The sequence below is a fragment of the Oryctolagus cuniculus genome, chromosome 18 (assembly GCF_051225735.1).
Source record: "Oryctolagus cuniculus isolate XC-2025 breed Fujian yellow rabbit chromosome 18, ASM5122573v1, whole genome shotgun sequence".
NCBI lineage: Eukaryota > Metazoa > Chordata > Mammalia > Lagomorpha > Leporidae > Oryctolagus > Oryctolagus cuniculus.
Window position 1 is genome coordinate 65,896,079 of NC_142884.1, and position 141,691 is coordinate 66,037,769.

Here is a 141,691-nt window from a genome sequence, read left to right on the forward strand (position 1 = left end):
ACATGGCACAGGGCTTCACAGCACAAAGCAATCCAGGATGAGTTTTTGCCTCGAGTCATCCAGTGGCCCCAGGGTATAAGAGTCAGTGGAGGGTTGAGCTCTTGGGAGTGTGCACCGTGGTGAGCATGGCCACTTGAGCCCTGACTGTGGTCCGTGGACCTGGGCCGTCATTTGCTCATGCCGTGGTTATGCATCTGTGACATGGGCTGGGCTGTGCAGAGTGGAGCAAGGCCTGGGCACTGCAGAAATGTAGCTGGCTGCTTTCTCTGCAGAGTGTGTGTGGCCATCATCATGGCGCTCTCAAACAGCAACATAGGGATGCTGGGCGCTGCATGCCGCAGACTGCGTTGATATTACAGGTGGTCACTGACACACAGGTACCTGAGATGCTGGGTTTTCTTGTGAGATTGAAGGCCACGGGTCTGGAGTTTGTGGCAAACGTCACCTCCCAGGATGTGTCTCTCAAAGCCAGGCATGCTGCACATGATTTGCTTGGTGCGCATCATCCTCGCAGTATGGGGTCCTCTCATTTGCTGGGAGGGCAGTGTCACCTGAGGGTGTCCTGGTCCCACGAGCTCCTAGTTCTCAGAAGAGCCCAGGAGAGGAGCTGAGGCCCGAGGAGGCTGCTGATTGGGCTGGCCCTGGGCTGGCTGGCTTTTCGAGAACTGAGTTGGTTCCTCTTTGACCCTTTGGCACAGTGGCTGATCTGCACTGACCTTCAGAATGAAGGCTTTTGGCCTGCCTGGCGAGCTCTCACAAGAGTCTGGGGACAGTGGATGGGTGTGCTCCCCCCCCCCGCCCCGGGAGGGGCAAGGAGGACGTTGAAGTTTGGCTCTTTGTTGGTATGGCGGGACTCAGTGTGGGGTGCGGCCTTCAGAGTGGCCCAGAGTTTTTTCCTTGTAATCCCAGACCTCAGATTGTTGTCTGCATACACCCTCTTGGGGAAGCAGAAGTTCTCCTTTAGGGGAAACACCAATTTTGCTTGCTCAGGAAAGCCCAAGGGCAACCCTAGGTGGAAGGCCGGGGAGGCCCAGGAAGGCCCCCAGGTGAGGTGTGGGCTCCCAGTGGGGTGGGCGTCTTTGTCTTGCTGTGATCATGGGACTCGTGGAGACGCGGGGTGGCCCGTGACGCCCAGCTCCTTAGAAGAGAAGGGTTTCTCGAGTCTATTGGTGGGGCCTCAGCTGGCCCAGAGAGAGGATGGTACTGCAGGGGGTCCTCAGGTGGCCCTGGGGACAGGCGGTGGAGTTTCCTGTATAGATGAGGCTTCTTCAGCAGGAAGGGGAAGTGTCCCCGCAGGTGGCTGTCGGTGGTGGGAGGAGATTGTGCCTGTTTGGGGAAAACCCCTGTGGCGGTCGGGGCCATCTTCCAGGAGGCCCCTGGTGTCCGTGGCTTCTCGGAGCAGTCTGAAGGACACGGAGAGCTGATGGATCTTCGGTTTCCAGTTACGTCCGCCCTGAAACATGCCTGAGGTCGGCAGTTCGCACCTGCTCTGTGCAAGGGCTCCTTCCAGTCCGGTGCCACGCAGCCGCCGTGCTCCGGACGCCTCTGTGAACTTGGCAGGAGCTGTCTTGTGGGGCTGATTCTTCACCCAGCGCTTGGCTTTTGTTTGCTCACTTGCATTTCCTCAAGCAGCTTCTGCTCTTTCTCCTGCCTGATTGGTTATCCGTCCCCAGGACTGGGGGGCCAGAGGTGGGCGCGCTCGGCTCGCGGAGGGCGGGAAGGCTGCGTCTTTTCCAAACCACTCTCTTTCTTCCTGACTTTCTTTGTGTTGCAGAGCTATGATTGGCTGCTGATGGCCTCTGAAGGCTTTGTGAGGGTTTGTTCCTGGCTGGCCCCTTGATAAGGGGGCTCGCCTCCCCCCTCCCCTCTCCCCTGCCCCGGGGAAGCCTGGCAGGCAGCTTCGGCAGGCATTCTGTCCTGGAATCATTGTGAGCCCACGCGCCTGGTCGCCCTGGGCTCCAGCTGCTTTCTGACTTGTGGCGCACTGGATGCCAGGGGCCGAGCCGGGAAGCGGTGTGGGCTCCAGTTCCCCAGGCCGGGAGTGGGCCGGGGGCTACCTCTTCAGAACTCCCCGCCTCGCCCCGCCACCTCTCCCCTCTTTTTGCTTTTGCTTTGTGCCTCTGTAGCTCCTTCGGAAAGAAACCCGCTCCGCCTCTGGGGAAGCCGCCTGTTCTCTGAGGAGAGTCTCCTGGCTTCTGTGAGCGCCTGCTTCTCCTTTCTGTGTGCTGACAGGAAGTCCGGGTGGGCCAGCCTGGTTCCGGGCTTGAAGGACTCCCGACGACTTCACTGTGCTCTCTCAAATTCCTGTGCACGCGCTTTGTGTTTATGATGAAGGTCTTTCACACGGGTCCGCTTTGCACTTCCTGCTCTGGCGGGTCTCAGCGCTTCCTTTTAGGGGTACCGGGGCGCTGAGCGTCTGGGCCTGGCTCACCAGGAGCTGACGGGCCACAGGCCCCGGGCTCCGATTCTGCGTTTCCGGCAAGATGTTGATGGGCTCATTTCTCTCCCCACGTTCGAGAGGGGCCTGTGACTTCTGTGGCCCTGAGTGGCCACATGCTCTCGATGCATTTCTGAACAGGGAGGCTCCGCATCCTCTGTGAGCGCCCGGCCCTGCAGATCGCGTCCCCAGGGTGCTGAGGGCCGTGGGGGCGAGGCGGGGAGCCGCCCTGAAGAACCATGACTGGAAGAGGCTGGGGTGCAAGGGGCCGGCTCAGGATCGGGATTCTGAGCAGGACGAGGGGTCGGGCGTCTGGGATGCCCGGCGGCAGGGACGATGGCTGAGGAGCAGCCGCTCACTGTCTGGAGCCCCGCGGGGCTCGGCGTGCGCAGGGCCGGCCTGCTTTTGCTCCCTGCGCCCCTCGGGGTGCGTGTGGCACGGAACGTGGCTCACGGAACGCCCCAACACCGGCCCCCGGCCCCACAGCTGGCCGGCCATGGGCGGAGAGTTTGGGGTTGGCAGCGCCGGCAGAGCAGAGGCCGGCGGGTCGCGTGGTGCTGCTCGCTTGTCCCACTGCCGCCGGGGACCCGCGCCCTTGAGTGCAAGTCAGTGGGCTGTGAGCCCCGCGGCTGGCACCCCCGAGTCACTCCCTGCCTTTGAAGAACGTTTCCTCTCTTGGCTCTGGCCCTGCATTCTGGATTCTCTCTAAAGTGCCCTCGTCCTCCAGCCCCCTGACGCGGGCCCCATGCCTCTCCAGCTCCCAGGTCTTAAAAAAGCCCACTTTGTAGCAGACGGCGGCATTGTCCCAGCAGCCTCCGGACACTTTCTCTGCAGTTCCCGCGCAGCTGTCTCGCCGGGCCCTGGGCTGCGGAGGCGGACTCTCTGGAGCTCCCCAGCTTGTGTGCATGGGATGGAGGAAACCCCGGGGGATGAGGCCCCCTCAGGAGGGCCAGGACGCTGGAGGCTCAGGGGAGGCGCTCTGGCATGGGGTCCGCTGCAGCTGGGCTTGGGGTTGGGGGGAGGGAAGCACCTGGGGCGCAGGGTGGTGGCAGCCTCGGGCACTGAGGCAGATCACTTTTAACGGGCTGGGCAAGGTCTCTGTCTTGTTGTCTTATCAGCTTCGTATCAGACTTCTCCCCAGATTTCCGTTCTGGCACAACAGCACATGCCTTGTTCGTTTTGTTGTATGAAATGCCCTAACCAGAGCACTGTGGCTGTTTTCCGTGTAGGTGCGTCGGTCTACCATTTCTTCTTCTCTTTCCTTCCTCATTCAACACCCCGTTTTAAGATCAGACCTTCCCCTCTGCAGTCTTAGAATGGATTGAGATTACCCCCAAGGGCTTTTGTTTATGTGGGTTAAAACTATTGATATTCCTGCCTTAGAAATGGAAATGGAGACACTTAAAAAAAAGCAAACGTCTCCATTTGTTTAGAAACAAATGCATGCCAATGTAAATCAGTTTTAGCATTTTTATGAAAATAGTTTTGACCTTGAAGACTGCCAGTCCCAGGATGTGAGTGGGCCCTGACCAGACACCCGTGTGGTTTGCACTGCTTTGTAACACGGATGTCGGAAGGCAGTTTGTCTTAGGGAAGTGTGCTTGGAGCGATGGACTAGCCTCCGCGGTGACTGACGGATGCCACTGTCCCTGTGTGAAAGGTCATTCTGGCAAGCAGACATTCTGGGTCTGACCCGAACACTTTTTGGTGTTTTATGTTGAGTTTTTAAGTCCCAGAGTAGATAACTTTGAAACACAAAGAACAAAAATTCTTCGCTTACGAGCAAGCTATTTTTCTTTTGCAAGCTATTTCTTTTACTTTTTAAATTTGAAATCGATGGCAGCGTAGGCTTTTTTCTTAAGTTTGAAATACTTTTTGCCTTTTTGGTGGTTTTGGGTGTCTAATCCTGTCTCATTCCAAAAGGGAACTCCATCCTCGTGCGCTGGGCCTCTCCCCCGTCCTCACCCACAGGCAGTCTCTGACCCCTGAGTGTAGCAACGGGAGTCACACAGTGTGTGGCTTTTTGTATCTGACTTCTTGTGCTTAGCCAAATGTTTGAGGTGGATGGGTCAACACTTTACCCCACTCAGAGATGACCCTCCCTGGCACAGACATACCACTGCAAGGTGTCCAGCGCATAACACATCTTCCCAGGCAGACGCATCAATTAATTCACAAGCTTTTATTGGGATCCCGCTCCCGGGCGAGGTTCCCGGTCCCAACAGAGCAGGGCCAGGCCGGGAAAGCTGCACGTCAGAGGTTGGGAGGGCTCCTTTTATAGATTCAGGGTGTGGGGGTTAAAGGTTGAGGCAGGTCTGATCCTCATTGGTTGACCTTTAGGCACCCGCAGGGACCTTGACAAGGACTTTTCTTCCCCGGAAGTACAGGTAGGGACTCTCCATTCCCGGAAGTATAGGCCTTCCCTCCTTGCCGATCCCAAAGCTACCAACCACTCCGCATTTGGTTTTCCTGTGGGCTGTTGCCGCTGGGGGGCGTTTTTGAACAGTGCCGGGAGCCTTTGTGTGCCGGTTTTTATGCGGGCACCGTCTACTCTATGCCTTAGTTAGAGCTTGCATGGGTCCCCAGGCCCACGCTGACCGTGTGTTCATCATACGTCCAGACCCCCTGCCCTCCCAAATCAGAGAGAAAGGAGAGAGGGAACCTGCCAGCTATCTTGGAAAATCACAAAGATTTGTCTTTATTTTTTGTGTTTTTTTTTTTTTTTTTCCACCTGTTAGAAAGATGTCGTAAGTCATTGCGGGCCATTTGCTATGTTCCTGCTGTGGTTTGCATGGGAGGAGGTGCCGGATCAGCAAGGGGCTCACTCAGCTTTCCCCAGGTAAACGTGCAGATGAAAGGCGGCGAGTTGTGACATGTTTCAGAAATCGTTTGTTTGATGGGAAGTCCTGGCGATTTGTCACCGCCCCCGCTGCCCACTGTATTTTGACTCTCAGGGGAAGCGATTGTCCCAAAGTATGAGATGATTGTTCTCTGCCCTGATGGGGGCGTCGCTCTCCCCCGAGAGTGGACCGCTGCTAGTGGGCCTCTGTCATCCGCGGATGGCCCTGGGGTCACACTGGGCTCGCCCGAAAGGCTGTGTGCTCCAGGCCACAGGACCACGCTTGTTTCTTCACCGGAAAAGGATACGGCATTTGACTGCTGACGGCCGTCCCAGGTGCTGCCATGTGTTGCCGCTCTGGGAACAGACTCGTTGGCCCCCCTTTGGCAACTCCCGGGGGGCTCCCCGAGGACGGTCAGGGTCCCAGGGCTCTCTTGAATCCAGGATTTAGTTCCATGGGACGCAAGCATTTCGCTGTGGCGATTTAAGCTGCTGTTAACCTTGTTCGATTGTTCTATTTTTTAGGCTATATGTGAAGGTCTTAAGATTCCCATAATGCACCATTTAGCCGACTGTGCTTTTGTAAACGGAAATAAAAATTTTAAGAATGACACTTGATTTTCACGGCTGTGCCGGGGCATCTCGTTCTGGTTTGAGTTTCCATTTCCTTCTTAGCAAATGCCGTCGCATCTTTTCCATGTCTACCATCCATATGTGGCCTTCAGTAGCGTGGCAGGGGGTGAGGTGCTGAGGGAGACGTGCGTGTCACTCATCCCACGATCCCCATTCTACAGACGAAGAACCCATGACCCCAGAAGGAACGTGTGTCCAGGTCTCCCCGGCACGCTGTGAGCGCTGAAGGGGACAGAGGGCTGGCCGCTCGGGGGCCTGAGCACGCTGTACCAGGCCTCAGGGTGGTTTCGGGTGCCTCGGCTCCGGAGTGGGACGGGTCATCGCAGGTCAGCGCCCCGGCCACGGCAGACACAACCATCCCCCTGCAGAAGCTGCCAGGTTCCGAGGCCCCCACCCCGTACGCAGGAGGCAGTGCCCAGAGGCACCTTGTCTGTGGGCAGCAGGGATGAGCAGGACTTCTGAGCCTGGAGCCGCTTCATCCCTGTGAGTGCTGGAGCAGTCAGAGAGCTCGCCCCGGAGAGACAGGAAGCGGCTTCCACCTCAGGCTCACCGGGCTGACATGGAGGTCTTGACAGGGCTCTGCTCCTTCTGAAAGCTCCAGAGTTGTTTCCCTGCCTTTACCAGACTCTGCCTGCTGCCCCTTCCACGTTCAGAGCCACAGAGGCCGGAGGAGGCGGCCTGGCATTGCACCACCCTGGTCCTGACCGCACGTGCAGGGACCTTATGATTGCACTGGGCCCACCTGGAGAATCCGCCTGTTTCTAAGATCATTGGAGAGCGACCTAATTCTTTCTTTTTAAAAAAGATTTATTTATTTACTTGAGAGGCAGAGTTAAAGACAGGGAGGGAGAGACAGAGGGGTCTTCCGTCCACTAGTTCACCCCCTAAATGGCCACACTGGAGCCAGAATCTCCTTCCCAGTCTCCCACGTGAGTGCCGGAGCCCAAGCACTTGGGCCATATTCCACTGCTTTCCCAGGCCATTAGCAGAGAGCCGTAGCCATGACTCAGACGGGGGCCCATATGGGATGCCAATGCCACAGGTGGAGGCTTAACCTAATTCTTTTTTTTTGAAGTCATATTTATTGGAAAAGCAGGCAACACATAAAGAAGTACAGAAAGAGAGAGGTCGATCTTCCATTCACTGGTTCACTCCCCAAATGCCTGGCTGAAAACAGAAGCCTGAAAACAGAAGCCAGGAACTCCATGTAGGTCTCCCACGTGGGTGGCAGGGACCCAAGCCCTTGAGCCACCGCCTGCTGCCTCCCAGGTGTGCATCAACAGGAAGTTGGATCAGAAGCACAGCTGGGACTTGAACTCAGGCACTCTAATCTATGGACGTCCCAAGTGATGTCTTAACCTCTGAGCCAAATGGCCACTCCAACTGTGATTCCTTCTGCAAGTTCAAGTCCCCTTGCCATGTGAGATCACAGGTTCATTCTGCTTGGGGATTAGGGCACAGACATCTCTGGGAATCACTGCTCTGTCCTCCACAGCCTGCCTGATTGTTCAGGGGACAGGACGTGGATAACAGTGAGGGCCCCAGGAGGAACAGGTGCCCTGCTGGAGCCATCGTAAAGCCACGTGGTCAAAGTGCCATGGAGAAAGATATTGCCGGGGAGGGGACTAGGGGAGTGCAGTGTAACCAGGGTGGGCTGCACTGAGACCGCGCCATTTAAGCCAAGACAAGCCAAGACCGGAAGGAGACAAGGAGCCCCTGGCAGGCCTGTGGGGCTCTGCACGAGCTGCTCTCATCCGGTCTTGATTGCTTACTTTTCCCTCTGAGCTCCCTCTCTGTCTAGCAACTCGTGCCCTCCCCCCCCCCCACCCCCAGAAGAACGAGCCAGGCTACCCTGCCCTTGGTGCTGGGTTTAGGGGATACTTTATTTTTTGCCTGTGGATGCCTCTGCTGTCCACGGCATGAGGTCAGCCTGCCCCTAGCTGAATTCTGACTCCACCGCTGGCTGGCGGCTTTCCTTGGGGGAAGTGACCTCAGAGTTTTGTGCCACAGGCTCTAGAGAGAAGAGACAATGATGCTAAGTTCCCCATGGCTAGTGTGAGGCCCACGCTAGGCGACCCCATACCTGTGTTTAGGGGAGAAGCCTAAAACCCGCTGATGTGTTATCACCTTATGTTAGTCTTCCATGTTGCATTGCACACAATTTTACCTGCTTCCCAGGTGCTTCTAACTTTGAATTGTTTGGGAACAAAACTGGGCATGAAACTAACGTTCAAACACCTTGGCCACCAGATGAACCCCCTTGAGTGATTCCACAGGGCCCTCCGGGAAGCCATCCTGTTTCCTGACTGGCTACTTAGAGACCACTTCAGCCCACTCTTCAAGGACCTGAGTATAGTCAATGGCCCTTCAAAATGACAAAAGCCGCTGCCTATATGAGGGTACTTCAGAAAGTCCGTGGGGATGGTTGTATGACCTAGCGCTTAAGACACTGGATAAAAGGCTGGTGTCAGCATGCCATATGGGTGCCCATTCGAGTCTTGGCTGCTCCACTTCCAATCCAGCTCCCTGCTCATGCGCCTGGTAAGGCAGTGGAGAATGGGCCAAGTCCTTGGGCCCCTGCAGCCATGTAGGAGACCCGGAGGAGGCTCCTGCCTCCTAGCTTTGGATTGGCCCAGCTCCAGCCATTGCGGCCATTTGGAGAATGAACCAGTAGATGGAAGACCTCTCTCTTGGTCTGTGCCTCTCTCTCTTTTTGTAACTCTGCCTTCCACATAAATAAATATTTAAAAATGGTTCTGGTTAAGATGCCTGCATCCTGCATCAGGATACCTGGGTTCCAGCCTCGATCTGCTCCAGATTCCAGCTTCTGTGAATGCACACCCTGGGAGGCAGCAGGTGAGGGCTCAATGGTTGGGTCCCCACTACCCATGTGGGAGACCTGGCCCGAGCTTTGGAGGCACTTGGGGAGTGAACCAGTAGTTGGGAGTTGGTTCGCTCTCTCAATCTATTTGAATTCCATCCTCCATGAATTGTTTGAAGTGCTCTTGCAGGCGTGGCTCGTGCAGGCGCGGTGGGGGCCAGTGCCTCCCAGGGCTGTCTTCTCCGGTAGGCCCAGTGCAGGGTCTAGGGCTGGGCTGCTGGGGAGACTTGCGAAAATGTTCTGCTTTTTAAAATCCAAAGGCCAAAATGGCCTTTTGGGTTAAAGAAATTGTCTTAATATATGATACTAATATATTCACCTGTATGCCAATGCACTGATAAAAATAGATTTTACAATACTTTATGGAGGTAGCTGTCCACGTGTGCCCAGGGCCCACGTGCCTGGTCCCCTCTGTCAGTCCCAGTGTGCCTGGCCAGACGTGCTGCTGCTCCACGTGCGGACGCGTGCATGCGTTGACATGTTCAGCGCATCCCCCACAGGCCCCTCGACTGCCCTTATGCCAAGATTCTGAGTTCCACCATGTTTACTCCCGCTTGTCTCCCCCTCCTCCTGGAACGGAGAGTCCAGGAGACCTGGGCACTCAGTCTCGTGAGCTGAGGAAGCTCTGCGGACTTTGCAACCCTCGGCTTTTCCCTTTGTAAAACGGGACGTGCGGGGTGACTGTTGTCAGTGCACTTCCCTTCTCTGGGCGCCAAGTCTTCCTCTGTTCCTTTGGAACCTCCAGCCCCTCATCCCAGGAAGACTCCCCCCCCCCCCCCCGACCTGCTGGCCGTGGCTGATTGGTCAGGGGTAAACATGGGGCCTAAGGTGGGCCAGCCAGGGCTCCTGGAACATGGGATAGAGAAGCAGTCTGTCTGCCAGTGAGGCACTCGGATGTGTCATGCTGAGCCAGTTTCTTTAACACAGGCTTATGAGCATCTGCTGTGTGCTTGACATAGCTCCCGACGCTGCAGATACAGCACGCGTGACTTACTTATTTATAAACATGGATAGATGCGTTTCCTGTCCCAGGGAGGACATCCATCTGAGAGAACAAAGCCATTGGATAGGGCACAGGAGAGACAGGAGATGGAAGAGCCGTGGCAGTTTGTCACTCCCAGCTCAGCTTGTGCCGTGTGACCTGTTGGTGGCCCAGCTTCTAGCCACGATTTCTCCTTTTTGCCTGAGCTAGCCAGGATGGCATTTGATTAAAGCAAAGAGCAGACGTGGTTATTTTTTTTAAATTGTTATGGAAAAATGAATGAAAAGATAATGCATATGTTCCATGAAGTTTTTGAACATTCCTTGGGCATTTCTTTTGATGAGTTACTTACACATTTGAAAGGCAGAGAGAGAGAGAGAGAGAGAGAGAGAGAAGTTTCATCTGCTGGTTCACTCCCCAAGTGCCTGCAACAGCCTGGGCTTGGCCAGGCCAAATCAGGAGCCAGAAACTCCAGCTGGGTCCCCCCAGATGCGTGACAGAGAGCCAAGTGCCATCTGCTGCTGGCTCCAGGGTGCAGTAGCTAGAAGATGGATCAGAAGCGTCGGTGGGGCTCGACCCCAGGCGCTCCGACAGGGGACACAGGCATCCCCGGCAGCAGCCTAACCTGATGCCCCTCACTGCCCACCCCCCTTGCATATTCTTGAGTGACTGATTTCCAGACTCTATCACTCCCTGAAGTATTTCCCAATGTAAACTCAGGTGTACACCCACACGCGTGCCCGGAGGGTGAAATCATGATTCTCTCTGTCTGAATGTGTGTTTCTCTGCCTCTGTAAAAAAAAAAAAAAAAAGTCGTGGAAAAATGGAAAGAAAAGATAAGTGCATTTTGGTGCAACAAAGTTTGGAATCCATGGATATTTTCACACTACACATTTCCACGAATGTTTCTGAAGACCCCTAATTGGAAAGTGTTGTTCTCTGTTGGAACCTGGGCTGAATTTGTAATTGCTACTGAAGATGGCCCCGGGAAACAGAGCCTGGATATTCTGAGATTGGGTTGATGAATTATTCAAGAAGGGCAGAGAAGCCCTCCTTGCCAGGGGGAAGTGGGACACGGGTTCTCCGTAGCGGGTGGTGGCATCACAAACCCTCAAATTATCACCGGTAGTGACAGAGATGATAGGCAGGCAGCAGAAAAGCCTTGAGATTTCCAGGGGTTCTGACACCCAGTTTCTATGGCAACAAGAGGGAATTTGAGCATCTTGGAGTAGCCTGGATTCTTGTGGCTGTAGAGAGTGCGCACAGGGAAGAGGAGGATTTAGAAACTGCAACACCATCTGATCGAGTGCACGCTCGGAGAACAGGCAGGCCTTGGGATGGCCTTGGAGGGTCTCTCAGCTGCTCTGGTGGCTGAGGACCAGGGTCAGGTGAGATGATGGACAGGCTATGTGTCTGCAGCAGCAGGGCTGCTACACCAAGCACAGATGGGGTAGGAACAGCTGAGTGGACAAGGGTAAGGAAATGGGTGCCCAGTGTCCCCTGAATTCCACCCCATTAACCTCTAGAAGCAGCCCCTTCTACATCCCCTTCCCCTGCCCCCACCCCAAGTGTGGGAACCAGCCCTCTTCTAGAGATGGCCTTGAACTGGCTGTACCCGAGTGTCAGCTCAGGCTGATGCCACCTTCTGGCTGCCCTTCCTCCTTCCCCGGCACAAAGCTCCCCTGCAAATAAGCCCTTCTGAAACTATCCTGAAGTGAAGGTGCCACCTGGAAGTGCGTCTGAAATCCTCTTACCCGTCCCTTCCCCAAATCTGCTCCTCGCCTAGGCTTCCCGTCTCTGTGAATGGCACCCACTATGCACCCAGCTGCTCAAGCCAACAGCCTTGCAAGCCGTTACCCCTTTCTTGCTTGTCCTGAATCTAATTCCTAGCAAGGCCTTTGATTGCATCTTTGACATAGATAGTTGATGTCAGGCTATCAAATAGAATCTGATATTTGATATCACCACTGCTTGTACTTTTTTTTTGATGCAAGACATCAGCCTTTCTCAACTGCACCAGTGTTCAGGAGCCTCCTAGCTGGTCTCTCTGCTCACTCACTCGCTCTCGCCTCCTGTGGTTTAATGTCCGCACATTTGCCAGAAATTGTCCTACCCTGCTGATGTCACCCTCGGAAGCTTGCGTTGACCGTGAGCTTCCAAGCCCTTTGCGTCATGGTCCCTGCTGTGGTTCAGCTGTGGGTTGAGTGGGCTGCCCAAGGTGTTAGGTGTTGGAAGCTTGGTCCTCAGTGTGCTGATGCTGAGAGGTGATGTGGAACCTCAGAGTCGGGCTGCATTACGGCACAGGGGGTTAAAATGCTGCCTGCCATGCGGGCATCCCAGATGGGCACTGGTCTGCGTCCCGGGTACCTCATGTGTGATCTCACTCCCTGCTAATGTACCTGGGAAGGCAGCGGAAGATGGCCTAGGTATTTGGGTCCCTGCTACCTACTGGATGGAGTTCCAGGCTCCTGGCTTTCGCCTGGCCTAGTCTTGCCATTGCAGCCATTTGGGGAGTGAACCAAGTCTTTCTCTGTCTCTCTGAAACTCTGCTTTTCAAATAAATAAACCTTTTTTTTTTTTTAAAGTCATTGAAAAGAAATTTAAGAGGAAGGTGAAGCCTGGTAGAAGGAGTTTGGGTCACTGGGTGCTGCCCACAGAAGGGCTTAACCAGTCTCCAGGAGCAGTCGGCTCTCTAAGTTGTCATCAAAGACAAGACCTGCCCCTCCCCCACCTGGCTTCCAGTTTCTCCAGGTGACCTCCCCTCTACCTCCGGCTCCTGCTCTTGATTCCCTTAGGCCCTCACCAGAGAGCCTGAACTGCACAGCTGCCCCATTTTGGGACTTCCAGGGTCCAAGACCACGGGCTCAACACCTCCTTTCCTTGTACACGTCCAGGCCCCAGGTATTTTGTTATAGAGAAGTGGACTAACACAGCCTCCGAGGCACCACGGGGCCTGGGCTGGCCTCACCTGTTTCCCCAACCTCCCCTACAGTCACCCGCTTCCCCCATTCGCCTCCAGCCCCAGGGGCCTCTTTCCTGGCTGTTTCTTCTCCCAGGTGGCAGCAGGTGCACTCCGTCACTTCACGCAGGCCTCTGCTGGAACGCTGTCTTCGCCGAGAAGCTGCAGTGAAACCTCTGTCTTTTCTGTCGCTTTCCTTTGTCTACTTTCTTTCAGCACGCTCGTCACTACTCGGCATCATGTGTGTTCTTACCTGCATGTCTTCTACCTTATTATTATTATTATTATTTTTAGAAAATTTTATATCTGAAAGGCAGAATTTCAGGGGATGGTGGTGGGGGAGAGGGAGACAGACAGAGACAGTGAGAGAGAGAGACAGAGTGAGAGCGATCTTGTATCTGCTGGCTCACTCCCCAAATGGCTGCAGTGGCCAGGGCTGGGCCAGGTCAAAGCTGCTGGCCTGGAATTTCATCAGGTCTCCCACATGGGACCCAGGCCCTTGGGCCATCTTCCGTTGCTTTCCCAGGTGCATCAGAATGGAGCCGGGTGGAACTCGGGCAGCTGGAACTTGAAGCAGTGCCCTGAAATGGGAATGATGGAGCCCAGGCAGCGACTTAACCCCTGTGTTTCACTTGAGAGTGTAAGCTCCATGAAACTTCTCAACAAAGGAGCAAATGCACCCAACAGGGCGGAGTTCCCAGAGGAAGTGACAGTTCCTTTTTATCATTGCCAAGGAGGTTTGTGAGCTGCACGCAGAGGGGCCCTGAGGCACAGCCGGGGGTCCTCGCCCTGTGTTCCCAGAGTGGGTGGGGCCATAGCTTCTCAATGCCTCTAGCCCTGCTCCCCAGGTTCCACACCGTAGAAAGCACTTGTCGGGAGCATATATTATTAGCGCTTCTCTTGGAAAAGAACCGGATGCTGGGGGGGTAACCTGCACTTTGCAGAGAAGTTAACTTCATGGTGGTGTACACCTCCTGGCTGGGGCCCTGCCATTGCCACACCCAGGGCAGTGGTTTAGACCATGGATCCAAGTTGCTGGCTTCATACCCCTACTGGCCATGGGATGTGGGGCTCATTACCCAACCTCTTAGAATCTTCAGCGAGAGACAACCACAGGGTCTCCCTGGGAGGGGGAGAGCGGCCCCAGGCCGGCTGTCCAGTGCAGTACCTAGCACTTGGCAGTACCTAGCACTTGGCAGTACCTAGCGCTTGGTACGCTCTCGATGAATCGGCAGCTCCTGCTGTGTTCTTGGTTATAGAAGCAAACATGGAACAGACAGGGCTCAGGCTGGTGACGGGACAGGCAAGCAATGCTGAGTGAAAGCCAGAGGGTCACAGGGTCCTACAGTGCCCCGAGGTGCTCCTGGCACCCTCAGCCACGGAGAACAGGTCCTGCCTTGTGGACAGGAGTTGCCAAGGGCAGCGGGAAGGTGGCCACTTGGCAGGAAGTCCAGGGACCACAGCTGAACGTTTCCACTTTATTGTCTGTAAACTCTTCTTTGGTAAACAAGACAAGGGACCCAAAGAGCAAAGGAGCACACCAAGGGAAGACACCAAGGCAGGGGCAGTGCCCCCACAGATGGGCACTCCGGGGAGACGGCTATACCGTTAGCACGGTGGCGGATGGAACCCGGGAGTCTGGGGTGGCTGGTGGCCTGGGGGGAGGCAGAGGGGAGCGAGAGGGAGAAGTCCACTCTGTTGGACATAGAAGCCTAAATCTGACAGTGAAGGAGCCCATGCATCACAGCGGAGAGAATTAGGGGAACTCCACCCACGCCCCCGCCTTCCTCCCACGCAGCCGGTGATGCACTTGGGGCAGAGAAGTCGGCTCAGCGAGAGCTGGGCTGGGCGGGGACCTGCAAGAGGCCACCCGCAGCCCATGCCCCATCCGTCTCTCCTCTCCTGCAGGCTGCAGGGGCAGGTGGAGGGGTGCTCGGGATCTCTGGGTCTGGGTAGAAGTGTCAGAGCAGCAGGGGAGGGGCGGGGGAGGTGCAGCCGCAGCCCCTGTCGCCCCTTTACACGGGTGGCTCGCTGCAGAGCACAATCTCCAGGTCCTTCCGGTACAGCTTTCCGGCCTCGGCCAAGGACATGACGCTCTTCCGGTAGTTGGTGAGCTGCTGGATGCTCATCTCCTAGGAGACACAGCCAGAGGGTGAGCGCGGGCTCAGGGGACGACCCCGACCAAACGATGCCCCCGTACATGCCAGTACACCTGTGCGAAGCTCTCTGTCACCTGATTGATGCCAGCGCACCTGGCGTGGCGGGGGCTATGGAGTCGGACCGACCCGGGTTAAGCCCTCTCGCTTACTTGGCTGCATTGCTTTGGGGAAAGGAATCACCCTTTCTGAGACTTGGCTGCCTCATCTGTAAAATGGGTACGCTAGTAGAACTTGCCTCACCCAGCTGTTAGGATTAGCTGAAGGCACAGCACCTGAGGCATGGCAAGCCCTGCGCACCATGGTAGCCGTGGTGATGACATCATTATCTGTGCACGGTCTGGCTGTACTTTTCCATCTCACCGGGCTTCCACGCACTCAGAGCCGACCTGGGTCCCTGCAGGTGATGGCAAGAAGGCCAGGCAGAGTCCCCTGCTCCTGCCTTCAGACCTCCTGACCACACTCCCCAAGCTTCCCCACTGAAACCAGGAACTCTAAATCCTGCCTCCTCCAGCAACGACACTCGCCAGCCTACTTCTTGTTCACTGGTTTCTTTCTTTCTTTTTTTTATTTATTTGACAGGCAGAGTTAGACAGTGAGAGAGAGACAGAAAGGTCTTCCCTCCACTGGTTCACTCCCCAAATGGCCGCTACGGCTGGTGCTGCACCGATCCAAAGCCAGGAGCCAGGTGCTTCTTCCTGGTCTCCCACGCGGGTGCAGGGCCCAAGCACTTGGGCCATCCTCCATTGCTCTCCCAGGCCACAGCAGAGAGCTGGACTGGAAGAGGAGTAGCTGGGACTAGAACCCAGCACCCATATGGGATGCCGGCGCCGCAAGATTAACCAAGTGAGCCATGATGCCAGCCCCCGTCTTGTTCACTGATTTCATGCAATCTTCAGGGGCCCCTAAGGCAGGGCACCCATGAACTTGTGCCCACAGTCTCAGGGAGAGGGAGGCCAGTGTTACAGAGGATGCCGCCTCCCGCTGCGCCTTGGCGTGGATGCACGCCGGGCGGTTCCTGTGTGGATACAAACAGCCTGTGGGGCTGAGACGCAGCGGGGCCAGCACAGGCGTGAAGATCTGAGCGTCTGTCTTTTCCTTCTCTTCCCTGCCCCCTCTGCCTCTGCTGCCTTCCTCCTCCTCCTCCTCTTCCTCCTCCATTCTACTACTATTTATTTTCTTGCAGAGAAAATGCTGGACCGGTACTTTTTTAAAAAACACTTCCCCTCCCAGGCTTATGGGTCATTATTCCATGACACAAATGAGAAAACTGAAGCTTAAAAACTAAGAAATTCAAGGGTTGGCCCAACTCAGTGGCATAACTCTGCTCAGTCTCCCGTGGCCTGGAGTCCATCTGATCGCCTACCTGGTCACCTGTCCCCAGGCCCCTCTTGCTCAGTGATGGTCAGTCTTGATTTAGGACATCCGCTCTGGTGAGCAATGCCTGATTTTGTGCCACTACCTGGCCCAAGGATGCTTCGCAGCCACAGCGAGCTTTGGGGGACATCTTCCCCGATGGTGGGAAGTCCCCTAGAAGCATCAGCTAATTCTCAACATGGGGGTGCGCCCGAGCCATCTGCTACCCAATTAGAATTCAAGGAAGGGACCCCAGAGCTCATCTTGGAGCTTAACACGCCCACTGTGAAATGTGGCTGCAGGAGAGTGAACAGTGCGGAAAGAGGGGCTGCTTCCTCTCTCTGTCTAGAAGGTTCACTTGAACCCGGGGAGGGCTTTGGTGAGCGGCCATGGCCTCAGGCGCGCTGAGAAATGTGGAAGCTCAGTCCCGTCGGCCTGTCTCTGCAGGAGCCTCGAACTTCACCGCAGTCCATGGAAGCATCAAAAAGGAACAGGTCTCTGCTCGAGGGTTCCCAGCTCAGGCACTGCTGTGTCGTCAAGCCTCTCTCTCCCCCTTCTCTCAGAACCCAGGTACCCAGTCCGGAGCTTGGCACAGGTGGAAGGCTCACAGGTGAACAGCTTTATTTATTTCTTAAAGATCTATTCATTTATCCGAAAGTCAGAGCCACAGAGAGGCAGAGGCAGGCAGAGACAGGTCTTCCATCTGCTGGTTCACTCTCCAAATGGCCACAATGGCCAGAGCTGAGCTGATCCAAAGCCAAGAGCCAGGAGCTTCTTCCAGGACCCCCATGAGCATGCAGGGGCCCAGGAACCTGGGGCACCCTCCACTGCTTTCCCAGGCCATAGCAGAGAGCTGGATTGGCAGTGGAACAGCTGGGTCTCGAACCAGCGCCCATATGGGATGCCAGCATGGCAGGTGGTGGCTTTACCTGCTTCGCCACAGCGCCGGCCCCAAACAGCTTTATTGATATCCTCGTTCTGGAACCCTCAGAATTGCTTCTGAACCCCAACTCCTGCATCTTTAACGTTTTCACATCTGGAGCCTGCCTGTGCAGCCACATGCCGATGTCCTTTGTGTTAATCAAGAAAGGGATTAACAAGTTCATGAGCAGGAACTCCAGGTCCCTCTGAGATTTAAGCCAGGCCTTCAGGGTTTGTCAACCTCAGGGGCAAGCCAGGGCCTTGTGAAGACTAATTACGCTTCATCAATCCAATTGCAGTTAAGGATATTTTTCATGATGGTGGCCGACATTCCTGGGACACATAGAGGGTGCATAAGTAGTTTTCTTCTAGAATTTGGCGCCAGGAAAAACATTTGCTGCATTCAAACACCTGGGAGCACTTCCTTCTTCCTGCAAAGTGTTTGCTTCTTTACGGCTTATTTTCTGCCTCTTTCAGAAGAGCAATTGCAGGTAACATTAAAAAATAAATGTGGGCTGAAGTGCATGAGGGATGATATGCAGGACAGAGATAAAGAGGTCAGGAGACACTTGGAAAGGGAGACAGATAGACTTAGAGGCCGCAGTGAATTTTCTCCTGGAATTGAGCATTAAATTTAGCTCTTGCTTGGCAGCCAAGGCAGGCAGACAACTCAAGGAATTATAGAGCTTTCATCCTCTAATTAAAGAAAGCAGCAAAGCCATTTGCTCGGTGAAAGACAAGTTCCAGAGGCGCAGACAGACAGCTGCAAACTTGGTCTCCTGCTTGCTGTCCCAGCCGACCCCTCCCAGCCAGCGCACCTGGCTGAGCCCAATGGAGGGTCCCTGGGGTGTTCCCCAGAGCCAAGCCCCTGGCAAAACAATGGCATTCACTCCCTGCAAGCCAGCAGGGGCTCCTCTTAGCCCCTTCCCCAACTTCCGCAGATTCCGCACGGATGGATTCTGAGCAGAATCCCTGTCCCCTCGCTCCTAACTCGGTCCCCGTGTAGACGATCTTTGTGATGTCGGCGGCCACGTGGCTGACACTTCCATGAGTCAGGCTGGGTCAAAACCCGCCTTTGCCCCACTGCTGCCCAGCAGATGGACGCGATGCATGTGTCCACAGGTGAGGGCTGGGTAAAGGAAGCATGGTCGATGGGCACAAGGCAGAGTGAGCCAGCTCCAAAGGGAAGGGCACCTTCAGGACAGGGTGCCAAGTGACGCCAGCCAGTCGCCAAAGGATCACGGGATTTCCCCACCCATGAGACGCCCAGAGCAGTCCCAGTTAGAGGCAGAAAGTGGAGCAGTTGCCAGGAGGGCGGTAGGGGCGAGAGGGGAGTTGGTGTCTCGTGGGGTTTTGCAACATGAAGACGTCTGGGGGTACAGGGCGTGATGCTTACACGGCACTCGGAGCGTACGTAATGCCACTGAGTTGTGCAGTTAAAAATGAGTAAGAAGCTACAGTTTGTGTGAAATATATTTCAACAAAATTCAACACAAAAAGAATACTCACTCAATGGACCCGAGCCAGGAAGCAAAACCGAATGCCAAACCAAAGCGAATCACCCCACCACGGCCTTGTTACGGTGGCTCAGAGGGAGCAACATGCAGCGAGGCCCTGCCCTCCGCCGCCCTGGAGGAGCCCTCCCATCCCCCAGACATGGCCCCCGCCCTCACCTTCTTGTTTTTCTCGTACAGATCCTTCAGGAGGGCGTCCAGCTCGTTCTCATCAATGTAGCCACTGCCGTCCTGGCGAGGGGCGGAGAGTCTGCTCAGAGCCCCGCGACAGGCCGGGCCACCCAGACCTGGCCTCGCGCTTCCCTCCACCCTCTCAGGGACGCAGGGACTCGCCTTCCTGCCGCTCTCAGAAGGTGTCTGGACCCTATAAGGACACAGCAACTCCGCGCTTCTCTCTCTACCTGGTAGGCAGTGCACGCCATGCACAGCCTTTCCCTGAGGTATTTAAATTTGCACTGAAGATGCAAACGGGGTTCCAGAAGCAGCTGGTTAGCTCCCTGAGTGTGTGTGTGTGTGTGTGTGTATGTGTGTGTGTGGGGGGGCTAACGTTCACTTCAACCCTTAGCGGAGCATTAGAGTCGCGAGGGTGGGGGAAGGCTCGGGTGAGCAAGGAGTCCTATCTCATGTCACCATCAGTGTCCCAGGCCAAAGCTGGCTCTAGTGTAGAATTATGATCTGACACCGGAACAGCACCCAGTGTCACCTGTCTTTGGGTCCCGATGATGTAATCACACCTTAGCTGAGAGCACAGCTCTCTTCCACTATTCTCTGCTGCACTTATGTTTTTTTCTTTTGGATTTTATTTAATTGAGAGGCAGAGAGAGAGAAACTTCAATCTGCTGGTTCACTCCCCAAATGCTCGCAACTGTTAGGGCTGGGCCACAGCCAAAGCTGGGAGCTGGAAACTCAATGCAGGTCTGTCCCGTGGGTAGCAGGAACCCAGTCACTTGAGCCCAAATCGCTGCCTCCCAGGGTCTACCTCAGCAGGAAGCTAGAATCAAGAGCCGGAGGCCAGTATCAACCCCAAGGACTGCGGGTGTGGGACGTGAGCATCTTAACTGGTGTCTCAATGACGGAGCCAAACAGCCGCCCCTCTGGCCTCGCTTTTGAGAAGCTGGGACCCTGGGCTGCACAGGCACAGACTGAGAACGATGTCTGTCTTCTCAGGCAGCCGAGGGTGCTGCAGAAGCACTCGGGCCACGCAGCCCCTCGGCAAAGCCCACTTCCCACTGTGGGTGCAGCCGAGCCATTCTGCCCGGGCTCCCCGGGGCGGGGACGGGGTCTCGGTCTTCTCCATCCCACACTGTGCTCCCTCTCACCTTGTCATAAAAGGTGAAGATCGCGTTGAACTCCTCCGAGGTCAGCTTCATGCCCTGTACCGGAGGAAGCCAAGGTTCCGAGTGTGGGAGTGGGTGCGTGCCGGGGGGGAGGGGGCACGGGGAAGAAGGGAGGAGGGTGGCAGCTGAGGCTCACAGAGGCGAGGGAAGGGAGGGGTGGAGAGAGCCAGGCGGCTCTTACCTGGAACTTAAGCAGGAAGTTTTCCTGTACAGGCAAGAGTCTGGGAAGAGAACGTTAGAGCAGGGGTCAGGAGCAGAGCACGGGCAAGGAGCCCTGCGGACCGCGGTGTCCGCGCCTGGCCTGGGGAAGTGACCTCTGGAGTGACCGGACAGTGCAGGGCAGAGGGGGATGGACCAAGTGGTGTTGGCGTCCCCAGTTCTATGTGGCTTTGTTGCGAGCATCCCGACACCGGGACCTGTCCCGTTCCCCGCCGACTGCTCTCAGTGCAGCGTGGGGGGGGTCTCGTCAGGAGTGGCGCTGGGCGCGAGGGCGGGCGCTTACCGGGACATCTCCGACAGGCCCAGTTTGCCATCTCCGTTCAAGTCAAACATCCGGAGCTGCAGGGAGAGGGAGCGGGGCTGGGGTTTCTTTGACCTTCCTCGTAGGGAAACATTGCCTGCCATCTTCCTTCCCCTGGCAGCCAGGGGCTCCTGTCAGCACCCCCCCGGGGGGGGTGCAGCAGAGGGTCCCCTTTGCGGGGACTGTGGTGGCTACTACGCCGCAGGCCAGCACCCAGGGCTACCTTTCTCCGGGTCTTTTTTTTTTTTTTTTTTTTCCTTTCTTGGAGCTGCAGAGGTGCAGAGGTTGCCATGGAAACAGACGCTCCCCAGTCTCCTAAGGGCTCAGGAGTCAGGTCAGTGGGAGCCTCAGAGAGCAGGTGTATGGCGGGGGGGGGGGGGGCCTGCCATTGTGTCCCTTTCTGCTGACTGCCACCACCCGGGCCTGGAGAGTCTGCCCAAGGAGCCCCGCCCAACTGGGTCCCGGCAGCACGGGGCCCACGGCCTGTACCCGCGGGGCCGAGGCGCACTCCCGCCCACTCACTATGGTGTGGGTGTATTCCTGGAGCTTGGCTTCATCATACGGCCGGTTGGCCTTCTTCAGCAGGTCAGACAGGAATCCCTAGAAGACAAAAGGCCACTCCAGGACAGGCTCGTTCGTTCAGCCCCGCAGTCACTCACTCTCCTGGTCATTCAGTCCCTGTGGTTCTGAGCTCTGCCAACGACAGGGCTCCTGTCCATCATAGCTCCCTGGCCCTGTGACCCTCATGAGTGACCGTGAAGGCCTCAGGTCACCTTTTGGTGCTATCTTCTCCCCCTCCCCGAAAACAGGTAGCAGAGCCTGGGCTGCCTTCTCAGAGTCCAGGATACGGGGCTCAGAAGTGCCTGGGGTCACTGGTTGGCCAGAGGAGTCTGGGGGTGAATGGCCCAGCCAGGAGGCCCACCTTTGGGAGCCACCTCGCAGGTGCCTGTCTTGGGCCCTGAGGTGCCAAGGGCTGTGGTTTGGGTGAGCTCTGTGGCCTTGCGATGCCACATGGCTGATTTCACACAAATCCAACAATTCAGAGCCGGCTTGAGCATTCCTAAGCAGAGCGCAAACTCACACCCCTCGTCCCAACTCTCCTTCCTCCCCAAGTTCCTACACCCACTGCCAGCTCTGGCCTCGGGCTCCTTCTCAGCGCCCGCCATACCCTTCCCAAGGCCCATCCTACCTTGAGCTCGTTGGCTTCGATGTAGCCGCTTCTGTCCGTGTCGTATTTCCGCCAAGCCTGCAATGGGAAATGTCACATCAACACCTACACAGCTCCCCGCCCTGCCTGTGGATTGACACCCCGGATCTTGGTATTTAGAATGCTATAGTGGGTGGGGTCACAGAGGTGGGGTAGCCCAGTCCCTTCAAAGTCCCAGAGGAGGAAATTAGGGCCAATGTCTTGGTCAAGGTCGTACAGAGAAGGAGAAAAACTGCTTGGACAGGAGTCCCTACCCTAACTTGGTACAGGCCTAGGTCTTTCTTCGGATAATCTTTAACCAGGGTTGATGCTTCTTCCTATGGCGTTAGCCAGGCAGCTTCCACCAGGGCTAGCACGAGGGGCTGATGGATTTGACTTTTGCTACTGCTCTGGAATCTTCTCAGACTCTCGCTGGGGGCAGGGAAGAGCCCTCTGGAAGGGGCAGGAAGAGGCTGTGGGAATGCTTCAGCATGCTGCCCACTCCAGGAGGTATATGGCGCCACGTCGAATGACGAAGCAGAACTGGAAGTGTACGCGGCTCTTTGTAGACGACCCCAAAGCCACTCCCCTACTTTCCCGATTTTAAAAGCACCGCCATCTTGTTTTTTTGGAAATCACCCATCTCCCACTCTCAGACCACGTGGTTCCAGGGCGACTGGCCCCATCTCGAGAAGTAGACTTACGACCCAAGCCTGGGAGACACAGGAACACGCCTCCCTGGGTCCCACCTACAGTGGTTCTGGGCTCTGATCTGAGTCCCGGTTGTTTGGTGCTTGTGTTGGATTCCTGGGAGGAGCCGGGGCACAGCCTGCTGACCACAGCACCTGGGGTCTGTATCTCTTTGATGGAGAGAGAGAGTTTAAGCAGGGACGTGGGTCTGACCACCACCTTCCCCTCTGTTCTGGCCATCTGGGCAGGGGCAGGCACTGCTACATATGCCAAGGAAGGAAAAATAGTAGCCGTGGGTTTAAGATGTCCATAAATCCTCCACCTCCTTTCCCCTTGCTGGAACACAGGCTGAACTTAGTAACTCTCTTCTCCCGCGCGCAGTGTGGCAGATAGGCCGCTGGGTGGCTTCTGACACTAGGCCATAAAAGGTTCTGAGACTTCCTTCTCGTTTTGTCTTGGATCACTCGCTCCGCAGGAAGCTGGCTGCCACGGTGCAGGGATACTGAAGCAGCCCCGTGGGAAGGCCCACGTAGTAACCGACCGCACCTTCCTGCCGACAAGTGCGCCATCTTGGAAACATGTCCTCTATCCCCATTGGGACCTTCAAATGACAGTAGCCAAGCTGGCATCTTGACCATGACCTCACGAGAGGCCCTGAGCCGGAACCACCCACCTAAGCTATTTTCAGATTCCCGAGCACAGCCAGTGTGAGATAATAAATGTCTACTGCTTTGGGCTGCTCAATTTTGGGGGTAATTTCTTATACTGCCAGACCTACAGTAACCAATGGAAGGATGCTTCAGATAATTCATGGGAAACAGAATTAAAAGATACGTTTGGTGCAAACGGTTTTTTTTTTTTTAAATCGTGCATAGTTTTTTCTTTAATATCCATTTTCATGAATTTTTGGAATAGCCCTCATATGCACGGATTTCAGAATGTTTTGCATGCAATGATAAGCTCATTTTTACTCCCATTTTTCATGAGTATTTTGGAATCCTTTGGTGCCCCAAACCAGCAGTGCATGGCTTTTCCGACCTCTACACCGCATCTCCACCCCATGCGCCCTTTCTTGCCAGGACGGCTGGAGTTCACGGGTATTTCAGGGTCTTCGCAGCAGCACATGAGGCTGTGGAACTGCCATGCCTCATCAGCGCCAGGGCTCAGGATTTCCTGTGTCCAGATTTTTTTTGTTTTCCCCTAAGTTCTGAGCAAATCCCTGTAAGGGAGTAGACTTACACCACAATTTGGGTAGACGGTATTTGATTACAAGCATGCTTTTCTCTGAAGAGAAAATGCCTTGGGATCCATCAAAATCTTCCTTCCAGGGACAGGCGCTTGGTGCAGAGGTTAGGGTACCACTCGGGGTGCACGCACCTCATGTCGGGCTGCCTGGGTTCGAGTCCTGGCTCTGCTCCCAATTCCAGGTTCCTGCTGACGCACACCCCGGGAGACAGCAGGTGATGGCTCAAGTAGTTGAAGCCCCCCTCGGGTCACACAGGAGACCCAGACTGGCTTCCTGGCTCCTGGTGTCAGCCTGGCCCAGTTGGTGCTGTTGTGGGCATTTGGAGAGTGAACTTGCAGATGGGAGAGCTCTCTCTCCCTGTCTGCCTGTTTCTCTGTCTCTCTGCCTTTCAAGTGAATGAATGAATGAATGAATGAAATAGTCCTTCCTGTGCCCAGAAAGCTTCCCTTGAACAGGCTTCCAAACATGACCGCACCAGCCACCTGCGCGTACTTAGCGCATTGAGCTCTTCTAGGTTGAGCCTGGGCTGAGAAAAGATACAGAAGAACCCCAGGAGCGTGAAAGGGGGACAGGGGGACCCCAGTCCTCACACAGCACAGCAGCCAGAGGCTGCTTCCCCAGCGACCAGGCCGGCGGCTCTGAGTCCCCCCTGCCTAGGCCCGCCCCATGCGGATGCTGGCTCCGGGGCGCCCCTCCAGCCCACCCTCCCGTGTGTCCCTTATTCTCCTCCCATTCAAGGAAAAAGTTCAAGAGACCCGGGCTTTATGAAATCTCGCAAAGAAATCCTGAGGCGTCCCTAAAATTAGACGTTGTGCTGAGCTGTGGGCAGGGAGCCCGTGGGAGGTTTCCTGTCTCCCGTGGCGATAACAAGGCGCGAAGGGGCGGCCCCAGCAGGGACGGCCTGTCTGCGAGGGGCCCCGGGGTGCTGGCTTTGCTGTGGAGCTGAGGCTTGGAGGGATGAAGGTGAACTAGAAGCCGGCACCGCGTCAACCACACACACACAGAGAAACCGGCAGTGGTCGTGAGAGAGAGGGACCGCGCAGGGGAGAGGAACCTGGCGCTTTGTACTCCTCCTGAAGCATTTCCATGCCCTGCGAAAGACCCTCATCCCTGCGGGACAGAGGCCGGTTTGTGGTGCTTCCTCACCAGGAAGGGAGGGGGCTGGGACCCCTGTTCTGTAGGCGCGACGCTCGCACCAGCAGTACCCGACTGCTCACCTGACCCCAGCAAGCAAGAGGCCAAGAATGGAAGCCAGAATGCCAATCGCTGGCCCGTGGAATCCTGCCCTTTCGGAAAAAAGTGGAGCAAGTCCTTTAAAGCGCCACACACTTACATCCATTTCCGCTGCTGGGGCTGTGGGGACGACTCTTCCACCCTGGGAGCTGGTTCTTTCCCACCGACCGCCTGCCCACGAGGGAACTCACGGCCAGGTGGGGTTCTGGACTCACTCTTCGGTGGCTTTGCGCAGCGGAGTGTGAGAGGAGTGTGCACGGTCGGAAACGGATCTCACCTGATGACCGGCAACCGAGCCACGTGGAAGGCCGGCCATGATTTATGAGAGCAGCAGTTGTGCGGTGGGGACCGGCTAAGGGCCGTGTGCACGGAGTGGCTCAGGTGCACAGTCCCAGAAACATGGCACGACATAGCTGGGAGCTTGGTGGACGGCAGGATTAGTAATACATTGGGTCAAACCATATGGAGTTTCCAGGTTTCTGAGTGACCTCAAAGAGTTCAATCTATTGGCTGAATATTATTCAGAAGACAGTGCGTTTAAATGTTCTATTTCACATGCGATCTCAAAGAATTTCTACTGCAAAGAAGGCAAGACCCATTTTAACGTGGGGCTACGGAGCCCAGACCACGAAGCTCAGACCTGCAAGACGCTGGAGACTGGACTCCTCACGGGCTTTCCTGGCTTGACTGATGTATTCGAAAGGCAGAGAGAGACAGACAGACGGCCAGGCAGAGACCTTCCATCCCCAAATGCACACACACACTGGTGGGGGCTGAAGCGAGGCACTCAATCCGGGTCTCTCACGTGAGTGGGGGGACTAAGGGCCTGAGCCATCACCTGCTGCCTCCCGGTGCACATTACTAATACAGGAAGCTGCACTTTGAAGCCAACTGGAACTCGAACCAGGCACTCCAGTATGGGATGTGAGCGTCCCACACAGCGACCTGATCCCTGTGCCTGCCCCTTTCTTGACTTTAGAATGGTACCCATGCCTTTTTTCCCAAGCCTGCTCCTCAGAACTCTGACTGCAGGGGACATAAGCGTCCCTGGGTGCTGGGACACCCCAGGGCCACGGTGCGTGAAGCAGGTGTCTCTGCTGCAGCATTTCTCAGAGTGTGCATCAGCGGAAACCCGCAGCAAATCCTCCAGTGGGAGATGCGTTTCCCAAATGTCCTTGACCCAAGCTTACTTGTCAGCCTCTTCCCCACACTTTAAACGTGCACCCACGTCACCCAGGGAGCTTGTTAGGATGTGCACTCTGATCTTGTGGGTCTGGGAACCCGACTCTATGGCAAGCACCCGCGGGTACTGATGCTGCCAGTCCACCCCAGAGCTCTCAGGGGCTTAGCATTTCCCGGGACCACGCCCAGACATCTGCGTGAGCCTGGCTCTGAACCCAGGAGGAGGGCGGGTCCCAGCGTGCAGCGTGCAGGCAGCCCCTGGCCTCACCTCCATAAACTCGGCGCTGGAGCCCACGTGCTGTCTGAAGCACAGCAGGAAGTTCTCTTCAGTCGGGAGGATCTGCGCCAGCTGGGGAGATAGGGAGAGCGACACCCGCGTTGCAGAGCGGACCCGCAGAGGGAAGACGCGTGCTCTGAGAAGCGCCAGTGGTCCTTACAGTAGCCAGGGACAGGGGCACCGGGCTCAACGCAGTGCTTAAGAGATGGTTCCGGTCATCTGAAATCCTACAGAATGTGAAGGGAGCTAAGGAGAGCGAGGGCCACCAGGGCTGAGGTGGCGGAGTGTGGCAGCAGGAACCTCTGGAGGGCGACAGAAAAGCTGCGTCTTGATGTGGTGGTGCCTGCGTGGTCTAAAATCCACACTCAGGGAACTCTACATGAACGCTGCTTATTGCACGTAGACTAATACCTCGGTGACCCCATTTTCAGAGATGCAAGTACGCTTGTCCAGCAGGCATTGCAGGCTGCTCAGCCCAGCTGGCCTCCCCTCCCACCTTCTCATGCTCCCGGAATCTTTGGGTCACAGGCGAATCCCGAGTAAGGCAGCTCCGTGAGCTCATCCCATTCCCCTGGCCGGTGACGGGGAGGCATGGGACCCAGTCTCGCCAATGCAACAGGAGGGAGGGACTGCTAAGGGCGCTCCTGGGAAAGAAACCTTTCGGCCACAGGACATTTGCATGTGACACCTGGGACTGCTGTGGCCACCTTGCTACCAGGCTTAGAGGGAAGGTGTTCGGGGGGCAGAGGACAGAACCAAGAGGTCTATAGAGAAATGAAGCTGGAGCCCTGGCCTCTTTGACCTGGAGCCAACCCTACTCATGGCCTTTCTCGCTAGGAGCCTCTCCTGGCTGAAGACTGGAGTCGCTGAACCACAACCCATGGGCCAATGAAGTTTTACTACAACATGCCCATGTCTGGTCATTAACTTACTGCCTCTGCCGGCTTTTCTGCTACAAGAGCGGAGCTGAATCTTTATACAAAATCTCTGATCTTTATATAATCTAATCTCTGTTGCACTGAGTTGGAGTTTTCTGAGATTTGCAGCCTGAGCATCGTAAGGTCTCCTCTTGCTGCGTCTCCCAGGCGCTCATGAGCTAGGCAGCTGTGCCACCCCTCCGAGGCTGTGAAGGTTGACTGCTCACGGCTGCCCCCTGCAGGACAACAGCAGAGCTCTCCCACTGGAATCTGGGTCAGGTTTTATGGGGATGTCTGAGCTAAGGCGGCATCCCTAGCGGTACACTTCCTGGGGGAGCTGTGGCCCAATTTATGAGCCTCCATCATCTTTCTTGACCTGATCCTGTCTCCCTTCCCACCTTCTCATGCTCCCAGAATCTTTGGGGTCACAGGCGAATCCTGAGTAAGGATTTCCTTGATCCTGGAATGCAAACTGCCCATGAGAGTGTTTGATATGATTATGTCTTCACTATCTTATGTAAGGGAGGGAGAGTGTATGCGTGTGTATGCATGTATGAATGATGTGTACTAAGGATGTATACATTGTATGTGGTACGTCTGAATGTGTAAATCACCTATGTAATCCGTGTGGTTCTATACACACACAGGCTGGGTTCATCACGCCTTTGCAGCACCCCAAGGGCACTTCAGGCTTCTGCCCCTGTCTTAGGCCACTGTCGCTTCATTTTCCTTTGGGGGACACACAGGGAAAGCGCCACCTGTCCTCGGTGGTCAGCGCAAGTGCTGGGGGCAGGGGCGTCAAGGTCCCGGGGCGGGCGACGGCACGCACGCGCCCGGGAGAAGCGCGGGGCGTGGGCCCAGCCAGCCGCACAGCGCTCACCTCTGCCATCTCGATCTTGCCGTCCGCGTTCTTGTCGTACTTGTGCATGAACTCCTTCATCTTCTCCCCGAAGCTGTCGCTCTTGGACATCTGTGGGAAGGCGGAGGGGGCACGGCTTGCTGCTGCCTGGCACGCGGAGCACGGAGCTCCTCCCACCTCCAGGCCATGGCCCGTCCATCCGGGCCAGCTCTGCCTCTGCTTCACCGTCCGGTTGCCTTCTGGGTGGCTGGGTGCCTCCCAGGACTGGGCCAAGGAAAATTCTAGCAACGCTGAGAATCTTTTCTTAGTCTCTTTTATTACTTTGTACCTTCGCGACTGGTTTCAATTTGCCAGCACTTACCTGCTGATCGGTACATATCTATGTATGGGCAGTATACGTCCAGGGGTTTTTCACATACGTGGTCTGAAACTACGAGGCTAGTGGCCTCTCAGTTTTACATGAAGCCAGGGTGAAGTGACTTCTCTCCAGGTCACCCAGGTAGCGTGGCCCGATGGGAAACCCTGGCTCCTGCTTCCAAGGCCCCGTCCTTCCTGTCTGGGGACCTGGCCTGCACAGCTGGTGAGATCGTCATCACCAGACTTGAAAACCACCCGGTGCCGTCTGAAGGCAGCCACGACTAAGGGAGGGGTTGTAGGTTTGCCGCGCTCTGTCAGTTCATTGCACTCCACCTGGCCCGCGAGCCCAGACCCAGTTTGGGAGTCTGGGCTTTCCGTGCTTCGGGCTTTGTCGTTCTAGTAACGGGGGCTGGAGAGGGAACAGCTGCTGCGCGAACCCATGAACCCCACCCGCCTCTCCTGGGAGCTTGCACTTTCACCTCCTTCGTTTTGGGGAGCCCCTGACCCAGGAGCTCTCCAGTGCGTCTGTGACTCCTCTCCCACCGGCTCCCTAAGGAGTTGCTAATAAGCAGTAGATTGGCCGACAGACATGTGGCTGGGGAGGGTGGAGAGCTGGGCAGAGGACCTGAGGCAGCTGGAGGAAGCCAGTGGGCCTGCCCAGGGCTCCCAGAGCTGCACACAGGGACCACACAGACTCAGGTTTAGCAAATGCAGCAGTGTCAGGTTGGCCCCGGGGTGGGGGGGTGGGGGAGGCAGCATTCTGATCACAAAGTGCCTGGGGCACGCTCTGGAGTCTCCTGGAGCAGTCGCGATGGCTGTGACACCCCCATGAATGAGCCGGTCAGGACCACTGGCTCCGAGCAATCCTGTTTTCCTCTGGGTCCGTGCTGAGGATCCCAGCCTTTGTTGCTTCTCCTCTGAGAACGACTCTGCTGTCCCCCAGCCAGGCGACACTTGACAATGTCTGGAGACGCTCAAAGGAGGGTGCCAGTGGCATCCCAGGGAGAGATCTGGGGACGCTGCTGAACATCCGACAGGGCACAGGACAGCCCCCACCCTTCCCGACACTGAACTGTTTGGTCCAAGAATTGACAGATGCCCACGGAATCTGCAGGATGGTTGAGAAACTCTGGTCTGGAACAAAGGCATGCGAGACTGCCCGGCCATCCAATCTCGAGTCGTGATCCCTCGCAGCCTCCAGGGAGGCTGTGGACGTCACCAGTGGGGGGAAGATAACATTTATACCGTATATACTGTATATGCCAACACAGTCATGAAATTTTGCAGTTTGGGGGAGTTCATAACTCCTTGTACCCTTTCACGAACGCCCCTCAATCCCCGACACCCAAAGATATTGAGGCAGTGTTCTCTTAAGTGGATAGTACAATTTTTTTTGATCCATACAAATAAAATTCTAAGTGTCAAGACCAGAGATCTCAGCCCTGCAGGTGGGATGCCTTAACTTAGGACAGGCAGCGTCCATCAGGACCCCGGGGATCCCCAACAATGCAAGGGGGCGGGGCTTACCATGCCAGAGCCTTTTCTTGCCTTCTCCAGCTCTTGGAAAAAGTTCTCTAGCTCTTTACCTTCAATATAGCCGTTTCCTACAAAGGCAAACAAACAGATCAACCTTGGAGCTTGTAGTAAGACCAACAGGAGTGGGCCAGAACTTCTCCCCACTGGTCTGCAGGCAGGCTGCTGGGCCAGCCTTGTTGGAGGGCCAGGGTTTGTCCTCAGGGCATCTGCGCCATAGACACCCCAGGGGCTCATGGGAGTGTGTGCTTGGGAAATGCATTAGGCAGCTGCGGTATCCTGGGCCGGGCCAGCAGGGGTGAGAGGAAGCTGGGGGCGGGGCTCCCTGTCAGGCCGATCCAGGCAAGCACTTTATGCAGAGGTCTGATGGGAGACAAGTCATCAGTGACAAGGCTTTTCAGCAGGTCAGAGGCAGAAGTTGGGTCCCTGAGGTTCAGAAGGTGGACTGAGCTGAAGGGTCCTCCGGAACCCATGTCCACCTGGAACCTTGCAATGTGACCTGGTTTGGACATAAGGTCTTTGCAGATGATGGGTTAGGGCGGCTCCTGACTCCCGTGACTGGTGCTGTCACAAGGAGGCCCTGTGAAGACACACAGACACGGGCAGCAGGCCCCGTGATGATGGAGACAGAGACCGCAATGACACGTCCCCAAGCAAGGGATGTCCCGAGTTGCCAGCCAGCATCAGGAGCTGGGCGAGAGACACGGGCCAGATTCTCCCCCAGGGCCCCAGCAGGAACCCAGCCAGCTGACTCCTGCACTTCCCACTGCCAGCCTCCAGAGCTGGGAGAGAATAAATTTCCATCCTGTTAGGTTACCTGGTTTGTGCACTTTGTCGTGGAAGTCTTAGGAAATGAACGCAGAGGGCACAGTGATAAAAGAACGGCCGGGCGTCTGTCCTGTGGCATGGGGACACCTGAGACTTGGTTCCAGGAACTAAGGGGAGGGGGAGGCAGCCCACTGCACAGCAAGGAAGGGTGAGAGCTTTGAGGTCTGTGCTAAAACACCTCGTTCTGCTCTACTTACCCAACCGTGCGACTGTGATTTTACCCATGCATCTGCCAAATGGGTTATTATGATTAAATGGGGTTTTACACGTAAAGCCCATCACACTCCATTACGTGTGCACCACAAATGCTGATATCGCTTGGGTCCAGTGCCCAGAACCCGTGCACACGATGGGAATGAGCTTGAGGAAAAAGTGCAGCGCTCAGGACCAGATGCCAGGGTCAAAGCCTGACCCCAAGGCAGATCACACGGGGGGGTGGAGGTCTTTTCGGTTCTTACAAGGGCAGAGCTGAGTCCACGGCCAAGGTCACCGGTCTGCCCTGGACGGGGAGGTGGAAGTCACACGGGGCCACCGCGGTGCTTCCCACACTGTGCTGCACATTGGCATCCCCTGGGCGTCTCCACAGACTGTGGCTGCCCGACTCCCACCTCCAGACGTTCTGATGTGATGGGTCTGGGGTATGAACCAAGCATCACATAGAGATTTTAAAGCTCTCCAGGCGATGTCCGTGCCCCACAAACTTTGGAAACCCTAGCGTAAAGGCACGTTTCAAAACCGGTCTAAAGCGGCTGAGCAAGGTCCCCCAGATGGTCAACTTGAGCAGGAAAGGGGGATGGAGTTTTCTTCAAGGGCAAACGGAATTACAAACTTGACCAAAAAAACAAAACAAACCCACCAGAAGGGAGCATTTATCCTGGTCTCTGGGGAGTGTGGGATGCGAGGAAGGAGGGCATGGAAGATCTCCCCTCCCTCTCTCCCAGCGCCCCTGAGAAGTTACATTTCTGAAATAACCTCAGAGGAACCCTCCAGTGGAGAGGAGGCCGCCATAAATATTGAATGGAGAGAATCACATGAGATAAATTATGGATTTCCGTCTGCACAGAAAGGATGTGACTGCCACGCCGAGGGGGCGGGGCTTGAGCTCCCTTTATTCCTGGGATGGGGGGGGGGGTCATCCTTCTTCTAGGGTGTTCTGCAAAGTGGAATTTTACAGGCCACTGGGGTAGGGATGAGGGAGTGTTGGGAAGAGGGCGTCATAGTCCAGGAGGCAGCGGTCTTGCTGGGTGCTGGGGCTGGGGCAGCTTTCGCTCCCTGGCCACTCCTGCAGTGATCCGGGCATTCTCCCCGTGCTTGGGTGCCATTTCCTCTTGCCTGGGAAGGCAGTCACTCCCTTGTCCCGGAGCCTTTGTGGAGTCAGGCGGGGCATGGGAAGCGCAGATCTGCGGAGCTCTGGGTCTGTCTGCGGCTTGCAGTAGCCTGAGGCTGGGCGGGAGGTGGGGCTCAGAGCAGGCACCCCGACTCAACGAAGCAGAGGCCACCGGGCTGGGCCCTGAGCCAGCCCTGGGCAGACACCCGGGTGAGTGTGTCTGTTTCAGGAGCGGCTGAGAGGAACTCGGGGTGAGGGAGGCAGTCTTGATATGGACAGGCAAGGAGCTGGGAGACGAAGAAGCCAGAAAGATTGCCAGCAGCCTCCAAGTTCCAGCCCCGCACTGCTACTTCCGTGCCCTCCCAACATGGCAGCAGGCTGGGCACCACCACCCGCATCCTGCGCCTGCGCCTGCGCCTGCGCCTGGCTTCCCATCATGCACAGCTCCCCGTGAGGGCCACGTGTGTGCAGCAGCGCCACATGGGGGCGCCAGGACCGCCCCGGAACCCGGAAGCGGGCGGCACTTAAGCCCCGCCCAAACCCACGCCTGCACGCACGTCTGACGGCAAATCCTGTTTTCCTGATGTCTCCTCGAATTCTTTGATGCATAGAGATGAGCCTGGAATAAGCCCCGCCAGGCACCCTGCTGCCCACCACAGTATGATGTTCCTCTTATTTAGAAAAAACTTATTTATTTTACTTGCGAGGCAGAGAGAGAGAGAGAGTGCGAGCGAGCGAGCGAGCTGTCCCTCCATCACTGGTTCAACCCGCCAATGCCCCAGACCGGAGCTGGAAAAGGCGGGAACCAGGAACCCCATCCAGGTCTCCCACGTGGGTGGCAGGGACGCAGTTTCTTGAGTCGTCATGGCCACCTCTCAGGGTGCAGGAACTGGGGGCGAGCCAGGACTTGAACCCAGACACTGCTGCGGGGGCACGCGTGGCAAGCAGAGCCTTAGCCAGCACCAATTGCCTGCCTCGTGACGTGTGTCGAAGAGCAGCCTCCACTGAGCTCCGAGCGGCGCACCCCCCAGCCCCGCGGCTGTGCGGGGTCGGTTTCTTGCCCAGGCCCCAGAAGGCTCCCCAGCCCCTTCAGTTGCTGTTTCGGGAGTGGCAGAGCGACAGGCCCCTCTGGCTGGGGCACCAACACCTGCTTGTTGTTTCTTCCCCTATCAAATGGGGATTTGCGCCAGCTGCCGGGAAGGCTACAAGGGAGAAGAGTCCATGGACAGTGCTGGCCCACAGCGAGGCTCAAAGCCCACCTAGGTCTAGGCGGGTGTCTCTGCCGCTGTCCCTGCTGGGAAGGCTTTGGCCTTGGGCTGCCTGCTTCAGCTTGGGCAGGTGGTGGTGGTGGGGGGGGGGGTGCGGGCAGAGGGAGGCCACAGCAGGGCCAGCACTGAGCTATGCTCTTGAAACTACAGGAAGCAGAAAAGCCCAGAGCGGTAAAATCACCTTTTGCTTTTTTTTTTTTTTTTTTTCCTGGGACTTGGCAAGCGAAGGTATTTATTTTTGCACTGTCTTGTTCTAGAAAGGCTTGAAGATGGTTCAGCAGCTTCCTGAACCTCAGATGATCCGCCGGCGCCCAGTCGTGTCAGGTGTCTCTGCACCCCAGCGACTCCCTGACAGGCACAGCACGCTTGCCCTCGTTCCCGGCCCCAGGAAGGATCTGGGGCCTCTCTGGGTGCTGTGAGGAAGACGAGGATGACCAAGACACAGCCCTGCCTCCCAAGGGGTCACAGGCTCTCAGTCCCGCGGGCCCCAGCCCGGCAGGGAGCAGCGCCTTCCTGGTGCCAGAACAGAAGGTGAGCGACCTGCTCAGGGTCCCCCGGTGAGGCAGGCCGGAGCCGGGGCGTCCTGGCCCCAATCCAGGTCCGCTCATTCCTCCCCTCGTCCACTCAGCAATTACTGCGCACCTCTCCTGTGCAACCTAGACGGGACGGTCAGGGCAGGCCTTCCTGGGAGGCCCCAGGCACTGGGCAGACGGGAGGGGGCAGGAGCCATGCTGGCATGGAGAGGGGCCAGGGGCTGGGGCCGTGACCCGGAGAAAGGAGCCCCCAACCCACCCCCAAACCTGGCTTGAGCAGCCTGGGCAGCAGGAGGCACCCCGGCTGGCCATGTCCCCTGCACTGCTAGGAATCCCCCCCTGCTCTCTGTGCACCCCAGTAACGGGAAGAGATGTGGCTCGATGCAACAGGTCTCAACCGGAGGCAGCCGGCGTGCAGCTGAAGGCAGACGGGGAGGGGCGGGGGGGAAATGAGCACACAGGAGGGCGTTCCCACTGTGTGTGAGTGTACATGAGCGTGTGAATGTGTGTGTGAGCGTGTGAGTGTATGAGTGAATGTGTGACCGTGTGTGTGTGTGAGGTGTAAGTGTGTGTGAGTAGGGGTGTGTGTGTGAGAGAGGGGTGTGTGTGAGCATGTGTTTGTGAGAGGTGTGTATGTGAGCCTGTGAATGTGTGTGTGAGTGTATGAGTGAATGTGTGACCGTGTGTGTGTATGAGAGGTGTGTGAGCGTGTGTGTGTGAGAGGTGTGTGTATGTGTGAATGTGTGTGTGAGAGGGGTGTGTGTGAGCATGTGTTTGTGAGAGGTGCATGTGTGAGCCTGTGAATGTGTGTGTGAGCGTGTGAGTGAATGTGTGTGTGAGCATGTGAGTGAATGTGTGACCATGTGTGTGTGTGAGAGGTGTGTGTGTGTGAGCCTGTGAATGTGTGTGTGAGCGTGTGTGTGAGAGGTATTGTGTGAGCCTGTGAATGTGTGTGTGTGAGCATGTGAGTGTATGAGTGAATGTGTGACCGTGTGTGTGTGTGTGAGAGGTGTGTGTGTGAGCCTGTGAATGTGTGTGTGAGCATGTGTGTGTGAGAGGTGTATGTGTGTGTGTGTGTGAGAGGTGTGTGTGTCTTGTTGCTTTGGTTTCCCATCCGTCGCCAGGAGGCCCATGGTTGGAGGCTGGGGCAGAGGACAGGTTGGCCAGCCTCCTAGGAAGGACCTGAGCACTGGCCGGGGGACTGGGAACTGCTCTTCCTGTGACCCCCTTACAGGGGGCGGGGTGACTGGCCACCAAGCACATCCCATGCAGACAAGCATGGATAGGGATGCGGTTACCATAGTAACGTCACTCCTAACCTTATCAAACCACATCCTGTGCGTATTAGGGAGAGGGGCTGGCTGGGAGCCAGGGACCGGCATCCTTTCTTGGTCCACAGTTCCTCCCCACCACCATGCCTCCGTTTCCCCGAATTTAAAGTGAGACAACACTTCTTTCCCATGATCTGTCCCCTTGACTCAAGGATGCTCTGCCCCACGGAGGGAGGCCTGCTGCTCTCTGCTTGCCTCTCCCCAGGGTTTGCATTTGCAGCTTCTCTACGAGCTGAACAGTGAGAGGTACCTGAGCAACAGGCGCAAGGCTGCCCCCAGCTCTGTGACTGCCTGTGTGACGCCGAGCGGGCTCAACCTCCCGTGCCTCTGCTTCCGTGGCTGTGAAACGGGCAAAACTACAGATGCCCGGAACCCTCTCGGCCTCTCTTTATAGTCACAGCACCCGCAGGAAATGCTGGGAACGCACTCTGGAAGCGCACAAGCTCACGTCAGTGGGGGCGTCGTCTTTATCCTCCCGTCTCTTGAGGTCCTCTGATCCACCCCTGGGTCCAAACCTCTCCACCCAGAGTGTCCAGCACTACCGATTTTTTTGAGCATGGGTTTTAGCCCAGGTTGCGCAGTAGGATCACCCAGGGAGCCTTTGCCGGGGCCCCACGCCCGGAGCTTTGGATTTAACAGGCAGCTCGGGATGTCTTCCCAGCCCTTGGGGTGAAGCTTGCTAGCCGCCTGCCAGCAGCACACCACCAACCTCACAGTGCGTAAAAACTACCGGGATCTTAACCAAGATGAGGACTCTGAGTTGGTAGGTCTGGGGCACGGCGTGAGGGCTCGCTGTCCCAGTGTGGTCTGCGGCCAGTGGCTCCGGAATTCCCTGGGAGCTTCTTAGCAATGCAGAGTGCCAGGCCCCGCCCCCTGGGGTGGGACCCAGCACCCTGCTTTATCACACAGCCTGGTCTTCGCCACGCTGAGATCTGAGACCTGCACAGCAGCAGCACCACGTGCAAGCTCGTTGGAAATGCAGATTCTCAGGTCCTGCCCAGGACCCTGCTGAACCCCCATCCCTGGGGCCAGGGCCCCAAGCCCCGTGTTTTAGCAGCAAGTCTGAGAGCCCCTGGCCTGCCTGGGCATCCTGTCCCTTTAGTTCACCCCTCTGGGGTCACCTATGGGAGAAGCTGCGGTGTTGCCTGCTTCCTGGTTAGGCCCCACCAGGAAGCGTCCACAGGCCAGGCCACCCGGCTGTCTGGAGTTCAAGTCTATCAGGCCTCATGCTCGAGCATCCTCTAGGAGGGTCAAATTCCACCTTTGGGGCAGGAACTTGGCTTTGGCAAACTTTGCCCAATGCCAGTCCTGCCTTGCAGGGAACACACTCTTTGGGGAGAGCTGCCCATTTCCCAATTCCTCTGCCCCACCCCCACCCCCAGCTCTGCCAGGCAAACGCATGCCAGTTTCCTATGCAGCTTAGAGGGAGGTTAAAGGGGCAGGCGATGTGGCCAGGCAGCCAAAGAGGCCTGGGCTGGCACCTGCCAGGAGCACTCCTCTGTATGTCTTAGTGTTGATCTCTTTCTCTCTCTCTCTCTCTCTCTCTCTCTCTCTCTCTCTCTCTCTCTCTTTCTGTCTTTCTCTCTCTCTCTCTCTCTCTCTCTCTCTCTCTCTCTCTCTCTCACATACACACACACTCACACACACACACTCCCTCCCAGCAGCTCCTAGGAAAAAGGAATTCAGCCCACAGTGAACAGCTGCTGGATGGCGGTTTGGACACTGGGGTTTCCATCTGTGCCTCTGGGCTGCACTGCCTCTGGAGGTGGCTGGGGAGCTAGGCTGCTGCCCCTGAACCTGCGGACATCTGGCAGCCTAGTGCTGGGCTGAGACCCGGGCGTGGGGGAGGCCAGAAGGCCTGGGCAGATTGGGCGAGAGCGGGGACAGCAAAGAGCCAGCGAGGAGGGGAGAGGGCCCCCAGCGAGGCCTCTGGCGGGACTGGGTGGGGGCGGGAGGAGGGCGCATGATGCAATCGCCAGGAGGACGCCAGTCGGCGGGGCCAGCGCAGCAGAGGCCCTGTTCTTGGAGAGCCTCGTGCCCGCTCTATTAATTCTGGCTCCCTGGGTATTGTATAGATTTCCCGAGGGGTCTCCCAAGCCCTGGGAACCTCCCCAAGACTCAGCTTGCAAAAGCACTGAGGCCTGCTGTGTGTGTGTGTGTGTGTGTGTGTGTGTGTTGGGGATAAACAAGATGAGCTAGGCGGGGAAGTCGGAGCAGCTGGGCTGGTGGCTCCCTGGGCAAAGTGGGGTGCAGGGTTCATCTTGTGTGTGTGTGTCCCAGCCCTAGCTCCGGTCACAGACCCAGCCATTGCCCTTGGCTGGCACAGCTTAAGGGCCAGGGCAGGGCACTCCATACCAAAGGGCAAACCCTGGCAGCTGGGGGTGGGGGGGGGACTTAGTCCCAGGGCCACCTGAGGTGCGGCAGGGGGCTGCTCCCAGGGAGCCTGTAATGCGACATCACGCCCCGGGAGACTCCCAGTGTGCAGACCCCCAGGGAGTCACTAGCAGGGGAAGAGAGCCCTCCTCCAGCAGCTGTAATCTCGGTTCTCCGCACCAGGCCCTGCCGATGCCAACGGGCCCGGAACCAGGCATTCTTATAAACCCGGCTCACCGTATAAGCAGCCCAGCGACCCTGCATGGTAACTGTGGCAGCACGTAGGTCAACACTGAATGTAGCCCGGCCTGTCTTCCAAGGGCCCCACCGAGCGTTCCTGTGCCAGGGGCCCAGGTATCTACCAGCCTCTGGGAGGCGCTCTCGCTCCAGCTCTGCTCCCCTTCCTCCCCACCAGGCACACAACTTCAGCAGCCAGTGCTCTGGGACAGCCTGTTTGGTCCTCTCTCCCCCCACCCCCGATCTGGCCAGCGGCCCTCAGTGGAACATGGGTTTGGAGGCCACTTCCGTTAGGACCACTGGGGTCAGGAGGACAGGGAGGGGCAGACTGAGCGGAGCTCGTGGTGGTCGTTCCTGTCGCTCCTTTTCTAGAGGCTCACACAGACAAAGGGCAAGGCGTGGCCCCGTGGAAGGGCAAGGCGTGGCCCCGTGGAAGGCCTGCTGACCCCCTGACTTCCTGGGCCAGGTGCAGGTGGACAGGCCCTGGCAGAGTCGGGCGCGCTCCTGCACCAGGAGATCCACAGGGTTTTCTGGGAGCTCACAGAATGTGCACTATAACGAAGCAGCGCCTGCCTGTCCATCTTTTGTGCCCAAATCAGCGTATCTTGTAATTCGATTTTCCCAAGAACTTTCTGAAGGCCCTCCCGCATGTACTTCCACTGGGGGAGGGAGGCACCTATAAAGTTATGTTTCACATCTTGTGTTGCTGACTGCACAGGGAATACAAGCTCCCGGGAGCTTTCGCCAGTATAGGAATTAACCCAGAAAGTGCAAGAAAATCCCCCTTAGTGCTAACGCTCCGCCTCTCTCTTCCTGGCTGCGTAATATTCCATCAAAGAGAAGCCCATCTTTTGCCTGGCAAAGCACATTTCCCTGCAGATTTTCAGTATCCCAAAAGAATCCTGCGATGGACTTCTTGTTCATGTAACTTTTTAATGTCACGACTGCATGGGTGTTTCTGGGTAGGAGGAAGTCTCGGGAGCTGTGGGATCCCTACTGCTTCCTGGGAATGTCTGCTTGCCTCGCGTCCTGCACTGAGTTCCTTCCAAGGGGATAGCAAAGGCCAGGGCGGCTGCGTCCTGAGCCGCAGCATGGCCCCCCAGCAAGACAGGAAGCTGGGCAGAACCACACCGAGAGGGCGGTGTGCGCTCGGAGTGGGGCGTCCCCTCTGCTGCCTGGGTCTGGCAGAGCAAGTACCCAACATGGAAGTGGCCGGGAAGCAATGCAAGGACAGCCTCGGACATGTGAAATCATGTAGGGCCCACTCAGAGCACGGAGGTGACGGGGGAAGGAGCCCCAGGCCGCACTGTGGTCACAGGGTGGGCCCGCCTCGCCTCTTCCAGTGACAGACGGCCTGGGAACCTGTCCCAAGGCAGGCAGACTCCGTGGGGTGTGCAGGGCATTAGGAGGCCGCCTCCTGCCTCCTCCGGCTTTGCTGTGTGATCTTGCAAAAGACGTTTGCTTCTCTGAGCCCCAGGGCCCTCTCTCCAAACACCTGCTCCTGCCTTTCTCTACCACAAGGCTAATTTTGAAAATATCCTACCTCTTTGGGGAAAAGCCACAAGGACAATGGCTCTTCCTCCCGTTTCAGGGAGGGTTAGAGCCCTTCCCTCCCACCCCCTCCTGGGCTCCAGCTTTCTCCTAAGGTCCCCTTGGCTTTGTTTATTCTGAGGGTCTGAAAAGGGCAGGGAGGCGGCTCTTGCTCCCTAGTGCCTGCGACTAATTGGGTTCGGGCGCGCTCTCTCCAGGGACCTGGCAGGCCGCACAGGAGAGCTCTCCTGGGGTCCTGGCGGGGGGTGGGGGGGTAAGAGAGAGGCCCAGACAGGGCCAGGAGTGTCTCAGGTGGTGAGGTGTGGGCCACACCTGGCGCCTTTGGGGGTTCAGGAGGAGAGGGTGGGGCAAGGAGGAAGGACCGGCATGGAGGCACGAAGCCCAGCTGGGGACCCTGCAGTGGGATCCCAGGCACCTCCCTTCTGGCCCTGCCTGGTCTTTTGCCCTCCTTGCCTGCCTTCTGCTAGGTCCCGGGTCCTGCCTGGCGCTGGTGACTCACAGGGGGCAGTGAGAAGCCTCATGGACAGGGACCAAGAAACCAGCATTGATCTGCACCCTTCTTACAGGTGCGGGGTGGGGGTGGCAGGCAGGGGTGCTGCAGCTGCAGGGGTGCTGTGGGGGGGTAGCCGTGCCCCAGCCAAGCCAAGGACCCTCTTCTGCAGTTGAGAAAGACCCATCCGTCACCTCTGCGGCTGGACTGGGGGCGAGTGGGGATTTACACCTGTCGCCATGAAAGACCCCTCTTCCTGCCCACACAGGTGTCCAGAAACCCGAGTGGAGAAGTAAACACTACAGGGAGCCAGCCCCCATGAACTTGCTACATGACCTCAGGTGCGTCACTCTGTGTCTGTGCCCTCACCTGCATGGGGGGGCGGTGCTCAGGGTCTCCCAGCAGCCTCACGGCCAGGGATGAAGAAGGCGTGACTGTTCTGAGCAGTACCACGCCTGGGATAAACGTAAGGACGTGCTCGCTTGTGGAGGGCGCTATTGGTTGTCCCCAGAGCAGCGCAAAGTGGAGATGTGGAGTCCTGTGTTTAGAGCTGACTCATCTGCAAGCAGGCCCGTGGTGTAACCTTGGCCACTTGGTAACTTTCCTTGAATCGGCAAGTCTCTGGTGCGGATAAACTGGCAGGAGCATCCTCAGGGGATGTGCGTGTATCTGGAATTCTAAGAGGCTGCATTCCTTTCATAGCCCTTCCACCACAGGGGTGTCAGGGCACGGGCCAGGGACCGGAAGTACCCCCTCCCCAGCCCCATTTGGCGGATTTAACCACCCACCCCCTCCTTTGTGGGCTGGTCAGGATCCTAAACCAGGTGTCCAGATAGCTAACTCTCAACTTCAGCCACAGACATTAACCCCTGCCTGCCCACGGCACTGTGGGCACAGGGTGTCAACCTCCCAGCCAGGCCTCCCACCCAGGTGAGGGAGGGGGAGGGGGAGGAATGGAGCGCACCCTTGCTTCCCACCTCCACCCGACATCCCTGCCGCCACCCCAGGAGAAACACCTGGAGCCACCACCCTGCCCATGCATCTGAGATGCCAGAAAAAAATCAGATTTTTTTTTTTGAACGATGGAGACAATGTCTCTAGCTACGACTGAAGCTTCTAACGGGGCTGAGGGTGGGCTCCCGCTATGCCTGAGTCAGACCCCCACAGACGCCTGGATCCCAACCCTGGGAGCTGCCGCCGAAGCTCACGGGGTCTGGCCCTGGCCTTCTGGTTGACTCCATGTCAAGCCTACACACAGAGCATGGGGCCGGTCCCGGGGGGGGGGGGCACGGACGCACCTAGGATCATCACCCCCAGGGAATCCTGCCCCGCCACAGGCGCTGCCGCTGCCACTGGGGAGCCCACATGCCCATGGGGATGGGAAACGGACCCAGGAAACCCAGGAGTGCTCAAGCCCCCAGATGCCAGTCTGCGCTCCTGCCCCCAGCCTCCCGGCTTGGAGAGGCCAAGGGTCTCTCCCCTGCAGGATGCCACTAATCGGGCATTCAGCAAAAAGGGGAGGCGAGGAAAGAAACCAGTGGGCTTGCTGAGACCTGTGGCTGCAGCAGGCGAAGGCAGGAAGTTACCTTGGAGGGAAATGTGGGCAAGGCGGCCAGGGGAGGGCGCGAGGGGTGGCGGCGCTTTTCGACCCTGACCTCCTCTCCGGGAACGTTCGGACTTGCAGAGAACCAGGCTGCAAAAGCAGGTGGGTTCTGCGTCGTCGTTCGGGTCAGGGAACAAAAGTTCCTGACAGTTGAGACCAAAGCAGCCGGACACCGCCCGAACGCAAGACGCCCAGCCGCGCAGGCTCCGCGCCCAGGTAGCCCCGCGGGCCCCACACGCGTGCACCTGGCCGCCTGCAGCCAGGCCCCCGCCCCTCCGCCGCCGGTCCCCTCCCCGCGCGCCAGTGGGCGCAGAAGTTGGGCGCTCCACTGACCGTCTGCGTCAAAGTGCTTCCAGATTTCCAGGAACTGGGACGCCGTCAGCTCGGCCAGGTGCAGGTAAGGGGGCTGCTGCTGCGGGCCAGCCATGGCGAGCTGCTCGGAGACCTGGACAGAACCTCGCTCCGCTCGCGTCGGCTCGGCGCTGGCACTCGCACCGCGCTGCGCGCCACGCGGCCCTTATATACGGTCCCGCCGCTGCGCGCGCTGCCGGCCGCCGGCAGGGGGCGTGCGGACCCCGGGGATCGCATCGCGCTGGGGCGCGGCGCGGCGCGGCGGGGGCGTCCGGCCAGCGACCCCCGAAGGCTTGTCTTGTCGGTGAGGACGGAGGGAGGTTGCCCTCGCATGACAGATAACGCAGCACGGGACGCGCTCTTGGGCCCACTCACCCGACCGACCCTTTCCACAGCAGAAGGAAGGGGGCCGCTTTTCCGATGAGGGATTTGAGACTCACACTTGACCCAACAAACAAGGGACAGAGCCAGGATTCGAACCCAGGGCTCTGTCCACGCTTAAAGGGGCCAAGGCTGGATCAACAGAGGACGCAGAAGGGAGGGGAGTGTGTGTGGGGGGAGGACGCAGAAGGAAGGGGAGTGGGGGGGCGGGTCCACTGTCTGGGTCTTGGTTACCCCTCCCCAGGTGACCTCCCTTCACCCTTTTGCACCTGCCTCACCCTGGACCTGCTCTGGGAGCTTTGTGACATTGGTGCAGGGGGTGGCAGAATCGGTCTTCACACCCACCTGGGGACATCTTGGGACTTTGCCTGTCATGGCCTCTGGTCCAGGGATCCTCCCTGCTGGTCTGAGAGCACCTCCTGAGGGCAGCAGACAGCTGTCCCTGGTGGTCTGCACCTGGGGTGGGTCTGTGCCAGGTGGTGGACACCTTCCCTCACTGGGACAGCGACATCTCTGCTTCCCCTCCCCTGCAGGGTTGGACGGTGGCTCATTAACATGTGCTAATGAGTGTTAGCGAAGTGCCTTCCAGGAGGAGAGTGAGGGGAAGGAGGTAGGTGAGGCTGGAAAGGAGGTCGCCAGGGGAGAGGGGGACCCAGGAGGAGGCAGAGGGTTGGGGGAGGGCTAGGCTGAGCCATGCAGGGATGCTACGGAGAGCAGGCTCCGAAGCGGCTTGCTCTCTGCCCAGGGCCAGTGCGGCTGGAGCCACTTGGGGAAGTCTAAGAGCTGGCTGTGGAGGTCTCTTGCTGCCAGCGCAGAGTCCTGGGCTGAGAAGTCACCACAGCCGCTGAGTCTCTTGCCCTGTGGCTCCAGGGAGGCAGGATGGCTCAGTGGTTAGGAGCAGGCACTCTGGAACCAGGCTGCTGGATCTGAATCTCGGAATAACCTGGGTGATGTTGGCCAAACTGCATAAGCTCCCTGTGCCTCCCCGTCTCTCTCCTGTGGGGTGGGAAGGCGAGGGTGTGCCTCTCAGAGCTGTCCCAGGGGTTAAATGGGCCCACGCTGCTGCTGCCCTTCACACTGTGTAGCCTGGCGGGAAATTCCTTGGTGAGCATCCTTCTCCTGGGGTGGTGAATGGCTTCTGGGGAGGCTAACCCCAAAGGGAGGCCAAGGCAAAGAGCTGAGACAGATGTGGCCCCCAGAGCACACTTCCGCACAGCCCCGCAGCTCTGAGACTGTGGTGCAGCTCCTCCCACTCACTGCCTGCTGGGCCTGCGGGGTGTGCCGGCTCAGCCCCCCATGCTCCGAACACCAGTGCCGGTGGCGTGCTGCTTCCTCCCGTCCAGAGCAGCTGAGATCAGGGCCAGACGGTCCTGGGTGTGATCGCGGGGTGGCCACAGTGGCCTGCATACTCTGCCCTTGCTTTCAGAGGCGTCGTTGGGGTCCCACTGCCAGGAGCCCATCCCTGCCTGTCTGAGCCACATAGCCGTGGAGCCCGAGCAGATCCTTCTGTCCTCCGCCCCCAAGCCGAGCCCTGCAGAAACAGGTTCCAAAGCCCTGCCCTGGAGCCCACTGAACTGGTTGGGAGTCTTTGGGGCAAATAGAGATCGTGGTAACATTAGTCCCACAAAGTCAGCATACGGACCAGAAACGGCGTGGTGGAGGCGGTAGCCAGCAAGACTCCAGCAGCTGCAAACGTTTAATTAAAAGGCAGGTGTTATGGTCATTGACTCGGGTGGCTGAGAGCAATTTTTCTTGTTCTGAAATAGTGGCACTTAGGTCCCACCTGGAAGCCCCGGAGCCAGACCCCTTATGTCTTCTTGGCTGGCTCCTGGACTGCCATGGAGAAGCCTGGCTGAGAGAGACAGGGGGGAGGCTTAGTCTGTAGGGAGGGCAGCACTTTGGGCTCCACAGAGGCTAAGCGTTTGGGGGACCTCCAGAAAATCTCCCCAGGCTGGGTACAGGCAAGCACACCTGGGTAGGCTAGTCCCTAGTAGGCGGGGTGGGGCGAGCAGAACTCTGGAGTTTGGGCCATGTGCAAGGACCGACTGGTGCTTGCTTCCGACTTATAGACGAAGCAGCCCAGACTGTCCTGTGCCGCATGCAGAAGGAAGATGGGGGACCAGGGTCCTCTGCACCCTGGGGGGTGGCTGTGGCTCCTGGGTGTGTGCAAAGGAGGGACCTGCCAGCGTATAAGGTATCCCTGTTGTCTGAGGAGGGTGGGGCCAGGGGGAGGGGCAAAATCTGCTCCAGGCAGACCCGACTCCCTTATGCAGGGATCACAGACCCCGTGTCTCCATCTTCATTCATTTTCTGTTGCTAGGACAAAAAGCCTGCAGCAGGTGATTTCTAAGGAGTAGAGGTTTTATGTAGCTCGGGGCTCTGGAGGCTGAGAAGTTCAAGGGCCCGGCGCTGGCGTCCAGGGAGGGCCTCTTGCTGCATCATAACACGGGGCAGGGCATCACAGGGCAGACAGAGCTGGCTGCTGGCGCAGGTCTTCTTACGCAGACTCTAATACCATTGTGGGAGCCTCGCTCTCCTGACCTCATCCAATCCTAAGCACCTCCAAAGAGTCCACCGGTGAATTCCCCACCCTCTTAATACTGTCGCAGTGGCAACGCAAAGTCAGCACGTGACCTGGGCAGTGCACTGTCAAACCACAGCGAGAGCAGCAGCAGCCAGAACCCCGGATGCCGCCACAACCCGCAGGTGACCAGCTGCCTGAGCAAACCTCCTCTTCCCCGTCTCCCTTGCAGCCAGCCCTCCCGACCTGGGAAGAGATATGTCAGAGCCAGGCCTCCCCCCCTGCCCAGGCTCAACCTTCAGCCAAGGCCCTCATCCAGCATGCAGTGGGGTCGCAGGGGACCTTTGTGCTGGAGAAGAGACTGGGGTTTTGAGCCGGGCCAGATCAAGTTTAAAGAACTGATTGTGAGCAGAACACCATGGATTCAGACAATCATCGAGAGACAGGAAGGGCGATTCCACGAGTATATTTTTGACGCAGTGGTGATAAAACACGACTCTTTGATGTTTGCATCTCAGTGAATTGGGACTCTTGCCAACCTTGTCACACAGCTGAGCTCTCGCTCCCCTCTCCAGGACCTCCCCTCCGGTTTCATAACCAGGACAATGACAGTGGTGGTGGAGCTACGGTGGGGACCACGGGAACACCTCGGGAGCTTAAATGCAGCCTTCAAGGTGTGGTGTTTCCTGTGGTCCTCACAGCTGGCCCATCAGGGCTGTAGTGCAAGAGCTGGGCCCATTTTAAAGATGAGGAAACTGAGGCTCAGAGAGGTTAACACCCAACCAAGCCCTAGCAGGGGCAGGATATTGAGAACATTCTGGTCCTCTCTCCACCCCCTACCCCCAGTTTCTAAGGTTTATGGAGTCCTTGTGGACCAGGCACCCAGCTCCCAGGCAGGATGTATCCAGTTCTTTCTAGAGAGTGGTCTTCCGTGCCCCAGGGCCCTTCCCAGGGGCAAGGAGTGGCGCTGTGTGCGCTGTTGGCCCTTCTTCTCCAGAAGGGGCAGAGAGGGCACATCCTGATGGCGGTCTCCCAGGGAAGGTGGGCGAGGAGGCCCTCTGCCCCAGGCTGGGAGGAAGGCCTGGTGACTGTGTGGTGGCGAGAGGCCGAGAACTGATGACAAACAACTTTCTAGCCAGTAGGATCCGCTGGGCCGCAGTAATTGGCAGCGCTCCTTGGAGCACCTGGCGTTATTTTGGAGAACATCAAAGAAAAAAAAAAAAACAACCAGAATCCTGACCTGGTTCCTCGCCCTTCCTGGAAGTATCTCTTTCAGATATTGCTTCTTTGGTCTTTATAATGGCCAGGCCTGGCTACCGGGGTGCCCGAGAGCCGGCCTTGCTTCCCAGAAAGGAGGATGAAAGGGATGCAGGAGCCCAGCAGTTGCCATGGAAACAGATGGAGATGGCGGGGAGAAGAGGGAGTCCAGAGGAAGCCAGAGGTGGAAGCGGGACGTTTGAGCAACTTGGTCTGCAGCTTGGGAGCTGTGGAAAGGCCCTTTGCCTGGGGGACTGGGATCGCCAGGACAGCAGCAGGAGGCGAACAGCAGTAGCTGGGGACTAAGTGACGCCCCCTCCCCCACAACAGGCAGGGACGCAGGGGCTGAGAGCTCAGGACCCCTTTTAGCTCCCGAATGTGCTGCTCACTGGGAGTTCCACCACCCACTGGCTGTGTGACCCTGGGCAAGGTGCTCCCCCTCTCTGAGCTTTGAGCTCCTCAGCAGTAGAATGGAGATGGTGCTTGCAACAACCTGAGAAGCTTCTGTGAGTGTGAAGAGGGGCATTGGGCGTGACGGGTGATGCAGAGCCCGGGACACAGCGGATACCCAGAGGACAAGTGAGGAAACCAAGGGCACACGCTGGGGCGTCTGGGCCAGTCTGTGCTGCCCAGCCCACCCTGGTCACAGCCATCAGTTCAGGGAGAGGCAGTGAGCCTAGAATGTTCTAGAAGGAGCAGCTGGGATTCCCTGTTTGCTGAGTCTGGTGGGAAGCAGTGGGGCCCGGAACAGCTACAGCCACCTTGGCCTCTTGAGTGAAGACTCTGGAATGGCCAAAGGTCGGAGACGGTGCAAATGGGAGGCTGAGGAGGAAGTGTGCACTGCAGAACATGGGGCGGAGACGGCGAGAAGTCAGGTCACAGGCGGGCCTGGAGAACTCCGGGCGTCTCAGCCACGTGAGCCCATCAGGCCTCGTCACTGTCCACGTGCATATTTTAGGCTTCCTCTCCTAGGCACTCCAATGGGTCTACCTGATAGTCCACGAAGAGGGGAGCGGTTCTTGTGGGCGCTGGAGCGGGGCAACCTTTAGGAACCGAGACTTCTTCCTCTCTCTTCCTCTTTGCTAAAACACTTTGTTAGTTCTTGTCTGAGACACGGAGCTATCCAAAGAGGTTGGCAGACTGCCTTTGTAAAGGGCCAGAGAGTAAACAGGTATGGCTTTGCGGGCCGTGGGGTCTCCGACTCCACTCTGCTATGGCAGTGCAAAAGCAGCCACGGACGATACGGAAACCTAGGAATGTGGCTGATTCAATAGGGAAACCTAGGAACGTGGCTGATTCGAGAACGCTTCTTTCCAGCAAGCACGCAGTAGGCCAGACTTGGGTTGCAGGGCATCGCTTCCTTCCCCCTCATCTAGCGAATGAATCCTAGGTGCTTGCTCGCCCGTCTAAGACTTCGGTGCTTCTGTGCCGTGGAAACACTCACGGCACCTAGGCAGCAGGATGGGCACAGGGACCCGAGGCACAGGGACAGGTGTGTGGCAGAGACACTGCTGCTGTGCTCTCTTTCCTTCGAGGTGGCCTCTCCAGATGCCCGGATTCCAGACCTACCACCTGGCCTTGTCCATCCGGGGAAGAGTCCTCTAATCTAATCTTCTCCGAGCTGAGCCAGAAGCTAAGTAAGCTCTCCCCATACCTTGAAATGGGACCACTCACGAAAGGGGGTGGAGGTAGGGAAGGACATGCCTGGGATGAGGAAGATGAAACCCAAAGCTGCAGGACCCCAGTGTGAGGCTGGCTGGGTTCTGCTCGGGGCCTGGCAGGGAGCCTTGCGCTTGATTTGCAAACAAATTTGCTGCATTTCCTGCCAGAACAGGGCTTCCTGCTAGCCAGGAATTTGGATCCTTTTATCCAGGAAGAGAAAAATGTCCTTGGAGATGCCAGTGTCCCTCTTCCAGGGTCCCCCAGGCGTGTTGCAAGGAGACACGAAAAGTAGCCGCTGCGTCTCATTCGCTCACGAACTTGTTTTCGGTTTTATTCACTCATGTTGTTGAAAGGCATCTGTTAACCTTGGCCTTGTGCCTGGCTCTGCACTGGGCCCCCAGGGGTTCCATGGTTGGCAAAACGGAAATGGCCCCTGACCTCCAGAGTGTGAGGTCCCGTGAGGGACAGGCACGGATCAGAGCGCCTGACTGAGTATCACAGTGAAGGGCTTGTGTGGCAGGGGCCCGACTCACCCAGCATTTTCAGGAAGCCTGTCGGAAGCCACCGGACCAGCAAAAGGGAGGCAGTGAGCTGTCTGGGGGTTCAGCCTCAAGCTCAGAGGCGCCGTGGTGGAGGAGCTGTGAGAGAGCAGAGGGACTGGGGTGGCGCCGGACACTGCAGCTTTGAGGGCTGTCAAAGTGTTTCCAGTTTGGAACCAGCAGCCTTTTCAAGGCTTCCCTCCTGCTCCTGGGGTCCTGGGGTGGACGGGAGCCCTCAGGGGACCCTGTAAGCCACATCAGGCGGCTCCTGCAGCTGTCCCCGAGAGCCCGGCGCCCCCTGGGTTAGGGGAGGGGGCAGGGTCTGGCTGTGAATTGGATGTGGAAGGAGAAGCATGGGCGACAGGGAGAAGATGGACACTTGCCAGGCGGGGCGATGCTGGCAGGGGACTGCACTGGGGAGGGAGCCTCTAGCTTTGGTGGATGTGTCGAGTCCGCGTTATCTTTGAGTCAATCTGCTGCGGGCTGAGTGCTTGTGTCTGGAGTTCTAGGAGGGGCCTTGGGAGGTCGTGAGGGAGGAGCCCCCGTGGATGGGGTTGGGGTGGGGTCCCTGCAAAGAGGGGAGGAGACACGGCCCCCCTCTCAGCATGAGGGTACAGGGCGGCGGCCACCTGCGAGCCAGGATGGAGTCCTCGCCTGCCACCGCTGGCGCCTCCATCACGGACTCGCCTGCCTCCGGGACTGAAGAATCACATTTCTGCTGTCGTACTCATCCTGTCTGCAGGATGCTTGCTGTGCAAGTCCAAGCTCAGCCACAATCCAAGGCAAAGAGTGGGCCAGGCAGGTGGATTTACAGGCCCAGAAGCCGGAAGAGAGGTCTGGGTGGGAAAGAGATGTTCTGGGGGTCCTTGGGCACTGAAAATTGAAGCCTTGGTCCTGTATAGCTGCACTGGTCCTGGCACCTGGAGGTCCCCTTAACCGTGGTGCACCTTCCCCTGCTGCATGAGGGTTGCATGGCAGGGCTCACACCTGCACCGTTCTCTGGAGAATTGTCGCCTTGCCCAGGGATGCTCATGGGCCCCCTCACCGTGGGACAGCCCACAGCCAGTGACTGACAGACACAGCAGGAAAGGCCTGGTACACTGTCCATGGGATGGCCCACAGCCAGTGACTGACAGACACGGGTAAGGCCTGGTGCTGTCCGTGCTGTGGAGCTGCCTGTACGGCCAGGTGGAGGCCAGGCTCCAGCTGCCCCATGCCTTCGCTTGTCTTCTTGCTTCTTCCCTTCCTGGCTCTCAAAAATTGACTGCATAAGAATCCCTGTCTCAGGTGCTTTTATTTTTTAAAAGTTACTAATTTGAGAGGTATACAGAGCTCCCATCCGTTGGTTCACCTATCCCCTGAATGCTGACTACAGCTTGAGGAGCTGAAGCTGGGAGCCAGGAACTTAATCCCGGCCTCCCCTGTGGGTGGCAGGAACCCACATGCTCTAGCCACCACCTGCTGCCTGCCAGAGGTGCACATTAATAGGACACGGACAGGAATGGAGTGAGGACTCGAACCCAGGTGCTCCAGTATGGGGTGTGGTCATCTTAACACTCCTGTCACCTGCTGGGCCAAGTGCCTGCTGCAGGAGCTGCTTTTAGGTTAAACCCCTGATATGCTCCCAGACTAACATTCCCCAGTCAGCACCCGCTGAGCCCCAACCGCTCAATCTAGGACCCAGTTTCTGGAGTTGGAAATGTGCATTTCACACGTGGGCGGAGTGGCCCCAGCATCTCTGCGATGCCGGTGGCGTGCTAGCAGAGCCTTCTAGCACCTCCATTTCTCAGCTGTGTGAACTTGAACCAAGACTTGAACTCCCTGGAGTGTTTCTCTTTCCCCATCTGAAGGACTGGGCTCCTAACCCAATCTTGCAGGAGGACTGTGAGACAAGGAGGGGGAGGAGAGCCCAGTGACCGAGAACCTGGCTCTGGAGTCAGACAGACCAGCCCGGGTCTGCGTTGTTAACTTCCAGAGCTCCTTTTTCCACCACAAGATGACGACACTGACGGCAGTGAAGCCGGGCATTCTGGGTTGTGCTAAATGTGTGTGAGGCTGTTGACACAGAGCGAGGCTCACTTGGTGGGTACCGGCCTGAGAAAGTGTTTACAGCATGTGGCATGGGCTAAATACTCAGTAAGAAGCAATTCTTGTTTTAATTAGTGAGAATGGCACGTCTAAGTCCAGTAGTAACACGACTAATAATAAACACCGTTGGCTGTTCAGAGGGGTGTCCAAAGACTGTCCCTAGCATGTGGGAGACGGACCCCATGGGCCCGATGCCTGGGATGTGGCCCCAGGGGAGAGTAGACAAATTAAGTCCCCCGGGCTTGCCGCTCCGTCCACTGACTCGTGCTCCAGGGCCACCGTTCCTCGGCAACCCGTGGCTGGCAGCTGCCTGCACCCAGGCCCATTTGTCACTCTGTCACTGCCACCGCACTTGAAAGCAGATCCCCAGGGGTCGTGGACAAAGCACACTGAACAAAGAGTCACCTTTTTCTCTCCACCTGGAGAAGGAGAGGCAAGGATGGCTTACAGCGAGGACCAAGGACCTGTCCTTGGTGGAGACGGCATTTTGACAAGGTAGGAAGGGGGCAGGCAGGGTCCACAACTCTGGCTCATGGGCAGATCTGGTGCCTCCTGTGTGTGTGTGGCCCGCAAGCTCAGAATGGTTTTGTATATTTGTAGGTGGCTGGAAAAACTGAGAGAGAGGTGATATTTTGTGAAAAGTACATGAAGTTCAGGTTCCAATGTCCATTATATAAAGTCTGGTTGGAACACGGTTGCGCACACTACTTACCATCTGTGGCTGCTTTTGTGCTACGAAGGCAGGTCAAGTGGCTGCAGCAGAGACTCGCCAGGTGGAAACACTCCCTCTCTGGCCCATTTCAGGTGGATCCTGGCTGAGGGCATCAGGCTGGCCAGGACTGGCTGGAATGGAGACTTGCGTCCCTCTCGCTTGTGTTGTCCCTGTCACCGCATCTCTGCCTGTGAATGCCCAGTGCTTTCTTAACACCTGGTTCATGTAGAGGAAGATCTGATTAATGAATTCACACCAAGGTGTCGGTGACTTCATGTATTGTAGCCTGCTTCCCCCAAGAGGTCGGACTGAAGGAATGAATATTTGAGTGGGATGAGAGAGAGAGAGAAAGACAGAGGGATTTGTGATCACAAGCTTGGAAGCTTAGGTAGAAGGAGACCAAGGAGAAGTAAGTAAATAGATTTGGGGGTGGGGGATGAACCACGTGGGAATCAGTGGTTGGAGCTTCACCCTAGTGGCTCCCAGAACCTCTGAGGATGGATTGCAAAAGGTGCCACCTCTCCTGATGTGAATTCTTTTTTTTTTTAAAAAAAGATTTATTTATTTATTTGAAAGTCAGAGTTACATAGAGAAGGAGAGGCAGAGAGAGAGAGAGAGAGGGAGAGAGAGGTCTTTCATCTGCTGGTTCACTCCCCAATTGGTCTCAATGGCCAGAGCGCCAATCCGAAGCCAGGAGCTTCTTCCAGGTCTCCCATGCGGGTACAGGGGTCCAAGCACTTGGACCATCTTCTGCTTTCCCAGGCCGTAGCAGAGAGCTGGATTGGAAGTGGAGCGGCCGGGACTTGAATGGCACCTATATGGGATGCCGCTACTGCAGATGGCAGCCTCACCCACTACGCCAAAGAGCAGGCCCCCAACCGACGCTGGGCTGAGCACTCCGCCTGCATGATCTCTTTTAATTCTCAGCTGCAAAGTGGGCATCACATACTTCCCACCTCTAGGACTGTGGCAGGAGTACATATTGCAATGCATGCAAAGTGCTTAGCACAGTGACTTGTGCCAGTGAAAGCTTGATAAGTAATTGAAACAATTACGAGCAGCCAAGGCAGCCCTGGTCAGCGCTCCACCGGTTGCAGGTTCTGGGCATCTCCCTGCAGCTTCTGCGGGCTTTGCTGCTACCGACTCACACCTGCCACCTTCTTCAGGGCCCACGTGGACCGCTTCATGGGCAAGGCATCCGGAAGTGCACCCAGGGGGCGGGACTTCCTTCGCCTGACGATGCGCCTCGCTGGGCCTCCTGTTCCCTCCCTGGCTTCCCCTGGCGCTTTTTCCTCGGTGAGTCGCTTGCACGCAGGTCCTTGTCTCAAGTTCTGTCCCTGCCAGAGGCGGGCCTAAGGCGGGGTTGGCCACCTTCCTGTGGAAGGCCAGATAATGAATATCCTGGGCTTTGCAGGCCGTGCGGTCTTTGAACGACTGGACTCTGCCGTCGGAGCACGAGGGCAGCTATAGGCAGTACGCGAGCGAATGTGTGTGGCTGTGTTCCAGTGAAACTTTGTTTACGGGAAGGGGGGAGGGCCGCGATCCACAGCAGGCTGCGAGCTGGGTTCTCTGTTACAAATCCTCCTTTTGAAATGAGGAAAGGGAGGTACAGACAGCTGACGTCAAGTGCCGCAGATCACACGCTGGGAGTGCCAGGGCCTTCTTGCTGAGGTCCACTCGCCCGGAAGCAGGGACTTAGTGAGGGGCCAGGTGTCTCCCGGGGTGGAGGAGAGGCGTGCAGGCGCGAACGATCCGGGTGGCCTCCCTGCCCCACCTCCAGGAGGAAGGTAGCAGGTGTATGCCAGCTCTTCCTAGCGTTCTGGGCGATGCGCCCTCATTGGTTCATCCGCCTGCCTTCCACACTGGGAGGACTGAGTTGTCCTGGAATCCTTTATGAGCCCAATGTGTCAGAAGGATTTTAAAAATAGCACCGGGCCCTTTGACAAGTCGAGTGCTAATTACCCGGATGCTCCAGCAATCTGGCTGATGTGTCGCCCCGTGGCTGCAAGTCCCCTGGTACCCAGCTTTGTACCATCGAGTCTGTGTTGAGAAGGGTGGGGGGACTTGTGCTGCCAGGACGCCTGGAGTTCTGCAGCTCAGGCCTGAGAGCCACCTCGTTCCAGGGCTCCACCCTCGATGTGACTAACGGGGGTGTGCAGAACCTTACCTTCTGCACATGTTAGGGTGTGGGTTGGGAGCAAGAGGAGCCCAGACACCCCATGCCCATTGCCTTGTCAACCCAGGAAGCTTTCTGACCAGCTCTGTGTGTGTGTGTATGAGCACACACATGCAAACTTTCTCTTTGCAAAAATCATCAGTATTCATTGTTGCAAATGCTACTCAACAAAAAGAAGAAAAGCCATCCAGAAGTCCACCCCTTGAGTTATTGCCATTTTCACTTATTTCCAGTCTTTTCCCTCTGCATATATTTGCATATTAGTTTATTATGCAAATAGAGTACTACTGGGCATGTTGCTCAGTTTAAGTGATGTGTTTTGCCCATCTTTCCATGTCATCGTACCCTACAGCGTCTGTCTTCAAAGGCCAAGCAAGATACATTCTTTGTGTTCATGTTATGATTTCTTTATTTGTGAATCCCCTATTATGAATGTACTATTTCTGGCCATTTTGATGTGGTGAACGAAGCAGCTAAATATTTGCTCAAGTCTTTATTGATCCTGTTAAATTTTTTTTGTTGTTGTGGAATCACTGGAGCTTGGAGTAAACTTTGGGAAGGTTGGAATTTTATTGATCTGTTCTAAGTTATGTACTTCTTGGCAGGAGACACAATAAGGGGCAAGTGAGGACACATGGCTGGATTTGAATCTCAGCCTGATCTGGAAAATGTTTGGAACCCTGAGCATATTACCTCGCACTGGTTTCTCCATCTGCAGTGTGGGAACAATTGTACCTCACTTTGTTGTGTCGCTGTGGTAATAATCTGACTCCAACTCGGTCTCCTGCTCTTGTCCTTGCTCCTGTTCCCCCAGTCTTGCTGATGGGACCCACCCCTTGGCTGTCTACCACAGGGCCTTTGTACCTGCTGTTTCTTCGGTATGATAATCCTTCCTGTAGATGTCCACACGGCTCATCTCCTTCCGTCAGATCTTGGGTCAGATGCGCTCCTGTCTGACCCTCCCCTCTCTGTCATTCTCTTTCTATGGAGTTTTTATTGTTCTTAGATCAGTGATGACTCCCTAATGTATTACATACCCATTTGCTTTCACCTATCTTCCCCACCCCCACAGAATATAAATTCCTCGAGAGCAAGGAGTTTGTTTCGCTCACGGCCGTGACCCCAGTGTCTGAATCACATCGTCGACTGCACAGGAAGTGCTGCTGAGGCACTGAGTGCACTGCCGAGCCAGGCCAGTGTGCAGTTAGCAGCTTTTCACCTCCCAGAGGGCTGGATGAATGACCGGGAAGCTGAAATAGACGTCCGGGTGGGCCTAAGTAGCAGGGACCCGCTGAGGAGGGGGAGTGGGAGGGGGGGATGTCCAGTTTGGTGGCGTCTCCAGCCTGAGTTGAACAAGCCCTGGGGAGCTGTGGCCACAGCTCCTCCTCCTTCACCCCATTCTCCCTGGGGCACTGCCCATCCTGCTCCAACACAGGGCCTCCTCTCAACCCATTCTCAGCTCGTCTCTTCCTGGGCTGTCTGATGCTGGCAGCCAGGCAGCAGAGGCCCTTGTGGGACTAGAGAGTGCTCCTCCTTCTCCCCACGATCCCTGGATTCTTCCTGTGCTGCCCATCTCTCCTCCTTCCACCCTCACTCTCTAGCATCCGTCCCCGAGCTCCTGGTGCCCAAATGCTCTCCCCTCTTCTGGGTGCTCACATGTGCTCCTCCCCAGCAGCCAGCACCTTTCCTCCTTCCTCTCCCCTCCCTGTCCTTGCCATGGCCACCTCCTCCTCTTTGAGACTCAGCTTAGGTCTCACCTGGAAAACAGCCACGGTGGCCCTGGCCTGGCAGGAGTTCTTCAGCTCTCATCCTTTTCATCACATGGGATGGTCATTCTCTGTTCTCTTGTCAGATTCCCCCACTGCCCGGATGAGCACAGGGACTCAACCTCGCTCATTTATCCACGATGCTCTTCAATGTCTAGTGAATGAATCATTGATGACGAAGTGGGACTCTTACGTGGCAGCAGAGGGATGCCTATTCACCATTGCATGGTGAACTGGTGCCAAGGATTGGGGACCTACAGTAGGCGCTGTCCAAGGTTCCAAGGTTTCTGGATAAAGCATCGCTTGCCTGGGGCAGCGCTATCCTTGCTCGGTGGCCAGGCCCTGTCAGATTCAAATGCTTCCTCTAAACGAGAACATTTTAATCGGGCCGTAGCTGCCATGGTAACTGCCTGAATTTTGGAGCTTGGAGACTTGTGACAGTCCAGAGACCAGGCAACTCTTCAGAGGTTCTTTTAGATCAGGAATCTCACCGGGAAGCACTGACTTGGTTTAAATGCCCCGTGATACTAATATTCACTGCTCCCCTCTCTCAGGGAGGGGCTCAATAGGACTTTGGTCCTGTTTATAGTGTTCCGAGCCTTCCCCCGGGGCCTCAGGTGGTTTGGACTTCAGGCGAGGCAGGCTGAGGTTTTCTCTGGTATACCAAGCTGATAGTACTGGAGAAGAGGTATGGTAAAGCAGGAAGAGGAAGGCCACTCTGATTTTTTTAAAAGGATTTATTTATTTATTTGAAAGAGTTACACAGAGAGAAGGGAAGGAGAGAAGGAGAGAAGGAGAGAGAGAGAGAGAGAGAGAGAGAGAGAGAGAGATCTTCCATCCGCTGGTTCACTCAATTGGCCACAACAGCTGGAGCTGTGCCCATCCAAAGCCAGGAGCCAGAGGCTTCTTCTGGGTCTCCCATGTGGGTGCAGGGGCCCAAGGACTTGGGCCATCTTCTACTGCTTTCCCAGACCATAGCAGAGAGCTGGATCAGAAGTGGAGCTGCTGGGTCTAGAACCGGCGCTTCAGGCCAGGGCCTTAACCCGCTGCACCACAACACCAGCCCCAAGGTCACTCTGATTTTTAATATTCTGTTCCAGTCGCTCTTCCAAGTAACCAACCAGGCTTACCCTCAGGAGCTTCACTGAGTGCTAGCACAGTTTTTGAAGCACTCGTGCCATTTCCCCTGTGGCATTTTTTTCCTTCCTGTTCAGACTGTCCGGCAGTGGACATCATGTCCTACTGTAGATGTGCACATGCATACACGTGGGCTCATCCTGTGAGGCCCACACTGTTGGGATGGTGGGGTGACAGTGTTCTTCAACAAGAAGTATTGGAGACAGTTTCAGACAATCAGACACAAGCTCTTAAAGGGCAGGCAAAGCAGCATAGCTAGGTCAGGGCAGCAACACTGATTCTGTAGGATAAAGCAATACTGGTGCCTCTATGCTTCTCCAAACAGCTTGGAGGTCAGGTAGCCTTCCAGATGGTCTTAGGGGTCTGGGCCACACCCGGGAGGTGTTTACCTAGTTGACAATTACAAGGCCCCTCAACAGGAAGTGGGGATGGGGGAAATGTGTCTGGGGCCCCTGCTGCTTGCCAGCAGTCAGGTTGTATGTGTGTGTGTAGGGGGCGTGTCTCAGTGTGCTGAGCCCTCAACCAGGGTTTTTCCCCAGGGGCATGGTGTGCCATGCTCTCTTGACCTGCATATGCTAGACAGGCGGTCTTCCAGCCAGGCATAGGATCACCTACACATAAAGCTCTTCCTGGTTGTGTACCCTAAAAGAAGACCACGTCTGGGTTAGGGCAGGAGGATGTGGTGAAAATCCTCAGGTCAGTTTGCAGCATCTCAGAGTCACAGGAACTCCTGTCCTGTTTCCTGGGTAGAACTCCAGAGCATGAAAGGGCGGCTTGGTAAATTCAGCCTGGGCAGAAGGTGTGGGGCAGTGGAACACTGGCAGTGCTCTGCATGGGACATCACAGCAAGCCAGGAAGTTGATGGAAGTGGGCAGTTCTGCAGCCAGGATGAGCCAGGACTTGGCAGCCTCTGCAAAACCGACAGTGGTGTGTGGGGTGGAGGGGTGGGAAGAGAGAATGAATCCACAGAGGCTTGAGAAGATGGAACAGCAAGAATCCCTTCCCTCCGTCTCCACACTGCTGGATGCTCCCGGGACTTAGACACAAGTATGTGGGAAAACGGGGTTGAGCGTTTTCATTTTGGCCACAATTTGGCTTCTGTCATCTGGTGTCATGAGAGACCAGAATAGAGATTAAGGAGCATTAAGGAAAAATAAAGTCATATTTCTTTCAGCCATGATTCTTGGGTGCAGGGTTTGTTCCCACAACAATAAACTGCTTTGGGGTTCTCAGAAAGAAGCCTGTTTGGGTGTCTCTGGCTGATACCAGTGGTTTGTCCGCCAGGTTGCTGCTCAGTCCTCTGGAGGAGCTTTCAAAAGCGCATGTGCTTGGGCCCCGCTTGGCACTTGGAGAATCTGGGCAGAGCTGGTCTGTGCTTTCCATCAGAAAGACCAGTGTAACCCTGTACATCTAACAAATTCCAGTGAGGAAACTCAGATCTCCGTGATGTTTACTGAACAAAAGAATTTATTTCCCGTACATTTCTGGTGCATTCTGTAAGTTTATGTCAATTGATTTTCCTCTGGCTATAAAGAGGACGTCATGAAGTTATGGGTGAGGGCGGCAGGTGGCTGGTGTGGTGGTGAGGACGCCCACAGCCTGTGTCAGAGCCCTTGGTTTCCATTCCCAGCTCACACCTACCCCCACCCTGCAGGCTCTGGGCAGGGGTGAATCAGTGGATGCAAGCACTCTCTCTCTCTCCTCCTCTCTCTCTCTCTGCCTCTCAAAACAGAAAGAGAAAAGACCTGGTCAGTGGGAATCTTAGCTGAATTTACTGTGTGCTCCTGAGAGGATTTCTTCTTTTTTCCCAGTTTCTTTTCATCAGTGACACGAGTACTCAGGACTCCTCGGAGATCTCAGAAGAGACACACAGCAATGCTGCTCAGGTGAAGTGTCCGGGTTATCGCTTTTTAAATTTAATTTAATGCAGTTTTTTTTAAAAAAGATTTATTTGAAAGAGTTACAGAGAGAGGTAGAGACAGAGACAGAGACAGAGACAGAGAGGTCTTCCATCCAATCGTTCACTCCCCAGATGGCCGCAACGGCCGGAGCTGAGCCGATCTGAAGCCAGGAGCCAGGTGCTTCTTCTGGGTCTCCCACACAGGTGCAGGACCCAAGGACTTCATCTTCTACTGCTATCCCAGGCCATAGCAGAGAGCTGGCTTGGAAGTGCAGCAGGTGGGACTAGAACTAGCGCCCATATGGAATGCTGGCGCTTCAGGCCAGGGCTTTAACCCGCTGCGCCACAGCGCCAGCCCCTGTGGTTATTGTTTAACAGAGAGCGTGTTCGTTGCCATTTAGAAATGCATCCTTTAAGTTTGTGCTATATTTTATATGTGAATCCGTTAAAAATCAATGATAATAATCCTATTTTTTAAAAAGTTTTCTATAGGAGAAGGGAAAGGATGGGTGGAGGAGACGGAAATTGGACTTTATAGAGGGCACATTTCTGTGCTTTTTCAGAACACTGCCGGTGTTGTCCCTGATCACCAAGCAGTTCACTCAAAAATGAAAATAACCATTGCTGAACTCTGAAAGAAGCATGAAACAGTGACCCTAATTGTGTTCCGTTTAGCTGGAGGGACTTTTAAAGCACAGTTTAATTGTAGTGGGTGGGGCAGTGCTGTGGCGGAGCAGGTAAAGCTGCTGCCTGCAGTGCGGACATCCCATGTGGTCGCCATGAGTCCTGGCTGCTCCATTTCTGATCCAACTCTCTGCTATGGCCTGGGAAAGCGGTAGAGGATGACCTAAGTCCTTGGGCCCCTGCACCCATGTTTGAGACCCAGAGGAGGCTCCTGGCTCCTGGCTCTAGTTTGGCCCAGCTCCAGCTGTTGTGGCCATCTAGGGGGTGAACCAGCAGATGGAAGACCTCTCTCTCTGCCTCTGCTTTTCTTTTTTTAAAAAGATTCATTTATTTATTTGAAAGTCAGAGTTACGCAGAGAGAGGAGAGGCAGAGAGAGAGAGAGAGAGAGAGAGAGAGATCTTCGATCCGATGGTTCACTCCCCAGTTGGCTACAACGGCCGGAGCTGGGCCAGTCTGAAGCCAGGAGCCAGAAGCTTCTTCCAGGTCTCCCACGTGGGTGCAGGGGCCCAAGGACTTAGGCCATCCTCTACTGCTTTCTCAGGCCACAGCAGAGAGCTGGATTGGAAGTGGAACTGCTGGGTCTCGAACTGGTGTCCATATGGGATGCTGGCAGTTTAGGCTAGGGCGTTAACCCGCTGCACCACAGTGCCAGCCCCAATAAATAAATCTTAAAAGATTAATTGTAGTGGGACAGATTCCTTTGGGGAGGGTGAATTTTTAAAAAAAAATTAAAAAATCTTATTTTAATTATTGGGAGTGGGAGGCAGTGAGTGGGAGAGTGTAAAAAAATTGAGAATATGTCTTTAGTCTCCAAATGCCCCAACAGCTGGGGCTGTGCCAGACTGAAGCCAGCAGTCTGGAGCCCTATCTGGGTCTCTCACGTGGGTGTCAGGGACCCAGTAGCTGCTGCTTCCCAAGATGTGCATTAACAGGAACCTGGAATTAGAAGCGGAGCCAGGACTTGATCCCAAGCTCTCTGATTTGGGATGGAGGCATCCCAAGTTGTGTCTTTAGTTGTGTCTTTTTTTTTTTTTAAAGATTTGTTTATTTATTTGAAAGGCAGAGTTACAGAGAGAGGTAGAGACAGAGAGGGATCTTCCATCTACTGGGTCACTCCCCAAGTGGCGTCAAGGCCAGAGCTAGGCTGGGCTGAAGCTAGGAGCCAGGAGCTTCTTCCAGGTCTCCCACATGGGTGGCAGGGGTTCAAGCACTTGGGCCGTCTTCTGCTGCTTTTCCCAGGCCATTATCAAGGAGCTGGATCAGAAGTGGAGCAGCCGGGACACAAACCAGCACCCTTATGAGATGCTGGTGTTGCAGGCAGTGGCTTTACTTACTGTACCAAAACACTGCCACCCCAAAAATTGTGTCTTAGCTACTGTGCCACATAGCTGCCCATATAGTAGGATATGTTCTGTGGACAAAAACTAAAAAAAATTTTCCAGGAAAAAAATCATTTAAAATAATAATAATATTATTTCATGCATACACACAAACACATTAAAATTAGGCAATAAATAATGTTAGTAGACACCAGGATTTTCAGTATAAGAGAGAGAGATGTAAAAATAAAAGGGCTAAAGAAAACATTTTGTACTTTAAATTTTAATTGGAAATATCTACTTGAACTTGTGATCTGTCTTCTTTTAACTTTCACACCTTCCCCCGACCCTCGACATGATTTGGTATTTCCTATATCTCTATACCTCAGAGGGCTTGAAAACAATGACTAGGTATGACCATCCATAGCAATAAGACTACTATTCAGTTTGTAGTCTGCAAATACCATTTCCCACAAAAGAAGTACATGCCAGCATAATTCATTGTGTGGACCTTGTTTTGATTCTTATTTTGGACTTCACAACTATCAAGAAACATTTATGAAATGATGGGGTAATTTGAAGCCTAATGAAATGAAGGAGTTAGGATAATTGCATTTTGGCTACATTTTTAAAAAGATACCTTAGATTTTTTAAGGTATTGGAAGTATTCACGGATTACAAATCTTGAATGTACTTCAAAATAATCCAGTAGGAGTTGAGAAGCACTGGGCAAGGGCACAGAAGAAAAAAGATGGGGGTGTGTGTTGTTGGTTGTTAAATTGGATAATTGTGACGTGGAGGTTCTCTGTACTTTAGTGTATGGTTTTTTTTTTTTTTTAGATTATTTATTTATTTATTTATTTGAAAGAGAGGTAGAGACAGAGAGGGATGTCTTCCATCCACTGGTTTATTCCCTAAATGGCCACAACAGCCAGAGCCAGGAGCTTCTTCTGGATCTCCCACATATGTACAGGGGCCCAGTATTTGGGCCATCTTTTGTTGCTTTCCCAGGTGGATTAGCAGGGAGCTGGATCAGAAGTGGAGCAGCCAGGACTGGAACTGGCGCTGATACGGGAGCCGGTGCTGCAGGCCTGGGCTTTAACCTGCTGCACCACAGCAACACCCCCCTTTAGTTTATGTTTGGAAATTTCCATCAAAAATCTCTTTAGTAGGAAGAAGAAAAAGAAGAGGACAAGAAACAGAAGGTGGGGGTGGGGAGTAGTGTTCCATAAATTTCCCAGGTTGAAAGAATTTCAAGTTGTACACAGAGAAAGGAGCCCAGGCAAGTCCAAGGGGCACAGGCACTTCCCTCTGCCCCAGAGGTCGCCGTGCCCAGTGGGCAAGGAAACAATGACTGGTGACCTGGGCAGTGATTTGGAAAACTTGGCAGTGAATTGAATAATCTGTCAGAGGCATCTGGCCGTGCTGGTGTAGCAGAACGGCAGCTGTGAGCCTGGCGCAAGGGAACAAGGCCGGGGAACCAGCCATAGGCTCTGACCCTCTTCTGTACAGCCATGGCTTTTAAAGGGAGTACAGCCCAGGTTTCATGGTCGGTCGGTCCTGCTCAGAAGGCTCAGCTGGTAGCAGCTGAGTCAGGCTCTGGAGGCCCTTGTGTCATGTTCAGTTTGAAATATTTTATAACACTAAAAATTCAAAATTAACATTGAAAATCGGAGCAGAGTTAAACTTTGCTGTTTAGAGATGCATGATGAGGTGGTGATTTTAAAGAAAGTCAAGGTCATGACACCTTGACAGTGAGGAGAGTGGTCATCTTTAGGTGGGAGGTGATGGCTGGCATCAGACTGGGCTTCTGAGTGCTAACACGAGTGGTGGATCTGTCACTTAAGGTTCCCACCTGCTGTCACTTAAGAAGTCTGCTTTGAAGAGGAGTGTGGGATTTATTCTAAAGTTCACTAAGCTGCAAATTTAAGTTCCATTGCACATCTTTATAAATGTGCTGCATTTCACAATATACATGTAAATACAATATGCTTTACTTGTGGAAAATTAGGAAACTAGAAACAAGTACAAAATAGTACAAAGTGCAGAATAGAAAACAGTCCCCCGTGATTGTCCCACCTGAAAGCAACCACTGTTGAGTTTAGGAAGGAGTTGAACTTGATGGTTAGGAAGATAGACTCTGGAGTTCAACAGACCCAGTCAAGATTCAGATCCTGGCATCATGGAAAAGTGGGTAAGTTGTTACAGCCTGCATCTCCAAGGTAGGCATATAGTAACAGTACTTGTATTAAAGGGTTGTCATAGGGATAAGACAAACACCCAGACTGTAATAAATTTTTAATCAGCATTGCCATTTTTAGCTCATTCCAATCTTTTAAAAACCACATATGTATAAATATATGTTCTATCTAATTATGTATTGTATATGTATATATAATCTATTTTTATGAAATCTTGACTATGGTTGTTACCACTTATGACTTAAAACCAATTATCCCTTATTGAACTTCTCTGGCACAGTTCTGTACAACGAAGCCTGAATAACCTGGGACAACATCCAAGACTGTCTGTACCCTACATGACTCTCGTTCTCCACAGATTTGTTATCTGCTTGTGGCTTTGCATTGTTTGATGTCCTTTCCCCTTCCTGCTGAGTGAAAATATTTTTAAAACCTCTTTATTCAGTTATGATTGACATACAACAGCTGCACATATTGGGTGTATGCAGCTTGATGAGTTTGGAGAGAAGTATGTTTCAGTGAAACCATCACCACAATCCATGCCAAAAAACCTAACCATCACCTCCCAAAGTTCCTCCAGCACTATTTTATTATTATTATTATTAAAGATATTTTTTATTTATTTGAAAGGCAGAGTTACAGAGAGGCAGAGGCAGAGGCAGAGGCAGAGGCAGAGAGAGAGAGAGAGAGAGAGAGAGAGAGAGAGAGATATTCCAGCCACTGGTTCACTCCCCGAAAGTCTGCAACAGCCAGAGCTGAGGCGATCTGAAGCCAGGAGTCAGGAGCTTCTTCCTGGTTGCCCACAAGCGTGCAGGGGCCCAAAGACTTGGACTGTCTTCTACTGCTTTCCCAGGTCATAGCAGAGAGCTGGATTGGAAGTGGAGTGGCCAGGACTAAAACTGGTACCCATATGGGATGCCGGCACTGCAGGTGGCGGCTTTACCCGCTATGCCACAGTGTTGGCCCCTCTGCTTCAGCTTCTAACCTTGCAGTGGGAATAGGCAGCATTTGTCTTCCTGCACTGGACTTACTGCCCTTAGCATAAGGTCCTTTAGTCTCATCCATATGGTTGCAAGTGACAGAAGTCCATTATTTTAAATGGCTGAATGATATTCTATCATGTATATAAGCCACAGTTTCTTTATCTATTCATCCATCCATTACCTAGGTTGATTCCACATCTTGGCTGTTGAGATTAGCACTGCCACAAACATGTGACTGCAAATGTCTCTTTGACATATTGATTTCATTTCCATAGGAAATAAACCCAGTAGTGTGATTGCTGATCACATGGTGGTTCTGTTTCTAGTTTTTTTTTTTTTTTTCCAGGAACTGCCATACTGTTTTCCATGATAGCTGTATCAGTTTACATTCCCACCAAGAGTATGAGAGGTTACCTGTCTGTGCATCTTCCCCCGTATTCTGTATTCGTTACTTTTTAATCCTTTTTATAACAGCTGTTTTGACTGGGGTATGATGATACCCCCTTGTGGTTTGTATTTGCATTTCTCTGATGATGAGTCATGTTGAACATTTAAAAAGCAGGGTCTGGCGCCATGGTTCACTTGGTTAATCCTCTGCCTGCTGCGCCAGCATCCCATATGGGCACTGGGTTCTAGTCCTGGTTGCTCCTCTTCCAGTCCAGCTCTCTGCTGTGGCCCGGGAGGGCAGTGGAGGATGGCCCAAGTGCTTGGGCACCTGCACCCACATGGGAGACCAGGAGGAAGCACCTGGCTCCTGGCTTCAGATCGACGCAGCACTGGCCATGGTGGCTATTTGGGGGGTGAACCAACGAAGACCTGTCTCTCTCTCTCTCTCTCTCACTTTCTATAACTCTACCTGTCAAATAATTTAAAAAAAACATATTTATTGGCCACTTGTGTATCCTATTCTGAAAAATATCTATTCAGGCCACTAATCCATTTTGAAATTGGACTGGCTTTCTGCTATTGGGTTGTTTGAATACCTTATATAACCATATTCTGGAAATTCCTCCCTTGTCAGATGAATGGTTTGTAACTATTTTCTCCCATTCTGTAGGTTGTCTCTTCACTCTGTTGATTGTTTGCTGTGTAGAGCTTTTTTTTTTTTTTTTTTTGGTTTGATGTAATTCGATTTGCCAATTTTTGCTTTTGTTGCCTGTGCTTTTGAGAGATTATATAAAAAAAAAAAATCTTTGCCTAGATCCGTGGCTTAATGTGTTTATCTCTGTGTGTGGGGGGGGGGTTTAGTGGGTTCATAATTTCAGGTCGTATGTGTAAGTCTTAGATCCATCTTGAATTGTTTCTTTTTATATGGTTAGAGACAGAGGTCAGTTTCTTTCTTCATAATATAGAAAGACAGTTTTCCTAGCACCATTTATTGAAAAGACTTGGCTTTTTCTGGTACATGTTCTTACTGCCATTGTTGAAAATTCATTGATGATGTGTACACAGATTTGTTTCTGGATTTTCTATTCTGTTTCATTGGTCTGTGTGTCTGTTGTTATGCCACTACCATGCTGTTTTGGTTATTGTAGCCTTGTAATATCTTTTCAAACCAGGAAGTGTGATACCTCCATTCCCCCCACCCCAAATTTCTGTGGCTGTTTAGTATCTTTTGTGGTTTTATATGAAGTTTAGGATTTTTTTTTATATTTCTGTAAACACTGTGACTGGGATTTTGATAGTAATTGCTTGAGTCTGTGTGTTGCTTTGGGTATTCTGGACATTTTAACAATATTAATTCTTATAATCCATGAATATTGGATCTGTTTCCATTTATTTTTGTGTGCTTTAATTTATTTCAGCAGTATTTTATAGTTTTCTGTGTACAAACCTCTTACCTCCTTAGTTAAGCTTATTTGCAAGTATTTTATACTTTCTGAAGCTATTGTAAATTGAATTCTTTTCTTTTTAAAAAAGATTTATTTATTTGAAAGGCAAAGTAACAGGGAGTGGGAAACACACACACACACACACACACACACAGGGAAATACATTCCATCTGCTTGTTCACTCCCCAAATTACTGCAACAGCTGGGTCTGGGCTAGTTTAAATCGAGGAGCCAAGGACTCCATCCATGTCACCCAAGTGAATGGTGGGAACCCAGGTATTTAGGTCAATCGCTGCTTCCTTGCCAGGTACATTAGCAGGAGGCTGGATCAGTAGTGGAGGAGCCAGGACTCCAGCTGGCACTCTCACATGGAGCGTGGGCATCCCAGGCAGTGGCTCAGTCCCCTGTGCCACAACGCTTACTCCTGGATTTGTTTTCTTAATTTCTTTTTTTGGAGAATCCATTGTTAGTACCTAAAAACATAACTGATTTTTGTATATTGATTTTTTTCTTTTTTTCTTTTTTTTGACAGGCAGAGTGGACAGTGAGAGAGAGAGAGACAGAGAGAAAGGTCTTCCTTTTGCCGTTGGTTCACCCTCCAATGGCCGCCGCGGCTGGCACACCGCGCTGATCCGAAGCCAGGAGCCAGGTGCTTCTTCTGGTCTCCCATGGGGTGCAGGGCCCAAGCACCTGGGCCATCCTCCACTGCACTCCCTGGCCACAGCAGAGAGCTGGCCTGGAAGAGGGGCAACTGGGACAGAATCCGGCGCCCTGACTGGGACTAGAACCCGGTGTGCCGGCGCCGCAGGTGGAGGATCAGCCTAGTGAGCCATGGCACCGGCCTATATTGATTTTGTCTTCTGCAACTTTACTGTTTATTTTTCTAACAATGTTTTTGTGGAATATTTAGGATTTCATACTTGTCAAATCACATAATCTGAAAACAGAGATAAGTTTACTTCTTACTTCTGACTTTGGTATCTTATTTCTTTTTGATGCCTAAGTTGTTCTGTATGAGTTGTTCAGTACCATGTTGAACCTAACTGGAAAGGTGGGCATCCTTGCTCTGTTCCAGACTTTAGAGGCAAAGCTTCCAGTCTTTTACTATTGAGTAGGATTTTCATAGATGGACTTCATTGTGTCATGATAATTCCATTCTATATCTAATTTGTTGAGTATTTTTCTTTATCATGAAAAGGAATTGATGGTATTCATAAACTTTTCCCATATCTGTTGCGATGGCCACATGGTTCGGTTTGGATGTTAGTTTGCATGTTCCCCAAAGGCCCATGTGTTAGAGGCTTGGCCCTTAAAGTCTTAATGGTTAATGGATTAAAGTTATTAGTTGATGGATTAAGTAGAGGCTTGATACAATTACAGTGTCATGGAGATAGGCTTACTTGGGGATCAGTAGGTCATTGGGTGCCTATCCTAGGCGGGAAGTTCTTGCAAGAACATTGGTTATTAAAGCTGCCCAGGCTCTCTCTCTCTGATTTATGGCTAATTTTGTGATCCTTGTTTCACATGCATTCTGTCATTTACTGCCCTAATCAGATACCAGACCAATGGGACCATGTGCTGTCGGACTATGAACCTCCAAAACTGTGAGCTGAAATAAACCTTCTTGTCTTCATAAGTAGCCTGTACCAGGAATTTAGTTGTAGTGATGGAAACCTAATACACCAGGTAGTTTTCATCCTTCATTGTGTTAATGTGTTACATCACATTGATTGGTTTATATGTGTTGAATTGTCCTTGTGTCCCAGGGTTAAATCATACTTATTCATAGTATATGATTCCTTTAATGTACTGTTGAATTTGGCTTGTTGCTATTATATTAAAAACTTTTTTCATCTAAGTTCATGAGAGATATTGGCCTATAGTTTTCTTCTCTTGCAACATTTTCATCTATCTTGTGTATCAAGGTGATGCTGGCCTCATAAAAATGGTTTGGAAGTGTTCCCTTGGTGATTGAAATTCTACTCACTGTTTGTGAGCTATCCTAAAAATTAAAATCCTCCCTGAAATCATCCTTGGTTCTTCCATTTGGGGGCAGGAATAGTAATCCTCTACCTGGGGATTTCTGTGTTATAGAAGCCTTTGGTGGAGAAACCAATACTACCTCCTGCCACCAAGGCACAGGTGGGATCTTAGTCAATGTTTACCAATAAGGATGATGAATGAGTCCAAGACTTACTTCCTGCTGATTTGAAAGCCACTGGTAATGAGTTTCAGGTCAGGGCTCAGGCTGGAAATAACTTACTTAGATGCTAGGATCAGTACAGAATTTTAAGCAGTTCGAGCTAGTAGGAATTCTTAGCATCATCTAAAAACTAAAAACAAAAATCTCTGCAGATTAAACATGCAAGGGTTTATTTTCTGATGTAGTGCAAGTCCAGAGGTGCTTGGTCTCTTAACTTTCTGCTTTGCTCTCTCCAGTGCACAACCACCCTCTAGTCACCTCATGGCCCAAAATGACTGCAGGTGCACCATTAGATACACAGGTCATAAAGGGAGAAAAAAGGAGGGACATGTCTTCCTGTTCAAAGAATCATTCCAAATGACACTTCTGGTTATGAATTGCTGGCCACCACATAGAAACCTGCCCATGCCTGTATTTAGGGAGATCTGGGAAATATTGCCACCCAAATTCAGTTGGCTTTCTGTTATAAAGGGAAAAAGTAGGAATGATTAGCCTAAGAAGCAGCAGCTTGGAACTGGCATTGTGGTATAGTCCATTAAGCCATCGCTTTTGTTATCAGCACCCTTAAGTCCTAGCTACTCTGCTTCTAATCCAGCTCCCTACTAATGTATCTGAGAAGGCAACAGATAACGGTATAAGTGCTGAGGACCCTGCCACACCTGTGGGAGACCTGGATGGAGCTCCTGGCTCCTGGATTCAGCTGGCCCAGCCTTGACTGTGTGGCCAGTTGGGAAGTGAACCAGCAGATGGAAGATCTCGTTCTCTCCCCCCCTTCCTTCCTTCCTTCCTTCCTTCCTTCTTTCCTTCCCTCCCTCCCTCCCTCCCTCCCTCCCTCCCTCCCTCCCTCCCTCCCTCCCTCTCTTTGTGTCACTTTACCTTTCAGATAGATAGGTGGATAGATAGATAAATAGTTAAATAAATTTGAAAAAAGAACAAGCAGCTCCTTCCATAGCTGGAGCCTTCCGCCAACAAGCAGTGCTGTCCGTGTGGCTCTCACTTATAAGGAGAGGTGGCACAGAACAGACATTTCCAGGGGTGAGATGGGGAGCATCAGCATCACAGCTGCATAGAACACACGGTGGCGCCCTGGAAGGTCGCTGGTGCTGCGCCGCATTGGTTCCTGTGGTTCCTGACATCTGGCTCTGGGAGGCCCTTCTTTGCACCCACCCTTGAAGAAGGCCTTCCCAATCCCCACCTCCGCAGTGGGGCAGACCTGATGTTCAGAAACCCTTAGGACTTTTTCAGCCCCTTGTTCTTTGACTTTCCCCACATGGTCCTGTTTTATTCTCACCAAAGCACCATTTAGCAGCAATAGGTGGTGCTTAATGATCTCACTGTGAGCCGTGCAAGTGCTGAGCACTCTTATGTGCATCCGCTTAGTTTATTTTCATGATACCCTGAGAGGGTAGAACTGCTGGGAGCCCACTTTCCAGATGAAGAGACGGAGGCTTAGAGAGGCTCTGGGTCACACAGGATGTAGCTGGGATTTGAACCCAGTTCTATTTGATTCTAAGTCCCTGACTCCTGAACCAGACCGCCAGAATGGTTCCTGTTGCCAGTATCAGTGCCAATACCAGTTGCCCCTCAGAGGGTGTAAGTGACTTGTGGGAGGTGGTAAGCCAAGTGGGTAGCTTCGCGGACATCAGAGCCCAGGATCCCGGTCTTCTCCATACTGAGCTGTCTGACTCTGTTGCCCAGGACTTCTGAACACAGTTGCCACGGCAACTGCACAGCCCGTGTTACCCTTAGAGCCCTGCCCCTCCACTCTGCCCAGAGGCATCCAGGCTCATGAAGACCAAAGCAGGATGTGCACGGTGTCTGGAGGGTGCAGACCTGGTGGGAAGGAGTGAAGAGCATCTTTTGATTTGTGAGCTGAACCGCTTTGATCTGAACATCAGTAGGTGTAAATTAGTTAGACCCAGGGATGTCTTTCGCTGCCATGCCCTGCTGCAGTACCTCTCGAACTTGTCATTGTCTCCCACACTGTGACTCCCCCAAGATGGCCCCTGTAGGTAGTGCCTGAGCAGGAGCAGCCCTCAGATGGAGCTATCATTCTGCCACCACCAAACCAACAGTTTTTTTTCCCTTTTTGTTACTGGTTCCAGCGCATGGTGTGATTTCAGTATCTCTTCCTTACAGCTCAGCAGGGGCATCTGTCCAAGAGTCTTAGCTGCAGGAGAAAGGCCTGAATTTAATAGATCTTTACAGCAAATACCAACTGTACCCTATCAAAGCTTCCCGGATACCCTACAGGGAGCACCATGGGGTTCTTTCAAGACTCCTCAGCCCTGTTCAAGGACTGAGCACTGACTGCAGCCAGCCATGCCTTTGGGCTGCATGAACTGCTGGGATGGATGCAGTTCTGGGACTTGTGATCTCTCGTCCCAGTCACTCTGAGCGTAAGTAAGAAGGTGTGCAGTACGGGAGGCATTCAGCGGCCACCTGACCAGTGTTGGGAGCATCAGGGATCACCAGACCCAAAGCTGGCAGGGAATCTTGTGCTCATCCTGTCCACTTTTAGATCTCCAGGCTGAACCAAAGCAAAGCCAGACCCACTGGGAGTATCTTCCAGCTGTAAACAGTTCAGTAGAGGGTCTTGTGTCCTGCCTGGGACATCCTAGGTACTCAGCGACTGAATCTTGGCAGTTTTGGGGAATGCTTTATAGATTATTGTCTTATAGCATTTTATAGATTATTCATCAATTAGAATTTGTATGATGTTTTTCTCATGACGATGCTTAGCCTGTGGGTTTTGGAGAGGAGGACCTCAGAGGTGCGTGCTCTTCTTAAAACCTATGGGTTGGCCGGCGCCGCGGCTCACTAGGCTAATCCTCCACCTTGCGGCGCTGGCACACCGGGTTCTAGTCCCAGTCGGGGCGCTGGATTCTGTCCTGGTTGCCCCTCTTCCAGGCCAGCTCTCTGCTGTGGCCAGGGAGTGCAGTGGAGGATGGCCCAAGTGCTTGGGCCCTGCGCCCCATGGGAGACCAGGATAAGTACCTGGCTCCTGCCATCGGATCAGCGCGGTGCGCCGGTCGTAGCGTGCCGACCGCGGTGGCCATTGGAGGGTGAACCAACGGCAAAGGAAGACCTTTCTGTCTCTCTCTCTCACTGTCCACTCTGCCTGTCAAAAAAAAAAAAAAAAAACCCTATGGGTACAGACTATGCACGTGACTTACCATGCTGGTGTTGACACTGAGCATCTGGCTAAGGCCGTGTGCTTTGGGTTTCTACTGTAAACTGACTCTCTTGCCCCTTTTTATTTTGTACTCTTTGGAAGGAAGTCATTATGTACAGCGTGTCCTTAATGAATGGGATGCTTTGCTTCCTTGAAGGTGGAGTATCCACGTAAAGTATTTGAAATTCTGCATTTAGCTGGGATTCTCCATGTATGCATTCAATCACTTACATCAGTATGGACTCACAGAATTTTGTTTTATAGGCTGGGTTCAAATCCAAGACTTTATTTGCCTTGTTGCTCAAAGTGTTCCATCTTTGCCCAGCGAGAGCGCCTTCATTTGACTCCTGTGTCCTTTTGATTCACCCCGATCACTCTGCATGTGGCTCTGTATTCAGCACTGCCTTCCATTCCGACGGTACAATGTGCATCAGGCTGGTTCTGCGAATGTTCTGCCCTACGCCTAGAATCAGCTGTTTCTCCAATGAACACTGGTTCCTTTTATTGGAAAATGGCATTAGGAACTAAGGAATGGGAACCAGGTGTGCTGGTTGGTACTGGGCTGTTGTTGATTCTAGTCTAGGGGTCCATTTTGGTCATATTAAGTTCAGGCCTCTAAGTGGCATGCAGGTAGATACATAGACACAAATGCAAATTTTATGTGCAGGGCTGGAGCTCAGGAAGGGGCCTGGCTGGGCTGGAGACACTTTTGGAGGTTCATCCTAGTGGAAATGGTGTAAGTTCTAGGCCTGAAAGATACTTCCTAGTAGCTGGATAACAATTAGCAATTGAGAGATGAAGAATGAGTTGGTGAGATAGGCAGAATGGATCCCAAAGGAATGGGAGGATGTGTTTTCAAGGAGAGTGACCAGCTGGTTAAAGTGAAGTGGGCACTGAGAATTGAGCAGTGGGTTCACTCTCCTGGGGGGGGGGGGGTCATCACAGTCCTAACCAGGGATGTGTTAGAGACTCGTGGTGGAGACAAAAACCTGATGGCTTCAAACAAGAGTGAGAAGAGGATCTGGAGATGTTAAGTTGGTGTGTGTGTGTGTGTGTGTGTATATATATATATATTTGAGAAATTTTGTTCAAAAAGGGAGCAAGAAAATGAAGTAGGATCCGAAAAGGGGAATGTGCCAGGAGAGAGATTTTTAATATATCCCCCTTTTATTTGAAAAAAAAAAAGAGGGGAGGGAAGAGGGAAGATATTACAGTATGCTTTATACTTATGAGAACAGTCCAGTGGTGGAAAAAAGTGGACAATTCTGTTAGAGATGTCTTTTTAAAAAGATGTGTTTGATTTGGGAGGTAGAATTACAGACAGAGAGAACGGTCCCCACAGTTACTGTCTCCTCTTCTATTTGCCCTTACTCTGCTTTATGCACATCATCCCATCAGGTAGCCCCAGAAGCTCTACACAGTGAGCATCATCCCTGCTTTAAGTACTGGGAAGCTGGAACCCCGAGAGGTAAAGCAGCTTAGCCAAGGCCAAACAAGTAGTGAGTGGCAGAGCCAAGATTCCAACCTCGATCCTTCTGACATCCGAGTCTGTGGGCTCAGTGTGCTCTTTTAAAACAGTCTTTGGTGAACTCTCCCTCTCTTCTTGGCTGCATGTATCCTTATCTCTTCAGCACAAAGAGTCTTGGGAGCCAGGAGTGTTGTGTGGGATGAAAATTGTTTCTGTGGTTGGGCTTTAGGGCCCTCATTCTTCTCCAGAGGCACACTAAGAAAGCTGTAGTTTCTGGCCCCTGTGTGGTGCTCCCCATGTTCCCCGTCTCCAGTGAGGGACCCGTGATCTTTGCTTCCATCGGCTCCTCCCTCTGTGTCTGTTAATCCATCCCAGAAATATGTGGGGATACAGTAGAAATAGCACTTAATACGTGCTAGATGCTGGGGATACAGTAGAAGATAAAAGAGGTACACTACGTGTCTGCCTTTATGAAATTCCCAGTCTCTGCTTTGAGTACCTGTGGACAGAGGTGGCCAGTTCCATGGGGGGGAGCCAGGTGGCCTTTTACTGACCTCTGTTCCCAGGCAGTTGATATAAGGAAGGCAAAAGGGTTGAGTGTAACACAATAAGGTTAAGTGGAGACTGGTTAACTGTACAATGCATGGCCCACTAAAAGGGACAATCGCTTCTCAGATTGAGCTGAATGTGGGCCTGAACCCCAGTACTGTCAGATATTTGTATTCTCTCAAAAGAAGGTGGAAATGAACACTTTGATAGGGAAGATCCCAGTTGAAGATTTGGGCAATTCATTCTAATAAATCTTCTCCCACCCACCTCTCTAAAATCCTCCCTCATCTAAGAACCTCATTTACTTTATGGGCTGTTTGTTTGCAACATTTGCTTTATAGCAATCCATTGGATGAGTTAAGCATGGAAATCCCCACTTAGTGTATTATTTCATCCTTTATTCTTTTAAAAAAACTTAAGATTGGAACCTGAGTCCTACACATATCACCCCTTAAAAACGATTGCTCTGGAGTATGCCTTCTGGCTAGTAAGATTACTCACATGTAGCTAGAGAATGCTTGCATAAATGCACATTTTGTTGTGTGGAGGCTACTTCAGTTTCTGAAGCCACCTTGTTTCAGGAAAAAGGGTGACAGAATTTGTGTTATAGGAGAAGAGTCCACTTGGACATGAACAGTCAGAGTAGAGGGGAAGGACACATAACTCGGAAACTTAGAATTGGGACACAGGCAGTCTTTCATGTCTAGGTCACTGAGTTCTCTCCAGCCCAAGGCTAAACTGTCTAAAATGTGTAGGCATCAACAGCTGCCCGGTGGACCGTGTGCAGGGGGCTCCGGATCTCAGTTTGCTATTGCAGTCGAGTTTTCCACACGACTTTGTGGCTATGCTTAGGTTGCAGGCTTCATAACAGCTCTGTGGATACTTTTGGCATTTTCCCTTTTTAAGTGGGTGTAGAAACAGAGGCAGAGGGAGGAAGGGGATGCTATGTTTATTTTTTATGGTGAAAAAACATATATTTAGAATTAGCCAGCTGGGCTCAGTGTAGATGATCCCAATTTTGTTGGTGACATCCAAAGCATCACAATCAGGAGCCGGTCGAGCATATGCCCACTTCTGTCCGACAGGCCTGCCCCGGATGTTGACTTTGGCCACATCAGCATCATCACAGCCCGCTTGACATGCTGGTTGCCCTCTGTATCCTCAGTGTGTGGTGTTGTCCTCTGTTTTTCAAAGCAGACTCAGTGGTCAGGGGAACTTGGTGGTCATAGTGGTCAAGCTTGTTTCTCCTGGAGGTGCTCTTCCCAGAATATCTGGGCTGCCACTGGAGGTGGAGTGTCTAGAGCCACAGAACGTGAGTGATGTATAGATCTTCGTTTAGCAGCGTGGATGCTTTTCTGCACTGTTTTCTTGGTCTTCAAGGCCTTTGCTTTGGCATCAACTTTGAAAAGCACAGGAGCTTCTTCCTTTGCCTTCAGTGCCACCTTGGTGAAAACAGATGCTCTGTTTAGAGTGTCCAACAAGAGGCCAAGATTCCAATCTTCATCCTAAGTTGAAGTTCTTTGTCTACAGTGTGTAATATGATGGTTATATCAAGTGTTCCTGTGTTGCCATATGATTCTGACCATATCTTTGTGTCACCTGCACCCCTATTAATATAATTTTAAAAGTTGACCTACCTTTTTACTTAATTAGTTTATAAGGAAGATTTATCTCATTTCCACTACTCAAAAACCAATGTTACTTGCCATAAATAGAATGTAATATGATAAGGTGTAATATTAAGTTACAAAATTATCATAGTCTTTTCAATGTTTACCCATGTATGAGTTACATTTATCTTGCTGATGTTAGTGGAATATATTAGGCCTAAATACTTTTTTTTAAAAGATTTCTTTTATTTATTTGAATGAGTTACACACAGAGAGAGAGCCAGAGACAGAGAGAGGTCTTCCGTCTGCTGGTTAGCTCCCCAAATGGCCATACAATGCAATGGCCACAGCTGAGCTGATCCAAAGCCAGGAGCCAGGAGCTTTTTTAGGTCTCTCATGTGGGTGCAGGGGCCCAAGCACTTGGTCCTTCTTCGACTGCTTTCCCAGGCCATAACAGAGAGCTGGACTGGAAGTGGAGCATTCAGGATTCGAACTGGTGCCCGTATGGGATGCTGGTGCTGCAGGCTGGGGCTTTAACCTGCTGCGCCACAGTGCCAGCCCCCTAGGCCTAAATACTTCTGTGAGGAAAGAAGAGTGTGTGTTGCTTGAGATTATGCATAGGCAATCTGTTGGGTTCACCATTCTCCTATATTTTTCCTGGAAATCTATTAGCTCAGTCATCCATTCCTTGATTCTACATTGATTGAATCCCTCTTCTGAGATGGTTGGAGGTCTCCCTTTGTGTGATTCCTTGTGAAACAGATTATTTCTATGAGTCTTAAATGCTTGGGTGGTAGAGAGGGGTTTCTTTCTTTCTTTATTTCTTTTTTTTTTTTTCTGAAACCAGGGCTGATCTTTAGCCAGGAAACACCAGGACAGACCCAGTTCTATGATGGACACTTGTTCTAACGGCTCAGGGCATCTTGTCCAGATGGGTTGATTGTTAAATATTTTGAATATCACCCTTGGTGAAATTGAAATAGAAACAGATTCACATTAATTCAGTGGAAGGAACTGTGAGCTCACAGATTTGGAGTGATGATGGGGATAAGTTGAAGAACCAAGCTGAGGACAGAGCAGAACCAAGGCCAGTATGGAGTGCAAATAAGGGGTCATCATCATGACTGGGACCTAGACGTTGGTCAGGAATGGATCTCACCAGGGTCAGTTGTTTTGTCCCTGTGCTCATGAATAAAATTCTAGGCAAGGAGTTAGTGACTAAGACAGACTTTGGTCACGTGGCTGCACCTTGAGTGGCCAAGGTCGAGATCCAGATTTTTTTTTTTGACAGGCAGAGTGGACAGTGAGAGAGAGAGAGACAGAAAGGTCTTCCTTTACCATTGGTTCACCCTCCAATGGCCACTATGGCCAGCGCCATGCCATGCTGATCTGAAGCCAGGAGCCAGGTACTTATCCTGGTCTCCCATGCGGGTGCAGGGCCCAAGGACTTGGGCCATCCTCCACTGCACTCCCTGGCCACGCAGAGAGCTGGACTGGAAGTGGGGCAACTGGGACAGAGTCCAGTGCCCCAGCCAGGACTAGAACCCAGTGTGCCAGTGCCACAGGTGGAGGATTAGCCTATTGAGCCACGGTGTCGGCCCCAGATTGTTATATCCAAGAGAGACGTGAGCTATCACAAGGAAGTAGGGGTTATTTTAGAAGAGAGAAGTGGATGCTGGTGGTCAAAAGGCAGCTATGTTTGAACGTACTGTCTTTTCAAAAGTTAGGGAGAAACATGTAGATCCCTTGCAGATTAATGGAATAATTTTGAGATGGAAAGATACGTTTTTGTGAAAGTCATCAACTTGGAGGTACTTACTGTCTAACCCATTGTGAGAAAGAAGTGCTTTGCTCTCTTAGGATTGTCTGTCTCCACATTGCATGGCTGTATTAATGAAACTTCTGTGTTTAATGAGAAGAATCACTGGACCTGGAATAAAATGTTCTCGTTATGCACCTTTATTCAACTCTGAAATCATGTAAAGACACACACACACACACACACGTATTTGATGAACAGGGTATTTGTCTCAGTCCCAGATTTTTCACTGGGTAACTTGTGATAAGATCTTTGGGCATATGCTTTCTAGGTACCTTTTCTTTGATCTGAGACCAAGACAAGCCTCCCACTATCTCCCCTGAGCTGGTGGTTTGCCCATATTGTTAGGCAGAAAGTAATTCTGGAGAGGCATCTGCAATTTGTAAGGAGTTCTACTGATGCCTACAAGTGAGCCAGTTTTAGCTATAACTACCCAATATGTCAATTTTGTGGAGGAAAATATTGCAGTTGAGTATTTAGTATTAAGTAGATAAAATCTCAGATGTCTGGCTGAGTTTTAAACTCAGTATTTTTGTTATTTGGCTCTTGGCTTAAGCTTCTCCAGAGGTGTCCCTTACTGGGCCATTGGAGCTGCTTGAATCATTGTGGCTAGACCAGGAGAAATGACAGATACAACTGTGATCAGAGGAGGTTGCAACAGCCAGTGAAACCACAAGTAGTTTGGAAATGAATTTTTCTAGCAAAAAGTGATAAAATGGGTCAGTGGTTTTTCAACTTTTTGCCATAATCATGCAAGGGTGTTTCAAATGTTCATAGGAAGTGGAATTAAAAGATAAGATTATTTTGGTGCAAAATTATCTTGAAATTCTTACATAGTTTTTCCTTAGTACACATGTCCATGACCTTGTTGAAGACCATATATAGAGAGAGATCTTTGCTGTACACACAGATACAACAAACATTAGATTCATGCAATAATACTTACCTTGACTATGTGCAAATACATTCTGTATTTTTATTTAAATGCTTTTTCTTTTACTTTTTTACAATACTGGCGGCAATTCTCCAGTATTGATTTTGCATAAACCTACGGTTTCAAAGCATGGATATACATAGTCCAAGTACAAAACCAGTACCTTTAGCCCAGTAGTTGCTTCATGGAGCTGTCCATGGTGCTGATTTCTGATCCTGCGTTTCACTCCTATAACAAAGAACGTCCTAAGGTCTATTGAGTTAGACACCAGAAGGTGTACTTTTCTCCTCAGTTTTACCTCTTTCCTGCCCTGAAAGATATTCTCTGGCTATAGTGCTGGATATGTCAATGCAGAAATCTATGCAACTAGAGCAGTCCTTGCTAGCTTTGGCTGCTGTCCTGAGCATTGCGCACGTGTGAGTGTCATCTCTTTGAATTCTTATAAAAGCCCTATTCATAAGAAGTAGACACCATTACTATCTTCATTTTCCAGATAAATAATTTGATGTTCGGGGAGATTGTCTAATTTGCTCAAGGTCATACAGTTACACAGGTGGAGGTGAGATTTTAAATTCAGACCTCTTCTGATCTCAAATATGCTTAAGAATGTTTTTTCCTTCAAATGTGTGGATATTGGGGCTAAATAATTTAGATGATTTCCAAAGTGCAGTATTTACTTTTTCACAGGATGTCTTAGTTTTGTATCCAAATACCAGTACTTCCCCTGGGGCCCAGAGCTGCTGGCAGTTAATACAGTGCACAACTGCACGTGATGCTTGGTGCGGGTGACCAGCCAACACTGATGACTAAGCCCTGCTGATGGCCAAAAACACACATTTTTCCTGAACCCCAAGAACCTCACCATCTGGAGAAATGCTTCTCTTGTGTTTCAGGGGTTTGCTAAACATAGCAGATCCCCCATTTGCACTTTGCACATGGCTGTATGTTGGAATAAACAAATCCAGCCAGAGAGCACACAGTCAATACAAGAGAAAAGGCAGGGGCACTCATGTTCAAAGAGTACCTATGTTTGAAATCCACATAATACACTTCCCAGGTAAACCAGAGATTTTATTGTATCTATATAAGTGGCTGATATACCAAGGCAAACTTTCCCAAGGTCACCTAGGCATTGCAATATTTTACAATCCAGACAACTGACATGAACCAAATGTCCCTATTCTTCTTTGATAATAACATGTTTTCTTCTTCTCATCCTCCATCTGACATTTATAGAGTACCTGGTCAGATGAGCAAAGAAAAATAAGACAAGGCTCATCTGCTGTTGAAGCTGACGCAGTCACCTTCCTTCCAGAACTGCCTATTACAGGGCTTTGTGTATTGCCTGAGGCTTCACCTTTCTTTTTTTGTTATTCTCTTTCTGCAAGCTCCTCCTTGTTCTCCCCAGGGATAAACACAAATTAATGTGTGTATTGGAGACCAGCACATGGTGACATCACAATTTTAAGGAAGTCACTATTCTCTGTGTAGAAATGGTAGGCTCAGCTCTCCATGGTTCCTTGACTTCTAAACAAACATGCTAATTAGAACCCCATGAACAATCTAAGACTCAGAAGAGGATGGTTTCAAAGAGGGTAAATGTGAAAAGCTATTCTGAATTCTACTTACATTGTTAGTTAATATTTTCCACTCTCTGTTACTCATCAGTGTTATTCTACTCTCACAAGCTGCATTGTCTTACTTACTATGCAGGATAATAATTTGTACTTTTTTCTGAGACTATTTTGCCATCACCTTTATCATAGTTGACAAGCAACATTTACATAATATTGGTGTTTGATCCTCTGTAACAATTAGCATTAATATCTGTACCTCCTTTGATCATCTTTTGATTGCCATGGCAGGTGTTTGTTGAACTTAAAAATGATATGGTCAGTTACTCAAGAGATTGTCTTAGTGCCAAGATGTTGAATAAAATGCAAGTTCATCTAGATGCTTTTAATTGTTCCTGAGTGGTGTAAAATGGAACATTATCAAGAGAAAACATTTGTGACAAATCTGAGAGTCAACAAGCATCTCAAATCCAAGCACTGTGATATGGGATATGGGTATCCCAGGTAGGATCTTAACTGCTGAGCCAAATGCCTTCCCCTACCACCTTTTTTGATGTGTCATTCTCTTGTCATAGGATACAATCATAGAGATATAGAGGAGGTAAGAAACTTGAGAGAGAGAGGGAGAGGGAGAGGGAGGGAGGGAGGGAGAGAGGGAGGGAGGTGAAATATTACAGTGAGAGACATTTTGGGGACACTTGAACAAAGTGTTTTTTTTTTTTAAAGATTCATTTATTTATTTGAAAGGCAGAGTTACAGAAAGGCAGAAAGAGAGACGTCTTCATCCACTGGTTCACTCCCCAGGTGGCTGCAACAGCTGGAGCTGCGCCTATTCGAAGCCAGGACCAGGAGTTTCTTTTGGGTCTCCCACATGGATGCATGGGCCCAAGGACTTGGGCCATCTTCTACTGGTTTCCTAGGCCATAACAGAGAACTGGATTGGAAATGGAGCAGCTGGGACTCGAATTGGTGCCCACAGGGGATGCCAGCACTGCAGACGGTGGCTTTACTTGCTAGGTCTCAGTACCGGCCCTGAGTGATATTTTTTAATTACTGGAAGAGGACTGTAGTCTTGTTCCCATGATATGGAATATATGGATTATTAATAGTATGTCTTATAATTCCTTCATACTACTTCTTTATCTCCCCTGTATTGATGCAGGTTTTCAACATGCCCCAAAGATCTTAGAACTTTAGAGCTGAGAGGAATGGTTGGTATCACTGAATCTGAATTTCATTGTTTTACAAATGAGTCTTGCATGAACTGAATTCTTTCATTTCTTCGTTAACTCTACATCTGTGTCTGGAAGATCTGCTAGTTCCCAGGCATTGACCTTGGGGTTCTGTCCCATGACTCGAAGTCCTCCTAACAGTTCTCTTTGCTGTCAGGAAGCTTGCATTCTAGTGGAATGACACAGAAGAGGAAAATAGCCAACAAATGAATGGGCAGAGTGGCGACTTCTGTGAAGAAAGAGTAGATAACGATGTGACAGAGACAGGGAGAGAGGATGAATACAGCAGAAGAGAATGTGTCTCTGTAACGAGTGGTATTTAAATTGGGCTTTCAGGGACAAGAGGGAGTCACTTGTACAATTCAAGGTAAAGAATTTTCTGACTTCTCTACTACAAGGTGAGAATAAACTGCTAAATTTAAGAACAGAAAGAAGGCTGGTGTGTATCATGCTAAAGAGGTAAAAGAGGAGGGGAAACGTGGTGGGAGAGAGGCAGTGGATGTATCAGGGAAAGCTTTTTTTTTTTTTTTTGGTCATGGCAAGTGTTTTTGAATTTCATTCTTTGTGCAGTGGGAAACTATTGGAAAGGTTTAATCAGGAGAATGAAGTGACATATATACTTTTAAAGGACCGCTGTAGCTGTCCAAGGAAAAGAGCCCATTGCAAGTGGCAAGAGAGAAGTAGGATGTGGGAGCCAGAAAGCCTGGATTCTAATTCTGCCTCTCTTGCCTACAGACTTCATGATCTGGAGCAAGTCAGTTCATTAACTTACTGTTTTCCTTAGCTATATGCTAGAAGAGGAAAAATAGATTTTACTTTGCAGGGTTAGTACAAAAAAATAGACTTTATTAGAAAAATATATTTTACTTTGCAGCATAAACTGAGTTTAGAGCAGTGCTTGGCACATAGTAAGCCTTCAGCAAATGTTATTATTTAGTCACACCATGCGGATGGGAGCTATGCTTTAGCCAGTAGTGCAGAGAGGGCAGGTTTCACATCTTCTGTGTGGAAGTCAAAATGCAGGGGCTCAGGAGCAGTTGTCTACAAGTTATAGTTTGCTCAAAGCCAAATGAACTTTCTCTGATTCCAGATGAGCTGGCAGAAAGAGCCTAGTGATCCATCTTGGCCAGAGTTCTCAAGGTCATGGGTGTGGGAAATTCTACTTTAGCACCTGCCAAGTTTCATCGTGACAGCACGTGCTGGGGAAAGGAGCCATTTGGGGGAAAGTGATTCCTGGTAAAACTGAACTAAGAGTCAGGTGGTGGTCAGGGACATGGTGTGGAGCAGTCCCCCTCAGGAATAAAAAGCAGTGGGAAAATTTCAGAGAGGCTTCACTTTCAGCAAACATTTCAAGGACATCCAGACGTGATAGACCGGGAACCAGGACTGAATGATGAGATTCTGGAATTTTTGTAACATGGCTGAGATAAAAAATTATTTTTTTTCTTTCAAAAAGAGAGACACAGAGAGATCTTGGATCTGCTGATTGACTCCCAAATGGTCACAAAAGCCTAGGCTGGGCCAGGAGCTGGAAACTCCATCCAGGTCTCCCATATGTGAAGCAGTGACCCAACTACTTTGTGGTCACCTATAGCCCCCCAGGGTTTGCATTAGCAGAAAGCTGTATTTGGAAGCAGTGACAGGACTCAAACCCAGGCACTCTGATATGGGTTTCAGGAATTACAGAGGATGTCTGAATCTCCAGGCCAAGCCACCCACACCTATGGGTGGAGTTTCTGTTGTATTACTTCCTGTTCCCTCCCCACACCCCCATGATGGTTAGTAATAAAAGCATGGAAAGAAATAAGACTCTTGGGCTTCATCTTTGCAAAGGACTAAGAAACTGGGAAGGCTGGGTCCCTTTTTATAGCCAAGATTTATAGACTGGGTGGTGGCAGTGCCTGACAAGGGGGGAAGGATCTCGGTTCTCTGTCTCTGGGCGCATAGAGAACGGAGGGTGTGTATGTGCTGAACAGAGTCTCGGATGTGGTGTAGGCAGTCCTCAGAGGCTGCTCTGCGTGAGTGTGGTGTGAAACATCCCCCCCCCCCCCCCATCTCTTCTCGCCTCTGAAAACTTAGTTTATCCTAGCTTCAATGTCTGCGACTTCAGTGTCTGTGCCCTTACACACAGTGGTCAGCAGGGGGCGATGTGGCCAGCATATTACTTGTGAGTGAGGGGGCTGTCTGCCTTTCACACAAGGGTCTTGGGAAGAGTTTACGCAACCTAAAAACTGCCTATTTGCAGTTTCTGCCTGCAAGTCACCTTTTCCCTGCACTCCAAGATCCTGTTCATCCTTCTTTCCTTGTTTCTTCTGTTCTGTTTCGCTCCCTTGCACTCTCTGCTCCATCTCCTGCCTCCATGTCTCACCTTTTCTTTTTGCAAAGTACGCTCACGCCTGTCCACCTCCCTGGGTTCTCAAACGTTCTCCGAGAGATACGGGGTCGGGCTAAATGTTTGTCATTTTGCAGATGAAGAAGCAGTGGCCCAGAGCACTGGCTGTTCCTCTTGCCTCTGCCCTTCCCTCCCACCAGGATACTCACAGGCCCTGCAAGCCTGCCAGAAAAGCTTGCATTGTTCATCAGTGCAGAAAGCGCTCTTACACCACAGGGTGCCGCACTCCCTTTGGAATCAGAGCAAGAGCTGACAAAGCGATGAGTCAGGGGGCTTGTTCAGAGCAAGGACTCTGGGGTCCTAGGCAGGTCACTATGCCCTCTGCTGAAAGGATGAAGTCAAAGTCTAAATCTTTGAATACAAACACTTGGGACCAGGTGGGACTAGGTCTTTCTTTGTTCTGCTTTTTAAGAAATAAAGGCACCAGCACTCCTGGCTCAAGGCCCAGGTGGCTGAACTGAGCCAGGGAAATCTAAGACGCTATCGTTTGTGTAGAAGTGTGGGACTGTGAGCAAATCTCTCTTCTTGTTTAAATCTCAGTCTTCAGTCACGTCAGGGATGGTTGTGTTAGTGTCTGTCTTAGCATAGAGGAAGTTTTGAGAATCCAGCGCATGTTGCACAGTCAATCATTGTTGTTGTTGGTACCAAAATAGGGGACTTAGCGTAACTGCTCGTGGCTGAAGACTGAGCGCCTTGATGGTTCCAGTGAGTGACTCCTTGTAGCCACATCCTTTAGGACAAGAGGCTGGAGTCCCTGTCCACTCAGACACCAGGCTGGCATTGGGTCTTGCTTCGATCAATAGAATGCAGCCAGAGTGAGGCAGTCCTAGTTTCAAGCGTTGCCCTCCATGGCCTTGAACTTTTCTACTCTCTCTCGCTTGCTTTTGAATTGCTGCCACCACCATATGGAAAAAGCCTGGTCTCGCCTGCTGGAGGAAGAGAGTCACATGGAGCGGAGCCAGTTTCCTAACTGAGGCCATCAGAGCTGGCTCAGCCAACGGTCTCCTGATGGTGTAGGGGAGCCTGGCTAAGGTCAGCAGAATGGCCTGCCTGACCCGCAGCTGACCTCGGGTCCACGAGCAAATCCAACTGAGCCCAGGAGGACTGCTCCATTGGCCCAGGTACACTTGGGAGCAATCATAAATATTTTTTGCTTAGTGCCACTTGCCACTTAGTTGTTTTAAAATTATTTATTTGTTTTCATTTTGTTTGAAAGACAGATTTCCCATCTGTTGAATCACTCCCCAAATACCAGTAACATTAAGAACCGCTCTAGGCAGAACCAAGGAGCCTGGAACTCCATCTTGGTCTCACGTGTGTAAGGCTTGGGCCCAAGTACTTCTTTTTTATATTTATTTATTTGAGAGGTAGAGTTATAGATAGAGGGAAAGACAGAGAGAGAGGTCTTCCGTCTGCTGGTTCACTCCCCAAATGGCCTCAACAGGAGGAGCTGGGCCAATCTGAAGCCAGGAGCCAGGGGCTTCTTCCAGATCTCCCACGTGACTGTAGGAACCCAAGCATGTGGGCCATCTTCTACTGTTTTCCCAGACCATAAACAGAGAGCTGGATCAGAACAGAGGAGCAGCTGGGACACAAACTGACACCCATATGGGATGCTGCTGGCACTGCAGGCAGAGGTTTAGCCTACTATGCCACAGTGCTGGCTCCATGGGTCCAAGTACTTGAGCCATTACCTGCAGCCTCCCAGGCTGCACGTTAGCAGAGATGGTTTGGAAATGAAGGAGCTGGGATTCAAACCAGGCACCTGATATGGGAAGTAGGAATCCCATGTGGATTTAATTGCTGTGCCAAATGCCCACCCTGATGCCACTTAGTTTGGGGAAGGTTGATTATGCAGTATACTAGTGGATACACTAAACTTAATTAGGCTTACTGAAGGGAAGGAGATGTGTTGGGTGGAACAGTTTGGAAGGTTATTAATGGTATCGCTAAATACTCAAGGCAGTAGTGACATTTTTGGCATCTCGGGTCTAGTGATAAGTATATGGTGTTTCAGAATAATCTCTGGAAAAAAACAAGTCTTATCTCTACCTTTGGCCAAGTGTCTGAGGCTCTCTGTGCTTCCTTGTCCTCGTCCATAAAATGAGGATCATAATCACCAAGGGGGGGGTTGGTTGTGAGGATAATATATATATATAGTGTTTAGTGTGGAGCCTGCATATAATGAGCACTCAGTAAGTGCTAAGCATTCTAATTAATAATGGCGAGTTAAATCTCCAGCACGTTGCTACAGGTCCAGCTGGTAATCCAGGACAGGATTTATTCATTCTAGAGCTTTGAAAACAAGCATTATAATTACATAGATATTTTCCCTTCTGTTTTGGTTTAGCTAATAGTTTGGGTATTCCCTAAAGGACCACGTATTGGAGGCTTGATCCCCAAAGTCTCATGTTAATGGTTAATGGACTAAGTGTGGAGGCTGGTCCAGCCATGGTGTCTGAGAGGTGGGCCTAGTAGGAGGTCTTTAGATCCCTGGGAGCTTGCCCTTGGGAGGTAGTTCTTGCAAGGGGTTGGTTATGTAAGGTGGGTGTGACCTAGCTGGTCTCTCTGTGCCTCCTGATGCTTCCTCTACATGCGTTCGGCCATCCTCCATCCTTGTCAGACACCAGACTAATGGGGCTGCATTATCTTGGACTGTGAATCTCCAAAACTGTGAGCAAAAATGAACTGCCTCATAAGTAGCTCCTCTCAGGTATTTGTTATCTAGGAATGAAAAACTGACCTACATACCTTCTTTCTTTAATTAAAAGAGTAACATATAGTATATATCTTAACTCCAGATCTCTCATAGGGCAAAACTCCTGATTTAAAACAATTGAATTGTGGGGCCAGTGCTGTGGTGTAGTGGGTAAAGCTGCCATCTGCAGTGCTGCCATCCCATATGGGTACCGGTTGAGTCCCAGCTGCTCCACTTCGATCCAGCTCTCTGCTATGGCCTGAGAAAGCAGTAGAAGATGGCCCAAGTCCTTGGGACCCTGCACCCACATGGGAGATCTGGAAGAAGCTCCTGGCTCCTGGCTTCAGATTGGCCCAGCTCTGGCCACTGCAGTCACCTGGGGGAGTGAACCAGTAGATGGAAGACCTCCCTCTCTCTCTCTTTCTCTCTCTCTCTCTCTCTCTCTCTCTCTGCCTCTGCCTCTCTAACTCTGCCTTTCAAATAAATAAATAAATCTTTAAAAAAATGTGTGTTACAGCTTCTAATTAGGAATATTGATATTGAACTCTACTCCAGTGCATTGAGGTCAACCTTATTTTCCTAGAAAGGAAATGCGTGGTCTTGTTCTCTTGGGAGACAGGAGCATGAATCTCTTTTTGTTGTGAGTTGTAACAACTTACCTCACATTTTGTTGAGCAATTATCCACAATATCTAAGGGGAGAAAAAAGCTGTCAGACAATGTAGCCCTCCTGCAAAGCTTTAACTGGACAAGGGATCACAACAGGATATCATGTTCAGGTGTAATATTTTGGGTGAAACTTCAGAGATCAGTTCTTCACTGCTTCTCAGATTGCACTCATTTGTTTATTCCCAGGGGAGAAGGAAAAAAAAAGGGAAGGTTTGGGGAGGTAGGAAATTCTTGCTAGACTAGGGAGGAATTCCTGAGCACTCACTGATTTTTTTTTAACTTTCAGTTTATTTAATTAAAAATAAACCCGATCCTGGCTCCTGAGGTTTGCTTCGTCTTGGTCATGTCACTGGAGTGCTTGTTACCAGCTAGATACCTGTGAATGCCCACGTAGCTCTACACATAGTATCAGGGGATCCACGGCCCCTGAAACCCAGCAAGGAACAACATGGGCCTGGGTTTTCTGTTTTAGTGGAAGAGGCATTTTCCAAATTCTGTGGCCCAGGGGTGTGTTTCCAGCCCTCCTCACACAGACGGGGTGTGGGCTGTTCATCTTGGTCCAGGGCATGTGTGTTTCCAGGAGTCAGAGTGAGCGAGCCAGAAGCACGCTGCACAGCATCACCCAGTTAGCCTCGTCTGAGGGTTGTCTGCCGGCCGTACGAGCCCCAAGTGGGCCATGGTGGAAACTGTAGTCTCACCAAGGTGTCTGCACCGTGCCATGGCTGCGCTCCTGCTGACCCGAGGCTCTTGGGCCCATCCAACTGTCCCCTGGTCTAACTCTTGAGGTCAGAATGCACTTCGGGGTGCAGACAGCTGGTGGGCACCCCATGTCCAGCTCTGGGGTGCACCAGTGTTTAAGAGGAGTTTCTGCTGCATTGCCTGGTATTTGGGCCTTACTGGTTGTTAAATATTATGAATATCATCCTTCTTGCAAGAGACAGAAACCTTGAGTTTTTATTCTACCTCTCCAAACCCAGGGGAAGAATCACAGTGTGTCTCTCTTCCCTCTCTGTCTCTATCTGTATTTCTCTCTCTCTCTCTCTCTCTCTCTCTCTCTCTCTCTCTCATACCTGGCTGGCTGTCGTTATCTTTGAGCACAGCCCGAGATGGCCACCCAATTATTTTCATTTCATGTCAAGACTCCAGCAGAAACCAACCAGGCTCTCTAAATTGTAATTCAGAATTCCTGGAGGAGAGAACCAGGGATCCCTGTCACATAATATGAGTACAGATGGATTTTTTTTTTTTTTTGGAAAAAGTTTCTGCAGCAAAATTAACATTTAATTCCAGATTCCGTGAACTTTTTGAAGTCCCCTCATGGGAGCACACCTTTTGGCCCACCCTCATGAGGGGTGGGAGTGGAGGTGGGCAGTTGTCTGGAAGGGACGCTGTGGAAGGCGACTTCTGAAAGAACACCCCGCAATCCCGACCCACTGGTACTTGTTCTTCTGTGTGATCCTCTCCTCTTGCGTGAAGGCGGGACCTGGTGCCTGGCTTCTAATGGGCAGATCATGCAGAAGTGATGCAAAGTCATTTACCAGGTTAGTTTACAAAAGATGGCGACCTTCCCTTCGCTCTCTGGTTCTTCTTGTTGACTTGCTCTTTGGTTCTTCTTGTTGACTTGCTCTGAGAAAGCAATCAGCTGTGTGTGCCCTGTGGCAAGGGACTGAGGGCGGGCACTGGCCAAGTGCCAGCAACCACAGGCGACCGCTTGGAGACAGATTCCTTGGAGGAGGAGGAGGCTTGGGGTGGCTGCAGCCCCGGCCAGCACCTTGCGTGTAGCCCTGTGAGAGGCCTTGAGGCAGAGGCACCCTGCTCAGTGTGCGTGGATTCCTGACCGCAGCTGGGAGATGAGAGTCGTTGCTTGAAGCTGCTAAGTTTTACTCCACCATTCCAGGCATCCAGTCGTGAAGCTGCTAAATTCTGGGGAGAGTGTCATGCAGCCGCAGATAACTAACAGGCATTTCACGGCCGGGAGGCTCTGAGGTCAGATCCTGTGTCTTGGCCTCACTTCCCCAGATACCAGCTGTGTTGTGTGTATAAATTGTGGGAGCTATTTGAGCCACATTCTCCTCTGCAGTGATAATAATACAATGGTGAGTGAGATAATAGAAGCCTCTGCCTGCCCTTGGTTTAGCTCTATTAATATTAATCAGCTCACCAGTGTTAATATTATCAACAGACTTCAGCTATTGTGGTTGAACTTTCACATCTCCCGCCCTGCAAGGTTGGGCCGTCATCGCCTCAGTTCTTCTTCAAGGAGTTCTAGAGAATTCTGTGACCCTTACAGACATGATATGGTAAAGAAACACAAAAAAATCCAAAAATTTCCTTGAAGCAGATGGCTGTTAAACTACTGAAAACAGAGAACTGTTTTCATTTTACTCATGTTGGTGATACAGTAAAGAACCATTTCCTACCACAGAGAAGTCAAATGAAAACAGAGCTAATACTCTCAAATTCATAGTATAAAAAAAATATTTGAGTTGATGGAGTAGAATTTTTCTTTTGCAACTTCCTGCCACAGAAAAGCATCCAACAGTTCTCTGTAGCCAATTATTTTGTGCGTGGAAACGCCAGGGTGCTGTGCAGGCAATGATCCATCACAGAGACGGGACCCAGAGATGAAGCACACAGCAACAGCCATCAGCATTGGAAAGGTTTCTGCCTTCTAAGGTCAAAGCCATGAAATCAAAGGTTGGATGGGCTTTGCTTACTAATTCCCAGCAGAAGTGCCCAGTGGCCCTGTTTCATTCTTCCTCTGGGTGTTGCTCCCGCACTGGGAGCTGGGGCCTTGTGTGCTGGCAGGACACCTCACCTGCCCCACCTCACCTCCACCTTTACCCTGCTGCTTCTTGAGGCTGCTGACCAAGCTCAGAGCTCCCACCTGCCTTTGCTGTGTCTTTATCCCAGGTGCCAGGGCTCAGCCCACCTGCCCTGCTTCTGCATTCATTCCTACTGCTCGGCTTCCTTCCAGAAGCCTGGATGCTTCTGGAGCGCCCCCACTTTTACTGTCCTACGGTCGAGCAAGGCAGAAGCCCTTTCTGTGTTCAGGGTGACACTGATCCTTACTGAGAAAACAAAGGACAGCAGAAAGCATAACTGCAAATGATGCTGGCCACTCATCCTTCCCGAAACATCCCAGGCTCCCTGGGGAGAGCCTGCCCTGCCATGACACTGGGGTCGGCTGGGGTCACCACATTTTCTCGCCCACCCCACTGCTGCACCTGAGGATGCTAGTGGGATACCTGGTTTTCTCATTTAAATTTGGTTTGGCTTCTACAGGAATCCTCCCCCCAATCCTCAACATAATCAACCAGATTTTAACACTTACCAGTAATAACCAAACAAGGAAAAAGGTTGTACTCATGCCATAACCTACAGAGTATCCAACAAGAAGAAAACTAGATTTTCATGTCCCTTAACGTGGTTCCCACATCACTTCTTCCCCCAGAGGTGATACAAGGGAAGGAAGTGAGTCCCAACCCTTGAGAATTCTCACTGATTCCTGTGGTATCGGACAGAAATGGACAGCGTTGAGAGCAGGGAGCTTAGAGAAAAGTCAGGGTAATCTCTCCACGAACAGGGGTCTCTACCAGTCATTATTAGTATCAAAGGTGAGCCAAAATATCTCTGTCTCTGTCTCTCCTTCTCTGTGTGTAACTGAATTTCAAATAAAAAATAAAACTTTTTTTTTTTTTTTTTAAGAAAAGTGGCCAGCATTGTGGCATAGCAGCTAAAGCTGCCACCTGTGATGCTGGTATCCCATATGGGCGTGAATTCATATTCTGGCTGCTTCAGTTCCTGTTCAGATCCCTGCTAATGACCTGGCAAAAATGACGGAAGACACGGAAGTGTCTGGGCCCCTTCTACCCACAGGGGAGACCTGGATGAAGCTCCAGGTTCCTGGCTTTAGCCTGGCCCATTTTACTCATGTTGGTGATACAGCAAAGAACCATTTCCTACCACAGAGAAGTCTGGGCCGTTGCAGCCACCTGGGGAGTAACCAGTGGGTGTAAGATCTCTCTTTCTCTCCCCCTCAGACTGTCTCTCCCTCTCTCTCTTACTTTCACATAAATAAAATCTGTTCTTGTTACAAAATGAGCCAGGAATTATCATTTTCCAGAACTCCATGCTAAATCCAGGGACTGATCTGAGCATACCCCCACCGCTATGGGAGGAGGGAGTGCCCCCAATTGGACACTAACAAAATCTTGGAACCTAAGCTAATCTTAAACCAAAGGCTGCAGGAAATTTGCAGAGTTCTTGCCAGGACTGTAGGGAAATGGGTAGACTGTAATCCCTGGGTCTCAAAGTATAGTTGGACAGGGAAAAGGCTCCCAGGTAAGGTTGGGAAGGTGACAATGAAAATTCATTTTCTTTCTGGCAGAGCAAAAAGAACTGGGCAGACCTGTCCACTTGAGGCATGAGCAAGGGGAAGAGAAGCAGCATGGTAACTAAGCAAGTATTCTGCAGGAGAATGAAATCAAAGGGAAACCTTAAACAAGCATAGCAGGCATGAAACAGGGGAAGGAGTACAAGAAAAGTAGTCCAAGAAACCTAGGAAAGTTCCCTGCCATTGCTAGGAGCTATTTAGAAAATTACTAACAACATGAATTCAACAAGACAAGAGCCAGAACCAAACACCTCAGTGATGAAATTCAGTGAAGAAATTCAGTGAAGCAAAAGATGTGGAGCCCAGAGGAAGAAAGACTACTGCAACCCTCCTTCCCGGGTGATCAGATCATGGAACGTGCACACACTGTGAGAGAAAGCAAGCATGGAACTCCCTTGAGAATAAAGACAGCTGAACACATGTTTTCAACACCTAAGCTTTTTTTTAAAAAAAATATTTCAAAAACAAGTGTCTATGCCAGAGAGGGCAGGGGAAGAAGGTAGGTCAAGAGGAAGGAATTTTGCTCTGTTGGTAATAAAGCTACAGGTCCATCTCATCATGGATGTTGTGGTTCCCCAGTTGACTTGTGCCCCTTAAACTTTATGGGTCTCTTCAGACAGTCTGCTCCAGTGGGTACCGGTTGGGGCAGCTGTGGTCGTCTTAAGATACAGATTTGTTGTCAGTGAAGCATTGAATGGAATCCTCCTTCTCCAGTCTTTGCAAGCAGCCGTAGTCCTCCTGGTGGGATTTGAATCACCTGTAACCTGCTGATGCCACAGCCTTCTTGCTCCAGCACCGAGCCTTGGCTAGGGTTGAGGCTAGGAAACAGAAGTGGAAGTCAGGACACATTTTTTCGATTTTTTTTTTTTTTATATTTACTGCCTAGATCTCTTTTGAAGAAAAAGTTTTACAGAAAGCGTAAATGGAAAATCACAGTAAAAGCATTCAAAATGAATCAATTTATATATAATAATATATTTGCACCCTCAGAACTGGAAGAATGAGTTTTCATCTCATTCCAGTCCCAAACAATTGAAATATGGGTAACTGTGGGTGGATGAGGTGTTTGCCACTGAAATTCAATTTCAGTTCAGTCTGAGATGCCTGTGAGATACTTCAGTGGAGACACTGAATAGGCAGTTGTACAGACAGGAGTCGAGGTTAGAGTCCAGGTCTGGGATAAAAATGCACATTTGGAAGTCAAAGGCTTGAGATTCCATGAGATTATTCAGAGAGTGATTGTAGAGTAGAAGGCCAAGGAATGAGCCATGTTTTGCTCCAATGTAAAGAATTGGGAAAAAGCAGTGATGGGCAAGTAAGACTAAGATGGAAAATCAGGAGAGGATGTTACCTGCAAAGCCACATGAAGGCCAGGTAGCAAGGCGAAGTAAGTGATCAGCTATGTCAAATGTGGCCTAAAGTTCAAAGTCAGATGCAACTTGGGACTTGTCCCCTGCCTTTAGCAATGTGAATGTCCTGGGTGACCTTAAGAGGAGCTGTTTCAGTGCAGTCATGGTTGAAAACCTGGCTGGAGAGAGTTTAGGAAAAATCCTTAGAGAGGAATTGGAACAAGTATAGACAGCTTTTAAAAGATTTCTTCAGTAAGGGAGCAAGAGATGGGCAGGTGGCGGCTGGCATGGTGGGGTAGGACTTTTCTTTAATATGGGACTGGATGTGGTGAGTCAAGAAGAGTGACTTCTAATTCTGTTGGGCATTTGCCCTGCTTCAATAGCGAGCTTTAGGTTGGAGAAATAAGTTTGAGAATCATCAGAACATTGATGATTGCCTGAAAAACCAGAGGAGAGGTACAGGGGGAGGATGGAGACTAAGAGAGGAAGGCTTTGTAGGGAACTTTGAGGACACCCATTTAATAAACAGGCAGAGGTATGGAAGCTAAGGAAGAATGACTGTAGAAGGAAGGCCAGATCATATTCTCACTCAAGCCATGGGAAAAAAATTGTTCCAAGGAAGAAGACCACAAGTGGTGCAAGGGATGCAGTAATGAAAAAAGAAAACAATTTCAGGTTAGATGTAGCAGCAAAAGCGGGTTCTTTGTGGTCTTTAATCAGAGTATCAGAAATATTTAAGGGAGGAGAAATAGATTTGTCATTAGTTGAGGAATTTTTAGGAGGTGATGAAATGGAGACAGTGAGTACCAACCTTTTAAGAACTTGGCTGTGAAGGAAGTGGGGGGAGATGGAGCAAGATGTGGAGGCAGATATGGATTTGAGAGAGACTTACTTTTAAAATGATAGACACGTGTATGTTTAGATGTTGATGGGATGTTTCCAGATGAGGGGAGGCGGGGGAGAGAGAGAGAGAGAGAGCTAGAGAGAGAGAGATGATTGATAGAATTGGTTTCCCTAGGAAAGTGGAAAGAGTAGGACCCAGGGAACAGATAGAGGGATAAGTGGCAGACACTCACTGCATTATGAAAGGAAGAGTAAGGGAATGGGTATTGATGCAGGTAAGTTTGTGGTGAATGACGGAATTCTGAGGGAGTTCTCTACTTCTTTCCTCAAGTAGAAAATGAGGTCATGTCCTGACAAGGATTGAAATGACAATGGGATAGGAAATATGAGAAGTGTCGAAGAATCCAAAGTAGTCCCTGCCAAACAGAGACTAGCCTTTGGATACATGGAAGTAGGCAGGAGGGATTGGAGGGGGGTTATTTGTCCACATACCCAAGAAAGGGTTCTCTTCTTTTTAAACTGTTAAGGGTGTTCAAAATGGATGACCAAGGAGAAGTGTGTAAGCTGAGTTTGAGTTGCTCTAGGTGTCCTAGGAGCCATTAATAACAAACTCTTCTTACTTAGAAGCTGGTCATTTTGTGATCCTTCCTCTACTCCTCAGCTTGGGATCATGAAGGGATTGCTAGTCTAACTCCAACAGAAACTTCGAAGCATCAGAATTCTGGGATTTGGGTTGAGGTTGAGAAGATGGTCAACGAAAAAATCAGACACATGAGAGTGTCTCCTTGCCATCTCCTACAGCAAAAGTCCACCAGCTGTGGTCCTCAGGACAAATCCAGCCACTGTCTGTCTTTGTAGTAAAGTTTAGTTGCAACACAGCCACACTTGGTTACATTTTGTCTGTGGCTGCTTCTCGGTTGCATCAGAGTGGAGTGATTGTGACAGAGATCTTATGGCCCCAAAGCTGAAAATATTAACTGTCTGCCCCCTTACAGAAAGTGTTCTAAAGGAAAGGTGGGAAGTTTTGGAGAAAGGATGACTTCGAGAAAAATGCCCACTTCTGAGTCTGTTTCCTTTTTTGCAAAATAAGGACAGCATTCATTAAATCATTCTTTCACTTAACACCCATTTATTGATTGCTTACTATGTGCCAGAAGCTGGGAGTGCAGAGATCAATAAGATCTAGCCTTGTCCTTTCAAAGCCCACTGTCTGGTAGCCAAGATAGATGGGTAAACAAACAGTTGGAATTCTCAGAGATAAATGCGGTGTGCATGCACCGTGGATGAAGAGCAGGTGTCGTGTTGTATCTGGCTTGGATGAGACTGGCAAGAGCTGATCAGCATGTGGGGTTGCTGTGGTTGCAGTCAGTCAGTGACTGTTACAGATCAGAGAAGTGGTGGAGAATTTGGCAAAGCACTGCGACAGAAGGGGTAGGTGAAGGGAGATGGAGAAGGAGCAGTAAGAAAGGTGGAAGACAATCAGCAGTGTTGGGAGTATCAGGGGGACACATCAGGCACCATAGCACCATCCTGCCCTTGACAGCCCTCCCTCCTGGGCTCCATGTGTTTTCACAGTTGCCTCAAAAGAGCTCTCTGGAAGCCACTATCAAACAGTTGAACTTGGCCCCTGAGATGAAACCTCTTAGTTATCCCTTACCTGAATGTATGCACAGGCATTTTATTAACTATGATACACCCCCTGAAATATTTGTGGTATTACTGTTGATGCTTAATAAAATCAAATAAAATTCTAGTTATTTAATCCAGATGTTTCTGAGTTGGAAATATATTTTGATAATACAAATGCAATACAAAGTAACCTTTTTTAAAAAAAGATTTATTTATTTATTTTATAGACAGAGTTACAGAGAGAGAGAGAGAGAGAGAGAGAGAGAGAGAGATCTCTTCCATCTGCTGGTTCACTCCCCAGATGGCTGCAATGGCCAGAGCTAAACTGATCCAAAGCCAGGAGCCAAGAGCTTCTTCTGAGTCTTCCATGCAGGTACAGGGGCCCAAGGACCTGGGGCATCTTTTTCTGTCTTCCCAAGCCACAGCAGAGAGCTGGATCAGAAGTGGAGTGGCTGAGACTCAAACCGGTGTCCATATGGGATGCCAGTACTGCAGGCAGCGACTCTACCCACTGTGCCACAGTGCTGGCCCCAAATAACCTAATTTTAAAAAAAATTTATTTGAAAAGGAGATATACAAGGCCGGCGCCGCGGCTCACTAGGCTAATCCTCTGCCTTGCGGCACCGGCACACCAGGTTCTAGTCCCGGTCGGGGCGCCAGATTCTGTCCCAGTTGCCCCTCTTCCAGGCCAGCTCTCTGCTGTGGCCAGGGAGTGCAGTGGAGGATGGCCCAAGTGCTTGGGCCCTGCACCCCATGGGAGACCAGGAGAAGCACCTGGCTCCTGCTATCGGATCAGCGCGGTGCGCCGGCCGCGGCGGCCATTGGAGGGTGAACCAACGGCAAAGGAAGACCTTTCTCTCTGTCTCTCTCTCTCACTGTCCACTCTGCCTGTCAAAAAAAAAAAAAAAAGAAAAAGAAAAGGAGATATACAGAGATATTCCTTCCATCCACTGATTCACTCCCCAAATACCCACAAAAGCCAGACCAGGGCTAACACGAAACCATCAGTCTAGAACTTTATCAGGCTTCCTGCATGGGTAGCAAGAATCCAAGTACTTAAGCCATCGCCTGATGACTCCCAGATGCATTAGCAGGAATCTGGATGGGAGGCTTGGAGTAGCCAGGACTTGACCAGGAACTCTCGATATGGGATGTGGGTGTCCTAAGCAGTGGCCTAACCCACTGTGCCATGATGCCCACCCCTAAATAACCTATTCTTAATATATTTATTATACTGTTTTCTAGTTGAGTCTGAGACACTTGTTTATTCCTGAAAATCACTCATACATTTAGGGATTTTGAATGGATTTAAGAATAGAATAGATGGTGCCCCTTTTATGTTTAATAAGGGAATAGTTAGAATATTCAGTAAAGAGAAAACTATAACACCCTTAAACCCACTACCTGTATTTTAGAAGTACTAACACTTTGGCACAGCTTTAGACTTTAATAAAAAGAATATACTTAATAGAAATGCTGCTTAATACAAAGATACACCTGATGCCCCGTCTGTGCCTCTTTCCCGTTCCTAATCCAAAGGGATCTTTGTCATCTATGCTTTCATATTTATACTGTGTTTGTATCCATACACACTAACAGTTGTTTTGTGTGTTGGTAAGGCGATGTAGAACTGTCTTGAAAACTTGCCTTTATCACTCTACACTGCTTTTGAAATGTATGTGTTCCCTCGTCTTGGTCTGTCTTCTTTCTCTTTTGAAACCGCCCAGACTTCTGAGACAGAAAGCAAATAGATCTCACAGCTTCTCCACAGCAGATATGAAATCATTAGCCCTCAGTTATCCTCTGTTTTCCCTTTCTTCTTAGTCTCTTCCCTTCTTTTCCTCTCCTGCTCTATTGAGGACTTTGAATATAAAAGGAAACAACAGAAGAGAGAAAATTCTGCAGGAAGTTCTGAATTGAGTACCCTGTCTTTCAAGAAAGAACACGTATTTCAGGAGCAGTAACATCAGGTATCAGCTAAGCACAGGAACCGGTGCTGAGCACTCTGTGGTCCTTTGGGAATCCTCAGCGTGTAACTTGTAGGTCTGCCTTCCTTCCAAGGTCACACAGCTAGTGGGTGGAGAATTTAACCCAGGCCCTCAGACGCCAGAGCCAACGTGCTTCGCCATTCGCAAAGGCAAGTCATGTCGATTGCAACACGGGGTAGTGTTAGGGAGGCTATTAGCAGTTTAACAGTCCCCAGGGCTAGTGCCTTAACAACTTTGGGTATTGATTTCACTTCTAAATTAAGTATTGTATTAGTGTGCTTTTGTTACCTTAGCCGAAATACCCCAGAGGAGCTTCTTGGGAAATAAAAGGTTTATTTCAGCCTGCAGTTTGGAAGTCAACTGATCAGATTCGGGCGGCCCCACAACCCAGCACATGACGGAGGCTGGTCATGGCGAGTGCAGAGGGGTGAGCCAGGAAGCAGAGAGCAGCTAGCTAGAACTTGAATTCTAATAATAATCAACCCTCTCATGGGAACCCCACTCTGAGGGCATTCACCACCCCCCCGCCCTGACCTAAGCACCTCCCACAGCCCACACCTGCTGGCCACCACAATTAGATCAAGTCTCTACTTTTAAGCCATCAGCTGTCAACATGAAGACATCAGAATTGAAACATCTGCATGGGTTTTGGGGAGACAAGTCCTGCTGAGCCCAAGGATCATGAAGATTGCTAGTAATAAATAGTAATCAAGTAGGGATTTGAAAATTCACAGAGCTGAGTGTTACTCCAGTTTTCTCACCCAATGTCCACCCTCCCCCACTGCTTTCCAACTTCCCCCTGTTTCCCTTTGACTGTCCCTCTGTTGTCCCCAACTCGGTAAGTTGGTTATTTCTTTCCCTCCAGACCATTCTCTGGTGCACCAGTGTGGCTCCTCACTGTGTGAACCCCTCTCCCCCAAAAGTCGTGGGTTTGGCGTCCTTACGGGAGGAGACCATAGTGCTTGCTTGCTCTCTCCACTATGCGAACACGGTGAGAATAAGGGCACCTGCAGGCCAGGAAGAGACTCCTGACTTTGAGCTTCCCAGAATCCCAAAATGTGAGAAAAAATATTTTTTGTGGTTTAAGCCGCACTCTGGTATTTTGGCATAGCAGCCTGTGCTGAGACACAACCTACATAGTGTTTTAATCTTACTACATTTTCATTCTTTTCCTCAAGTCTGCTCTTCCTCTCGCGTGCTTGCTCATCCATGTGACTTTCCTATGCTAGGCTGGTACTCATTTCTCCATCTTTAAAGACTCATTTCAGCCATCTTTAAAGACGTTAGACCCTTTCTTCCTAGTCTTTCAGCAACATTTTGTTGTTGTTTTTTGTTTTGTTTTTGTTTTTGACAGGCAGAGTGGACAGTGAGAGAGACAGAGAAAGGTCTTCTTTTGCCGTTGGTTCACCCTCCAATGGCCCCCATGGCCGGCGCGCTGTGGTCGGCGCACCGCACTGATCCAATGGCAGGAGCCAGGTGCTTCTCCTGGTCTCCCATGGGGTGCAGGGCCCAAGCACTTGGGCCATCCTCCACTGCACTCCCTGGCCACAGCAGAGAGCTGGCCTGGAAGAGGGGCAACCGGGACAGAATACGGTGCCCCGACCGGGACCAGAACCCAGTGTGCCGGTGCTGCAAGGCGGAGGATTAGCCTAGTGAGCCGCGGCGCCGGCTACATTCTCTCTTAAATGCTTATGATTTTTAGAAGTCATTTTGGTCATTTTTATGTGGAAGAAGAGAAAGACTGTGTATTCGTCTGCTTGGGCTGCCGTAACAAAATGCCACACACACACTGGGTGGCTTTACCAACAGGAATTTATTTCCTGACAGTGGTGGAGGCTGGGAGTCTAAGATCAGGGTGCTAGTGGGATCCATTCCTGGTGAGGCCTCTCTCCTGGCGTGCAGACACTGCCTGCTCACTGTGTCTTCACATCGCCTGCCCTCTGTTTGCAGGGCGCGACTTTTGCTGCTCAGGTTTCTTAGGCAGACACCGGTTCTTTCTGATGAGGGTCTCAGCCTCTAGAGCTCGCTCAGCCTTAATGACTTCTTTATAGCCCCATTTGCACACACAGCCACACTGGGAGTTAGGGCTTTACCGCATGAATGTTTACAGGGCACACTTCATACTGTAGCAAAGGCTATTTAACATAAAAACATACTTTAGGTCAGCATATTATTAATGACATGTTATAAATCTTTAAGGTTAATTTTAAAATGTTACCTTTAATGGTATTCATCACATATGAAACACTTTTTTGACTTTTTCCCATTTAGTGGCTCACACCATTTAGTTGAACCTAACTGTGTGAGAAAAAAAGAAAACTGAGAAAATTTAAGACTCCATGCTGAGTTTTATCCCTAAATATATATTAAAAGGCAGAATGAAGTTTAACCATGTTTTATAGCAACAAAAATAGACAAACAGTACCCAACAATGTAATAGCCAAGCTGATTATGCTTCTTACTCTATTCTCTCTCTCTCTTTCTCTCTCTCTCTCTTTTTTAAAGATTTATTTATTGAAAGGCAAAGTTCCTGAGAGGCAGAGAGAGAGAGTGAGAGAAAGAGAGGGAGAGGTCTTCCATCCACAGGTTCACTTTCCAAATGGCTGCAATGGCCAGACTGGGCCAATCCGAAGCCAAGAGTGTCCTTTGGGTCTTCCTACATGGGTGCAGGGGTTCAAGGACTTGGGCCATCTTCTACTGCTTTCCCAGGCCATAGCAGAGAGCTGGATTGGAAGTGGAGCAACTGGGACTTGAACCGACACTCGTATGGGATGCTTGCACTGCTTTACCTGCTGTGCCACAGTGCTGACCCTATTTTCTCTTTTTAACATTGTGTTTTGACATCATAAAGTGGTTCATGAGAATTTTGATCAGGGTATTCTTTATTTTTTTAAAGATTTATTTATTTATTTGAAAGGAAGAGTTACAGAGAAGCAGAGGCAAAGGCAGAGAGAGAGAGAAGTCTTCCATCCACTGGTTCACTCCCCAGATGGCTGAAATGGCTGGAGCTGTGATAATCCACAGCCAGGAGCTTCTTCCGTGTCTGCCACACAGGTTCAGGGGCCCAGGGACTTGAGTCGTCTTCTACTGCTTTCCCAGGCCATAGCGGAGAGCTGGATTGGAAGTGGAACAGCCAGGACTTGAACCAGTGCCCATATGGGATTCTGGCACTGCAGGCAGTAGTTTTACCCACTATGCTACAGTGCCAGCCCCAAGGGTAGTCTTAAAGAGCTAGGAAAGCGCTTGAGGGAGATTGGAAGAATTATAATGAGATTTCATGCCCTTGTCAATGTTTGGAAGGTCAGCAGCATCATTCCCATAGGTTGCTGCCTTGAAGCAGCATTCTCCCCTCGAGCAAGAAGAGAGTAAGTGGTATACTACGTGACAAAGGGATAGGTAGAATTAAAGTTGTATCATGGTGGAAACCAAGCTGGAGAGGTGTTCCACTGCATCAGATCAACAGATCAAACAATGAGACATAGCATTTACCCTGTCGCCAACAAGTCCAGTGCTGTCCACTGAAATCCCACTCAGAGCCTGTTTTATATGCTGATGGAAGACACTCGATACTGTATTGATTTATTTATTTTTAAGGACAATAGATACTATTCCTGTTTATCAGGATGTAAATCTCTATTTGCCCCAACATTTAACTATGAAGATAATTTATTTCATTTAAAAAAAGATTTATTTATTTGAAAGGCAGAGTTACAGAGAGAAAGGGAGAGTTAGAGAGAAACCTTCCATCGTTGGTTTGCTCCCCAAATGGCCACAAGAGCCAGAGCTGGGCCAGACTGAAGCCAGGAGCCAGCAGCTTCTTTTGAGTCTCCCACATGGGTGCAGGGACCCAAGCATTTGGGCCATCCTCAGATGCCTTCCAGGTGCATTAGCAGCAAGCTGTATTGGAACTGGAGCAGCTGGGACCATATGGGATGCTGACATCGCAGGCAGCAGCTCTACCTGCTAGGCTACAATGCCAGCCCTGAAAACAATTTCAACCTAGAGAAAAGCTGAAAGAAATAGCTAGGGAAGAGTCGTGTGTCACCACCTAGATTTTACAGTCACAGTCATTTTGCTACATTCACTTCCTCATGGACTCATCCCTGTATTCATCTGTCCATTGATTCATCCTGCTCATTGGAATTCAGTGTTTGTTTACAGTGTTTTCCACCTGGAGTCCATTTCTCCTAATGGAATTAGAAGACGACGTGAGGATGGGTATTCAGTGTAGCAGGTGAGTCGCCCGTTAAGCTGCACACGTCCCATGTGTGGGTAGCCGGGTTCCATACCCTGCTGAGACTCCTGTTTCCAGCTTCTTGACAGTGCAGACCCTGGCAAGCAGCTGTGGTTTTTGGAGTTACTGGGTCCCACCCGCCTTGTGGGAGACCTGGACTGAGTTCCCAGCTGCCAGCTTCGCTAAGCGCAGTCCTGGCCAATGCTGGCACTGGGGGAGTGAACCGGCAGATGGGAGCGCTGGCTGGTGCTCTCCTCCTCCCCCTGCCACCCTCCCACTCCTGCCTCTCAAATACAAGAAAATTAAGACATTCTTAAAAAAATAGTAATGCACATTCATGAGCCTTTTGAAGACCCCTCTAATAGAAACACACACATTTAGGTGTACCTTTTGATGAGTTTTAACAAATACATATACCTGTTAACCTAAGCCTCCTATCAAAATATAGAGTGTTTCCATAACCCCAAGAAAAAAATCCTGTATGGTTTTGGAACCCTGATTTGTACTTTGTCATCTCACAGTGTGTGTGTGTGTGTGTGTGTGTGAGTGTAACCAGGGACTCAGCAAGTTGACTGGTGATAAATGACCACAGAAGCAATTTAGATTGTTTGTCTTGACAGAGAAGTATAATGAGAGCAGAGGCTGGGAGCCAGTTGTTTTAATTCTTACGTTCTCGTTGTCATGCTGCATGTAAAGAAGCTAGCTTCAGATCAGACACTGTGTATGTATGCTTGTTAAAATATGTTTGTTACAATATACATTTAAGGGTCAGTGTTGAATGCATCTACCTAATTATGCTTTTTTAGCTGATTTTGCCAATCTCATAGTATGGTTATTGGTTTGGTTGTTTTCTTTCAGCTTTTACAGGTTATAAATGCTGGGGCAAGTTTTGGGCCTGCCAGTTAAGACATCAATTGGGAATACCCGTATCCCTCATCAGATGCCCGGATTGTAGTCCTGGCTCCACTCCCAGTTCTAGCTTCCTACTCTTGTGTACCTTGGGAGGCAGCAAGTGATGGTTCAACTAGCTGGGTCCCTCTCACCCATGTGGGAGACTCGGATTGGGTTCTCACCTGTCAGTTTTTTCCTGATAGAACCCCAGTCATTGTAGACATTTGCAGAGTGAACCAGCATATGAGAGCATTTTCTACCCGCCCCTTTGCCTCTCAAATACATAAATAAATAAGCAAAATAATAGAGACTAATTTCATTCATAGTATTTCATCTTTTCTAAAAACTTTGCAGTAACCTACTGTCTTGCTTTCATGGCAAATGATTGAAACCCTGCTCTTTTTTTTTTTTAATTGCTGGCTTACTGTATTTTTTTTTTTTTTTTTTTGACAGGCAGAGTGGACAGTGAGAGAGAGAGACAGAGAGAAAGGTCTTCCTTTTGCCGTTGGTTCACTCTCCAATGGCCGCTGCGGCTGGCGTGCTGCGGCCAGCGCACCGCGCTGATCCGATGGCAGGAGCCAGGTGCTTCTCCTAGTCTCCCATGGGGTGCAGGCCCAAGTACTTGGGGCATCCTCCACTGCACTCCCGGGCCAGAGCAGAGAGCTGGCCTGGAAGAGGGGCAACCGGGACAGAATCCGGCGCCCCGACCGGGACTAGAACCTGGTGTGCCGGCACCGCAAGGCAGAGGATTAACCTAGTGAGCTGCGGCGCCGGCCGGCTTACTGTATTTCTGGCATGGACAATAAAGCTGTTCTTAAGTTACTCGAGAGAATTTGTAGGAATTTTATTTGTAACAGGCTGGCCTAGGATTCAGAGAAACCCAAGTCCAAACACCAGGCCTACCTTTTATTGACTGTGTGATCTTCAGCAACTTGCGTACTCACTTTGATTCTTAATTTCTCTGTTTATAAAATGGGGACAATGCATGTATCCACTTCATGGAGTTTTGAGAAGGTTAAATTTTTAAGGATCTCATTCTTAGCATACAATTTCTTCTCAGTGTTAGTGAATATTCTGATTATTTTAGTCTGGGCTGAGTCACTGAAAGCTTTGCTCTTGGGGACATTCCTGATAGTATGTATAAACCTCAAGGATCATAGCAATCTGTTCAAGAGATTACTTGTCCTTTACCTGGTCTTCAGTCCCCCAAAGGAACAATAGTCATATCATTGCATTTTTATTAATATTTATTAATATCATTTTAAGGCAACCAATTGTGGCTGGCATTGTGGTACAGCAGTTGAACTGATGCTCCTGAAGACAGCATCCCATAGCAAAAGACTGGTTCAGATCCCAGCTGCTCCACTTCTGAGGCAACTCCTTGCTAATGCACCTGGAAAGCAGCGGAAGATGACCCAAGTACTTGGGCCCTGCCACCACATGGGAGACCCAGAGTTCCAGGCTCCTGACTTCTGCCTGGCCATTGTAGCCATTTGGGGAGTGAACCAGCAGAGGGAAGATCCCTTTCTCTCTTGCTTCCTCTCTCTCTCTCACTCTACCTTTCAAATAAATGAAATAAATCCTTTTTAAAAAGTAATTCCAATAATCGTTCAAATGAGAAAGATTTACAACACCAAAAGTTGATAAGAATGTAAAGTAACAAATTCTAATGTATTAGGAGAAGGGATATAAAATGGAGTAACCACTTTGGAAAGTTGGGGACTTTTAAAACAGTTACACATGAGGGTACTTCAAGGTATTCCCAGAAAAGTGGAATTAAAAGATAAATTCAGGAATGGGCATTGTGGAGTAACAGGCTAAGCCGCCACCTGCAATGCCAGCATCCCATATGGCACCGGTTTAAGTATGGGCTGCACCACTTCCGATCCAACTCCTTGCTAATGGCCTGGGAAAAGCAGTGGAACCAGGTGGGAGACTTGAATGAATTTCAGGCTTCTGGCTTTGGCCTGGCCCAGCCCTGGCCATTGTGGCCATTTGGAGAATGAATCAGTGATGGAAGATCTCTATCTCTCTCTCCATTCTCCATCTCTCTGTCTCTCTCTAACTCTGCCTTTCAAATAAATAAAAAATATTGATTTTGGTGCAAACATTGAAATCCATGCGTAATTTTTCATAATACACATTTCCATGAGCACTTTGAAGACCCCATGTGTATTTACTTCCGTGATTCTCAGAGTGTCCATAGTACAGAGGTTGAGAAACTCCGATTTACTCAATAACCTGGGCTCTACACCTACATCACTTACCTAAGTGTAAGGAACACATGCATTTAGCAAAGCATTTTGTAGCAGAATGTTCTTGGCAAGTTTACTTATAATATCCTCAAACTGTCCATCAACAGGAAAATAGATTAAAAAACTTAGGGTCCACTCATACAAGGCCATGCTACCTAGCAATAAATGGAAACAAACTACAGATACACAGAACTACCTGTCTAAATTAAAAAAAAAGATTTACTTTTTTATTTGTGAAAGGCAGAATTACAGAGAGGCAGAGGCAGAAAGAGAGAGAGGTCTTCCATCCAGTGGTTCAATCTCCAAATGGCTGCACTGGCCGGAGCTGAGGCAATCCAAAGCCAGGAGCCAGGAGCTTCTTTCGGCTCTCCCCTGTAGGTGCAGGGGCCCAAACAATTGGGCCATCTTCTATTGCTTTCCCAGGCCATAGCAGAGAGCTGGATTGGAGATGGAGCAGCTGGGACTTGAACTAGCACGCATATGGGATGTTGGCACTTCAGGTGGCAGCTTTACCTGATACACCACAGCGCCAGCCCCTGGCTGAATATTTTTTAAAAGCACACTGAATGGAAAGAGCGTGGACACAAAAATGATGTAAACTGCATCAGTTGAATTTATGTGAAATTCTAGAGAAGGCAGAACTGTGGTGACCGGAAACAGATCTGTGGTTCCTACTAGAGCATGGGAGACTGAGAAGGAGCACGCACAGACTTTCTGGCATCAACAGGTGTTTGACAAGAGTGAGTGAGCAGAACACTGTAATTCTGCGCACTTCTCTGTATGTATGAGCACCTCGAAAACTGTAAACGAGAAAAAGAAAAGGCAACCAACATTGAATTTGGGAGATAATTTTCTTCGGAAGAAGTTTCTGTTGCTGCTTCTCAACCTCTCCAGTACCCTTGTTTTCAGTCCTTGTCACTTGAGACATCTTTCTGGTATATGGTGGTAGTTTATTGCAGTTATAGTTTGTGTTTTCCCAACAGTTAGTGAAGTTGAGCACATTTTCATGTCTGTTGGGGCTTTGGATCTGATCTTTTTGAAATATTCATCCATTCTTCTATTGGAATGTCTATTTGTAGGAGTTACGTGTTCTGAAACACATGTGTGTATATATAAGTATTATATATCATGTCTTCTCCCACATAGATTTCATTCTCAATGGTGTCTTTTCATGAATATTCTTAATTTTAATATGCTCAAATTATTATTTTTCTTTTATCATTAGTGTCTTTTGTGTCCACTTCAGGGTCACAAGGACATTCTTAGGTTTTCTTACTGACTTTTAGAATGCAGATAAGCCGTCCAACTGAAATTTTCTTTTTGTTTATGATGGGAGGAGAGAACAAATCGAGTTTTTTCCATGTCGCTATCCCACTGACCTAGCACCATTGTTTTGAAAGGATAAGCGCTTGTCCACTAGTGCATGTTCTGAAGGACTTGTAAAGAAGTATTTTCTGTTCCTAGCTATCTGCACAAACACTGGAAGCGCCTCGCATCGCTCTGCGCTCTCCCGTTCGCGCGCAGCACTGTTGACGGCCTGCTGGCGCCGCATGGGCTGTGTCTGTGTTGCATGGTGGCACCATGAACACGGTCGTAGACGTCCTTGAAGTTACACTTGGGCAGTCTCCATTTTGTTGCTGTTATTTTTGAGGTGCTGAAATGAACGCTTTGTCCCGACTGCCTGAGGATAAGTCGCGGGAGGAGGGCTGCGGGCCCTCATGCACACCTGTCTGCAGTGAGCGTCGCCCCCACCACTCCTGGGCTCCCCTACAGGGGCCACTTTAAATCTCAACTGGGCCAGGAGACGCTTTCATTTCCAGTTCTCTTTTCGTAGTAGGAAAACAACTCTGTGCACCCTTATTAGCTATTTAATTCACTTTTTTGTTTGTTCGTTTGTTTTTGGGCTGTTCCTTCGGGAGTTTGTAATTCTGCGGCCACCACGTCCGGAAAAGATCAGCCCCGCCCCAAACCCGCTCCCACTTCTCCACCCTCGAGGGGCGGGGCCAAGGGCGCTCCGGCTGCGCGCGCAGCTTCTGTTGCCATAGCAGCCGGGCGGGACGGGAGACGGGGGCTTCCCAGCTCCGGTATCCCGCGGAGAAACGAAACCTGAGGGAGAGAAGTCCCCGGCGCTGCGTAACGTAGACGCCGTGACGCAAGCCCCGCCTGGAGGGCGCGTGCGCAGTGTGACCGTGAGGGCCCTCGGGCGGCCGCGGCGGGCGTTCCGTGACAGCGTGACCTGGAGGTGGGTCCGGGTACCACCAGGAGCGCCCCCCGCCCCCCGAGCCTCCTGGCTGGCAACCCCGCTGTCCAGGGGCTGGGTTCGCCGAGGACCCAAAGGAGCGACCACCCCGGGAAGCATCCCTGGGGGCGGAAATGGAGACCGGTGCCCTCGCGTGAGGCGGGCGAGTGGAAGCGCCGCGGCTCCAGACTGTGGGCTCCCTGGTGGGCGCGAGCCAAGGTAATCCAGGCCGGGTCGAGAGCCCGGGTCCTCCTCCCACTTTCCGGGGTGCGAGACAGAGCCGGGACGGAGTGCTCTCCACTCATTTCCGCCCCTGGAAATGAGCTCTTGGGGTGCCCCGGGGCCATGGTGAGCGCGGGAGACGCGCTTGTGTCGCTGGAAGAAGTTGGTCGAAGCACTTCTATAACTCCTCTCCGGGCGTGGACCGGAGAGGGAACAGCTGTGCGGGTTGCACGTTAGGCTCAGGGGTTTTACAGGTGTTCCCCTTGTGGCTTCGGGCGGGGCGCTACGTGACTTCCTGCGGGAGTCCGCAGTATAAGCAGAGTGTTTCTGGCCCACCCAGCAGACTTATGATGCCACAAAGCTCTGTGGAGTGCCTAGTGCACAGAACATGATTCCCGGACATTCTGTCAACCACACGCTGCGGGCCGCAGAGATGAACTGTGGGTTAGAAGGAAGGGGCTGCCTTGGGAGAAGGAAACATGCCGCAAGAAAGGGAATGCGAGAGGCAGTTGGAAGTGAGCAAGGCAGGCTAGCCTCCGCTTACTGGAAGGTGAGGGAATGAGTTAGGCGGAGGGTCCGGCCGCTGCAAGGCCTTGGGCCTGGAAGGTGCCTGGGGTCTTGCAGAGCGGCTGCAGCAGAGTGAGTGAGGGGCGTGATGATGACAGGTGGCACGCGGCCGGGGTGCAGTCAGGAAGCATGGGTATGTTGGATCACCGTAGTTGTCCTCCGGCGCAGGTAATTCTATAGATTGCACAGCCCACCTCTAGCCACTGATTGATAAGTGACCGAAATCCAGCTTTTTCCAAAACCTAGTTGAGATGCAAGCATGATGGCGGTGGCCAGTAGGCACCGTGTAGTTAAGACAGAGAGGCTGTGATGGACTTCACCGGCCCTTGTTGAGGATTTCAGTGAATGCAGAAAGGCCTCGCTGTCGCTTTCAGAATTGTCTGGGTGTGAGCGTAGCTACTAACGGTGCAAATCAAAACAGAAACTCCTAAGTGAGAAGAGATGTTGATGGGTAATCTTGACTGAGAACAACTTTTTACACGTAATTTGTACACACCTTGTGGCAAACTGCTACTAACGTACAGTAATGACACCTGTTAGTTCAGGGAGTACACACACCGGTAATGTGGACAGGCTTCTAAATAATTGAAACATGAAAAGGTGAAAACTGCACTAAAATATCAATACAAAAGTAAATGCTAGTAGAATACAGTCACCTGGATATTGTTGTACTTATTATGTCAGTAGCACAATTTAAAAAGTATTTTAAAAGTTTATTTGTGAGGCAGAGAGAGTGAGCAGCCATCTGCTAGCTGATTCAGCAAATCCCCACAAAGGCTGGAACTAGGCCAGGATGAAGTTCAGAGCCAGGAACTCAGTCCCAGTTTCCCACAGGGGTGGGAGAGACTCAATTATTTAAACTTTCACCTGTTGCCTCCCGGGGTCCCCATTAGCAGGAAGCTGGAACTGGCGGTGGAGCCAGGGCTTGGAGCCAGGTGCTGGGATTGGGCGCGTGGGCACCTTCAGTGCTAGGCTATCTGTCCTAGCTGCTCATTTCTGTTTCCCAAACATTTGTCAGTTTTTCCACATTGAACAAATTTCGATTCAACAGGGTATGCTCAGTGAGACAGAATCCATGATTGAGTCACTTATTGGTGACCGTCACATGAACAGGTGTGTAAGACTTGCTGCTCTTTCTGCTGGAACTCACATTTTCCAGCCTACAGCATCCAGCCATTCTCCTTTCTCTTATTCTCCTTTCCCTAGGGGATGGGTGTTCTTGGTTTCTTAGGCAGCATTAGACAGAATGTAGAGTGACTGTATATTTAATAAAAATACTTTTTCATTTTAAGGTTATGCTGCCAAAGTATGTAAGGAGTTTTAGGAGCAAGAAGAAATAATGAGACTTTAGAGCTGACCAGCCATATGAGAGACAGGATCTGGTTTAGAGACATGCCAAGGTGAACTGTTGGTCAGTTTCAGCAACAGGCAGAAAGAGACTAGAGTTCAGGTGCTAAGAGTTTACAGGCAGTTTAATGGTGAGTTTAGCTGGGGGCCTGTATTGGTGATTGGAACTACCAAAGTTGCGTGTTGATTTTAAGGGTGAAATCTTCATAGAGGGAACAATGCAGCAGTTTTAGCAGCCTGAGTAGCAAATTAAGTGGCTTTTGGTAAGATAGCAGGACCAAGTACCAGATTCATGTGCAGGATCTTTTCCTAGAAGGAGATGAGGTATGGAAGGAATGGAAAAACACTAAAAACCTCTTTTTAGAGCTTGACTGAAGGTCATGTTCGGGGATGAATCTCTGTTTGAGACCACGTGGTTGGTGTCACAGCCTTGGGTAGAGAACTGTGGGGGAGGATCTCGATAGGTTGTTACTGTGATAGTAATAGCTGCTGTTCACTGATGAATAATCTTTGGTATATACTTTTATGCGTTACTATATTGTGTTTTATCCTCTTAAGAAAATGTCAGTCTTAAAAGAAAAGAAAAAAACAAAAAAAAGAAAAAAAAAAGAAAAGAAAAAAAAAAATGTCAGTCTTTTAAATAAAAAAGTGAATTCCAAAGTGTAAAGTAGTTTGCCCGAGAGCTGGAATTTGAACCCACGTCTGTTGAGTATCAAAACCACTACTCTTTTTTTTAATTACAGATTGTTGAGTTATGTAACAGTTTGTGCTGGCGTTAGCCATCCCATTTTATGGGGTATGCCATGAGTGTGATGAGATTTGCTGCTGCCACTGAGACGTGACTCACCAATAAACCTGATTGATTTAATTATGTGCTTTCTCTTCCCAGATTTTAATTGGACTTGAAAATGAGTAAGAGCAAGAGCAGAAAGCCAGCAGTGCAGCAGACACCAGGTCCAGAGACCTGCAGCCCAGATGTGCTTGCTGACATTTTTGAGCTCTTCACCAAGAACTTTACTTACGGAAAGCCACTTGATGATGAGTGGCAGTTACCAGGTCCTCAAGAGATGTTCACCAGTGAACACACGGAGTTTACTGCCTTTCTTGATTTGAAGAACTCCCTAAATGAAGTGAAAAACCTACTGAGTGATAAGAAACTGGATGAGTGGCATGAACATACTGCTTTCACCAACAGAGCAGGAAAAATCATTGCTCACGTGAGAAAAGCTGTGAACGCGGAACTTTGTACTCAGGCCTGGTGCAAGTTCCATGAGATTTTGTGCAGCTTCCCACTCCTTCCCCAGGAGGCTTTTCAGAACGGAAGGCTGAATTCTGTTCACCTCTGCGAAGCCCCTGGAGCTTTCATAGCTAGTCTCAACCACTACTTGAAATCCCATCGGTTCCCTTGTGAATGGAGCTGGGTAGCTAATACCCTGAATCCATACCATGAAGCAAATGACAATCTTATGATGGTTATGGATGACCGGCTTATTGCAAATACATTGCAGTGGTGGTACTTTGGTCCTGATAACACTGGTGATATCATGACCCTGAAGTATCTGACTGGACTTCAGGATTTCCTGAGCAGCATGGAATCCGTACACCTGGTCACTGCAGATGGGAGCTTTGATTGCCAAGGAAACCCGGGTGAGCAAGAAGCTTTAGTCTCTTCTTTGCATTACTGTGAAGTTGTCACTGCCCTTACCACGCTTGGAAGTGGTGGTTCTTTTGTTCTGAAGATGTTTACTTTGTTTGAACATTGTTCCATAAACCTGATGTACCTGCTAAACTGTTCTTTTGACCAAGTCCATGTTTTCAAACCTGCTACTAGCAAGGCAGGAAACTCAGAGGTCTATGTGGTATGTCTCCACTATAAGGGAAGAGAGGCCATCCATCCTGTGTTATCTAAAATGATGCTGAATTTTGGGATCGAAATGACCAGGAAAGCTCTCTTTCCCCATCATGTGATTCCGGAATCTTTTCTGAAAAGGCATGAAGAATGTTGTACGTTCTTCCATAAGTATCAGCTAGAGACTATTTCTGAAAACATCCGCCTGTTTGAGTGCATGGAGAAAGAGGAACAAGCAAAGCTGAATAATTTAAGGGATTGTGCTGTATACTATTTCATGCAAAAATTTCAACTGAAACCTCTTTCCAAAAAGAATTGGTTAGTAAAAAAATCTAACATTGGTTGTAGTACAAATACAAAATGGTTTGGGCAGAGAAACAGATATTTTAAAACTTACAATGAAAGGAAGATGTTGGAAACCCTTTCTTGGAAAGATAAAGTTGCCAAAGGATACTTCAATGGTTGGGCAGAAGAGCACGCTGTCTGTCAGCCCGGGCAGAGCTCTCTGTTGGAAGGGACAGCTTCCAAACTGGAGTGTCACTCATGGCATGTTTTAGAAGGCAAGAAACTGCCAAAGGTAAAATGCTCGCCTTTCTGTGACGGCGAGGTTTTAAAGACTCTCAATGAGGCAATCGAAAAGTCTCTAGGAGGAGCTTGGGATTTGGATTCCAAGTGTGGGCCCACACAGCAGCCGCACTGTCCTTGTGACATTTTTTCTGCAGAACTAATACTTTCTGAGTTGTTTAGCCTCACCAAGTGCCTTCAGGATGAGCAGGTTGTGGAACCCAGCAACCAAGTGAAGTGCCTGCTCGTGGGTTTGCCGGCTCTCCAGAACGTCAAGGTGCACGTGCCAGTGGAAATTCGACTCCTGGAATCGGCTGAGCTCCTGACTTTCAGCTGCTCCTTGCTTCATGATGGAGACCCGGCTTATCAGCAGTTATTTCTGGACTGCCTGTTGCATTCATTGCGGCAGCTTCAGACAGGGGATGCTATGGTTTTGCCTGTACTGTCCTGTTTAACAAGATTCATGGCTGGTTTGATTTTTGTACTTCACAGTTGTTTCAGATTCATCACGTTTTCTTGTCCCACGTCCTCTCAGCCCCTGAGGACCTGTGCAGTTCTGCTGTGTGTTGGTTATCAGGATCTTCCAAATCCAGTTTTCCAGTATCTGCAGAATGTGAATGAATTTTTGAGCACTTTGCTTAACTCTGATTCCTCCCAGCAGGTTTTACAATTTGTGCCCATGGAGGTGCTCCTTAGGGGGACATTACTTAATTTTTTGTGGGATTTGAATGCTGCCATTGCCAAAAGGCATTTGCATTTAATTATTCAAGGAGAGAGAGAAGCAATCAGCAGCCTTCAAGTATGAAATTGAACATGGCCTTTGTGAGATTTAACTTTATGACCTCTTACAGTTTCTCAGTTACTGCATCCATCCACTCTCTCGATTCGGTACCTTTCATTTGGGGAAAGGGCAGCTTCTTCACTTCATCGTTCAGTCTTGCGAATTCTGGAAAACCATCAGCTCGGTTAGGTCTCTAGGATGTGTCCGTGCACAGGCACAGTTAGGTGAGGTGATGGTGTGCACCCTTTAAACACGCATTGTGTGTATCTGTCAGGGTGGACACGCCTATGCTGCTTATGCAGTCTAGGTGGTCTGAGCTGCTCAGGGTGTGCCCCTGTGTCCGTCGTGGGGCACGGCTGGTGTTTGCCAGCTGACTTCCTCTCCTGGCTAGTGCTGTTGATGAGCATTTTGACAGGTCACTGATGAAAGGAGGCAACACTGCTGTCCTTCAGCACTGAGCAGGGCAGCTGCGGATTTCGGGGAACTCATCTTAGCAGGTGTCTTGGTGTGCCACCCATTGCCCTGAGACCACTGACCTGGTTATCTTCTATGCTCAGATGAAACTGGGGTGCTGTTCTGTGGGTGTCTAGCCAGCCGTAACCATCCAACTATGAAAGAGAGTGGAGCAGCTTCAAACCAAAGATCATGTTAAAACAATGAAAAATTGTAATGTCTAAGACTTGTCTGTATCATGAAAAGCTTAATGTAGGTATGGTATGGTGATTTTTTAACCTCTACGAAATAATTTGTGAATGAGAGGATTTTGAAATTTTAAGGTTCGGTTTATAGCCTCATGGGGAATGTGTGAGTGTGATGTGTGAGTGACGTACTGAGGAAGAATGCTAACACTTCGAGAATGACAGTTCAGCACACAACATTTTTTTTTTTTAACTGATTTTCTGTGTGGAAATAGCACTTTGCCTTTAAAATAGCCATGAGATGGTTATGTTATTAATTACATTTGATTTCTTTTGATTTGTTTGTATTTGTGCAATGAGCCTTTCTGGCAAACTGTTAAACAGTTCTTCATTATCTTTAAGTTCCACAGAGTGGAGAATACTTATATTCTCACATGTGCATTTTTAGGCATTTTGTTATATGAAAAATAGATTTATTCTCTGATGTATTTGGTTGATAAATATTAATCTGAAAATTTTTCATGTTCTTTGCTATTTTGAGTTCCATTATAGATTCATGAATAAAGTCATTAGCAGAGAGATTTTGTGTTCATCTTTTTTAAAGAGAATCATAGGGGAAGTTAAAAATATAACTTGGAAACAGACTTTTTTTAAAGGAAGGTTTGAATGGGAGTTAATGTTCCTTCATTTCCTCTGATTTGTATTCATTAAAATTTAGGCCTTAATATTGTAATATTTATGGAACGTCTACTTTGGGAGAGAAATTGAGTATGGCGGGGGTGAGGGGTGGGAGGGAAAGATGTGGAGACTGGAGGTAGATTTCTTAAACAAATGTGATTTTTTACTGGTGACTTTATAGAAGTATTTCTAGTTTGTGATGATGCAGCTCTGGCAGAAAACAGATTACCAACAGAAAAAGCACTCTTGGGAAACCTCTTTGCACTTGAGTTTTTATGCCTTGTTAGGTTAGGGCTCATAGAAAGTGGTGTTCGTTTTTACTTACTTTAACTGTTTGAATTAGAAGGAAGTAGACATCCTAGGTCTAGGTGAAAACTTAAGCCCCTCAAATAAGTATTAATTATTTTTTAAAACATTGATCTTTATTGCAATACATAACCCTGGAGTATACTAGATTATATTTTTGACAAAGCTGTTGAAATCAGTTGCTGTTGATCTGATGTATTGGGTTCAGGTTGTTTTAAAGATGGGGTTGATTTGAAGTTTCAAATTGAAGTGAATGAAAATGACAGGTCCAGTATTTTACAGGAGTCATTGACAGAAAGGGGAGGGGAAATGGGCCCCCGAAATTAGTGAACAGAAAAGGCCCTAAAACATGAGAAAGGATGTAGTGTGGTTTATCAGGGTAGCTACTGTTTGAAATTATTTTTCATCTGTCTTGAGAGTTTTAATTTAATTGCCGTGGCCTTTGAAAAGTTTTTAGCAGCTAGAAAATTTAAACCGCATGAATGTGTTTTCCCAAAAACTTGGTGAGAAAGAAATCTTGCACATCTAATTTCTTCAATATTAATATTTATTCTCCCTCTGGGAAGAGTCTTGTAATTCCGAGGAGATCTTCGTTGTAATGCTGTTTCATATATGAATGCATTGAAAATATATTCTCAAATTTTTTTTTAATTGAAATTTATGAACTTTACTCCTGTCTTTGAAATACCTTTTCATTTACAGGGATTTGTGTAAAATTTTCTTTGCTACTACAGAGATATGGGATGAAATGAATGAAGTGAGATTAAAATATTGGAAGAAATGAAAAAAAGTTTGCTTATGCTTTTGTTATTTTACTTATTTTTGTGAGGATACCAGTCTTTAAAAATTTTAGCATGTCTCATTTCCAGATGAGATCGTTAGTTGGACAGTTTTTGAATTGGTAACATTGCTTTGATACCAGTATACGAGATTAGTTAATCCTCAAATTTTTCACAGTGACAGTGTTGATAATAAGCCCAACAGAATCTTATTTTCATGATTATGTACTCTGGTCCTTGATTTTAAAAAGGAGTAACAAATAGTTTTAGTGTTTGTTTTCTTTCCAAAATGAAAGTAAGGAATAGGACAGTTTTAGTTTTGTTTTGGTTTTTAAAAAATTATTTTTAACAATAAATGGTTATTGTGTTCATAAAAGTAGTTATGATTTTAAAGATTTTAAGCAAAGTATAAAAGACTTCATTTTTATGTTCTAAAAACACTAAGACAGTAAGTACACTGATACATTCAGGCCTTACCTTTTGTAATCTTTAGTTTTAACAAAATGTAGTCATAATATGAATATCATCCTTTATTAAAATGATGACAAGTCACTGTGCATAGATGGTACAGATATGCATGACCAGCTGAAAATTGTCACTTCGTAGTTATTATTGAAAAGAGACTCACTTGTTTGATAATAGGCCTCCCCTACCTGTCTTTTTACCTTTATTTTTAACTAGATAAAACATTTCTAGGTTGATCTTAGGAAGAGCAGTAGCTATAAAACAAAAATTTCAATATTGAAAGTTAACTATTTCATACTTCAAATTCAATATTAAAAATTAATTTCTATTTGGTAAATTTTATTTTTGGATGGGCTAATGGGCCAAATAGTAAGTAAACTAAAAGCTTACTACTACATGTAGTAACTCTTAGTATGTAGGTGTGTCTTAGGATATGTAATTAAAATGGTAATCCTCAATAAATATATAATAAACTGTTGCTTGTTTTGAACAATTCAGTACATTGTTTTTGTAAGATTGAAATTTTAAAATAAGGAGCTCTTATTTCATTCTCTTGTTATTGAATCACTTTAATTGTTGCCTTTTCTTGTTGTTGACCAATATGAAAAATGAAGATAACTTTAGATAAATACAAGCTTATATTGTAATGATTTTGGACGAGGTGAAGTTTCTTTATGACTGTAGCTACATGAAGATACCAGCTGTTTATTAGTGAAACGATTTGTAAGCTATGTCACTCAGCATAGGTTAGCATTTAATTTCACTCAGCTGAGGATCTTAAAGTTCTGTCTGCCGGTGTTTACATACAGGCTGTGTCTTTATAAATTTTATTTATAATAATGTGTTTCTAGTTTTCTGGGGAGTTTTATCTTTGGGTCTTCCGTGAGTGTCTGTATAGATTAAATGGGTGGAATCTTTGTTCATTTCTACTAAGTGTGGCAGCATCAGCTTAGACTGTTGCTGGACATTTAGCATTATTTAATATTTAATATTGCAGCTATATTTTTAATTTATGGAAAATCTGTTGTGATTAAAGGAAAGCATTTGTAGAAATTGTTCCTTTTCTGCAAAGTATTTTTGTTCATCCTGTTGAAAAGATACTTGTATTAAAAAGATTCTTTGATCTTTGTGTTTACTCCTGTATTTTAAGAGTTTACGTATCTTTTTGCTGTTTTAAGATTGTGCCTCCAAATTACTGAGTCCAACAGATGTGCTTGTCTTTTTATACGTGTGAGGGTTTCTCTTCTGTTTCCAGTGAATCCTAGGATTGAAAAATCAGTCTGTATCAGGCTTTCAGAGAACAGTCAAAGCAAAGATAGCTTTTTCTTTTTGTCAGAGTAAGTATCATCCGTGTTACTACCTGCAGACTCTGGGAGGAATCTCTTGCAGCTGTTGCACTTCTTACTAGACTCATTCAGTTTGAGCATTAAATCATCATACATTGTCCTTCCTTTTTTCACGCTTTGATTTTCTTGCCAAGATTATAAACTTGTAAAAGTACATGGCGGGCCGGCGCCGCGGCTCACTAGGCTAATCCTCCGCCTAGCGGCGCCGGCACACCGGGTTCTAGTCCTGGTCGGGGCGCCGGATTCTGTCCCGGTTGCCCCCCTTCCAGGCCAGCTCTCTGCTGTGGCCCGGGAGTGCAGTGGAGGATGGCCCAGGTGCTTGGGCCCTGCACCCCATGGGAGACCAGGAAAAGCACCTGGCTCCTTTCTGCCATCGGATCAGCGCGGTGCGCCAGTCGCAGCGGCCATTGGAGAGTGAACCAACGGCAAAAGGAAGACCTTTCTCTCTGTCTCTCTCTCTCACTGTCCACTCTGCCTGTCAAAAAAAAAAAAAAAAAAAGTACATGGCATATACTTATTTTGTAGGCCATGTCATCCATATAGGTGTCTGTGGAATTTTTTTAAAAAAAGATTTATTTATTTGAAAGGCAGAGTTAGAGAAGGAGAGACAGGTATCTTCCATCTGATGGTTCATTCCCCATATGGCTGCGACAGCTGGGGCTGGACCAGGCTGAAGCCAGGAACTGCTTCTGTGTCTCCCACATGGGTACAGGGGCCCAAGGACTTGGGCATCTTCCACTGCTCTCCCGGGCACATAAGCAGGGAGCTGGATCAGTGGCGGAGCAGCTGGGACTCTTAGCCAGCGCCCACCTGGGATGCTGGCACTACAGATAGTGGCTTAACCTGCTGTGCCACAACTCCAGCCCCCATGGAATGTTACCTGATTTTGTTGTTTTATTACAGAAGATTTTCAAACATACAAAAAATTAAAATGATGTAACAAATTCCCGTCTACCCTTATCCGGGTTCCATGATGATCAGAATTTGAGGTGAACATGATATATGTTGCTCTTTTTTTTTTTCCCTCCACCTTGGAATACTTTAAGTTTGCAAAACACACACGTATGTCTATCAGAAAAGCACTTTATCATACCTAACAAAATTACTCAGTACCTAGACTGTGTTGTCTCAAAAATGCCTTTGTGTATTTGTTCAAGTAAAGATCCAATAGGATTTTTGCATTGCACATACTTAATATGTTTCTGAAGTCTGCTGTTACAGTGAATCCCGTGCCTCAGACTGTAACATTTTATCTTTTATGCCATCACTGAAGAACTGGTTCTTCTGTAGTTTTTCCATTCAAGTCTGGCGGATTATTTGTGATTACCTTTTAATTGTAATTCTACCACAGATTTCCTATAAATTGATAGACTGAGAGGAGTGATTGCTGTTGGCACGAGTACTTCACAAGCACTGTGTACTTCCTTTTCATCCTCCCAGGAAGCACAGAAATGATTGTCTGCCCTCTCAGTGGCTTTAAGATTAATCTGTTCACGTGTCAGTTAGATCCATGAAGTATTTTCTTTCACCTGATAGGTTTAGTATCCATTGGATATCAACACTACCTCTCTTAGGGGTTGCAAAGTAGTGTTTGTTTTTTTTTTTAACAGTATTTCTTGAGTATTTGGAATTTTATGAAAATATACTTGAATCATTACATATTTTTTCAGAAAATTTGTTAAGGAAAGACTGGACAAGTTTTAGCCTTTTATTAAGTTTCAGAGAAATACATTGGTGTCTGCTGCACTGTGGACATGATTTGTCTCCCTACCTGGGCAGGTGGTTAAATCCCAGAGTCATAAATTGGTGTTGCTAGGAACATGGGAACAATCCAATTACGGTGTCTAGGAGGTGGGAGTTCTTTAGATCCCTGGGGGGCATGTCCTCAGAAGGTAGCTCTCAGGTGAGGGTTAGATAAACACACAGGCCTGGCTGTCCTCTCTGCTTCCTCCTCTGCATGTCCCACCATCTGCCATCCTCAACAGTTGCCAGACCATTGGGGCCACCTGACCTTGGACTGTGAACCTCCAAAACTGAGCTGAAGTAAACCTTCCTTCCTAAATAGCTGTCATCAGCATTTAGTTGTAGTAGTGGAAAACTGAGAACTACAATGTAAGCAATTTGAGATATGAACCAAGGAGACATCATAGTTGGATTATTTTGAAATTGGAAATTCATGAATTCATGAGTGGTTATATATTTGATGCATTTTAGTCATTTACCACTATTGTTTTCACTTGGAACTCAGATTATCCCATTTTTATTTGGGTGGGTAGAGGAAAGACGACTTCATGTTGATGCCCATTTTTTTTTTTTTAATGTAATTCTAGTCTTTGATAGCTTCTGGCACAACATGTGCTGGTTTCATCTTGTATATTTTCTGCCCAGTGCTGACATTACCCTGAATTTAGTTGCAATGCCTGTAGTCAATGGTTCTCAGAATTTTTGGTCTCAGGATAGATACCTTTATTGTCCTAAAAATTATTGAAGAACCCAAAAAGCTTTTATTTGTGCAAGCTATATCATTGGCATTTTCCATATCAGAAATTAACAAAATTTTTGTTTTATGGATTTTCAGATAAATGACAGGGAGTGAACATGTAGCCTAGTGGTTAAGATGCCCGTACCCCACATCTCACAGTCTGGGTTTGATTTCTGACTCTGCTGCCTGACTGTAGCTTCCTGCCAGTGCCAGGGAGGCAGCAGCGATGGCTTGTGTAATTGGGTTCCTGCCATCCAGGTGGGAGACTTGGAATGTGTTCCTGGATCTGGCCTTGGCCAAGCTCTGGCTTTGTGGGCATTTTGGGAGAGAACTAGCAGATGGGAACTGTCTTTGTTGGTCTCTTTCTGCCTCCCGAGTAAATATAGCAATGATACACCATTATGTGTTTTATATATAACATTTTAAAATGAATAACAATGTTCAAAACAAAATTTAGAAATGTGTTTACATTTTTTATGTCTAACAGGATACAGCTGGATTCTCATTCTACAGTCAATGTGTTGCAGTATGTTCAGGTAAAGTACTTAAGAAAATATCAACTCGCATAGATAAAGGGGAGGAATACTTTAATGACTTTTCCAGGTCATTTGTGCATGTTCTTTGATGCTGCATCAAAATTTGATAGATGATAGTTTCTTTTTTAAAACATTTTTATCTGAAAGGCAGAACACAAGTCTTCCATCCACTGATTCACTGCCCACCATAGTTGAGGCTAGGCCAGGTGAAAACCAGGAGCCTGGACTTTGACCTGGGTCTCCTACATGGTTGGAAGGGACCCAACTACCTGATGCTTCACAGGGTGTGCATTAGCAGGAAGCTGGATTGGAAGTGGAGCAACCAGGGCTTGAATCAGGCGCTCTAGTGTGCAGTGCGGGCAGCCCAAGTGGTGGCGTAACTGCCATGCCACAATGCCAGCTGCAGTGAAGAACTTAATCAGCTGTTTGTTACACTGAAATCCAGTGACCTGTCTCATACTTTGAGTGGATCATTAACTCATATGTGATCTTTTAAAAGCACGAGTATTATTGGGAAATAAATGGGTATTTGGGAAATATTGGCTCACTGAGTTATGCAGTGACATGTTTGATTACACGGTACTTTTTAAAAAATCATTTTTAAAGCTGTTAAACAGATACATAAAATTATACATATTTCTGAGATACCATGTGATGTCTCAATATATGTATAAATTGTGTAGTGTGCAAATCAGGTTAAACATATCTACTCAAACATCATTTCTTCATGGTAAAAATCCCATTTTTTAAATGTCAACATCGATCTCATGAGAAAAATCCAAGTATTGGGAAGTTGTCAAGCTCAGAGTTGGGCACACAAGTTTTCTAAAATTCTAGTTTTCACTTGGATGCTCAGATTTCATCAGGACAATAAATATTGACAGTTGTTTTCCTTGAATGACAGCTCACGGTATTCAACTGAGCAAGATGTTGAGAAAGTGCCAGGTACTCAGGTCTAAATTAGTATGGTTTTCTGCCAGTCCTTTCAACTAAGATGTCCCGTGAAATGACAGCGTGAGTCTGCAATTCTGGTGCACATGGAGGAAAGCACTCCTCTCTGTGCAGACTGCCAGGCGATTTTGGAGTGCGGCAGCAGACGGGTGTACGTCCCATTTCCTGCATGGGAATATGGACGTGTACTCTAAGGCCAAGGCCATGACATTGTTTTTACAACTTCGTCAAGGATATTCTCAGATAAAAATGATGAAGAACACATGCTATTAGCGTAGTTTGTTCCTTGATTGGTTTGTAAGCACCAGCTGTTCTGTCCACCACCGCTTTAGCATCGCAGTGTGACACTGTGAAAAGTGGAAATAATAGATGATGTCTTGGTTTTATCCTGAAGATAGTTTTGATCTCATTGACACTTGGAAGAATCCACAGGCCACACCTTGAGAACTGCTGTTTTTTTCTCCATTAGATCAGATTTTTTTTAGTTTACTGTTTTTATTGTATTAAATAGATATTAATTACTTTTTTAAGATTTTAAATATGCATGAATGTTTACATTTTTCCATTTTTAAAATCCACTAATGAAAATCTTTTTCTCTTTAGTACTGTTAATATAATTGTATCGATGGATTTCCTAATAATGAACCACTCCTGTTTCTGGAATAAGTACTATTTGAACATGATTGATCATTTGATTCTGTATGCTAGCAATTTATTTAGAATTTTTACATCAATATTTCTTCTTTGAGAGAAAGCTCCCACCTGCTGATTTACTCTCCAAATGCCTGCAACAGCCAGGGCTGGGCCTGGGACTGAAGCCAGGAGCCAGGAGCTCAATCTGGGTTTTCCACATGGTGATAGGAGCCCTATTATTTGAACCATCAACACTGTATCCCAGGGTCTGCATTGGTGGGTGGCTGGAGTCAGGAGCTAGAGCTGGGGATTGTGCCTACATGCTCTAGTCTGAGATGTATATGTCTTAGATGCTAGGCTAACCATCTGTTTCTGCAGTGTGTGTGTGTGATCTTTGTAATTGGAATCAATGCTAATCTGTTGTATAAAAACAAATCTTGCGGCGCCGGCACACCGGGTTCTAGTCCCGATTGCCCCTCTTCCAGGCCAGCTCTCTGCTGTGGCCAGGGAGTGCAGTGGAGGATGGCCCCCAAGTCCTTGGGCCCTGCACCCCATGGGAGACCAGGAGAAGTACCTGGCTCCTGCCATCGGATCAACGTGGTGCGCCGGCTGCAGCGCGCCAGCTGTGGTGGCCATTGGAGGGTGAACCAACGGCAAAAGGAAGACCTTTCTCTCTGTCTCTCTCTCTCACTGTCCACTCTGCCTGTCAAAAAAAAAATTTTTTTTCAAATGTCTTCTCTCTCTCTGAAATACTTTAAGGAATATTTGCAGCAAATACTTGGAAAAATGTGGAAACAGCTGAGCCAGCCTGGTGTCATTTTAGCAGGTGGGGTCTTTCATGAGTGTCTGCATTTTTAATTAAATTAATCTGTTTAAACCTTTTGTTGATCATCATTTTTGGTATATTTTCGTGGAATCTCTATTTAGTCTAGATTTTTATTTTTCTCATTTTTTTTCAGGGAGTTGTACAAATTAATGTGATTTTTAAAAAGAGGCTTCTGTCTTAAGCTTGTTTCTTTTTTATGCACTTGTGACTTCTCCCTATCTTTTACAAATTTGATTGTTTCTGTTTTGCAGATTAATTTTCAAAGAGCCAGCCTGTTGATTTACTTATTGGTTTTTCTCTTTTCCAACTTGTCAGTTTTTGCCTTTATTTTTGATTAACTCCTACTACTTTCTTTAGTTTCATTTGTTCTCTTATTCTAGAATTTTTGAATGATATGTTTAATGCGGTGATTTTTATTTTGTTGATAAAGTGTTTAAACCCTATCAACTGTTACTCATAGGTTCTGCTACACTATCTCTTTACTACTGTTATTTTCAAAACAGTTGTTTACACATTTATTGTATATTTCCCCTTTGAGCTAAGACTTGGTAAAGAGAGTGTGTATGTTTAAACTTCCTAATGGGAGGGCCTATTGATTTTTTTATAAATTTGATTTTAACATGTCTTTGTTGTGTGGTGGTCAGGGAATCCCATTTCAGCATCTACTTTTTAGAATTCAAGGCTGTCAGGGCTAGCGCCATGGCTCACTTGGTTAATCCTCCACATGCAGCGCTGGCACCCCATATGGGCGCCGAGTTCTAGTCCTGGTTGCTCCTCTTCCAGTCCAGCTCTCTGCTGTGGCCCGGGAGTCCAGTGGAGGATGGCCCAAGTGCTTGGGCCGGTGCAACCACATGAGAGACCAGGAAGAAGCACCTGGCTCCTGGCTTCTGATCGGCATAGCTCTGGCCGTAGCGGCCATTTGGGGAGTGAAGCAACGGAAGGAAGACCTTTCTTTCTGTCTCTCTCTCTCACTAACTCTGTCAAATAATAATAATAATAAAAAAAGCCTCTGCTCATAGATTAATACTACAGTTTTAAAAAAAGAATTTAAGGTTGTCTTTGGCATTACAGACTGTCATTGTTTTGGTTAATGTCCCATGTGCACTAAGAATTACACATGTGCCTGTAAAATATACAATCTAGATATATAATATATTGCTTATATTGTTTAGATCTTCTATATCCTTCTTAGTCTTTTTTGTTTATTTTATCCATCTTGAGAGAATTGTGTTAAGGCCTCACATTTTAATGAGTTTAGAAGTCTATTTCTCCTTGTACTAAAATTTCTGCTTTTGAAATTGTTGCATAAATGTTAATAATTGGTGCATCTTCATCTCAACTTGTAACTTTTAGCATCACAAAGTGTTCTTTTAATTCTTTTAGTGTTATGAAGAATCAAGTTTATAACCTTTTATTTTTACTTTCACATTTGTCTGGTACACAGTCCATTTTTAAATTTTTAACCTCCCTTAATATCTTTATTTTAGGTGATTATACACATATAATAAAGTTGGTTTTTACTTTGAAGAAAATCTGAAAAAAATATTTTAATGTTGAGTGAAACCTTTTTACCTTCATTTATTTTAGTCTTAATTCTGTCACATTGATACTGTCCTATGCAAGTACTTTGCACTTGCATTCTCTCTCTTCCTTGCCCCTTTCTCATTTATTTTGGTGCTTAAAACAAACAGACAGATTTTTCTGATAGGGACTTGTACTAATATCTTTTCAATTTTTTTTTTATTTGGAAGTCAGAGAGACAGAGATATCTAACATCTGTGTTAGATACCAAATACTCAAATACTCAGAATAGTTAGGACTGAGCCAGGCTGAAGCCAGGACCCCAAAATTCAATCCACGTCTCTCATGTCAGTGTTGGGGGGGAGCCCAAGTACTTGAGTCATCCCATGCTGGGTGTGCATTAGCAGGAAACTCTAATGGGAATCAGAGCCAGGAGTCAAAGCCAGGCATTCCAATATGGAATGGGAGCATCCCAAGTGGCATCTTAACTGGTGCACACAATGCCTGCCCCTATGTACACCTAGACTCCTAAATTTTGGGATATTGTCTGTTGATGACTTATATAAATAATACTGAAATGAGACTGTAATCTGTTCTTCTGTTTCTCCTCTTCTTCCCTGAACATTTAATTTAAAATTTTGTCATTCCCAATTCTGCACTGTCAAGCAAACAGCAGGTTTCTCTGATTTCCACATGTCCTTCCCCTTCTTTAATCTTTTCTGGACAGGTGTATTTCTTGGCTTTAACAGGATGTAACATTTCCATTCTATTCTTCCATCCTATAGTCCTCATTCTACATTTAAGGTATTTAAATGTTATCTACCATTTTTTAAATAAAGTTTATTTTATTCATTAGAAAGGCAGAGTTATAGAGAGAGAAGGAGAGACAGAGAGACAGGTCTTCCATCTACTGATTCACTCCCAAATGGCCGCAATGGCCCGTGCTGGGCCAGGCCAAAGCCAGGAGACATGAGCTGCTTCTGGGTCTCCCACATGGGTGCAGGGGCCCAAGGACTTGGGCCATCTGCTGCTGCTTTCCCAGGCCACATTAGCAGGGAGCTGTGTTGGAAGTGGAGCATCTGGGACTCGAACCAGTGCCCAAAAGGGATGCCGGCATTTCAGGTGGTGGCTTAACCCACTATGCCACAACACCAGCTCCATGTATCCACCAATCTTTATGGTGAAGCTTCTCTAGCTGTTTCTTGGTTATCTAAAACTTGTTTTCTAAGATTCCTCAGAAAGTCTTATAGGAACATTGTCCTCTGAGATTTTGCAGTTTCATAGTTTGTCTATAGCCTTTAAATATGAAAGTCATTTTAGTTAGGTATAAAATCTCAGGCTCAGGGTTGGAGCAGCTCTCTAACTCTGCCTTTCAAATAAATAAAGCAAATCTTAAAATCTCAGGCTCACATTTCCTTTCTTTAAATGTCTTGAATCTGATATTGATCTGCTTCTCATTCCTTATAAACAATGTGCTTTTTTTTTTCTCCTGGATACAGAAAGGTTTTTCTTTCTTGTATCCTTAAAGTCTAGTAGATATACTAAACTGTATCTTGATGTTCACCATTTGTCGCTCCCCCTCTTCGTGGAGGAACAACACAGGACCCTGCGCTGTTCTTTTGTCTGCTCGGCCCTCCCCGGGTTTGCTGCTGGTTCTTCCCGGGTTGGCTGCCGTCCCTTCCACCTCCGTGGAAGGGCGGTTCCCCCTGGCCACTTTCCCCACTTCCGCAGGGGAGCGGCACACCGCCGGCCGGCTCTTTCGGGGGCTGCACAGGTGTTCCCCTTAGATGTTCCCCTTAGATGTTCCTGGTGCATGCCGTCTCTCTCCTCCTTTATAGTCCTCCTCTGCCAATCCCAACTCGGCTGCCCACACGCCGAGTACGCTGCTCTCCTCCAATCAGGAGCAAGTCCTACAGTTTATTGGCTGAACTGGAGGCAGCTGTGTAGAAGCTGTTTTCTCCTCTCCCAGCGCCACATTGTGGGAGAGCAGATGCACAGTACAAGTCCCAATTCCAGCAACTTAGTCTAGTCCGAGCCGCTCCCCACAACCATTCTTGTTTTGTCTCCTCCCAAGTATGAGTAGTCCATGTCGCCTTTGATTATAAAGCCTGAAATATTTTTCTATCAGGAGTTGGTGATTCTTTAAAGCAATCAACAAAAATGATAAACTTTAGCTAGACTGATTAAGGAAAAAGGAGAGCGAGAAAAAGCCATCAATATAAGGAGTACCAATAGGTTATCAGTTCAGATCCTATAGCCATTACAAGGATTATAAGGTTGTAGTATGAAAAAATTATCATTAAATTTGATAGTTTAAGTGAAATGGATTAATTTCTTAAAAAGCAGAATCCTAAGCTTCACTCTGCTTAATAAGACATACATGGTCTCAAAGTTGTATGCCGTGTTTATAGACAAGCACTAGAGCACTGGTGTGTGCTGGTCATGTCAAGAAGGATGGGGTCTTTGTGGTCATCTGAGGGAATTGTGGGACTTCACTCTCTCTCTCTGCTCCTGGCTGGAGGTGTGACTGTTTGCTCTGACACACTCCTGTCTTTGTCATCCACTGACCTCACCAGAGGTAAAACCAGAGCAACCTACCTGAAGTTGGTCTTTGAACCTCTCCAAACTTTGAGCTAAATAATGCTTTCTCTTTATAAATCTTACTGCCTCAGATATTTAATTGTAGTGATGAGTAACTGAGTAATACAGCCATCTTCACTACCTTCAGCTTTTAGACTTTGGATTTAAATAAGTGGGCTATTATTCTTGAGACACACAGGTTAGGAAGATAAGAATCAAATGATTGTTCACTCTTCTTTTGAAATAGTAATTGACAGATAACACTTAAGTAATACTGAAAATGATGACCTGGTTATCAGTCAGATACAAGGATTATTTTCCTCTTAACTAAGGTTCAGGTGAAATCCTGAAACCAAATGCTCAAAAGCAAGGGAATGCTACATTTCCATTAATGAAAAGTATATTTAGTCATTTCATGCTAGGTTGGAAGAGTCTTTTTAAGGATATCACAAAATGTTCACCACATAGTAAGTTAAAATTTGGGATATAAATAATTTGCACCATGATCCCAACTGTGTGTTCAAAAGGATATACACACATATTTGTGTGCATATACACACTGATAGGATATACACACATTAATAGAATTCACCTAGTGAAAATCAGAGATGACTTGCAGTCTTTATATTTTCCAATTTCAACTTTTATAACTAATGTACTACTTTTCTCCTTGTTTTTTTTCAAAAATTTTACCAAAAATTGATGTTTTTTGTTTTATGAAATCAAACACCATAGAAACATGTGGAGTAGGGCAGGCATTTGGCAGAGTGGTTGAGATGCTGCTTGTTTTGCCTGCATCCTATTTTGGGGTGCCTGCTTTGGGTCCTGGCTCCTTCTCTTCTGGCCCAGCTAATGTGCATCCTGGGAGGCAGCAGCTAAAGGCTCAAGTGCTTGGTTCCCTGCCATTCATGTGGGAGACCTGAATTGAGTTCTAGGCTCCTACCGTCAGTCTGGTCCAGCTCTGGCTATCGTGGGCAAAGGGGGAGTGATCCAGCAGATAGGAATATCAGTCTGTCTATCTCTACTTCTAAAATAAAATGCAAGTAAGTGCATTTTGAAATTTAAAAAAGAAATATATAAGTAATAATCCCATCTACTTCTCCAACTTCTGTGTATCAGCAGTCACCAGTATAGATATATATCTTTCTAGACTTTTTTTTCCATAGGTATATGCTCATCTACAAATATATATGTATATATGATTAATGGAATCATTCTATACATACATATATGCATATACATGTATAATACTATGTGTATGTAATACTTGTATGTAGTTGCGTTACTTGTCTAGGGTGCTCATTCAACATAGGTGTAGGCTTTAATTAGAAATTGACACTTTGTATTCTTTTTGAGGGTAGTGATTTTATTTGGGGTGATTTTTCAGGTACCAAATGAATGTAAATCAGAATTATTAGAGGTGTTTTTTTAAAAATTAATTTGTATTGGCCAAGACTCAAATAACAAGCATATAGCTCAGTAAAATTTCCAAGTGCATGCACCCACACAACCGCCGTCCAGATGAAGTGGTTATTGCCAGTACAGAGGAAGCTTACTCATGCCTCCACCTGGCGACTCTCCCAAAGTGATCACATCATGGCTTCTAACAGCAAAGACGACTGGTCTTGCGTACTTTTGGACTTGGTATAAGCACCGTCATATGACGTGTGATTGTTTATGTCTGGTTCTTTTCACTTACGACGTTTATGAGATTCTTTGTATCATGTAGTTTTCCACTGTATCAATGTATTATATTTTATTTGTTCTGTTGACCAGTATTGGGGTTATTTTCAGTGTTGTTATTGCTGCACACATGAGTACATCCTTGTTCGATGTTCTATTATTTTTTCTAGTTTTTTTCTACTATAACAGAGTACCTCAAACTAAGTGACTAAAAAATTATTTTCTCACAGTTCTGAAGGCTGGAATTTCAAACTTCAGAGCACTGGCAGGACTGTTCCCCCTCCGAAGGCACTAGGAGAGGACCTGTTCCAGGCCTCCCTCCTAATTTCTGACAGCCCTGGACTTAGGGTAACGTAACTGCAGTCTTCACAGGGACCTGCCCCTATCTGAGAGTCTGTTCGCACTTCTCCTTTGAATAAGGACACCAGTCATATTGGATTAGCAGCTTGCCTCGCTGCGGCATGTTCACAGCCATTTACGGCTGCAACAACTCCACTTCCAAATAATGCCAGATTCTGAGGTGCTGGCCCCAGGCGTTCAACGTTTCACCATGGAGCTGTTGGCAGGCGTAATGTAACCCATGACAGGTGTGTGACATAACTGGCAGTTAAGTTGCCAGGTTATGGAGTGGTTAGTAAATACTAGCAACACTTTCCTCCAGTAGTGTAATCTACTACGTCAGTAACTGTGTGTGACTTCAAATAGCAGATGGTAACTTTTGGTAACACTCATTCTGATATAGTTTCAAAGTTAACAGAAGAGTTACAGAAGTCGTGCAAGGAACTCTAATGTACTGTTTATCCAAATCCATCAATTGCTAACATTTCCCTTATTGGCTTTGTCATTCCATGGATGTGTATAATTCTATTATCTGAACTATTTGAGAGAAGCTTGGAGACATTGTGTCCCTTTATCCCTAAATACTTCGGTGTGCATTTCCCAAGAAGAGGGAAATTGCTTTGTTGTGACCACAGTACAGTGATCAAAGTCAGAATCTTTAACATTGATGTAATACTGTCATCTACTAGGAGTGCAGATCCTTTTTTTCTGCCAAGGGCCATTTGAAAATTTATAGCATCATTTGTGGGCCATACAAAATTATCAGCTTACAAATTAGCCTGCTGTGGGTTTTATTGAATTTCAAGTCCCACCTATAGTTGCCTTGGCAAGGCTGGATGTTCCCAACCCCGATCTATATTCCAATTTCATTTTATTTATTTATTTATTTATTTTTGACAGGCAGAGTGGACAGTGAGAGAGAGAGACAGAGAGAAAGGTCTTCCTTTGCCGTTGGTTCACCCTCCAATGGCTGCCGTGGCCAGTGCGCTGCGGCTGGCGCACCGCGCTGATCCGATGGCAGGAGCCAGGTGCTTCTCCTGGTCTCCCATGGAGTGCAGGACCCAAGCACTTGGGCCATCCTCCACTGCACTCCCTGGCCACAGCAGAGAGCTGGCCTGGAAGAGGGGCAACCGGGACAGAATCCGGTGCCCCGGCCGGGACTAGAACCTGGTGTGCCAGCGCCACAAGGCGGAGGATTAGCCTAGTGAGCCGCGGCACCGGCCTTATATTCCAATTTCATTAATTTCCCCAATAACGTTCTTTATAGCTCCCTTCCTCCTAGTCCAGTCTATTACAAGGTACTGTATTTGGTTTTTGTCTCCTTAGTCTGTTTAAGAGAATTTCTCAGCTATTCTTTTTCTTCTTGTCCTTAGAATTTTTGAGGAATTTTGTCCAATTATTTTGTACAATAGATGTCAATTTGTATTGCTTTATATCTCCCCATGTTTTGATTCAAGTTACAGCAAAAGAAAAAATATAGAAGTGATAATGTTTCCTTGAGGCACAGAGTATCAACCTCAATTTTGGCGATGTTAACTTTGACCACAAGGTATTGTCTGCCAGATTTCTACATTGTTACCATCCTTGAGTTGATTCATTCATTTTTCTGCTATTGTCAATCTGCTGTTAATCTTGTCTGGTGAATTTTTTAAATCTCAGATGTTTTACTGTTTTATTCTATGCTTTTAATTTGAATGTTTTACAGTTTCCATATTTTTCTGCTTATAGTATCCATATGTTCATTCCATATGATCATACTTTTCTTTAAATCATTTAATTACTTATAAAAGTGGTTTCAAGTTTCTTTTCCATGAATTACAACATCTGAGTAAACTCAGGGTCAGATTTGATTGTTTTTCTCTTAACTGAATTACAATGTACTATTTCCTCACGTATCTCGTAACTTGTTACCATAAAATTTTGTGCATGATATGTTTGATAATTTGGGAATCTCTTATATATTACTGTGAAAGAGGGTTGTCTTTTGTCCTCACAGGCAGTTTACTTTGAATTCCAAGCTCAGTTTTCCTTGTTTTGGGAAGGCTTTGAAAGTTGTGTTGAGTGTTCTTTGTTTTTTTTTTAGCAATCTAGTTGCTGTCTTCTACTTGGAATCTCACAGTCTCCTCTGAGCACTGCCAGCTAAAGGGTTGCTGAATGATTTGGGTAGAAATTGTAAGGTTCCTGTTTCATTGATTCTCTTATTAAATTTTGTTCCTTACTTTTTCACTACTCTTGGAGACTCAATTCTCTGATTCTGTAAGCTAGTAGATTTCTGATTGAATTTTCACTTTCCCATGGGAACAGACTTCTCACAGACCTCAAGTGAGAAGTCATTAATACACAAGAATTATTAAGCATAATTACCTAGGATAGAGGCCAACTCCCCACAGCTCCCCTTTCTGGTCTAGTTCCTTCCAGTGCTTCAAATAAGGATTTAAAAAAAATTTGTCTGGAATTATAATTATTATCTGCTGGATAGTTAGTATGCTATACAGTGCTTCACTATTACTGGAGAGGTAATTTGGAATATTTTTTAAAAGCTCCTCTAATCTTGAACTGAGCTGCCTAAAGTGCGTTTATTAACATAGTTCACATCTGGTTTCATGAATTAATCACTAATTAGTCACCAAGGAATCCTTGGTGCCTGAACATTATTTCTAGTGCCCAGGGAAAGTCCGTTTTAGGAATGCACATATTTCTGCTTGTGTTGGTTGAGCCTTCTCTGCACTTCAGCCTGCTGGGTTTTCCTGTGCGAATTAGCTGTATGTGGCCCCTGACTCAATTAGCAGAATGAAGAGCGAGCGGGGGATGCCTTTAGTTTTGAGGGCTGTGTGTACTAGACTTGCACAGTTACATTTGACTTTGCTTATTTAAATGTTATTTCCGGTCTTGGACTACTGAGATGGCAGATGTTATTAAAGAATGTTTTTCTGTAAATTCTGCAAAGCTGGAGGAAAATAATGAATTTTGGAGACTCGTGTAGTTAGTACAGAGATTTTAATTTCAAAGACCAGGAATACAATATTATAATGCAAGATTTTCTTTTATCTTTTTATCTCCTATTTGTGTCAAAATAGCTTTAGACTTGCAAAGAGTTCCAATTTATATAATCTTTTAACATGTATTCAAGAATGCACTATTTCAAGATATGCAGGTTTCTTTTATTTTTTCGAAAAATTTCAATCTACAGAAAAAGTGCAAGAACTGTACAATGACTATCTTACATCCTTCAACTGAATTAATCAGTTTTTAACATTTGAGATATACTGATCAACTTTTTTTTTACATATGGGTGGAGGTGTATTGCTTTCCTTTTTACTGACAGATACAAGTAATCAGTACTCTGCCCCACATGGCATATGATTTGTCTGCCCATGCTCCCTATTGCTTAAACATGTCTTTTTGATACTATGTGGCTTTCTTACCTCCCAGTCCTGCTTCTCCCCTGTGCTCCGGTTGGATCACGCTTGGTCAGCTGTCTGGGCTGACCGAAAGACCACTTGAATGATCAGTCATTTGCAGTTGCAGAACTTAGAGAGTGACAGTAAGGAGTAAGTGCTGAAGCTTTGAATTTTAGAGTTGAAAACAGACTGGGAAATCCTAGGTAGCATAACTACAAATCCATATACATATATATGTATATATATGTATATATATACACATATATTTAACATATAGTAATATATATCTTCTCTCATTCACACACACACATATATATAATTACATAGATACACCTCAAGAGGTTTTCAAAAGGCTCATAGAAAATTTTATATTATGAAAGAACTATGCCTAGATTTTAAAGTTCATTGCACCAAAATAAATCTTTTAAATTCCATTTTCCATGATGATCTTTTTGACGTGTGTGTGTGTACTTTTTTTTCTTTTATGGTTGGCTCATCTTTATCCCTAAGGTTTCAGCTCAAATGTTATTTTATCAGAAAGATGTTCCCTGATCGCCTAATCCCTAGACCCCATCATCTGCCATCACCACTCTAACACAGAATCATTTTGTTTTCCTTTGCCCTTTGAATTATTTGTGTACTTCTTGTCTGTTCCCAGTACAGAGAATGCTTTGTTCTCTCTTCACCAGTGTCCCCAGTGTCAAATAGAACCTGGTGTGAAGTAGACACTCTAAATATTCTTTCAGTGAGATTCCTGTACAAGCCAAAAGTATTGGGAACAGCAATGATCTCCTAAACTGGAGAATGAAAAACAGAATGCAAAAGAATAGTACTCATGGAGTGTACTAGACATTCTGTGCAAAAGATAGAATAAACCCGCGAGAGGAGAAAACAACCAGGCTTTCAGTCCCCACAAAACCTGACTCTAATGTGGTTCCAACACTTGAAAGATCACAAAACTGCTAATGAAACTGCAAAGTGAAATGGAAAGTACAAGAGAGCACATTTGAATTTAGGAATATTTTCTATTAAAAATTGAATAAAAATAATCTGAAAGGATGGTCTTATGCAGAATGATTGTCTCCTGATTTAAAAAAAAAAAAAAAAAGAATCACCTCAATGGGTCAAACCTGTAGCCTGTTTTTTTAAGGGGGAGCAAATACTTTTTAATCTTTTTTACACATACACTGTAGGATCATGCAGTGCTGCCTGCTTTGAATGCAACCCTAGGCCACGAGTCTGCACCCTGCTTTGCTGGTCCAGGGATGCAGAACGCTTCATCTCGCCTTTATCGTTCACTGTGACTCCTGCGTTATCTTCAAAATAGACACACCTTCTCTTCTCCAGGATGACTTTCCTTGTTGAATTACCGCTGCCGGGTGTCCCTTCTCCTGAGCTCCGGCTTGTCTGTGGCCATCACCACGTCACCCACGCCAGCAGCGGGAAGTCTGTTCGGCCATCCCTTGATCGCCTTCACAGAGATGATATACAGATTTTTGGTTCCCGTGTTGTCAGCACAGGTGATCACGGCGCCTACAGAAGACTCAGGGAAATCCGGAATTTCGCACCCGAGGACCTGCTGCATCCTCGCTTCGACATCTTGAGTGCTGCGAAGGGGCAGAAAGCTGTAATCTATTTTTTTTTTTTTTATTAAGGTGCTGAAGGAATGAGGCCTTGTTCTTGGAGCTGAACTACTCGCTGAAGTTGAAGCTGTTCCGGAAGTTGCGAATTTTCTTCATTCACTCAAACCTAAAACTCCTGAGTGAGTCCCAGTGCTGGATTCTGCATTCATTTGTTCTCTGCTTATGTCTGCTGTTTCTGACTTAGGCAAGATTTACAATGATCTCATGGAAACTGAAAATTAGAAATAACACTGTCTTCATTACTGTAGCTTTATAGGCAGTCTTTAAACCATTTAGGGTGAGCCTTGGAACTTTCTCTATCCCAAAATTATTTTTACTTTTCTGGTTTCCTTGCCTTTCCATATATTTTCTAGAATTAGTTCATCAATATATAAAAGAAAAGTCTTGTTGGAATTGATTGAGATTGTGATGAACCATTGATCAGATTGGAGAGATGTGACCTCTTACTGAGTCTTCCAAACCGTGAACACGATCTGTCTCCTGTTTTATAGGTTGTCTTTGGTTTCTTTCATTGCCATTTTGTGGGTTTCAGCATACAGATTTTTAGTTCTCCTTTGTATTTAAACCTATATATTTCTTTTTTTTCTTAAAGATTTATTTATTTATTTGAAAGTCAGAATTACACAGAGAGAGAAGAGGCAAAGAGGCAGAGAGAGAGATGTCTTCCATCTGCTGGTTCACTCCCCAATTGGCCACAATGGCTGGAGCTGCACCAATCTGAAGCCAGGAGCCAGGAGCTTCCTCCGGGTCTCCCACACGGGTGCAGGGGTCCAAGGACTTCTTCCACTGCTCTCCCAGGACACAGCAGAGAGCTGGATCGGAAGGGAGCAGCCGGGTCCCAAACCAGCGCCTATATGGGATGCCGGTGCTCCAGGCCAGGTTGTTAACCAGCTGCGCCGCAGCACCAGCCCCTGCACCTATATATTTCATTGTGAGTATGTTGAAACACCATTACTTTTTCTAAGATTTATTTATTTGAAAGTCAGAGCTATAGAGAGAGCGAGAGCGAGAGATCGATCTTCTGTCTGCTGGTTCACAGATGACTGCAACAGCTGGGGCTGAGGCTGGGCAAGATCAAAGTCAGGAGCCAAGCCGGCGCCGTGGCTCAATAGGCTAATCCTCCACCTTGCGGCGCCGGCACACCGGGTTCTAGTCCCGGTTGGGGCGCCGGATTCTGTCCCGGTTGCCCCTCTTCCAGGCCAGCTCTCTGCTATGGCCAGGGAGTGCAGTGGAGGATGGCCCAGGTGCTTGGGCCCTGCACCCCATGGGAGACCAGGAAAAGCACCTGGATCCTGGCTCCTGCCATCGGATCAGCGCGGTGCGCTGGCTGCAGCGGCGGCCATTGGAGGGTGAACCAACGGCAAAAGGAAGACCTTTCTCTCTCTGTCTCTCTCTCACTGTCCACTCTGCCTGTCAAAAATAAAAAAAAAATAAAAAAAAAAAAAGTCAGGAGCCAGAAGCTTCTCCTGGGTCTCCCATGTGGGTGACAGAGACCCAAGCACTTGGGCCATCCTCTGCTGCTTTCCCCAGGCTGTTAGCAGGGAGCTGGAGTCACAGTGGAGGAGCACATGCAACTGGTGCGCATATGGAATGCTGGCATTTGCAGGCGACGGCTTTACCAGCTATGCCGGCCCCACCATTGCTTTTTCTGTATTGATCTTGGATCCCTTGACATTATAAGGTCTTTTTAGTTCTGGGAACTGTTTTGTGGACTCCTTGGCATTGTCTACATGGAAAATCAGGTGGTCTTTACTGAAACTGAGAGTTTTATTTCTTCCATGTCAATAATTTTGCTTTCTGTGATTTTTCTTGCTTTTTTGATCTGGCCATTATGATCTTGGGTAGGAGTGGTGAGAAACGACTTCCTTGTCCTGATCTGAATCTCAGGTGGGAAAGACCTTTCACCAGTGTTAGATGTAGGCTGTGAGCTATAGACTTACATATTCCTTTTGAGATATTGTGGTTTTGATTCGCTAGATTTCTTGGAGCATTTTGATATATAAGTTGATGAGAAATATTGCTCTGCAGTTTTTTTTTTTTTTTTTTTTCCCTAACGTCTGGTTTTGGCATCAGGATAATGCTGTCCTCATAAAATGAGTTCATGGAAGAGAGTCTGTAGAATTGGTATTTCTTTCTTAAATGGTTGATATAATTCACTCCTGAAACCATCTGGGACTCAAGTTTATGTTTGTTGGAAGGTTTTAAACTGAATTCTATTTCTTTATAGAAAGGCAATAATTCTATTTGTCTTCTTGAATGAGTTTTTGTTCTTATCGTTTATGGAGCTGGTCCATGTTATCTAAATTTTTAAATTTATGGGCATAGAATCTTTTGTAATATTCCACTGTATTTTTAATATCTGTGGCATCTATAGTCATACTCTCTTTTTCATTCCTCAAAATAGTAATTTTTATTTTCTCTTCTTGGTCAGTTTGGGTGTTTGGGTAGGGTTTTTTCAATCTTACTGATCTTCAAAAACCTAGGTTTGAGTTTTACTTACTTTGTGTAGTTTCTCAGTTGTATTAATTCTGTCTTGTTAAAAAAATCATTTATTTTGCTTATTTTAGATTTCATTTGTTTTTCTTTCTCTAGTTTCTTAGGTAGAAATTTAGATTATTGATTTGAGATTTTTCTTCTAATATAAAGGGTTTTATACAATATGTTTCTTTTTTTTTTTTTTTTTTTTTTTTGACAGGCAGAGTGGACAGTGAGAGAGAGAGACAGAGAGAGAAAGGTCTTCCTTTGCCGTTGGATCACCCTCCAATGGCCGCCGCTGCGGCCGGCGCACCGCGCTGATCCGATGGCAGGAGCCAGGATCCAGGTGCTTTTCCTGGTCTCCCATGGGGTGCAGGGCCCAAGCACCTGGGCCATCCTCCACTGCACTCCCTGGCCATAGCAGAGAGCTGGCCTGGAAGAGGGGCAACCGGGACAGAATCCGGCGCCCCAACCGGGACTAGAACCCGGTGTGCCGGCGCCGCAAGGTGGAGGATTAGCCTATTGAGCCACGGCGCCGGCTACAATATGTTTCTTTTTAAGCACTATTTTAACCATGTCTCACAAATTTTGACATTTTAATTTTTAAAAGATTTGAAGTAGGCTCCTTGTAGCCAGTATATAGTTGTTTGTTTAATCCAATCTGAGAATTCTTTTGATTGATAAATTTAAACTGCTTAAATATAATGCAATTATGGATATTGGATTAAAATCTACACACTTGCTACATGTTTTCTGTAAGTTATTTTTCATTTCTTCTTTCTTTTGACTTACTTGAACTGTTTTTTTATTATTCTGTTTATTTATCTCTGTTACTGACTCACTATTTATACCTCCTAAAAACTGTTCAGTAGTTGCATGATAACTCTTTAATCAGAGTCCACACTCAAATAGTATTATACTGCTATATTTACTATGAGGACCATACAATACTGTTTCCAATCATTCTTTTTCATCCTTTGTACTATTTTTTTTCTATATGTTACTTCTGCATATGCTAGGCTGTACAATGCTACTTTTTTGTTTGTGTTAGATTGTTATCTATCAGAACAGTTACAAGTGAAAAAAATCTGTTTTTTTAATCTTACCTTCATTGATTCCATTTGTAGCATTATTCATTTCTTTGTCTACATCTTTTTTTTTTTTTTTTTTTTTTTTTTTTTGACAGGCAGAGTGGACAGAGAGAGAGAGATAGAGAGAAAAGTCTTCCTTTGCCGTTGGTTCACCCTCCAATGGCCGCTGCGGCCAGTGCACTGTGGCTGGTGCACCGCACTGATCCGATGGCAGGAGCCAGGTACTTCTCCTGGTCTCCCATGGGGTGCAGGGCCCAAGCACTTGGGCCATCCTCCACTGCACTCCCTGGCCACAGCAGAGAGCTGGCCTGGAAGAGGGGCAACCGGGACAGAATCTGGCGCCCCGACCGGGACTAGAACCCGGTGTGCCAGCGCCACAAGGCGGAGGATTAGTCTATTGAGCCATGGTGCTGGCCTTGAAAGTTATTTTTACCAGAGAACTCTGTCTTGACATTATTTTCTTTTATTTTTGGCCCTTTAAAAATCATTATTCTGTTTTCTATTGGCTCACCTGGTTTCTGACAAGATGAGCATTATCTTATGTTTATTTTATCTGTTGTTAAGTGTTCCCCCTCCCTGTTTCTTTCAAGATTTTCTCTGAGTTTATGTTTTTAAAATTGAATTTATCTTGGTTGGTGCTTTGGATCTTCAGTTTAATATATGCCATTCATTTTGAAAATTCTCAGCTATTACTCCTTCTAATATTTATTCGATATATCTCTCTTTTTTCCTTCTTCAATTCTAGTTATACATTTGCTATTTTAATATAATTTCTAGATTCAAAGTTCTGTTTTTCATATATATTTTTAAAGATTTATTTATTTATTTGGAAGTCAGAGTTGCACATAGAGAGAAGGAGAGGCAGAGAGGCAGAGAGAAAGAGATCTTCTATCCGCTAGTTTACCCCCCAATTGGCCACAATGGCCGGAACTATGCGGATCTGAAGCCAGGAGCCAGGAGCTTCCTCCGAGTCTTTGCACATGGGTGCAGGGGCCCAAGAACTTGGGCCATCTTCTACTGCTTTCCCAGGCCACAGCAGAGAGCTGGATTGGAAGTGGAGCAACCAGGACTCAAACCGACGCTCATATGGGAGCTGGCACTGCAGGCGGCGGTTTTACCCGCTATGCCACAGCACCGGCCCCCTGTTTTTCATATTTGACTCTTTTTCTCTCTTTCAGCTTGGATAATTTCAAGTTCACCAATTCTTCCCTTAGCTCTGATAAGTACACTGATGAACCTATCAATGGCAGTCTCGATCTGTGTTATTGTTTTTAATTTTTAGCATCTCCATTTGATTTTCTTCTTACAATTAACATTTCTCTGTGCTGAAAATAGTCGTTTAACAGTTCTTTCATTGTGAGTTTGACATATTTATACAGCTATTTTCAATTCCCTATCTGGTAGTTCCAACATCTGTGCCATATAGGAGTCTGGTTCAACTGATTGCTTTGTCTCTTGGTGTTATGGTATTCTGTTTGTTTTGTATACTATATGCTTTTTTGTTGAAATTAGACACCTGTGTAAGACAGCATAGAGGGGTTGGCATAGTTTCAGCTCTGGGAGTGCCTATTTCCCATATCAGAGTGCCTAGATGGGAGTCCCCCTGCTAACGTATATCCTGGGAGACAGCAGGTGATGGCTCAAGTGTTTGGATCCCTTCTACCCATGAGTTCTGGGCTCCTGGCTTTGGCCTGACCTATTCCTGGCTATTGTGGACATTCGAGGAGGGAACCAGCAGATTGAAGATATCTCTCTCTCTATCACTCTGCCTTTCAAATAAATTAAAAAAAAAAAAACTTGAAAAAGAGACATGATAGATTGAGGTAACTAGTTTTATTTCTGTAGGTGAACACATTTTTTCTTTTTCTAACTTCCTTTGTGGGGGATATGAGTGCATCTGGACAGGGTTGAGGTACATTTGGAATTTGTGGTTACTGGGGCTTCCCTCAGGGAGCCAGCAGGTTCCTTGAACAAAATGTCGTGTTGTGGGTGGGTTTCCCACTCGGGGGCTTTTCTCGATGCCCAGCCCGTCCTCAGCCTGACCACTTCCCCTGTGCCAAGATGCTCACTGACCGCACGCTCTGTGCTCTGCCGTCCCTCCGCCTGCTGCTGTCACGCGAGACTTCTCACCTGGCGGTGCAGCGGGCGAGTCTGGTGCTCTGGTGCAGCCTCCGTGTTGAGCAGCGCTGGGTCCCTGGTCTCGGGGTGTGCTCTTCTCAGTGCTCAGTCCCTCCCCAGGGGTCATCTGGGGCCCCCACGTGTTCCTGCCTGCCCATCCTTGAGTGTTTTTTTTTTTTTTTAATAAATTTCACAGAGTTAGAGAGAAAGAGACAAAAAGGTATTCCTTCCGTTGGTTCACCCCCAAATGGCTGTTATCGCCGGCGCTGCGCCGATCCGAAGCCAGGAGCCAGGTGCTTCTCCTGGTCTCCCATGGGGTGCAGGGCCCAAGCACTGGGGCCATCCTCCACTGCCCTCCTGGGCCACAGCAGAGAGCTGGCCTGGAAGACGGGCAACCGGGACTAGAACCCGGCGCCCATATGGGTTGCCGGCGCTGCAGGTGGAGGATTAACCAAGTGAGCCATGGCGCCGGCCCCTGGTTTTGTTTTTAAGAGTGATGGAGTTTGTTGTCACTACTGCCCAATTTTTAGCAGAGGAGATGAGCAAGAAGGGGGCAGGCAGGATCCCATGCCCAGCTGCAGCCCAGCTCTGCCCCTCCCTGGGGGCGTTTTCTCAGGATTCTGTCTCCACCAGGAACGCTCACTGGGGCCTGTGGAGAGAACCCAGTGAGGGGTGCAGGCTCCCTCTGATTCTGCATCCATACTCTGTCACAGCCAGAGCTCCACCTCCCCGTTTGTTAACAGTTCTAAGAAAACTCTTTTCACCCAAGTTCAAGTTCAACTGCCCCAAGTGAACCACACTCTGTGTCTTCCTGCAGGCCTGTGTCTCTCCTCAGATTCTGGACCTGTTGACATTGCTTCAGTTCAGCTCCCTTAAAATTTATTTGTTTATGTTCATATATTAGCAAGGTGGGAGGGGGGAGAGAGAGAGAGAACCTTCCATCTGCTGATTCACTCAAATGCCTGCCAACAGCCAGGTCTGGGTCAAGCTGAAACCAGGATTCTGGAGCTCAGTCTGGGTCTGCCACATGGGTGACAAGGACCCACAGACTTCAGCTCTTTGATGGATTCCAGAAAAGTTGTTAATGTGAAGATTTTTTTTTAAATTGTAAGAGTTAAGGGACATCCTTTCCAGCTATGTGTCTCCCGAGTAGAGACCAGAACCCCAATCTTCGTTCTCACCTCTGAGGTCTTCTGTGGATACGGTGACTCCTTGTGTTTATGCCAGTGTGAATGTTAACAGCACTGCTCGCTCAAGAGTTTCTCCATTTGAATGACAAGTTGTATGATCACTGGTGGGAGTTTGTTCTTGAAAACATTACGCAACAAGTTTTCACCAGGAGCATATGTTAGGTTTGGACGGATTTCTTTATCCTGGATAAAAGTCAAACACTGAAGTCCGTCAAAAAGTATGGGCAGAAAAGGTGAGTAAAAGATGCATCAGCGAAATCTAATGTGTAGACCGGATCCTGTTTTAATGCAAAAAAAAAAAAATATATATATATATACATAAAATTTTTAGTTAACCAGAGACAATTAGACATAGGCTAGGGATTAGAAGATAAAGAACTTTTGTTATTTTGTTAAATATTATAGTGTTATTATTACATTTTTTAAAAAATCATATTTGTTGTAGACACGTTCTGTTGCATGTGGAGTAAAATGGTATGAAGGCAACAGTTTATTTTAAAATACTCAAAAACAACAAAAACAGATGAAGGGAGAGATAAAGTGGTAGATAAAGACAAAACACTGTGCCAAGCCACTCATTCCTCAAGGTCAGTGATGGGAAGGTGGGGATTAATTATTTTATTATCTCATCCTTTTGCATGTTTGACAAATTTTAAAATAAAACTTTTTTGTTAAGTTTTGCAGGTTAGAAGCCTGTATCTTTTTATAAAATACGGTGCTCAGCCTACAGTTTCAGCCGGCATCGTGACTTCTTCTTGTGCACAGCAGAGACCAGGCAGCCATCCCTGAAGAGTTCATTGGAAAACTTCCTGCATCAGTGACTGTGTTTTCCAGTCAGATGATCTGTGATGTGATAGGGACAGAGGAGGGAGGAGAGAGAGAGAGAGAGAGAGGAGGGGAGAGAGGGGAGAAAGGGGAGAAAGGGGAGAGAGAGGAGAGAGGAGGGAAGAGAGGGGAGAGAGGGGAGAGAGAGGAGAGAGGAGGGAAGAGAGGGGAGAGAGGGGAGAGAGAGGAGAGAGGAGGAAAGAGAGGGGAGAGAGAGGAGAGAGGAGGGAAGAGAGGGGAGAAAGGGGAGAGAGGGCAGAGAGAGGAGAGAGGAGCGGAGAGAGGAGGGGAGAGAGGGGAGAGAGGGCAGAGAGAGGGGAGAGAGGGGAGAGAGAGGAGAGAAGGGAAAGGGGAGAGAGGAGAGGGGGGGAGAGAGGAGAGGAGAGAGGGGGACAGGGTAAAAAGGGTAGAGGGAGTGAGGGAGGGAGGAAGGGGGAGGAGAGAGGGGGGGAGGGGGTAAGAGGCCATGGTTCTGATAACATTTCAATCTGACACGTCCTCCCTGGGCCAAGGTGGAGGCATGAGCCTTGTGGCTGCCTTGTGAAACCTGACTCAACTCAGTGCAAACTGACCTTGCAAGGGAGACGTCATGCTTTTCTCCCCTGTTTCAGGTATGCACGGACTCTTCTTTCTCTCCCATTCATTGTCTGGAAAGATGGGCGACTTGGAATAGGAAGTAATGAGGCTGGAAGCCCCAAAGGACAGGACTGATCCTTGTTTTGACACATGTAAAAATAATTAAATAAATATTTTAGGAAGAAATTAGTGAATAAACTCATATTTGCTCTTGGCACATAGGCATAACAGAATACATACTGTCTCTGTTGAATTAAATTGTGAGTGACAGAATTGAAAAGGGAGTTTTCACAATATGTACCTCGTATGCTGGACCTCTTTGGAAGACGTTCAGATGAGCAGAATCAGCCAGCGTGCTGAAACCAGGCAAGGAAAGCCAGCATGAAGAGCAGCTTCATTTCAAATAGAGCCACCCAACAGTGTAGCTGCGTGCTTGCCACCTTTCTCTTAAAGCTATCTGCAGAAATGATTGGTCCTTGCATATTCTTATGCTACCGTTTCTGCAAAGAAATCAGGAGCCTTTGTACTATCCTGCCTGCAGAAAGTCGGAATGACAAGTGTCCTTAAATAAACAGGAGTCATACATCACAGTGCTGCTTGTTTTGATGAGCATGCAGGAGTGACAAGTTAATAATAAATCTCCAGCTTGTAGCAGGAAGGTGGCTAAGGAGGTGCTGTGGTTTAATTTACATCTTTGGAAGGTTCCGAAGATTTAATAATCTCCCTGCCTCATACATCAAGCTAATACCCCTGAGGCAGAAAAGCAAAACATTTTTAAACTGTTAATCGGAGAAGCAATAAAATACTGTCTCAAGTCACAAATAAATCGAGTTTCTGGTGGTCTCGATGGACTGCTGGTATGTGTGATTAATTCAGATTCTAAAGCCATTAGCAACTACTGGAATTCCTGACTGCCAAACTGGGCGAGCTGGACCGCTCTGAGCATTGCAAATCTAATCGGAAGTTCTAGACCAAGGGCAGTGCTGGATCTTAGCTTAAATCCACCCAATAGCTTATTTCACCTTGTAGGTTGGCTACAACGGATTGTTGCCTGCAAATTTATATGAATTTGAGGCTTACTTCTGAATGATTGTTTTTAACTGGGGTTTGAACCATCTTTCTGATAATGTAGGATGAGTTTCTGCATTCTACTTGTAGGGTTTTAATTGGGAAAAATGGGATATTGAAAGGGGAGATAACCCTCTCTGGCATGATGAGCCGTTTGTGAAACCAAAGCAGTTTCCAGATTTGTAGCTCCTTATTTCTTAAACAGCCGAGCTATAGTGGTGGAGGAGAAGTGTATTGACTGTGTTAATTTGGAAAACTTTCTCCTTGTTGATATCAAAAATATCATATTCCCTGTTTACAGAACAGGCTATGATGATTTTTAAAAAGGAGGAAGCTAGAGTTGTGTGTGCTTGCAGTATGTATATGTGTATTTATTGCTCCAATTTGTCATGAAATAGTTTTCATAAAAGCGTTAGATTGTAAATTGTGGTCTCTGCTTATCTTTTTACTAACATCACTTCTGCTGTCCACTGTGATGCTTAATGCACTCTGTAGGGAATGAAGAAGAGAGCCCAGGCTGATGACAAAAATAGCCGGTTTTCCTCCTCTTCCCTCCTTCCAGCCCCTGTGGCTCTAAACTCAGCTGTACATTAGGGTTGCATTTTGTCATGTCTTCTAGGGTGCCCTGACTAGCATAGCGTACCTGTCAGAGGAGGACCAGCCCCCATTCCACTCAGCAGTAAGGAAAGCACACGCCAGCCCTGATGTCCCTGGGCTGCCCCTGCCTGCCTCTCTCTGAGGTAGTCTGGATCGTCTTGGTCAGGAGTTCACGCTGGGCTGCGAAACTCCCTCCCCCTTAGCCAGTAAGCCCTGAGTGCTGTGTGTGTCAGGTACTGCCCTGGTCCCAGAGGTGAAGGACAGAGGCTGAGAGTACCTGTCTGTTCCCTGTTGCTACTGGGGAAAAGGTCCGCAAGCACAGTGGCTTCAAACAACGCGAATTTGTCACCTTACTGTTCTCGGAGGGCAGAAATCTGAAAGCAAGGGTTTGGCAGTTACCTA

General features: G+C 48.9%; 2 protein-coding genes, 1 long non-coding RNA gene and 1 pseudogene across 12 annotated transcripts; 2 read left to right on the forward strand and 2 right to left on the reverse strand.

Annotated features, from left to right (window-relative positions):
• Window positions 1–14,195: 14,195 nt before the first annotated feature.
• CALB2 (calbindin 2) lies at window positions 14,196–42,072 on the reverse strand. Its single transcript, XM_002711709.6, has 11 exons — window positions 41,890–42,072; window positions 30,010–30,086; window positions 28,147–28,236; window positions 26,341–26,421; window positions 21,725–21,781; window positions 21,058–21,135; window positions 20,518–20,573; window positions 20,197–20,236; window positions 19,998–20,051; window positions 18,838–18,909; window positions 14,196–14,863 (listed from the first exon to the last, which is right to left on the reverse strand). Exons 1-11 carry the CDS (start codon window positions 41,981–41,983, stop codon window positions 14,747–14,749), a joined length of 816 nt encoding a protein of 271 aa, XP_002711755.1. The 5' UTR covers window positions 41,984–42,072; the 3' UTR covers window positions 14,196–14,746.
• A 9,635-nt stretch (window positions 42,073–51,707) lies between these two features.
• LOC149121008 (uncharacterized) lies at window positions 51,708–102,289 on the forward strand. 9 transcript variants are annotated; one of them, XR_016225214.1, is made up of 4 exons: window positions 51,708–52,363; window positions 57,958–58,032; window positions 99,755–99,827; window positions 101,985–102,289. It is a non-coding gene; the product is annotated as an uncharacterized LOC149121008 (long non-coding RNA). The 9 variants fall into 9 exon arrangements; XR_016225218.1 differs by lacking the exons at window positions 99,755–99,827; window positions 101,985–102,289 and adding exons at window positions 57,431–57,642; window positions 80,721–81,017 and having other exon boundaries at window positions 51,711–52,363; XR_016225213.1 differs by lacking the exons at window positions 99,755–99,827; window positions 101,985–102,289 and adding exons at window positions 57,431–57,642; window positions 79,203–79,954 and having other exon boundaries at window positions 51,713–52,363.
• Window positions 102,290–105,008: 2,719 nt separating this feature from the next.
• On the forward strand, window positions 105,009–111,759 carry CMTR2 (cap methyltransferase 2). Of its 2 annotated transcripts, none has more exons than XM_008257588.5 (2): window positions 105,009–105,431; window positions 108,238–111,759. In XM_008257588.5, the coding sequence occupies exon 2, from the start codon at window positions 108,257–108,259 to the stop codon at window positions 110,564–110,566; it is 2,310 nt and encodes a 769-aa protein (XP_008255810.3). In that variant the 5' UTR covers window positions 105,009–105,431; window positions 108,238–108,256; the 3' UTR covers window positions 110,567–111,759. The 2 variants fall into 2 exon arrangements, with proteins under 2 accessions (XP_008255810.3, XP_051702978.3); XM_051847018.3 differs by having other exon boundaries at window positions 105,009–105,215.
• Window positions 111,760–130,901: 19,142 nt separating this feature from the next.
• On the reverse strand, window positions 130,902–131,305 carry LOC108176759 (large ribosomal subunit protein uL14 pseudogene; annotated as a pseudogene).
• Between the last annotated feature and the right edge of the window lie 10,386 nt (window positions 131,306–141,691).

What these genes read in the sequence shown, in the direction of transcription:
- CALB2 (XM_002711709.6), bottom strand. Translation starts at nt 41,983, where the DNA reads ATGGCTGGCCCGCAGCAGCAGCCCCCTTACCTGCACCTGGCCGAGCTG. An exon ending in GGCCTGTCGGAGATGTCCCG is followed by an intron (nt 20,237 to 20,517) that starts GTAAGCGCCCGC and finishes TTCTCTTCCCAG; the next exon opens with ACTCTTGCCTGTACAGGAAA. An exon ending in TGTACGAGAAAAACAAGAAG is followed by an intron (nt 14,864 to 18,837) that starts GTGAGGGCGGGG and finishes TGTGTCTCCTAG; the next exon opens with GAGATGAGCATCCAGCAGCT.
- CMTR2 (XM_008257588.5), top strand. Translation starts at nt 108,257, where the DNA reads ATGAGTAAGAGCAAGAGCAGAAAGCCAGCAGTGCAGCAGACACCAGGT.